Raw genomic sequence first — 144,179 nt, 5'->3', positions numbered from 1 at the left:
CCCTGGTATTACAGATGAATGGACCAACTTGGGCTTTCAACTTGAATTGTGATTTCTTCTTTGCAGCCACAAAGTGCACTTCATCTGCATTTAACCTCTGTCTTATATATTCCAGTGCAAATATTCTGATAGGCAGGTACTTGGGCAGTTTGTAGGGTGGAAGCTCAAAACCATAAACCCTGATCTCTGTATAGTTTCGGTAGCAATACCAATCCCCTGTTGCATCTTGATCAACCAATTGTAATATTTTGACAATCTCCTCACTGATGCTTGGTATTGGAGTGCTGCTCATAAGACTAATAGTTGGATGAATAAATAGATCTATGAACTGTTTATATGTAAATTCTTCCTCCTCCTTCATTCCCATTGAGGTCCAGAATATCACTGATTGTTGTTTTCCTTCCTCATCTAGTTTCTCTAAAGAAAATGGGAATTTGTCTCCCTGAAAATATATAAAAAGGTATACAAGTACTGAAGCATACTTGAATACTTCTTCAGTATTAAATTTGACAAATTGCTCATGTATTGCTTCAGCTAGGAACTGACTGAAATCATAAATAATAGTGGGTTTAGAATCAGCAGAAAAGATGGACAAGAAACCAAGGATGGCTTCATTAACATTTTGTTCAGAGTTGTAACCAAGCAAATAGGACAGAATAGAGGTGATTTTCTTGGTTCTATCAGGGAAGATGGATGAATCATAAGGAGGGTTTGTTTTAGGCAAAGGGCTATCAACAACTAGAAAAAGTTCAAGAGTCTCGGATATTTTAGTAAAGTCTAGTTTTTGAAAGGCTTTTATCAGGTTCTCATTGGAAAAAGGATGAGTTGGTGTAGTAGAAGGGGCCTACAACATTTTCTCAATGGACTCAGAATTGATTAAACAAAGGATTTCTCCTCTGGGTGAAATAATTACTCTCTGACTGGGATCATAAGATTCATGGCATTTCCTCACAAATTTAGGTGCTCTATGTATCTAAGGAAAAATATAGTGAGGGAGTTGGGATTCCCAGAGCCCTATCTCATTTGTCTGATCAATTAGTTGATCTTCCATCTAGCAATAGATTTCGTATAAATCAAATTGAGAAGAAGTCTCAATGATTTTACAATATCTATCGACCAGTGGGGTATGATGGAAATCGACATGTGGCTGAATTAGGGGATTTGGGACTTCTGCAATTTCTTTTCCCTTAGGAGGCATTTTTTCAAACAAATTGTAGACTGAGAATGATGGAAATAGGCCTGAAATAGAGTGATCACAATCAAAACAATATAACTGTAAAAGAAGCAAGTGGACTTGGATGCCAGTTTTCTGAAGAGGAAAAATAATTGCTTAATGTCAGACAGTGGTCGAGCTGTAGCGAAGAAACCTTCAATGATCAGTTTGGTTGCAGAAATGGACTGTGTAACCGTTTTCATGAATTAGCAGGGTTTATAATGGAAAAATTGGAGCGGGGCGTGGAGCAGAAGTAAACGATGGCTTATATACCACGTTCGGGACTAAGGTGAGGCGGTAAGTAGTTTCAGGATTTTAAGTCCCGAAACACTAAAACTTTGAAAATGTTGTTTATGATAGTGGTTTAGGAAACTTTCCATTTCGGACCCCCCCGCTAATAAAGTTCGGACAGCGAATGAGGGCCGAGGAGGGACATGGGCCATCAGATCTTGTGCAGGTATTCAAGATGGAAGGTAAGGTGGGGGGTGTTTAACACGTGAGGCGGAAGTGATGGTTGGGTCACGAATTTGAGGGCGGATGTGACAACTACGGGTTATGGAGAATAAATGAATAAATGGAGACACTTATGAAATAACATAGGTGCTTTTAAAACTCACGGTTAATTAAAACCCATTATTGTATGCATAGCCTTCCAATGTTACAATTTAGGATAAAATCAATTTGATGCTCCAATTACATTTCACATGTCTACCTTCCCTTTTACTCCTAACATTTTCATTTATCTATCCGAGTGCATTTAAGCTAGCAACTCAATATTTCAATTTATGACTAATCTACTTCTATTCCTTATCTCCTCCTTTAGCTCAGATTAAACTGTTGAGCCAATTTTATTTTCTACCTATTTACAATCAAATTTAAATCAAATCCAATCATGCTTAAACTGTATAATTGGATCAAATAAACTAGTGTGACATCTAATAAATTGCACACAACTATTATTTGCAAAACTGAACTAGACTAAGAGTAGTGGCATTTAGATTTGCAACACTTTCAGAGTTTATTGCTTTTGCTTTTCTTTCTAACCTAACATTTTGTTTTTGCCTTCATTTTTTAGGGCATATATTCTAACATATTATTTTATATGGACTTGTTTATTAAAAATCCCTAACATTTTTTAAATAAATGTTATTTTTGTCCATATCCTAACTTAACATTTTTTTACTAATTGATTCTTACTTACCAAAACCCAAAAAATGCTACAACATCGGCTCCAACTGGGGACTACTTTCTCCTATAGAATGCAGAGAACCTGCAGACCCATTTTCCTTATCCTCGAGCTATGGAGTCTTCGCTGTAAAAAATCACATTGACATCTTGCAAAGTAAAACAAACCGGAGTTTTTACAGTGATAGTAATGAAATGTACTTCAACTTGTCAATAATGAATGTAATGCTTGAGGAACCTTCCATCAACAGGATAAGTGGAATATAGTCCCTCAAGATTTTGTAGCACAAAATTGTTGTTTCCCTTTACTTCAGCAATAGAAAAAGGTACAACCCATAGGTTATCAAACTTACCATGTTTTCCCTTATCTTCTCTTCTGGTATCCCATCTAAGAACTAGATCACCTTCCTTGAAATCCCTTCCCCTGGCTCTTTTGTCAAACAGGATCTTCATCTTATTCTGATACTTTTTCAATTTATATTGAAATTCATCTATGTTTTCATTTAGTTCAATAATATGATTTATTCTCCTTGAAAAATCATCAGGTTCATCTATTGAATCCTGCAGGAATTTTAAAACAGGGAATGCCAAATTGGTAGGGAAGATTGCATCTTCCCCACAGACTAACTGAAAAAGGAGATTTTCCAGTAGATATCTTTGGAGTAATCATGTTTGCCCATACTGCATAAATTAGATGTGAATTGCAACTCCTTTTATGATCTGCCAAAGTCTTCTTGATTACATTCACCAGACTTTTATTTTAGGATTCTGCAAGGCCATTACCTTGACGGTAATATGGAGTTGAATGATGCAATAGAATCTAATATTTTTGGCAAAACTCAATCATCTTGACACTGGAAAATGCTGCTGCATTATCAGTAACAATTTGAGTTGGGAAACCAAATCTAGATAAGATGTTTTCTTCAATGAATTTGATTACTACTGAATTAGTAGCATTTCTTACTGGGATTGCTTCCACCCATTTAGTGAAGTAGTCTATTGTAGTGAGGATCCATCTATGCTGATTACTTGAAGTAGGATGAATCTCTCCAATAAAATCTAATCCCCATTGGAGAAAAGGTGTTGAAACTATAGTTGGGATCAGTGGAAGAGCTGCTAATTTTTGCTTACCAGCAAACATTTGACAGGGCACAAAACTTCTGACCTTTTCTCCTACCTGTAAGAACAGTGTGGTCCAATAAAATATTGTCGTTAATATCTTATATGTTGTTGCTCTCCAAGCATAATGTCCTTCACAAAATCCTGTGTGAAACTGGTCAATGATTCCTTCAGTCTCTGATTTTGTTAAACACAATAGCAAAATATTAAGTGGGTCTTTCCAGTATAGATTTGCATTTATGATACAGTAATTGACTGCTTTCAATTTGAGAGTTTTACACTGACTTTTGGAGAATGATGTTGGACATTCAAAATGGATCAAGAAATTTACAATGTCCTGATACCAATTTGATAACACAAATTTTTCATAAATGTGTATGGGGCTGATCTGAGCTGAAGAAAAAGGTTCTTGTGGATTCTTTTCTTCAGGATGAAAAGAAGTTTCTTGTGGATTCTCCTCATTCAAATTTTGGGAAGGTTCTTGTGGATTCTCCCCTTCTGCAAGAACATAAGGTTCTTGTGTATTCTTCTTATCTGAACTTTGAGAAGGTTCTTGTGGATTCTTCCCTTGTATTTCCAAAACAAGATTGATTTCGAGCACTTTACAGTTGGATTTAGCTAGAAGCTTAGCTAATCCTTGACCCTTTACTAGCTTTATGGTTTTGATAGTCAAATCAAACTCCAGAATTTGAGTGATCCATCTACCTCTCTTCCCATCAAATTCGGGCTGGGTTAAAACAATCTTCACAACATTGTTAGGAACATAGGCAGTAATGGGTGAATGTAGGACATACATCCTGAATGATTTCAGGGCTTGAATAAGGGCATAATCTTTCTTCTCAATTATGTCATACATAAGCTCGGCATCTCTCATAACCATACTGAAAAAGGCTATGTGTTGGTCATGGGAATCTTCATTCTTTTGTAATAAAACAACAGCAAGGATTGTTTCCGAGGAAAAGGAAAAGATACTGAATGGTTTGGTATAATCAGGGCCGGCCAAGGTTGGAGATTCAGAAATAGCCTTCTTGATCTCATCAAATGCATATCTTGAAGAGATAGTCCATTTAACTTCATGGTCCTTTTCAGAGCATATCAGTTATGTCTTTTACAATTTCAACATAATTAGGGATGGATCTCCTTAAAAAATTAATCTTGCATAGAAAAGCTTGAATCTCCTTCTTATTTCTAGGTAAGGACAATGTTTTAATGGCAGATACACATTTGGGATCAATCACCGCTCCTTCCTTTGAGATTATGTGCCCAACAGTTTTCCTTCTTTGATAGCAAACAGAGACTTTTGGGGATTCAGTGATATTCTGAATTTCCTAAACCTATCAAAAACCTTCCTCAAATGCTTAAGATGTTTCTGATCAGACTTAGAAAAAACAGTTATGTCATCAAGATAAATGACTACAAATTTATTTACCTGACCCACAAAAGCTATATCCTTAGCTCTCTAAAATGTTGCTCCAGCATTAGATAATCCAAAGGGCATTCTAGAGTACATAAATGTACCCTAGGGTGTAGTAAAAGTTGTCTTCTCTCTGTCTTCTGGATCAACATTTACCTAATTATACCCTAAAAAACCATCAAGCATAGAAAGTCTTTGTGCTCCTGAAACCATTTGAAGTAACTAATCCATTATGGGTAAAGGATAGTTATCGTTTAGTGATGCTTTGTTCAAATCTCTAAAGTCCACACACAATCTGATTTCTCCATTCTTCTTTCTAACATGAACTAAATTAGCAACCCAATTAGAATACCTAAGAGGGAGAATGATCTAGGGATCTAGCATTTTCTTAATTTCCTTTTCTACAGTTGGTAGAAGAGCATGATTAATCCTCCTAAGTTTCTGTTGATAAGGTTTTGCTTCTGGTTTTAAAGGAATCTTATGTTGTATCAATAAAGTGCCATAAGTCTTTAGATCAGCATAAGTCCATGCAAAAACATCTTTGTAATTTTCAAGTAACTTAAGGTATTGAGTTTTGATTTCAGGATCTAGAGATGCACAGATTTTGATGTTTTTAATATCATCATTTGTTCCAATGTTAATTTCCTCTATGTCATCTGGTGAATAAATTGAATGTGGGTTTCTGAGGACATCATTTTGATTAAACAACTTCTCTAAAGGAATTATACCTTTGGGAATGAAATTGTTAGGTAATTGAATGATATCATGATCAATAATTTTTGAATTAAAATTTGAGTTATCATTTTCATTTATGTTTTCTTTTGCTTTTGTTCTATCTTCATCAATTTGTAGAATTGAAAAATCATCTATAACCTGCAGAAAAGATTTTATTTGTTCATCATCTTCAAATATCTTCCAGTATTTTAGATTGTCTGGGATGGATGGTCTATATTTGACTTGTATTTGATAGAGAACAATAGTCTGATTAGGAATTTTAAAGGAACTAGAAGAAACAGCCAAGGAATCTGCATAAATATTCTGATCTCTTGGAATATAAGTCAAATTGAAAGCATTAAATAAATTTTCAACTGAATCCCAAACCTTGTTTCGATAATATCTAAGCCTAGGATGTTTTGTTTGGCAAAGATTCTAACTTGTTTAACAATGAGCTCTGATTCAGTGAAAACGCTCAGGTTTTGAACCTTTAAGCTCTTAGCTAATTGGAGTCCTAAAAGGAAAGCTTCATATTCAGCTACGTTATTTGTAACTTCAAAATCAAGTTTCCATGATTGTGTAATATTTTCTTTTTCTAGTGAGATTAAAACTACCCCAGCTCCTGCTCCATCCTTAGTACAAGAACCATCAAAGAATAGTTTCCATACATCAGTTTGATTTGGTACAGGACTTTCAATTACATCTTCAATTTTTACTTGAGTTTCATGTGTTTAGTTTGAAGAGAGTTGAAAACAACCAAAATCTTGATCAATTGCATAAATGGGATGGTTCCTTGGTTGATCTGTTTTGCAAATAGTGTGCACAAACCTTACCTCTCTATATAACCTTAGTTGCTCTCCCCCATAAATAGGAATAGTGGCATAAGACATGTCCATCTGAAGAGTTCCCCCTAATTTGGCATAGCAAGACCTAGAAAGGAGCATTCCAAATTTGGGAGGGATATCTGTGACAACTATATCAAGCACCACACTTTTCACTAGAATTTGGGCAAGGGTGACTACTAAATCCTTAATCAATCCTAAGCAAGGCACCCTTTTGGAATCAAAAGTGTACAAATCATGATAGGATCTAGTTATGTCAAGTTTTAAATGGTCCATGATAGTTTTTGGCATCAGGTTATGTGATGCTCCAGAATCAAGCATACAATTGTATAACATGGAATCATTTGTCTTAAGAGTTACATAGAAAGGGGGCACTATTTCATCAATCATATATGAACTAGGACCAAAGACAACTACTGGTTTTTCATCTTGAAAACTAATGATATCACCTTCAGCATCAACCGAGGTGTTTTGTATCCATTTGGAGACTTGATTTTTATACCCAGGGCTTTTGGAAAGTTCTGAAAGTGGAATTGGAATTTTAACTCTTTCTAACTCCTTTTCAACATTAAATGTAGTCAAAACATTCTTTTCATTTTGAGTAGTATCAGTTGACTGATTTAATGGACGAATAATAGTTGTTTGAGTTTCAACAGCTTTAGCACTGGGTTCAATTATTGGAGTTTCATTAGGAGGTATTCCAGGGCCAGGTCTAGGCCTAAGATCATATCTTTTGTTTAACTCTGCAATACAGAATTCAGAGAAGGCATGGTATTTAGAAACCTGTGAGGACTCTTGATCTTCTTGAACCTGTTTTTGTTGTGAAAGTGGAATAATAGCAGTCTAATCAGAAGAAGTGTCCATATTATTAATGCCTTCAGTGATAGTCAAAGTATTGTCATCAGGTTGCTGATCATCGATCAATAAAGGAGTTGGAACCTGCTGATCGTTACTAGGTCTTTAAATAATTTGTAATTGTGGATTTCTTTTGTGTTGACCTTGCTTTTGATTTTGATTTTGGGGTCTAGTAACTGTTTGTTGAATTGTTCTAGGTTGAGTCTCAATATTGGAAATTCTATTGGATATATTTCTAAGAAGAGAATTTATTTCATCTATTTTAGAATCTTCAGTTTTAATTTTAGAAGAGGTTGAGGCCTCTTGACTAGTTTTAAGTCTTCTTTGTGTTTTTTCCTCTTTAGCCTTTAAGGTGGCTGAGGCAGACCTATTTGTTTCCACCTCTATAGCATTAGTTTTCATATCTTCAAGAGTCCTTGAAGTTATTTCTCTTAAGATTACAGCAAAATCATCTTCAAAAGCTTTTGAAAACCTAGATTTGGTTGCTGCTACAGGGGATTTGCAATTTGGGGGCATCTTATGGTAAAGTTTGTTGAACCTTTTGATAAAATTAGAGACAGGTTCACCAAAATTTATTTTAAGTTCTTCAAACTCAATGAAAAATTAAAGAGCATGTGTTTTCACTCCCCATTGATTTTTAAATATATTTGTTAGTTCTTCCCAATTTCTAATGGAATTTGCAGGTAATTGCCTAAACCAAGTTCTTACATTTCCCTCAAGAGACTTAAAAAACAACCTCATGTAAGCATTCTCTTGTTCTATGTTCATGTTATCTGCAAAGTCTAGAAATGCTTGAAGATGTTCCTCAACTGAGGGACCTATTTATCCATTATACCTAGGAAGGTGTTTCAAATATCCATTTGTAAAAACATCAAGGATTGGAGGTAAAACTAAAGTTGCATATCTTGCCTGTACAATGGGTTGGAATGCCATAGTATAAGATGATATATGAGATGTTTGCGAGGATGATGATAAAGAAGAGGAAAATGGTGAAAGAGGGGGTGAACTACTATGTGGGGGTGAATTAGGAGGAGATAAAGAAGGTGGTGAAGTCCTGAATTATTTCAGAGGAGTCTTAATAACCAACTTGTGAACCTGAGAATGAATATCTTCTTTTGATTCAAAGAGTGGATTAGAATATATGGAAAAGGTCCCTTCAGGTTGTTTAGAGGTAGAAGATTTAGGTTGTTCAGAGGTGGAATGAAATGAGTAAGTAGTGGGAGATATAAAGTCTGTAGTTTTGTATTAAGGTAAATGAACACCCGAGTCAGACTTAGATTTAGGTGATCCTGGTGGAAGTGGGGGTTCTGAATGCGATTCAAGTGAATGAATAAGGAAAGCTGATTTGAATTCAACTCCCCTATCTAAGAGTTCAACAACCCTAGGTGTTAAGTGAGAGTAATATGGATGGGATGGAATGTTACTATAGGGATCAAATGGGATTATATCTTCAACATGTAACTCTGAAGTAAAAGAATACGATTGATGCCTTCTTTTGAAACTGGCCTTTCTCATAAGTTTTTTTGGATCTGACAGAGGACTAACTGTGCCAAATTCAGAGCAAGATCTAGTGTGCTTAAAATGTGCCATTTTGACACAGTGGAGTCGCCAGGTGAAAGATTTTGACCTATCTAGACCTTTAGTCACCTTAAAGGAATAGGATATTTATTGTTGCCCTGGGAAAACTTAATAAAATCAAATCCCCAACAATGGCGCTAGATTGATGTTGTATCTCTGAGATGATAATGGTCAGTTATCATGCCAGGGCATCGAAGATAATAGTTTTGGGAGTTTTGTTTTAATTTGGAGGACCAATGTATGAAGTATATATAAAAAAGTGATGCATAACCTTTTGAATAATATTAATATTAAAATAGAGCGCTACTATTAAAATTCACACAATGATATAGATTGTATGTTGATGAGCAGAAATAAAGAAATGACATGATTTTTTCAATATTCAAATTGAACATAAAAAAATCATAAGTATGAAAACCTTTAAACCATGTTCAAAAGTTTTAACAGAATATACTTAAGTCTACAAAAGATGTTGATGATTTAATAATTAAGAGGGAATTAATTAAACAGACAGTTAATATAATTCACTCTTTATAGATGATCACTTCAGAAGCTTATAGGAATAGATTGAAACTCAATTATTCCTACCTAGTTAACTCTGTAAAACATAAGAATATGAAGAAAAACATTGTGAATATAATTGGAAAAAGTTATAGGAAAAACGAAACTCTATGGACCAGAATTCAGAATCCCCAATTTTGTATTAATGTTTCAGAAAAGTCCAGTACATTTAATGTCTAGAAATGCTTCTTCAAGGGTGAAACCTTTAATAACTCATAAAAGAGATTTATTTATACAATAATAGAACTAAGAAAATATCTCAAAATGTTTTACAAAAATAGATGATTACAAAATCAAAAATATAAACTTCTAGTTGATGTGGCACTATTTTGTTGCTGAGCTGTTGATGACTATTGCTGGAAATATTTAAAACTGTTGAAGCTATGATGATTGTTCCTTTAAAAGCTGAATGTTGTTAGATCACCCTTCAATCACGTAAATCTGTCAATTCTTCCAAGCATTTATTTTCTGGGATAGATATCTTAATTACTCTTCTCTAAATTTCATCCATCTCTGTATATTTAGTAAAAGTGGGTTTTACTAAAAATATGTGTCTGATTTCATTCAAAATAAAGAAAGTATCCCTCAGTGTATTTACTATAAGTGTTGGTGTTGTTGAACCTCTTATGTTTGAAATTGAAGATGCATTTTTTCCTACCTCTGTCAGCTTCTGAACATAATCCTCAATTGGCATCAATTTGTCATTAATCACAAGCATGGAGGGTAAACCCTTGCTGGTCAAGGGTTCTATCCTGTTGAAAAATCGTTGAACTATGGTATTGACATTGCTGCACTTTTCTTGCAGTTGAAGGATGAGGTTTTTCTTGGTGATGATCTTCTTTACCTCCAACATAGTTGTTGTTCTATCACTTATGCCTAATTCCTAAAGCTCATAGCTGTCTTTGGAATTCAAGAACTTGATGATATCAGAAGCAATTTTGGCATGTCTTCAAGTTGCTTAGTAATAGTTTCAACTTCTTCCTGATCTTTCTCCAAGAGATCCTTCTGACCAAACATTATCTTGATATAGGGACAAATATCCTTGATTGATTCTATAATTTCTTCCCACAGAATTTCCTTTACTAAACCCAATTTGTTTCCAATGAAATATTCCTTGAGATCCCTTTGTAATACTTCAATCTGACCTTTGACTATGTTCAACTCAGCTGCATGTGAACTGTCTGCTATTGACTTCATAAGATGTAACTCCTTGAGTTCATTCTTTAGTTTCTTCATTTCTCTTTTCTAGATAGACAGGTTCTGAACAGCGTCAGAAAGCTGTTCAGCTCCTTCTGTTGTACCTGTAGTCGATGTTGTAGCTAAAGTAGAAACTTTGGTGGTGGGAATTGATGTAAGGGGGACTATATCCATTGGAGTTTGAGCCATTTGAATAGATTCATTTTTTTCCTTTACCATTTTCTCCATCTGCTCCTCCATTTGTTTTATTTGCAGATTTTTCTCTATGATGAGCTTCATCATGTCAGACTTTTGATTTTCTGTTTCTTCAGTTTCTTTAGCCATTGGGTCCTCAGAGGCTGGAAATTTGATCTGCTTCTTTAATGTTGCAACTTCAACATTCTTCTTCTTAATAATCTCTTCTGCAACATTTATGTTGGAGGGATCATATCCCATCTTCAGCACTAGATTTTCCAAGGATTGAATCTTGGTGTCCTTTGCTAGTGAGGAGACTTTCTCCAACTTAAGTTGTGACTGAGTGTTAGCCAAGGTAACCTGCATTTTTGACAAACTCATGGTAGTGTTAGTCAAGGTTGAAGAAATCATCTGCCCAGTTTGTTTGTGCATCTCGATTTTATCAATTGGATGCACATCCTTCACATTGAACTCAAAAGAAGTCTACTTTTGATAGTGAGCCACAGTCCTGGGTCGTGGAAGTTGGGCTTGTAAGAAAGCCATCTACATCTTTCTCTTCTCAAAGTCAAAGACTGAGAGAAGCCTGGCTTGAGAGCTGGAAGAATGCTTCCAGAATTGGGTATAAGTGTTCAACTTCAATTCTTCATTCCTCCTTTTAATCTCACTGAAGACATGGAAAATGTCTTCCTCCTTATCCTTTGGAATGTCTCCACTAGTCTGAACTACCTGTTGTTCATGAGAAGTAGTAGAATGAGTTGGGGACTATGTAGATTGTCCACCAGATTGTGTATAAAGCATAGTATCTCCATGTCCATCTAATGTTGTCTTCTAAGGTTCATTTGTTGCACCAAAAATCACTGAGATCCTTGGTCTCTTCTTTCTCTACACTATTCTGAAGCCTTGGCTTGATGCTTCAGTTGTAGGAGAAGGCTGTTCTTCCCTTCCTCTTTTTTCTAACTTTTCTTGTGCAAGTGGAGTTTTCACATTTGATGTGGAAATTGCCTGCTCTTCAACCTCTTGGAGGGTGTTCTCTGTCCACTCTAATTGATTCTTATATTGTTCTATTTCAGGCCTGGCTATATGGTGATATGAAATGAACTTTTTTTCTAGCCTGAGTTTAGAAACCACTCCCATTGGGTCATAAGACCATGTGAAACTGAGACCAAACTTCATCTCCTTTAATAATTTGTCTGCTTCCTCTCCTGCTGCCCTGGTGTTATAGATGAATGGACCAACTTGGGCTTTCATCTTGAATTGTGATTTCTTCTTTGCAGCCACAAATTGCACTTCATCTGCATTTAACCTTTGTCTTATATATTCCAGTGCAAATATTCTGATAGGCAGGTACTTGGGCAGTTTGTTGGGTGGAAACTCACAACCATAAACCCTGATCTCTATATAGTTTTGGTAGAAATACCAATCCCCTATTGCAACTTGATTAACCAACTATAATATTTTGACAATCCCCTCACTGATCCTTGGTACTGGAGTGTTGCTCATAAGACTGATAACTGGATGAATAAACAGTTCTATGAACTATTTATATGTAATCCTTCCTTCTCCTTCATTCCCATTGAAGTCCAGAATATTACTGATTGTTGTTTTCCTTCCTCATCTAGTTTCTGTAAAGAAAATGGGAATTTGTCTCCCTGAAAATATATAAAAAGGTATATAAGTACTGAAGCATACTTGAATACTTCTTCAGTATTAAACTTGACAAATTGCTCATGTATTGCTTCAGCTAGGAACTGACTGAAATCATAAATAACAATGGGTTTAGAATCAGCAGAAAAGATGGACAAGAAACCAAGGATGGCTTCATTAACATTTTGATCAGAGTTGTAACCAAGAAAATAGGACAAAATAGAGGTGATTTGCTTGGTTCTATCAGGGAAGATGGATGAATCATAAGGAGGGTTTCTTTTAGGCAAAGGACTATCAACAGCTAGAAAAAGTTCAAGGGTCTGGGATCTTTTAGTAAAGTCTAGTTTTGATAGGCTTCTATCAGGTTCTCATGGGAAAAAGGATGAGTTGGTGTAGTAGAAGGGGCCTGCAACATTTTCTCAATGGACTCAGAATTGATTAAACAAAGGATTTCTCCTATGGGTGAAATAATTTCTCTCTGACTGGGATCATAAGATTCATGGCATTTCCTCACAAATTCAGGTGCCCTGTGTATCTGAGGAAAACTTTAGTGAGGGAGTTGGGAGTTCCAGAGCCCTATCTCATCTGTCTGATCAATTAGTTGATCTTCCATCCAGCAATAGATTTCATATAAATCAAATTGAGAATAAGTCTCAATGATTTTACAATCTTTGTCGACCAGTGGGGTATGATGGAAGTCGACCTGTGGATGAATCAGGGGATTTTGGACTTCTGCAATTTCTTTTCCCTTAGGAGGCATTTTGTCAAACAAAGTACAGACTGAGAATGATGGAAATAGGCCTGAAATAGAGTGATCACAGTCAAAACAATATAAATGTAAAAGAAGCAAGTGGACCTGGATGCCAGTTTTCTGAACAAGAAAAATAATTGCTTAATGTTGGATAGTGTCGAGCTGTAGGGAAGAAACCTTCAATGATCAGCTTGGCTATAGAAATGGACTGTGTAACTATTTTCATGAATTAATAGGGTTTATAATGGAAAAATTGGAGCAGCAGTAAATGATCACTTATGAGGCGGTAAGTAGTTTCGGGATTTTAAGTCCCGAAACACTAAAAATTAGAAAATGTTGTTTATGACAGCGGTTTAGGAAACTGCCCATTTCGGACCCCCTCCCCTCCTGCCGATAAAGTTCGGATGGTGAATGAGGGCCGAGGAGGGACATGGTACATCAGAACTTATGCGAGTATGCGGGATGGAAGGTAAGGTGGGGGGTGTTTAACACGTGAGGGGGAAGTGATGGCGGGGTCACGACTTTGAGGGCCGAAGTGATAGTTGTGGGTTATGGCGAATAAATGAATAAATGGAGACATTTATGAAATAACATAGATGCTTTTAAAACTTACAGTTAATTAAAACCCATTATTGTATGCATAGCCTTCCAATGTTACAACTTAGGATAAAATCAATTTGATGCTCCAAATACATTTCACATGTCTACCTTCCCATTTACTCCTAACATTTTCATTTATCTATCCGAGTGCATTTAAGCTAGCAAATCAATATTTCAATTTGATGACTAATATACCTCTTTTCCGTATTTCCTTCATTAACTTAGATTAAACTGTTGAGTCAATTTTATTTTCTACCTATTTACAATCAAATTTAAATCAAATCCAATCATGCGTAATCTGTATAATTGGATCAAATAAACTAGTGTGGCATCTAACAAACTGCACACAACTATTATTTGCAAAACCGAACTAGACTAAGAGTAGTGGCATTTAGATTTGCAACAATTTCAGAGTTTATTATTTTTGCTTTTCTTTCTAACCTAACATTTTGTTTTTGCCTTCATTTTTTAGGGCATCTATTCTAACATTTTATTTTATATGGACTTGTTTATTAAAAATCCCTATAATTTTTTAAATCAATATTCTTTTTTTCCATATCCTAACTTAACATTTTTTGAAATATATTTTCATTTTTGGACTAATTGATTCTTACTTACCAAAACCCAAAAAATTCTACAACAGCTGCCAAAGGATGGGGCGACGTGGTCAATTTGATGAAATGCCACTGTAGCCCCAATTGGTGATAGGACCCTTTGAACGATGGGCACCGGATTTCTTTGGCCCATTTCATCCACCATCAAACCAAAAGGCATACATATTGGTTGCCACAGATTATGTGACGAAGTGGGTAGAAACAATAGATTTGCCAAGAGCTACAGAAGAATTTGTAATTAATTTCCTTTTTTGGGCTATTTGTGCATTATGGTTTACCTCAGGAAGTGATAACAGATGGGGGAGGGAAATTTATAAGACACAAGATTGTAGCCACTCTTAGAAACCACCACATTACACATAGAATCACTTCCCTGTATCACCCACGGGTGAACGGGTAGGTTGAAATCACCAATAAGGTCATCGAAGAAATTCTGACCAAGACAGACTCAACACATTGGCGAGACTAGGCTACTAGACTGCCAGATTCATTGTTGGCCTATCACACAACTTGGCGAAATACTACTGGATATTCTCCGTACCAACTTTTGTTTGGAAAAGAACCTATTTTTCCTATTAAATTTAAAATAAAGACTCTAAGAACGGCTCAGGAAGTGGGAATGGATCTAACAGAAGCCTAGACCAAGCGACTTCAACAAATAAACAAATTGGACGAGGCTCGACTACTTTCTCTACAATGTATTGTAATTATTCATCAGAAAAGGGCAAGGTGGCACGATAGTTGGGCACTCCTCTATGACTCCAGATTCCAGGACTTTTCGGGCAAGTTACAAACAAGGTGGCTTGGCCCTTATGAAATTCAAGAAGTAGATAACAATGGTACTCTCACTTTGACTACCATTGACGGGTTTGGCCATTTTTTCAAGGTGAATGGACATTGAGTGCGTCTTTATCACAAACCACTCACCAAGGAGTCTTTCTGCCAACAGGTACGTGATGAACCCACCATGCAAATTTTAGCTGCAGGGAGTGATGACCTGACATCTTTGCTCTCGGAAAATTTCATCTTTCTTTAGCTGTAAATAATGTGTATATTATTTTACGATTTATTTCAATTTAGTTAGGCATCACCATGTAAATATGAGTATTTTTCTTGTTTTTAGGTGTGTTTAGTAAGTGTTGTTCAATCAACTGAACGATTGTTGTTCAATCAATTGAACAACACTTATTTTTGTGTGTGTGTTGTTGTTCAATCGATTGAATGATTGTTGTTCAATAAATTGAACAACACTTATTTCTATGAGTGTTTTTGTTCAATCGATTGAATGATTGTTGTTCAATCAATTGAACATCACTTATTTTTGTGTGCGTATTGTTGTTCAATCGATTGAACGATTGTTGTTCAATCAATTGAACATCACTTATTTTTGTGTGCATGTTGAAGTTCAATCGATTGAGTGATTGTTGTTCAATCAATTGAACATCACTTATTTTTGTGTGCATGTTGTTCAATCAATTGAAAGTTTGTTGTTCAATCAATTGAACAACACTATTAGTGCTTTGTTGTTTGATCGATTGAACGATTGTTGTTCAATCAATTGAACATCACTTTGTGTTTTTTTGTTGTTCAATCGATTGAACGATTGATGTTCAATCAATTGAACAACACTTATTTATTTCCGTGTTTTGTTTGTTGTTCAATCGATTGAACAATTTCTATTCAATCAATTGAACAACACTTTTTGCATGTTTGTTGTTCAATCGATTGAACAATTGCTATATAATCAATTGAACATCACTTTTTTCATTTTTACAATTTTGATGTTCAATCGATTGAACGATTTCTGTTCAATCCATTGAACAACACTTTTTGCATTTCCATGTGTATTGTTGTTCAATCGATTGAATGATTGTTGTTCAATCAATTGAACAACATTTTTTGCGTTTTTGTGTTGTTGTTCAATCGATTGAACGATTTTTGTTCAGTCAATCGAACAACACTTTTAGAGTGTATGATGTTCAATTGATTGAGCAAATGTTGTTCAATCAGTTGAACAACCCAGATTTTTCTTTTTGTGTGTTTGTTGTCTAAATTGGTAGAATGAATAAACTGCGATTTCTTTTTGTTGTTTCATCACCAGTCATTCTTTTTCCATTTTCTTTCTCTTTTATGTTTTGAATAAAAACCATCTGGTTGGATTTGCACCTAAGATAAAGAAAAACAGTAATTTTAATATCATTATGACCAATGAAACCTTTTGATGGTTATCTTTATTCAAAAGCTGACATGGTGCATCTCTATAATGACTGGCTAAATATCTTCCCTTTGGACACATCATAAAATGATTCATTATTTTAATACCATGTTGGTTTATCTTTCACACTTTCAAATGGGTAAAACCCTTTGATATGATGATATGGGGGTAAAAGTATAACTTTCAATCGAATTTTTTTTACTTCTTATGCCATCCTTGACTCTTAAAGAGTAAATGAGCCTCCCTATTTTTACAATAAAAGCATCAAAATATGAAAATATAGAAATATGAAAATGCAACAAACATTTTCTTAAAGAGGATAGGGGGTCTCAATACGAGCCAGCCTACCATGATCATAAGGATGTAACGGGTGACATTCCATTTTGGCCACCAAACCAAGATTATGACCTTCTTAATAATTGAAACTATCAGAAGGGTAGGGGGTCTCATCACAAGCCAACCTGATCACTTTGTTATATCCTAGTGAATGGAACTATGATTATCTGGTCACCATGCCAGCATAGTGGTCTCTTTATAGCAATAAAAGAGAGATTCATCTAAATACGAAAAGAAGGACTATGGCTCACTTGTGGGGTTAAAAAGCAACCCTGTCGAGGCTATGAACGCCTACTGGCAGCAGTGGCTCTTATTGTGGTCTTGAAGTACTATGTGACACTGCCAAATGCTCTCTATCGTATTACCACCTATGGATTCATTTCTAAAGGAAAATTTCCCATTTGAACAAAATTCCTAAAAAGCCAATATGCATGGTAACTTATATCTTATATCCATTATATCATATTTGTCCAATCACTTTAATGACAGTCATTAATACTTACCGCCAATCATGCGTTTGTTACTTTTCCACCTAAGGTAAAAATATTTTGACATAATGGTTTAAATCTCTGTTTTAATTTACGAGAATTTCAAATCTGTTGACATGTACTACTTTGATTATCGTTGTCATATATTGTGCCACTTTTATTGATTGGTTGTATGCATTTATGATTTACTGATGCTTTCTCTTGTTTTTCCCATGCTTCACGAACGTGGATGCCATTTTCTGATCGGAGGGGGGATGGTCTACGTATGAACAACATGTGTGACAATTTATGAATAGTTGTGTGATGATTATTAAACTGATTTCTGGTTAAAGGACTACATGATGATTGTGTGTGTGTAATTATTATCGAACCATTTCTAATTGGAGGAAAAAAGGAAACCATTATGGATAGCATGCAAATTGATTATGATCTTGCGTCAAATATTACTGACAAGACAAATGACTTAATTGTCTATGATATTAATTCTCAAAACAACATCATTCTCCTGTCAAAAGCTTTAATGTTCTTTGTTGCTGTTCCAAACTATGAAAGAGTGAGAGAAGTGCATGCAAGCGAACCAGCCACAGAAAAACAATAGCCATGGGAGGAAAGGACATTCAAAACCCACAGTGCTCAGGGTATCAAACCAGGCTCGAGCGATTCTTCAGCGCTTTGGTTGGTTACAATATTTGACCAGATTACAGGGATTTCACAAGGAGGTGACACTTGAATTTATGCAGAATTTGCAGAATGGCGACACCATAGTGAGAGGCCGTAACATAACAGTCTCTAAAGCAATCATAGCTGAAGTCACTGGACTACCAGCAGAAGGAACAAGATGGATAGAAAAACATGTTCTTCTGTAGGAAGCCGTCATAGTCTTTCAGGATCTAGAAGAGAAATTGGTGCGAAAAGGGAAAGGCGTTCACCCTACAGCCTTGAGATAGCCATGGCTTGAATTGGAAGCCATTGTGCAGAGGTACATCACGTGCGATGAACAACAAGATGTGGTAAAATCTCGCCAAATTAAACTATTAGCCATTTTAAAATAGAAAATTACAATTAACCTGCCATTTTATTTAACTTCTGTATTGCATCATGTTTCTTGTCGGGTCAGAAAGGCAAAGGACCCACATACAACCATCAACCATCATGGGTTGATCAAACTAATCATCACTCATGGACTGGCCCAGCAGAAACTAACTTGGGATAACCTTGTGAATCCTACTCTAGCCCCACCTATAGAAAACCCAACCATAGAACTATGAGGGTCAAGAGTGACAAGTCCGAAAAGGACACAGAAAAGGAATAATCCCTCTTTAGCCTTTGGCTTAACAAAGCAAAGACACTCTGTGAGGGTAAATTCACATCGACACACCCTAGTTCAAATAGACGAGGCAGGGCCATCTCACATACCCCCTCCAAGTCCACAAGATGTCTCTCTGCAGGACTATGAGGAAGAGGTTGCTTGAGTGTTGGAAAACATGAGGATATTTGGTGAAGGAAGGGAGCAATCTGGGAATTCTAAAGGGAAGAATTATGCCCCAAACTAGTCTGCCCCTACTGGAAGTCCTGGTCATGATGAAACCCTGTTGTTTACTAATAATGTGGAAGAACAGAGGGAACCAATTCTTCCTATGGGGGAGCCCCTTGAAGTAGAAATGCATGCAGAGGAAACCATTAGGGAAGGAAATCAAGCAAAATCTACTGGTCCACTGGAACCCCCAGCTAAGGAAAACCTTACAAAAGAAACCTTGGAAGGTGAAAATCAACCAGGGAGCACCATTTTTATGAAGTCCCCAAAGGACGAGGCCCACCTTGAAGTAGACCCTAAAAACGATAATTACCCTGAAAACGATAATTGCTCAGGAGACACCATTCCATTGGGGTCTCTTGAGAGGGAAGTTCATGGAGATAGAGACCTGGAAGGTGAAAATCCATCAGGGGACACAGTCCCATTAGAACCCCATCCTGATGTTGATACAATTCCACATGAATAGGGACCTGAAGTAAATAAATTCATGCCATGGCTAGTCAGAAGCCTCACAACAAAGAAAACATACAAGGACAGACTCAGGAAAATTCTCAAGAAATATAGGAGGAAAAAGAAAACAATTAAGCAGCTAAGACAGTGGTTGAAGGAAGCAGTCAGGGTTAAGAAAGTAAAAGTAGAACTGGAGACCACAGGGACCTAAACTAAATATTTCCCTGGGGAAGATGCTGAAACCCAAACTGAGACCCTGTTGGTTTATTCAAAAGAAACCCAAACAGAGCCATGTCTTTTAGAATACAGTGAAATGCAAACTGAGTGTTAGGTCCCTATACTACTAGTGTAACCCCTTATTGTTATTAGTACAACCCCCTTATCTACAAATATTTTGGGTTATGACTTTGAAATCATCTAGAAAAAAGGGAAGAAAAATGTTGTTGCAGATTCACTCTAAAGAAAGTATGAGGATGTGGAAGCATTGTTTTATGTTATTTCTATTATCCAACTAGATTGGATAAACGAAACAAGGTATGAATGGAAGAAGGACAAAGAAGTGTGGCCACTCATTCAAAAGTTGTAGAAGATCCCAGTTCAAACAGTATTGCGAGAATTTGACAAGGAAGGAAAAATCACATTGGAACCTGAAGCAGTCACAGAACCAAGAAATCAAAAGCTATGAAATAGATCAATTTCAGAGTATCTCATCAAGTGGAAGAACTTACTTACTGAAAATTCCACATGGGAGGACAAGAATTTATACAGAAGCATCAAGAACTACTCAAGCGTTGAGGACAACACTTTTTTAATGAGAGGGGCATGTTAGGTCCCTATACTACTAGTGTAACCCCTTATTGTTATTAGTACAACCCCATTATTATGTTGTTGTGCCCATGTAGTCCCCATATTGTTATTATTGTGCACCATATAAGCCCACTATTGTTATTATTGTGCCATTACATTATTATTGTTATGTCGGCTCTGATTATATTATGATCCCTTAGACTCCTATATATAGAAAGGAGGTCTTGTCATTTGTAGAATCCAAGAATTGTTCATTTTTTTAATGTAAAGGAGGTTGCCCCCTCGAAGAGGTTTATTTCTAAGGCGTTCATATATATTTTCTATCTTTTTGTGAGCTGGCTTCATAACACCAAGGATCCTTGTGTTTGCCCACAAGAAACCCAAACGGACTTCCCTACTGTTGATGTTGCCATTCAAACTGATACTAAAGAAAACACCCAAGCTAATTGTTGCATGATTTGAGAAGCGACCGAGGTTGTTGTTTAGACTGACCCAATGGAAACACAAGATGATGAGGTCCAGACAGAGGAGACGCCTGCCTACATTCCCTTGGTAAGGGAAGCGGTCATTAGGAAATTACAGAATGAGCTAGTCAAGACTCAGGAGGAATTGACTCGGCATAAAGAGGAAGTAGTGCCCCTGCGAGTACACCAAGAATTACGAAAGAAATTTGAGGCACTCATGGTCATAGAGGATGAGACTTTTGCAAATTACAAGGATGAACAAAAGAAAGTAAAAAAAGCACAGGTCAAGTTGTAGAAAGCTAAAGAGAAATTGGAGATTGTTTGCTCTATTTGTTCAGATGCCTTGTCATGCCGAGATCCTGCTACCAACTACACACTGTGCTTACTAGAGAGACATCTCCTATTAAAGGTCAAAGCTGTTAAATCTGGAAAGTCAATAGAAATTAAGACCACCCCATATTTTGTTAAGTGTTTCAAGGAGCAGAATGAATAGGTACAACACCTCCTGTGTGAATTGTACATGCATAATTTCTTTCTAGAAGATGACTTAGACAACAATCCTGGCCCCTTCATAGGGGATATCCAATTCCAATCTTTTCTTTCCTTTGCCACTAACTAGATCAAATGGGCTAAGGCCCATAATACTTTTAGAAAATGAGAATATGGCATAGACTTGTGGGTTAGGGGAGAGCCTACAAAACCCCTGCACCTCTCTATCCAACACAAACAGTTCATGAAACGAATGGGTGTTGTGGGCCAATTAGGACTACTACACACAGACATTATACAAGCAGGGAAGGAGTACTTCTAGGAAATCAAAGAAGAAGCTTTATCTGCAGCTAGAAAAGATGGGAAGCCTCCAGAAATAGTATCAGGAACAGAGAGCCATTTGGATTCAGGAATTTCAAAGCTGCCTCCACTCGTTTATATATATACAACAAGATGGTCTTGAGCATGGGCCCTGAGTGGATAGGTTGTTGATATAAAATCCCAATTATTTGGTATCCCCCAGATGGGTACCACAATGATTATAACTTGACAGATCAACAAGTGAACCAGGCTTTCACAGTGCTTAAAAAGAAAAACGGTTTCAGGTTGTATAAGGAGGAAGTATATCCAGCCTATTCCTTAACTCAACTACACCTTAACCATCTGATTACATGAGGACATGCAATAAGGTAAGCTGGGGAGTATGTTGGGACGAGGAAAAGGTATGTTTTATCCTCATAAATAGCCTAATTAAGAATTTGTTTTCACATGTTTATCTTCATTTTATGGATCAAAATAGAGGAAACAACAACAGAAGCTGGGTAAAATCGATTAGTAACAAATTAGATAAATCTGGGCATAGAAAACTGACTTTCACTATCTTTATATGCAGAGATGTGGATTGGATGATAGTTGTTCAATCAACAGGACAATAGCAGCTAGTAAAGGAAAAGAGACAGTGTCCTGAGCATGGAAGAAAGTGGAAGACCAGGAGGACCAATGTTATTCTATGATGAAATCAGATGGAGTTGTGAAATCCTCAGGATCCCCTAATCATGAGGATTCACTTTTATCTATTTACTTTTCTAAATGTTATATAAAGTCATAAGGCGAGCTAAACAGCTAGGGAGGAATTTGCAGATTGTAACTATTCTTTTTGGATGTATAATACTTTCATCCCAATGATGTTGTAACTCTGTTTTTTATTTTAATGAAGAAGACTGTGTTTAATTCATAATCGTATTTTGAGTATCTAACAGTGGGGACTCCTAGAGACTTTGGGCCTCGTAAATAGAATATGTACTGCTCCAATTGTGTTATAATTATTTATGTTTATTCTTCATTGTTCATTATTATTAGTTTACAGAGCTAGTATCATTCTGATTACTGTGAGGATTGATGATTCTGATTTGTGTTGTTGTTCAGTCAAGATTCTAGATTTAGCTGTGTGATCATATATGTGTGATGCTCTTTATTGATTTGGTTATGTTAATTCCATATTGTTGTTCATTCTAAGATAATGCTATCATAGATTTCAAAGCTAGAGTGATTGCTTTCCACGAGGTTTTTATATGGTTATTTGTTGTTCAATTATCATAACTTTCCTTCATGTTAAATGAGTAAGTTTCAATACAAGTTAGATTGTCAAGTGTGATTCTTTTTATTTGCATTCTGATTCAGTTGCTTGCAGAATAGATTAAGTAGATTTGAAAGTGTGTCATGAATTCCTTTCATAAGTGTTTGGATTGAATTTAGAGAAATAGACATTAGCAATTGCAACGATTCCAACATAGATTGACCTCTAAATTCACTACATATATAGTGTTGACACTCTTGAAATAAAAAGACTTGCCCTGGGTTGATAATGAATGTAGGTATTGAGATTGCTTGTAATAAGACATCTTAGTGCACCAACACCAACGTCCCACTCATGCATCCAAATAACTGTGGCATTGACATTACTCTACTTCTGGGCCTGTGTACACAATGGAAAAGACATTATAATTAGTGTACGAATTAATTGGCTTGCATACATGTAACTTGAAAAAAAAAAATGTTGAAATCTTAGGGATAAAAAGGTTTACCTTGATTGTTGTTCCATGTGGTTGTACATAGTGACTCTCCTAAACATGAGTGTTATGAGGTGGAGGTGGAGGTGGAGGAGAATCCATGGAAATATGCACTAGAAGAGGTTGCCCTGGTTGATCAATTGCCCCCTTGGATGACCCCAAAAACTCCTTCATGTAGATGGGTTGTGTATGCATGTTATCACGAACTTATTAATATAAATGCAATTTGATACAAACTTATTAATATAAATAATGTATAATTTGACTATAAGAGTCAAAAGTTCCATATATATGTACATAGTTTATGTCACGTGGGTCATGCACCCTTCAAGTGTCACGGATGGTATCACGACAAGTACGTGCATGTGGAAGAAGTTAGTCACACCCTAGACTCGCAAGATATGAATCATCATGTAATGGAACTAGTGGGCCACAAGGCAACGAAGGTGGTATGTTGATCTCTGCATGCAATGTGACATGCGCAATGGCCAATGTCCTTACATGTTATCTACAATGGTATGTTTGGTCTCAGCGTCGAGATGCAACGGTTGCTCTAGCTTCATCGGAAATACCATGCTTCGAGATGGTTGTGGCAACAATCTCAAAGGTGTTTCTACATGTGTAGGGTCTTTGTGATCCCTAACACAATCATAGCTATGTCCCAAGACGGATCCATGAAAATCAGATCTGATTCTAGTGTAATTTAGCCTCATATGTAGCACGAACTTCGCATATATATGATTTGCAAAGTAAATGGGGACCTAGTCATGGTGGGGTAACTGGTCCCAAGCTCCAATGAATTAATCATAAACAAAAGGGGCCACATCAACATTCTTAAAATATTTGAGCGGAATCATACCAACATGTCTAGTGCGACTATTTGGAGGGTTGCCAAAAAAATCCCCACAAACATCAATGTCCTTGGTGTCATCCTTCACCACCTCCCAAGTATGTGGGCCTCTAACCTCCAACCTCCTAATCCTATGTATGGAATATAGGAGGTGGCCCTATGGACCCGCCCTCTGGTATGTCTCAATCAACCTATTGATGTTATCTAACATCAAAGACAAACTACGCCTAGTAGGCGAACTAGCAGATATTTTACCCAGCTCTCATGTGATCCATGTCTATTGGGCCCTAACATCCTCAACTGTGATACTAATTATAGCACCGTTCCACGAAGGGTTCGACATTGCACTGTGATCCTCAACTTTTCCCTGATAATGGTCTACAAATCATAAGCATAATTTAACATATATAACAAACTAGAAGCATAATAACATGTACATTAAATTCAAACACATCAATTGGATACGATTTAAAAATTAAATACAATTTCAAGACATAAACACATAAAGTTTAAAGAGGATTTAAAAATGCAGGACGTGTAACTGGAACGGGTGAAGAAGGTCTACTATCAGTAGCAAGATCATCAACAAAGACAAAAGCGTTGCCTCTGACACTATGACTAGTGTCTGAGAGAGGATCTATGAGTGGAACACAGACTTTGGTTGGGCTACGTGATCGAACACAAGCCCAACCATGTATAATAGACCCCCCAACACTCTAAGGGGTTACAGTTGAGGGGTGTATAGGAGATGGCTCTGCATATTACATATAATACATATCCAAGAAAAAAACTATGGCTAAACTATTACATATAATACAAAACTATTACAGATAATACATATAAACTAATCCAAGAAAAAATGTCAACATAGAAAAAATGTTGACAAGAAAACCATTTAAAATTCAAGTAGAATAATCTAGCCTAAAGTCCTAAACTTTGAAGTCTTTTTTTTTTAAATTGTCAACCAAAATATTGAGTTCCATGTAAACACAATAGAAAGAGGTGATCAAATATAACTTACATTTTTTCCCATTTATAAATAATGCATTTTATTCATATAACATAAATATGTAAATATATGTAAAAATTTGAAATAAACCTATTTTCCAAACTAATAAAATTTCATGCCAACCAAATACTCCATAAGACAAGTATTTATAATGTTTGACTTTGACACATGACATGTATTAGGTGTACGCACATGAAGACAATGTTTTTGGTACAATACACTATATAATGAAATAATATGGTACAAAATAGAAAGGAGTCAAAATGTTTTTATTCACTTTAAATGCATTTTTCATCATGGATTTAATGTATGTATGTATAAATTTAACAAGTGCTACATAGTAGCTTGTCCTTGCCACTTAGTTTAAATATAGTTAAATTAAAGTAAAAACATTGAATTGAAGTTATGCTTCATAATGTTTGCATAATTATATGACATGGTAAGAGTGAATAGTAGGTCTGTGAGAATGTAATTCTTCTATGGTGAATATTTAGTTTCAGACAAGAGGTTTCCCAAGTTAGGGTGTTTTTCATTTTTCTTCTTTGATATGGAAAAAGAGAAAAAGCAAAGTTTTTTTGCTAGTTTTTTTTCTTTTTCTAACATAAAATTGACAATGCACATACAAAGACTAGTATATTTATAAATAGTTGAATAGACTGGGTTAGTAGGGTATAAGGCAACACTCAGATAAGCCTCTTGTGTCAGTTCCTCGCATGATTATAGTCCCTACCCAAATTCCCCTGGAGATAATTTAATGAAGGAAACTCAAATTCATGATTCGAACATTAGCTCCTCTATATTCCAGGAGTTCTTTATAAATAAATAAAGAAGTAACCTAAAGAGATATATCTTTAGTAATTCACAAATATACACTACATGCATGTGTCAAAAACATGTACATATGTAGAGTGAGGCAGGCCAAAAAAAGACAAGAATGGTTATTCAAAATAACCAGACTTCTCATAGTGAGAACCCAAAATATTTGGAACACATTATACTAAATGTAATAATTCACAATTAGATAAAAGTAAAAAACCAGGGTTACAGCATGGCGTGGACTAGGTAGTAGCACAAAATTCATTGTCTTACATACTAGAATCTAAATGATTCTACAAACATGTTTCCCCAAGATGTTACCTAGCTAATAAAATTGAAAAATTATGAACAGATAATATATGTAAAAATAATTAATTCTATAAATATTCTTAGTAAGCTAGGTCACAAAGGAAGGAACTAAACAACTCAGTTATGAAGAAAAATAACATTTCTTATAAATTGTTGGAAGTCGTATAATGTACATACTTAAGTTCTAGGTTGAAACCCTTGAGAAATGTTGAACATGCAACAAGGAAATCTAGTTTTAACTTTTCCTTGGTCAACAAGATTAAAATTTGAATTTCTATTTCAGCAAAATACTTGAAGGAAGTTAACTGAGGTGACATGGCTCTTGTCACTTAGTTAACTTAGTGAATTCGAGTTGTAGACACTTGAGTTTAGTTCTATATGATTGATTTCTAATTTGTGGCAATCTATTTCAGTTAATTTGAGTTATTATCAATTTAACTAGTTCTAACTGTCAGAAGAACTAGTGGAGGTCAAGTTGTGGATGTGTAACTTCAACCACACTCAGTGATGAACTAGTTAACTAATCAATCAGCCCAAAATAATTGTTGCAATGTAGAGAATTCGAGTCACCTAGTTGAGATGGAGATTCCAAGGCAATGTACTGTCAGTGGTAGCATATTCCCATGTGTACAAGTGGTGCATGCATTCAAAGATTGACCTAAGACCATCGAACAATTTCTTGGTGTGAAATTTGTAAAAAATAGGGAAAAATTCCCAAGGGAACAACGCAAGGAAATATGAGCTTGGGAAGGCTTGAAATTTTCTAAGTGTCAGGCCAAGATCAGTGAATCAGACAAAGGGATAGACTATACACTTGCAGGGTGTGCTCAGGCTTGAGCAAGCATTGTATTTCTTCTCTATTCTCTTATTAATGAAAAACATGGGTTTTGAGCAATTGCTTTCCCCTAGATAAATCTTTGTGTATGTTTGATATTTTCTTTTTAATTTCAATGATTCTTGTTTTAGATGGTGAATTAAATTCTGCAGATTACTAGAGTAGCTTCAAGTCTTATGGTTTAGCAAATTTCATGAGCAGTATTGAATCTACAAATGAATTTCTACAAGACATTTTGAAAAAGGCCTTCTAAATTTCAGGAAAATAGAGAAGGTCCAGACGACCATTGGTCAATCTAGACCAAAAACCTAAAATTTCAAGTTAGAGGTAAATCCTGCAATAGGAAGGAACATGGGTTAGTAACCCTAAGTACTTGGAAAAAATTGTTGAGAAAGAAAAGATTGAGAATTATGGAAAAAGACTAGACAGAGCAAGCAAAAGCCTACATTAATTAACAAATACATGTTCAAAAATCCTCTCCATGAATGTATATATACATATATGGAGAAAAAAAAAGAGGGAGAAAGAACCTCATGTGTAATGGGAAAGAAATATTGTTAATTTTTTTTGCGAGGGAAAGGAAAAATCACCTGGGTATAAGCCCTTCTGCATCAAATTCCATCTTGGTACCAATAATTGTAATAGGTGGTGAGGTTCGAGTAGTAGTTAACTAAATGTGGTGAAAGGAATTAAAAATAAAAGAGATTCTTGTGACAATAAAAATTCAAGCCACTTGTAGCTAGAACACTTGTAAGGTAGATGATTCGCCAAGTCGTTAAGGAACTCACCTAAACAAGATAAAACCTTGTTAGAAAAGAAGTATATGAGAGTTTGAAGATGTAAAAAATAACTCACATTTCTAAATCTAATCAAACCAAGGAATTTTTACCTGTGAACAACATTTAAGGAAAAGAAAAAAATGCTAATTTAGGGTCGGAGTTGGGACAAATCCCTTTAGAACCATGAGTAGAAATCGAAGAATCAAAGTTGAATTCCAATTTGAACAATCTGTAGAGGGAAGTAAAGAGTAAAAAATCTTTACTAACTCTGACAAGGGAACAAAGTCCCTTTGGAGAAAAACCCTCAAATAGAAAATACAACTTGGAAGCCTGGAGCCAACTCGTACTGAGTCCCAAGAATATAGATAAAATCAGAGTGTTCAGGGAAGAGTTCCTCATCTCTCCAAAGTATACTCTACTGAAATTTGTTGCAAGCCACACCCTACAAAAAATTAATGGTGGAGTTAGGAGTGTTGGACAAAAAGAAAAATAACAAAAGGAACGGTTTAACGAATAAACAAATGAAGGCCCAATAAAATTTACCTGTGCCAAGGTAAACTCCGCTGAAAAATTCACTACAGGAAAACTGCGAAGGGATGGAAATGTTGGAAGGGGAATCTTCCAACCATTGGCACCTTGCAAGGAATTAAAAGTATAAGTGTGCCATAGTGAAGATAGTAGAAGTTAACACTATTTTAAGCTTTACATAAATAGTCTAAATGAAGCAATTTATAAAAATAGTGTATTTTGTTTCACACACCAATATAATACTTGTGCTTGAATGATTGAATCTCGTAAATGCTCTGCGAATATGGGTCTCAAACCCTAGGGTTCGAAAACATGTAAGAAACCTGACATTATAGAGGAACAACTGCATCAACAGACAACCAACAGAAGGAAAGGACATGCACACATCAGACGGGGGGGTGGGAGAGATCCCCTCCTACCGGAATGTAGTAGCTGGTGAATCAAGTGGGAAAGCCAGCAAGCAACCAAGCTCCCAGGAAGTGGCAGACCCCAATAATGACCCTGTCCTAAGAGCTAGATGGCAAGCACAAAGTAGAGGATAGTGCTTGCCACATGCAATAGAGAAACCCAGATTCATAATACCCCTCAACAAACTGGAGAAATACCGCAGCTACATGAAGGACCACACGATGATATGAAAATTCATTGGTGTTTGGCCAACGGAGATGGACCTAATCAAATGGATCCAGCAAAAATGGCAACCAAAAGGACATGTAGAACTCAAGATGGGAGCCAAAGGGTTTTTTACGGTAATCTTCTCAAACCTACACGATAAGGAAAAAAATTGAAAATGGTCCATATTTTCATTATAATGCAAGATTGTTCATGAGATAATGGGAGGAATTTTGTAATCCTGATAAAGAGAAATTCCTAGCAGCCCCTATCTGGGTGATACTCTTTTGCCTCCTAATGGATTTTTGGGATCCGAAGATACTAGAATGAATTGGAAACTCAATAGGATGATTTGTTAAAATCGCAAAAACCACACAAAGGGGCTGCTACACTTCATATGCCAAGATTTGTGTGTACATGAATATCTCATAGCCCATCCATGAATCAATAGAACTGGAATATCATGAAGAAAGTTGGCAATAGACCTTGGATTATGAGCATATATTGTTTTGATGTCGCCGATGCCATGAATATGGTCACTTATTCAAAGAATTCATGTTGAACCAAGAAGCCCAACTGAATTTAAAAGCAAAACAAATGAAACCCCATAGAAGGCAGATGAGGGATTCAAAGAAGTCAAGAACAAAAGGAAGACCCCGAAAGGACAAAAATACCCAGGAAACAACCAAAAGCAAATGAACAACAAGAACATATATGAGGTATTACAGGAAGAAGAAGAAGGAATGGAAAATGAGACAGAAACAATGGACTACCAGGACAAAGAAAAAGAAAGCAGTCAGAGTAAAGCAAAAACAACCCCAAAGAGGAAAGCCCAAATGGATCCGACAGAAAAAGAAGAGCAGGAACAAATAGATCTCACTATAATGGAAGTAGATGCAGTTAGGGGAGAGGAGTTAAGCATGGAAGAGGAAGTTCTGAAAAGACTGTTAAATGAATGGAGGCATCTGGATGAAAGATTCATCCCAAAGGACCAAAAGAAACTATACAAGGAAACCTTCCAGCAATATAAGCCTAACCAAGGATAGAGACAAGTAGAGATAGTAGAGGAACTAGGAATGCAAAAATAAGAAAACTCGTACAAGAACAACAAAACAAAAGTAAATGTGGTAAGAAAAGAGGGAGAAGTAATATGCAAGAGTCAATCCAAATAACGGGAGAGATGCTCGTAAACACTAGAAGGGTAGTACCACTCCTAGCAGTATTCCAACAACTAAATAAAGTTAACCAATGATAGTTCTATCATGGAATATAAGGGGCCTTAACAACCAAGGAAAGCAAAGATATCTATAGGAGCGATTAAGAAAGGAAAAGCCTCAAATAGTTCTTCTCCAAGAAACAAAGATAATAGGTGAAAAACTAGAGGAGATTCTATGGAAAATGAAATCAAGATATGAAGTAGTTGCACTGGATGTAGAACCTGGCAGAGGTCATGGTAGACTAATGGATAATAATGTCGTGAATTCTTACTAGTCGCTTCCGAAATATAGGAACTAAAGAATGGATCATAATCTCAGCAATATATGGGCCGCATATCCCTGCAGAGAAGGAAAACTTTATACAAAGCATTAGGAAATTAAGCCACATGCATGCAGAAAAGCTCTGGTTAATAGTAGGGGATTTCAATTTAATAACCTCTTTGGAGGAAAAAAAAAGGAGGGATTAGAAGAGAAGAACCTGAAATGGAGCAGTTCAGGGACCTGCAAGAAGAGCTCCACCTAGTAGATATCCCCACCAATAATGGAACTTACACCTGGAATAACCAAAGAGGAGGAAACCATCAAATTGCGTCACGGCTAGATAGATTCCTAGAAACTAAGAATTTAATAAGTAGAGATGTTTATTATGAAGCATCAATCCTTCCATGCATGGGATCTAACCACTGGCCAATTAGGCTGGAAGTAGATATGAAACAAGGGAAGAATAAGCGACCATTCCGGTTCGAAGCCTTCTGGCTGTGTGATCCAACCTTCTTAGAAAAAATAAAGGAATGGTGGAGATCAAGCACAGAACAAGGGAGGAACAAAATGCATACATTCTAGCTACGCCTTAAAGAGCTCAAAGGAAAAATAAAAAAATGGAACAAAGAAGAATTTGGGAATATTCAACAAGATGCTTCAGGCAAGGATGAAAAGGGTGCAACAACAAATAATAACAAATGACCGATTAGAAACCCTAGAGGAGGAAGAAGGACAATTTTTGACTGGGATGGAGGAAAGGAGGCAGTAAGAAGAGATCTTTTGGAAACAAAAATTGAGAGACCAATGGCTAAGGGAGGGAGAAAGGAACACCAGATTCTTCCACAAAGAAATGATACAACACCGACAGTATAACAAAATATTTTCATTATTAGATTAGGGACGAAATCGACTAATACAAACTGAAGAGATGGAGAAATTTCTAGTTCATCATTTCCAAGATATAATGACAAAACCAAATCCAGACAGAACAGAGGATATAGGTAAGATAACTAGGCATATCCCCCAGTTGGTCGACAGAGATCAGAATCTTGCTCTAATGAGGATAATATCCATGGAAGAAGTGGAAGAGGTAGTCAAAGGATTAGCAAAGAATAAAGCTCTGAGACCGGATGGCTTTATTGCAGAATTCTTCTAGACAGCATGGCCTATTCTAGGAGAGGATATTCTAGAAGTAGTGGAGGAGTCTAGATGAACAAAAAAGGTACACTCAGCTCTTAACTCAACCTTTTTAGCTCTTATTCCAAAACCTAACCACTCCAAAGAGCCACAGTGGTTTAGACCCATAGCCTTATGCAATGTAATCTACAAAATCCTTTCAACCATCATGTTCAATTGCCTCAAACCGATCCTCCCAACCCTAATTTCCCAAGAGAAAACTGGTTTTGTAAAAGGAAGGCAAATTGTGGACAAGATAGTAACATCTCAAGAAGCAATACATTCCCTTAAGCACCTCAAAGCCAAAGGAATGATGATAAAATTAGATCTATTGAAAGCATACGATCGGTTAAGCTGGACCTACCTCCAAGGTATCCTGAAAGCCTTCGGCTTTGACCCTCGATGGATAAATTCGATTTATTCTTTGATATCGACTCTTGTATTTTCAATCCTCCTGAATGGAGCTCTGATAGAGGCATTCAACGCAACAAGGGGGCTCAGACAAGGAGATCTGATTTCCCCTTTATTGTTCATATTAGCAGTTGAAGGTCTTGGAAGATATGTTAAAGCGAAGGTGCAAGTAGGACAATTTAAAGGCCTATGCATGTGGGGAAATGATTTGGCCTTAACACATCAACAATTTGTTGATGACATTATGATGTTCTTCCAAGCAACCCTTAAGGAAGCCAGAGCCCTCCTCGCCATTTTGCAAGACTTCATGAATGCTTCAGGAACACAGATCAACAAAGAGAAGTCAGATATCTTCTTCTTCAACACAACAGCTCAATCCCAAACATTTCTGGCAAGAATAATGGGATTCCGTATAAGAACCTTCCCATCAAAATATTTAGGGATGTCGTTAAGTCTTCATCCAATCGGAGTGGAAAATTGGAAGGTACTCCTGGAAAAGATCCAAGGTCGCCTACAGAATTGGACTTTCCAGACATTAAACATGGCAAGTAGAGTCATACTTCTTAAGGCAGTGCTGCAATCAATACCTATATACCATCTCTCAAGCCTAGCAGTCCCTAAAACTATATGTAACAAGATGACAAATATCTTCAAGAAATTCTTGTGGCAAGGGCCGCAAACAACAAATAAATGGGCTTTATTATCTTGGAACTGGCTAATTAAACCAAACAAAGTAGGGGGATTGGGCCTCCGAGACCCATATACTCTGAACTAGGTCATGGGGCTAAGTTATGGTGGAGATGGATCCAAGGAGGAACATATCTATGGAAAGAGATATGGGGTAGAAAATATGGGATGCCTAGGTTGACAGAAGGAAGATTGAGAATTCAGGAGAATATAAAGGGGTTGGAAATCTAGAACCTTGCAACAGAAAACAAGGAACTGATAAGAACCCATAGTTTCTGGGAAATTAGAGGAGATAAAGTGAGGTCCTGGCAAGAGGCTTGGCAGTAGAGAGAAAAATTATTCATTAAGCCAGACCTAGCGGAAATATTCCTAACTACGAATAGCCACAAATTAGACAGTGAGAAACTTCTGGGAAATAAGAGCATAATGGAGAAAATGGAAGAGCAGACAACACTGGAGAGAAGCACCGGACTCTATACATTGAGCAACTTATGACAAAGAAATGTACTCCAAAATAATAGCGATTGCGGAAGGATTAGATATTATAAGGTGGGGATACAGAACAAAAGGGATGTTCACCATCAAAGAAGGATATTATCTGCAAGTAGAACACCAACAACAACAAGGGAAACCCATATGGGAACGCATATGGAAGGAAAAATTGTGGTCGAAAGTAGCCTTCTTCCTATGGGTGGTACACCATGGTTGTGCCTTAACATGGGACCAACTATAGGTAAGAGGGACGCAGGGGCCATCGGTTTGCTGCACATGTGAAGGACAAAATGAAATGATGGAACACCTAATGAATGCATGTAGTTACAGCAAAGTCCTATGGAAAAATCATGAATTACTCTTTGGCCACATGGACAAGGATCAATCAGGCACCAAAACAACGATGGAGAAATAGAGAAATAAAATATACCAGAGTCCTATCTTGAATCGATCCTGGAATATCTCCTTAGGATTCCTTTTGTGGGCAGTGTGGAAAGAGAGGAACCAGAGAATCTTCAAAGGGGAAAAAACAACAATGGAATTGTGGGAAATGACAGTTCAAAACATCCGAGAGACGATTCTAGCTGAGAAATGGTACCCAAATGATTGGGAAACCACACCACATGAGAGACGAGTAATGGACAGGCTAAATCTAAATTCAAGAATGCGGATGCCGAATTCCTGGAAAAAGAAACCTATACGCCGAGACTCCTTAGTCCACTTCATGTTCCCCCAGAGCACTTTCTTAAACTAAACTTTGATGGTGCAACCAAAGGAAATCCGGGAATAGCAGGCTCACGGGGAGTGTTCAGAGACAACAAAGGCAACACAATCTAGATGTTTGCAATGGATTTTGGAATAGCCAGCAACAACGAGGTGGAATTCTACGCGCTGAAAAAAGGGTTAGAAATCACTCGAAGAGAAAACTACCAAAAGATTGCAGTGGAAGGAGATTCAAAACTTGTGATAGATACAATGAGAAAATTTAGTAGGGAACACCATGTGAAAAGATAAGCCAAAGTTGGAGAACAACAAGACTAGTACAGGAAATAGGAAACCTAATAAAAGGAGTAGCCTACATCATCCCAACACATGTACGATAATCGAGAAACATCGCAGCAGATTTCTTAGCAAACTGGGGATGTGGAAAACCCGGAAGCAGTCTGGATATACCGAGAGAAGAGATAAATCAAACAAAAGGATTAAATAGCCTCACAAAAATACCAAGAAACAAGAGAGGGAAAGCACAGAATCCCTAATCAGGGTGTGTAGGGCCATGGGAGTCAACAAATGGAGGGAGTGCGAGACATATGGAAGGAGGGTGGGAAAATTGGCAAAGGGATCTTTGGAAAAGAAGACGGCTAGAGCATCCAGAGAAAGTAAGGAAATGATGGAGGGTAACAAATGGATGGGAAGTGGGTGCCTCAACCGAGGACCTCACATGGAGGAAGGGGATATGGAAATCAAAAAAGGGTAAGGGGAAGGTACCTCGATAATGAGGACGGGTAGGTGGGGAAGTAGGTTAAGAAAAAGGGTGGTAAGGAAGCAGGGAAATTACATGTAGGGTGATCGTGCAGACGGAGCAGGTGGTGAACGCCGAGAGAAGAAGGGTGACGAAAAACAATTGGAATTCGTCTGCAGTGATGGGTATGTAGTTACAGCTCCCTCATGTGGTGATAGGGTAACAATGCCTTGAAAATGGAGAAGAATGTGGAAAATAAGGAAAGAATGTTTGGTCTGTATTAAGATAAGAATGTATGGTTTGTCAATTAAAGAAAGAAATGAAAAAATCTATAGGTTTAAGTATAATTGCCTAATTCTTGTGTATGGGTTTGAGGGGATAGAATTCCTGGAAGGGTGGGGGGGGGGAATCGAACCCTATAAGGGGCCTAGCTGGTCCTGGGTCAAAATTAGACTTTTTGGTCTCGTTATTGAGGAAAGGCATGGCTAATTTAGTGTTTTCAATTATAACTGCTCACTGATAGGGTCTGGGTATACATGGATGGCCACCGTGGAGGGGTGGCGAGGAGAATTTGGGACCTGTGAGAAACCAGGAAAGAAAATCGAACCCGAGGAGAAAATGAGATTGTCAGCCACTAGAACTTGCGGATGAAGCGAGTAGAGGAGAGGCTTTGAAACCTTTGTGAGTTGTAGGGGAAGCTACTGCCCCTAGAACCAGGGAGGGGGGAGGCAAAAAAGCCAAGTGGGGGGAGAGATAGTAAAGAGACAAGAGGGAAACTTATCTCCTGAGGATAGGAAAATTACCCAATGGGCTATAAAAGGGTATACCGCAGACCATAAGGGCAGTGCAAGACAGGAGGAAAAGCAACCGGGGAGGACTCTGGGTAGTTATGGCACTAGAGGGAAGCTTCTTCACTGAAATGTGAAGAGGGGGTCCGTCTAGGTGGCAGATTGGCAAACAAACTTTAACTCCCGTGATGACAAAGAAAGCCTCCAGCCCGTTAGACCATAAGCATGGAAGGGGATACCTAGGGAAGCCTTAGGGAATGGGAATTGGGGGGGCATCGAGCTGAGGAGCGAAGTAACATCAAAGAGACCTCAATTAGAGGGAGAAAGAGCGACTAAAGAGCAAACTGAGAACGAGAAGGTAGAAAATCAAATTAAAATGCAATGACAGAATATTATGGATAATATTATTATTGGTTTTAATAACTTACTACCATGTTCATATTATAGGCATCATTAGCCCTAGCGTCCACCAGTCTCTGGAACATTGGCAAAGCAAACACGTAAAGTTGCAGGTAAGCAGAGATTGTGTTTGGAAAAAACAAGAGAAGATGATAAAACAAGGAGAGCAGGGATGAAAAAGGGGAAGAAGAACCGGAAAGAAGACTACCAACAAGGCATTCGCGAGCAGACAACCGAGGAAAAGAGGAAGATGAATGAGAGAGGAGAGCATGCAAAATCTAATGCATGCCTACCATGTAGGAACCCCAACAGAGGTTAAGGTTTTGATAGCTTCATGGGGAGTGGAGATAAACGCCAACGTGGAAAATGAAGAACTCCCAATAACAGATTGGGAGCACATAACTCAGGATCCGAGACATACCCACGGTCGCTGAACATTATTCAGATAGACCATACAGTAATATTAGGTAAAGAAAAATATTCTCGCTAAGGCAATGATAACTTATAAGAGCAGAGAAGATCCAAAAGGGGACAGGCAAGAGGAATCAAGCTTAAAAGATCTCCAGAAGGAGATCCAATCAGTACAAGTGTAGCAATATCACCAAAACTTAAGCTTAAAGAGAATGGAAAAGCAGGTTCAGACACTGCTATAGAGTGAAGTCTCCGGGTCAAGTGCGAAAAATCTGGCTCCAATAGATTCATCAGATGAATGAAATAGAGATACTGTTAGTTAATTTTTTGTTATGATGTCGAATAGAATTTACTTTTCAAGTATTAAGTATATAATAGACATAGCAACAAATGTAGTCTGGATGATAAGAATTAAACTGTTTAAATTTTGGACAGCCTTTGATGTTGACCAGTGGCCAACAGGCCTGGTTTCCTGCGGGCAAGTTGAGGCCACCAGGTATATTTTGATAGACATATATTACTACCTGTTTATGGAAAATTAATAGAAAAGGGAAGAACTACCAAGCTTACACAATATATATATATATATATATATAACTTGTGCTTGCCTTTTGAATATAGTGGCTACAATATTCATCTTATGCATTCAATTAGACTCGTTACCAACTATTTTGACACAAACATCCAATGACAAATGTCGATCTAATTTATTATTATTCCTTGCCATGGCAGGGTAATAACCTATTCAAAAAATATTGATGTTGACATTAATTTTAAATTTACCAAAAATTAAATGATTTTATCTAATGTTTACTTTTAATTTTTTTTTAAATATATTTATTTCAATTTTGATTGGTTCACCTCTTATTTTACAATGATTACATTGTACCACAAAATCTATAATTTATTGTACCATAAAATCTTTTGTTGTACCAATATAATTAATAAAAAACAATAATTTTGTAGTACTGCAACTTCAACATTTGTAAAGTAAAAACACTGACTCAACGGACCATATTTCACGAGGAAATTGGATGAGACATTCACGTGGGAAGGCATTAATTCACCATTGCAATGTCAACAAAAATTTATGAGAACATCGAGCCCTCCTTTTCATTTCATTATTGTTGAAGGCATTATATCGCTTTAGCCTATACTTCAATACCACACACTGTACAACTTAATGTGATTTATAATCCTCCCCCACTCGTTTATAACGTTAGGCACCTCTCGTGGTTGTTAACAATCTGCTTTCGTTATTATCAGAGTGTCGTATCAATGTTGCCAATGTGGCATATTTTAATAGCATAATTTAGTTAGTAGATGTTTGTGTTTTTGTTCAAAGTTGAATATAGATTTGTTTTAGAATAATAAATTTATATAAATTTTCAAATTTTGGTGTAATTTATAAAAAAAAAAAAAAAAAAATAAGATATTAAATTTATTTATATATTTTAAATAATAAAAAAATATAATAATTAATTTATTAAAATACAATTCCTCCTATTACAAAATTTACTTCGTAAAGATTTAGGAAGGTTAATGCAATGGAATATCTCCTTAAGGGGAATTTTTTTTTTCTTTAAATTATTATACACTATTTCACAGAAGATTAAATGACATATGGAACATTACTAATAAGTGTGATAAACTTATTTATAAAACATTAAACTGAAAAAAACATTTATTTATATAAGACAGATAAAAGCAATTTATAAAATATTATATAGCTCAAAGTTTTATTAAGTTGAGAGGTTTATTCTACAATCTAGTGTAATGTGTAATGGTGTATGTCCTTCATCAAAGTAGAAATTTTGTTCATCTTAGCCAAAATAAAAATTTTAAAAAATTCAAAAAAAAAAAAAAACTATACAAAACATAACATTTAAATAATGTTGGATGTTACATTCGTATTTAAGATGGATCTATGTTGGTCTATTTTAAAGTGAAGTTTCAAAATCCAAATTGCCAATAATCTTCAAAAAAAACCATTAAAATATTTTTGGAAGTTTTGAATAAATAAAATTATTAAATGTATTTATAAAACATTAGACCTACTAAAAGCTTTATTATTCCCCGTCATAGCATGGTAATAACGTATTCAAAAATATTGATGTTGACATTAATTTTAAATTTACCAAAAATTAAATGTTTTTATCTAATATTTACTTTTGAAAAAATTTTAAATATTTTTTTTTAATATATTTATTTCAATTTTGATTGGTTCACCTCTTATTTTACAATGATTACCTTGTACCACAAAATCTATAATTTGTTGTACTATAAAATCTTTTGTTGTATCAATATAATTAATCAAAAACAATAATTACAGTACAACTCATAATAAAGCACTAGTATCATATCATTCTATATATCAACTCTACAATTAATTTCTATGTTTGCAATTAACAATCAACGAGAATAAAGAAGGGAAATATATTAATAATTGTGTGTGATAAGAACATTATAAAATGATATTTATAGGTGCTCATTAAGGCGAGAGTAATGAATAATGACATAATAAATTAAAACATGTGATAGAGAGAATAGGACATCTCATTATACTTCGTGGAATAAAGAATAACAAGAACAACCATAATGATCTGAATCTTGGGAGGATGCCCCCAAGATCTGAAAGATTGAAATGGATCTTGGGAGGAGAGACCCCCAAGATATGAAAACTTGCATTGCCAGAAGAAAAATAGGAGAATGCCCAATAAACAAAACCACAAAGAAACTTTTATTTAAAATAGTAATGGAAATAAACCAGCTAGGGCGATGGTAGCTTATCTCTGAGAAGAGATGTGGTGGCTACATGCCTCTGAACTGTAAAGGCTACATTGTGGCAGACAATCTGTCCTTTTACAAAATGTGACTTGTTACTTATAGTATTTTTCAGTTACAATACCATGGGTCAATTCCATGGGTGAATGAATACCATGGGTGGATTTTACAATACCACAGGCAGATGCCATTTACAATACCATGGGTAAATTCCATGGGTCGATAAATAATATGGGTGGATGAGTACCATGGGTGGATTTTACAATACCACGGGTGGATGCCATTTACAATACCATGGGTAAATTCCATGGGTCGATAAATAATATGGGTGGATGAGTGCCATGGGTGGATTTTACAATACCACGGGTGGATGCCATTTACAATACCATGGGTAAATTCCATGGGTCGATGAATAATATGGGTGGATGAGTACCATGGGTTGATGCCATTTTCCATTCAGATCATTCCTCCCTCCTTAAGAAGCAATGGTCCCCATTGCGTAAAGTTCCCTCCTGCGAAGCCTTTGTGGAATATGAAAAGCCACTGAAGATAAGGGTTTTATGTGGTTAACCCAAAACCCTGATAAACGAAAATTCGAGGATAGAGATACCTTGTAATGCTTGTGACCAACTGTGATTCTGACAGTGTGTGGCCTAGCAAATGGACTTCAATGACAAGGATTTTATGCGGTTGACCCATAACCATGGTTGATTGCTAATGAAGTAGCAGGTGCCTACATAGCCTGGGGTGGGAGGGAACATCTCCAAATAACCCAAGCTGAATGCTACTATGTTGAAACTGATAAATGTGAAGCAGGTCCCTACTAAAGTGGGGTGGGAGGGCACGTCTCCAATGGAAACCCACTCCGAATGATGCTCCAAAGTTAAAATGGACATAACTCGGCCAATATAACTCAGAATATTTATTATAAACTGTTTTTAAAAGCAAAAGGATCATTTTGCATCTTCCCATGAGTTGGAAATCCTTATCTGGGCACTCTGAGATCTCAGATTCGCGCTGCAACAATTCCGCCATCACAAAAATTCTAATAAAATAGCTGATTTTAAATCAGCGATATCTCCCACATCCAGACTCCTATTTGACCCCTTTTTTTTTTCAAAATTGGGTGATTTTTCGAGAGGAATCCAGATTTGGTATTTTTTTTGTAAATTTTGTACCAAATTTTTCAGATCTGATCTGAAAATTCGCCGCCCAAAAAAAATTTCCTGCAAAAAAATGTAAAAAGAAAAATTCTTCCTGCTTGACCCAAAAAAGTGATCTGTGGAGGTTGTAGCACATGCCTGGAGTTTGTTGAATATTGTTGCAAAATTTGAAACTGAAATATGCATCAAACCGTCATTCCTATGGAATCATAACCTACTCTGATACCACTGATCCGGATCTTTGGAGGATGCCCCCAAGATCTGAAAGATTGAAATGGATCTTGGGAGGAGAGACCCCCAAGATCTGAAAACTTGCATTGCCAGAAGAAAAATAGGAGAATGCCCAATAAACAAAACCAAAAAAAGACTTTTATTTAAAATAGTAATGGAAATAAACCAGCTAGGGCGATGGTAGCTTATCTCTGAGAAGAGATGTGGTGGCTACATGCCTCTGAATTGTAAAGGCTACATTGTGGCGGACAATCTGTCCTTTTACAAAATGTGACTTGTTACTTATAGTATTTTTCAGTTACAATACCACGAGTCAATTCCATGGGTGAATGAATAACATGGGTGGATTTTACAATACCACAGGCGGATGCCATTTACAATACCATGGGTAAATTCCATGGGTCAATAAATAATATGGGTGGATGAGTACCATGGGTGGATTTTACAATACCACGGGCGGATGCCATTTACAATACCATGGGTAAATTCCATGGGTCGATGAATAATATGGGTGGATGAGTACCATGGGTGGATTTTACAATACCACAGGCGAATGCCATTTACAATACCATGGGTAAATCCCATGGGTCGATGAATAATATGGGTGGATGAGTACCATGGGTTGATGCCATTTTCCATTCGGATCACATAAGCATGCGCTTAAATGTCTCACACGCTTGTTTCAATTTTTCTTAAAAAACTAAATTTGTTATGTGAACAACAAGATCATGTGGTTACAAATCTTACATGCTTATCGCTTCTCTTTTTTAATTGAATTTTAATTGTAATTTGATTATTTAAATAGGAATGAGTAACTGTTATATTAATTTTTAATAAATTTATTATTAAATAAATATGTTTTAAAAATAATTATAATTATTATTATTCCATGCCACAGTACGGTTATAACGTATTAAAAAAATATTGATATTGACATTAATTTTAAATTTAACAAAAATTAAATGATCTTATCTAATGTTTACCCTTGAAAAAAAATTAATTTTTTTTTTTTAATATATTAATTTCAATTTTGATTGGTTCACCTCTAAATGTACAATGATCACATTGTACCACAAAATCTGTAATTTTTTGTATCATAGAATCTTTTGTTATACCAATGTAATTAATAAAAACAATAATTACAACACAGCCCACAATAAAAGTACTGGTATCACTTCATTCTATATACCAACACTACCATTAATTTAATAAAAATGTCACGTCATTCTATATACCAGCTAATCAACACAAACTCAAGCAATAATGAAAATTGATGAATCAACTCATACAGAAAATATCGAGAAGTGCATAATATGTTTATTGATATTAATTGGAGCACCTGTTGTATATTTGGCAAAAGTAAAAAAATAAATAAATAAATAAATTGAATATATATGTAAAGCAACTATTCCTCTCCATCATTTCGCATAAAGTCAAAGATAATTTTTGAGCGTTGCAATTTTTTTTTTTCAGGCCCAAACTTTGAAAGTGACTACAACCACAAAGAATACTGACTGTGCAAGTGTGAAGAGAGGCATCTGAATGGATGATGATCGCACCATGTAGGAGAGCATTAAGTTTAAAAGCTTTGAAATTTATTTAACAAATAAAAAAGGGGCACGATGAATTCTATTTTAGAAAACAACTCTATTCATGGCAGCCACAAATTTGTGAATTTGTTTTCAAAATACTAAAAAGGTATTTACAAATTTGTTTGAATGACTTGCAATGACCAATTTATTAAAAAAAAAATTGACATTTTAAAATAATATGTGCTAAAATTTAGAAGTATTTGTTAATACATTTATTTTTGTATTTAAACTATATAAAATATTTATTTGACAAATTATTTATGTAAATAAATTTATGTTACCCAACAGTTCAATATCATATGGTGCTTTTCTTAGTTTGGTATCTTCGTTTCATAAAAATAGATATTTCATATCTTTATAACATGAGATAGCTTAAATTTAAATATGGCATTTCTAATTAATTTGCAAAGTGAATTTCTAATTAATATGTAAATTGAAGAGTTTGAATTTTTAGATAGTATAAAGATTATTAAAATAATTTATTTATAATGGTGCCTAATTTAATATATTTATTATAATTTTTAATCTAAAATAATTAAATAAATTAAATTAAAGTATTAAGTGTATTATATTTTTCAATCCACATTATTATTGTTTTGATTTTTTAAGGTGAGAACAATTAGAAGTATTTAAATAACTCACAAAAGTTATTTTGATTTTTTCTTATGTTTTAAATTTCCATCTATTATTATTTTTTTAAGCTTTATCCACGATATTAAATTTGTGTCATTATGATTTTTTAAACAATTTTAATAACAAAATTATTAATATTTTAATTATATTTATTCTTATTTAAACTAAGCAATAGTACTCACTACTAATGATACAAATTTAATATCGTATATAAAGGTTAACAAAATAATAATAGATGGAAATTTAAAACATTAAAAAAAAAATTATAATCATACAAATTTAATATCGTGGATAAAGCATAAAAAAATAATAATAGATGAAAAATTAAAACTTCAAAAAATAATTAAAAATAACTTTGGGGAATTATTTAAATAATTTTAATTACTCTTACTTTAAATTGTACTGCAAAGCCAATTTTCAAATAATATAGATTGTTGTCTTCAACTTTCTGACTCATTTATGAAAGCATATCCAAACAGTTTACAATACACTATGAATCCCAAAGTGAAACATTCTGTGCCAATTTAAGATTTTAATATCAAAGCCTAAGAAATAGTGAATATAAATGTCTTGTAGATACTAGTTTGACAGCAAATGAAACTAGCACAGGAATAGATTTTTACCTCTATCAACCAATCAATCAAGATTACCCTAATTTTCTCATTGATTTCAACCTGCCTTGTCATATAATTTGGACGTATACAACTAATAGTCTGGACATATGGACATATGGTGCTACAAACTTTTACTGAAAAGAAAATAAAAAATTACCTTAACATTCCCAAAAAAACTGCAATAAATGACAAGAGACACACGTCAATCTTCCAGTAGAAGTATATATATATATATATATATATTCAACATATTCAACAACTTCCAATTGATTTTCAAGGTCTCCATCATCCATGATAGGAAGAGCATTGTGGCAGTCGTTGCATGCATCCTGAAATTACGCTTATCAAGATTATTGAACTTTTTTTATCCTACTTATATCATAAATATACACAAAGATATCTGAAGTCTATAACATTTTCTAGTAATTTGGGGTGGACGTGGGTACTTAAAATAAGCAAGAATATCTACAAAGTAGCTCTTGTTCAAATACAATAGTTAGTTCATACATTTCAAAATTCAATAAGTGAATTAAGTATACACAAAGATATCTGAAGTCTATAACACTTTCTAGTAATTTGGTGTGGACATGGGTACTTAAAATAAACTAGAATATCTACAAAGTAGCCCTTATTCAAATACAATAGTTAGTTCATACATTTCAAAATTCAATAATTGAATTAAGTGGCAGGGAAACGCTAACTATACAACCTTATTTTATTAACATTCTACTTAGATTAATAATGACATTTGTCCATCTCATTTAATACTTTATAAAAATTGTGTTGTTGATACTTTATAAAAATTGTGTTATGGATATCTAGATGTGATAGAGCTAAAATGATTTTATTATCCTTGCCTCACGTAAATCTGACATAACATTTAAGCTAATTAATTAACAGGCACTTCAAAGTCCACATCAGAAGGACAACCACTCACTTTATTTTCAATTTGTGAGGACAACCGCCGACTCAATTTTCAATTCAGCGCTCAAACACACTTTAATTATATGAATGTTGGTATGGAGAAAGTACCATGAGTATATTCATATGGTTTTTTTTATGATAATTTATTCAATATGAATGTTGGTATGGAGCAAGTACCATGTGCATATTTCATATGGATATTTTTATGATAATGTATTCAACAACGGTACCTTGTTATCGGGGAAGGTCCACCAAGTTATAATAGGAATATTGTGCTTTTGGCTTGTAAACCAATAGAATGAGAAATAATATGTTAAATATGATAGTGGATTATATTTAAGATAAATAAATTAATCACAAGATAGAAAATGACAATGTGTAAAGGTTGTTTTTTTTTTGCTGAAGCAAGAAACGAACCTTCTATTCATATGAAGCTAAAAGATTGTTACATAACATACATCTGGCACCCTGTGCTTAGGGAACTGAGCCAACTACTCAAGAACCAGGCTAAGGGCCCAAAAAACCGAGCAACCTTCTAGACCAAACCTTCAAAAAGTCAATAAGCGGACCCGATGCGGAAATAGAGACCACAGTGAAAATATTTCAATTTTGTAAGGTTGTTAACCATCAAGCAATTGATCCGCCCGAAATCCCTTAACTCGCTCCTGAGCAGGAACGTGCAAGGATGATTTCCTGGTCCCACCAACCAACAAGCACAACAAATCTCAGTCATAGATCTGCAACCACTAGATCCAACGGCTGTGAAGGATATCGGGCTGGAAAGATGAGCGAGGAATACCCGCCCGATGAAGGCGGTATTCTCTCTCCTCCTTGGGCCATGTGTAGAATGGTTAGTGGCATCGGAAGCATTTCTGTAAAACCATTTATGGTAATGCAGACGCCCGATAACCATTGTTACTGTAGCAAAACCACCATGTACTTTAGCCAAGCTATTGGTGCCTCCTTTTGGTTTCACGCTCTTTCTCCTCTCCCTAACTTCCATTTGTGGGGCCCAAAAATACCAATAAGCAGGCCCGATACAGAAATAGAGACCACGGTGAAAATATTTCGAATCTGCAAGGTGGATATCCATCGAGCAGCTATTCCGCCCGAAATCCCTCAACCCGCTCCTGAGCAAGAACGTGCAAGGAAGACATCCTGGTCCCACCAACCAACAAGCACAACAAACCTCAGCCATAGATCTGCAACCTCTAGATCCAACGACTTTGTTAATCCCTTAACAACCATCTTCTTAATTTTCCACTAGCTGCTTCTCCTTCATGTATTGGTGTTGTTCCTTGTCTGCGCACGCCAGAGTGTAGCATTCCTCATGTAGTTGTCCTATAGGAACCAACTCCCACAAGCAGCACTTGTTGCCTCTTATATAAAGCACCCCTTCATTAGCAAGCCGGTCCGCCACTCTGTTAACATCTCTGCACACATGAACAAAGCTAAGATTTCTAAGTATTCTTAGGTGAGATTGAATTCAGTGATAGACCTACAAAAGTCTCCAGTGGTTCGAAACTTTGTCTGGTGCTATACCAGTGCCTAACCTTTTGACCGAATTGATTGTTAATTTCGAGTCTGCCTCTATGATTGTGTTATGTAAATTGTGATCAATCAGAATTTCGAAGCCTTGCTCAATGGCCATGAGTTCCGCCACGTTGTTAGTTGCCCTCCCAAAATGACTATGAAAGATGATTTTTATATTGCCCTCTTCATCTCTTATGACTCCTCCATAAGCAGCATCCCCAGGGTTTCCTTTTGAGGCTCCATCTATGTTGAATTTCAAAAATCCAGGGGGAGGGGGTTGCCAGAAAGTCTTTCCTTTTGATATGTGCTTTGATTTCTTTTTTATGCCCTGAGGGACATGTGACTGGAGCCCCAATAGTTCGAGAATATGAGCATCCCGTTGACCAGGGGGTTTCTCAAGAGGTTGCTTCAAAAGGGCCTTAACTGTTTCTTTGAGTTGTTTTAGGATCTGAGCCATGATGCTTTGTGTTGAACCATATTTAGCTTTGAAGATCCTTTTGTTGCATTCTTTCCACACATCCCAAATCAAAAATCCTGGCGTCAGAGTCCAGGCTAAATTGACTGTTTCATTTTCCGAGAAGTCTTTCCTCCAATTCTTTAAAGTTTTTGTAATGTCATTTTCGTTCCTGGCTGTTTGGTTGAAGATTGAGGCCAACCAATTCCATAAGGTGGAGGTGAAGGAGCAGAGGTTGAGAAGGTGATCCATAGTTTCCTCCTGCAGACCACATAACTGGCATCTTGATGGACCAGCAAAACCTCTCTTTCTAAGATTTTCCCAAGTCAGAATCTTTTTATGTTGTACCAGCCACATGAACAGTTTGATCTTCATCCAGTGTGGGTTGGTCCAAAGGTCTTTCCAAGTTTTGTCAAGGTTTGGATAGTTAAGTCCAGTGACTATTCTCTTTGCTTCTTTGAGGTTGAAGATGCCCCCATTGTTGTTGCCCCATCTTCGTAGATCATTCGAGGTTGAAGTCAAAATTTGCCTCTTTTCCAGAGTCGCTTCAAGAACTTGAGCTTGGGCCTTCAAAGGGGTCTCTTCACTATAATCTGGTACCTTCCAAATTATCCATTTACCTGTTTTTCTTGATTGATCCCAAAAGTCACTTACCATTTTCAGTCCTTTATTAATGGTGTCATTTTTTATGATGTCCAGTCCTTCTCTATAGAGGTTGTGTTCTTGCTGCTAGTTGTCCTCCCAGAACCAGGCTAGATTCCCATTTCTAATCTCCCAGAAACTATGTTTCTAAACTAAGGCTCTATTCTCCCAACCATTGTTCCAAATATGGGAACCCCTAATGTGTCCTGTCATTTGAATGTGGTCCTCTTCTTGCCAATCTGTTGCATATTCTTTTTTTCCAAAGCTTAGCCCAGGAGTTTCTCATTTCCATTAGCCATCTCCACCAAATTTTTGCCCCCAAAACTTTGCTTAGAGTGTCTAGGCCGTGGAGACCCAAACCACCATGTGTTTTAGGTTTGCAAAGCTTGTCCTATGTAACCAAAGCCCATTTCTTTTTCTCTTCTCCTTTACCCCAAAGAAAGTTTCTCTGGATATTCCTGATTTGCTATAAAACTCATATTGGGACAGGAAGGGCTAAAAACATGAACATTGGAATAGTTTGTAGAACAACCTTTGTAAGAATTAGCCTTCCTGCTAAATTCAAGGATCTACTAGTCCAGTTGTTGACTTTGTCCTTTAGTTTATTTGTAACTGACTCCCACACTTCCTTACTCAGAGGTTTATCAGTGAGAGGGATTCCCAAATATTTGGAGGGAAGATGATCTCTTTGAAAGCTGAGAATTCTGGAGAGATTTCTTTGAATAGAAATATCAATATTAAAAAAGAAAACTTTCGATTTTGTGAGGCTTACCTCAGTGCCAGCAGCCATTGCGAAATCATGCAGGATTTGTTTGAAAGCTTTGGCTTCCTTGACTGTGGGAATGCCCTGCAGCATAGTATCGTCCACAAATTGTTGATGAGTCAATGTGTCCCCATTTTGAGTTAGTTAGATTCCCTGGATTCTTCCTTCCTCCTTGGCTGAATTGATCGCTTTCCCCAATCCTTCCATCATGAGGATGAAGAGGAATGGGGAGAGAGGATCTCCTTTCTTGAGGCCTCTTGATGGCCTGAAGGTTCTGGATGGAGAGTCATTAAGAAGGATTGAACAACTATCTATGGTAACCAGATCCATGACCCACTTTATCCAATTGTGGTCAAAGCCATAAGCTTTAAGAACTTCCCTGATGTATGACTAGCTTAGCTTATCATAAGCTTTCACTATATCCAGCGGCATTATCATACCTGCTTGCTTGTTGGTCTTTAGGGAATGAACCACTTCATGAGCTTGAATGATATTATTGAGAATTTGTCTACCTTCCACATATCCAGTCTGCTCCTCTGACACTAGCGTTGGAAGAAGAGGTTTGAGTCTATTAGCAACAACTTTGGAGATGATTTTGTACATCGCATTGCATAAAGCTATGGGTTTGAATCTATCTGGTGTCATGGATTTTTAATGTTTAGGGATTAATGCTAAGAAGGATTCATTAAGCGCTCTCAAAACAGTTCTTGATTTTCTTGAGTCCTCCACCACATCAAGAATGTCTTGTTTGATGGTTTCCCAACATGCTTTGAAGAAGTCTACATTGAAACCATCTGGGCCTGGAGCTTTCCTGTTGTGCATCTCTTTGATTACTTCCTTGACCTCTTCTTTCATTACTGGCCTGTTGAGGTTGTAATTATATTCCCTGGTAACCAGTTTTGGAATATGATGAGTGAAGCTCTTGGTGAATTGAGATCTGTTTGCCATGGTCTCCTCTGCTATGTTTTCAAAATGTTGTACCAGAACAGATTCCATTTCCTTGTGAGTATTTAGCTCTTTCCCTTAAGGATGTATGAGTTTTTTGATCCAATTATTCTCCCTGTGTTTCATGGTAAACTTGTGGAAGAACCTGGTATTCCTCTCCCCTTCTTTAATCCATTGTACTCTTGATTTCTGTCTCCAAAAGATTTCCTCCTGTTGGCATCTATTGTCCCATTCTTGTTGTAGCGATTCCGCTTGAATTTTCCTCTCCTTTGTGAAGCCTTCTGTGATGTGGATTTGATTAGTTTCCTGTAATTTTTTCTCCACTTCTCTTTTGGCTTCAAAAATATTGCCAAACTCATTTTTGTTCCATTCTTTGAGCCTTAGATTTATGTGTTTGAGTCTCTATTGCAGGAGGAACATTTTTGTGCCTTGGGTAGGCATGTCTTCCACCCACCATTTTCCAATATTAGTGATGAAGTCAGGGTGAGTGAGCCAGACATTTTCGAACCTGAAAGGTATGTTCCTCGGGGTACCAATAAATGAGGCTTCCAAATGGATGGGCCAGTGGTCCGAGCCTCCGAAAGGAAGGATAAAAGTTGTCATGATACGACTAGAGAGAAGGAGATCCTCTGAGATTATGAATCTGTCTAATTTCGAGGCAACTTGGGAGGTTCCTCCTCTCTTGTTATTCCATGTGAAGGTATCATTTATTGTGTCCATATCCACCAGTCTCATGTTGCCTAATAAGTTCTGGAAGGAAATTGAGTCTCATCCCAGCATTCTGGTCCCTCTTTTTTTCTATGTGAGCGATTTGATCATGTTGAAATCCCCTCCCAGAATCCAAGGGATTACTGGGTGTGTCTCTCTCAACTCCTCCAGAGAGGTGAGGAGCCTGAGTTTGTCTTCAAGAAGTTGAGGACCATAGACATTTGTGATCATGTAACAATCCTTGTCCCCCAAAGGTTGGATAACCATTGAAAGGTGGTTCCTAGATGCTTCAGCATCCAAGATCCCAAATTTCTGAGGATTCCATAGAGTAAGAATTCCCCCCACTGTGTTATTTGCTTTGACTTCTAGGTACTCATATTTGATAAGCCATTTGCTATGAATTTCTCTCATCTTGTCTACTAAGCATTTTGTTTCCTATATAAACACCATGTCTGGTTTTCTCTTCTTTTATTCTGTTGCTGACATTTCTTTGTTTTCTTTTACTTCCTAGTCCTCTAATGTTCCAGGTTGTAAGCTTCATAATGATGGGTTTTTGAAAGAGTAACTGGTGAGATCTTTCATCTTACCTGAATTGATCATGAGTTTCCCACACTCTGATAGAAGTTCATTCTGTCTCTTTCTTCCTCTTTTCTTGCCTGGGTCCTTGGAGGAGTGTCCTAAAGTTATGTCCATTGATTTAACCCCTATGTTCTCCTGGCTGTCATAGTTCCTTTTGACTCCTGCAGCCTTTGTTTGAGACCTTCGGAGGAATAGTTGTTGTACTCTATCAAACTCCTCTTGTGGCAGAGAGTCAATCCCTTTGTTGGTTCCCTGCTCTAGAAACTTTTCTAGTTCAAGGTTCTCCCTCTCGAGAATCTCTTGTAGGTCTTGGTCCTCTGTACCTCCTTCACTTGGGGTCATCTCATGGTCCCTGCCAAGTTCCATAGTGCTTGGTGGGTTCTCCTTTTGTTCATTGTATTCCTGTATGATTTCCATGCTATCCTCTTTTTCTTTCTCTGTATGGATGTCCTTTGATTCCTTATTCGTTTCATTTTTCCCCCCCTCTTCTTCTAAAATCTCGAAACTATTATGAATTGGTAGCTTGCTCTCGTTAAGTTTCTTTTGGTACTTTTTCCCCCTCCTTTCCCTCTGCCTCCCACTTTGATGAAACCTTCAAGGTCTTTTCTTGTGTTGGTTTTCAGGTTATCCTCCCTTTTGTTAAGTGGGCAGTCTCTGAAGAGGTGCCCATGTTCATGAAATTTACGACATCTGAATGGGATGTGTTTATATTCAACCGCCTGTACCCATTCCTCATCATAAACTTCTAGGATGATTTCATCCGGGAGTGCTCCCGATAAGTCCATTTCTACACATATACGGGCAAAGGAGGTATATTTACCACACATAGTCGCCTCTAAAATATTCATAAAATGCCCTAATTCATTACCTATAGATTTTAAGGATTCTGACAGCCAATAATATAAAGGTAAGGAGTATAATCTAATCCATACCGGGACCGATGTGAACGTTTCTCACTCCAGAACAAAGTTCATCATCCAAGGTCGCATGTAGAGGCCAGTAGCAGCATAGAAGTAGGGTCCTCCTTCAAAAACTCTGTCTTTGTCCTCCAGGTTAGTGAAAACCACTATGAAAAAACCTTTGGACCCAAGATGTAGGTTTATTTCTCCCTTCGGTTTCTAGTTGTTTCTTATCCATGTGTACAGCGCTTTCTCCGTGGGCCATATACCCATAAACTTGCATATGACCACATAAGTTGCCATGTGATCCCTGTGCACCTGTAATGTAGGATCATTTAAGACCACCTGAGGTTTGATGTTAGACTTGGGCTTGCAGGGTCCCGTCGTAGATATATTCTCCATTCTCTGACTGCTGTCTCCAGATTTCGCTTCCTTCCTCGCCTCCTTGTGGGTCCCTTCCTTTTCTAGGGATTTTCTGCTTTCCGGCTTTTGAGTGCCGGTTGTCTTTGTCTCTGCCTCCGTTGGTTTCCTGAAATTGTTCAGACTCGTCTCTTTGCTTTTGTTTGAAACCACGTTACTGTAGGAGGGAGTGGAGCTCCCTCCTCCATGCCCCTCCATCGTTACCAACTCGCTTATGTCGCCCCCTGTTCAAAACCCTAGTCACTCCTCAAGTCTCCCCATGTTTCCTCGATCGACTTCTACAATGTGTAAAGTTAAACAATGAAAACTTTGTAAAAAAAATTATTCAAACACAAATTAATATGAGTTTGACCAAAAAATCAATGCAATATCAGGGATAATAAGAGTGGGAACTAAGAGATATATAGTTGTCATACCATTAAATTAAAATAATTCTACAAATATGAATAATGGAAATTTAATGAGAAATTATAGTTTATAAATACACTGGAGTCTTAAAAAGTTGTTGAGCATCACCCATTTTATGCTATTATAAAAAGCACACACACATATATATATAACTTTAATTCATAATATAACTATATGATTTAACTATAACTATTATATATATAACATAACGGTATAACATGTAACATAGGTATAACATTAATTCATAACATATATATATATATAGTTGTGTTATATATAACTTTATGTTTTGTTATATAGTTACATGTTATATAGATATTAAATAATAATAATAATAAATTGCTTTGGAGTTTTAATTTGATTAATATTTTATTTAAGTACAATTAATTTTTTTAAACAAATTACGATATTTATTAGTAAAAAAATATTTAAAATATAAATTAATTTAAATAATAATAATAAATGAAATACAAATTCTTATTTGATAAATAGAAGTTCACTCTAAGCAACCATAATCATGATGTTAATTTCAAACTCTCAATTTATTTATTTGTTTGTTATAGTTTGGTTGTTTTCTCTTTTGGAGAATTTTTTTTACATATTTCAATTCAAATTTGTCCCAAATTTAAAATAATATCAGGTATAATATAACTATTATATATAACATAATTCTATAGAATTATATAACATAGTATAACATGTAACATAACTATATTATTATATAACATAACATTATTATTATTATTATTATATATATATAAGAGTTAAATGGTATGTTATAATTATTAGTTGTGTTATATATAATTTTATGTTTTGTTATATAGTTACATGTTATATAGATATTAAATAATAATAATAATAATAATAATAAATTCTTTTGGAGTTTTAATTTGATTAATATTTTATTTAAGTATAATTAATCTTTTAAAACAAATTACAATATTTATTATTAAAAAAATATTTAAAATATAAATTAATTTAAATAATAATAATAAAATGAAATAAAAATTCTTATCTGATAAATAGAATTTTACTATGAGCAACAACATTCATAATGTCAATTTCAAACTCTTAATTTATTTATTTATTGGTTATAGTTAATTGTTTTCTCTTTTGGAGGTCTTTTAACATATTTCAAGTCAAATTTGTTCAAAATTTAAAATAATATAATTATAACTATTATATTTATATATATATATATATATATATATATATATATATATATATATATATATATAACATAGCATAACATGTAACATAGCTATAACTTTAATTCATAACATAACTATATAACTATATGATTATATAATATAACATCATTATTATTATTATTATTATTATTGGGAATATTTGAAACTAATTTTGGAAGAAATCACATTTGTAAATTTAGGCCGACGTATTTCGAACCAACCAGTGTGGTTCATCATCAGGGCAAGATGAAAGATCAGATCATAGCTGTAAGTTAAATAGAGAGTCAATAGCTGTATTGACTCTCTATTTAACTTACAGCTATGATCTGATCTCTCATCTTGCCCTGATGATGAACAACACTGGTTGGTTCGAAACGCATTGGCTTAAATTTACAAATGTGATTTCTTCCGAAATTAGTTTCAAATATTCCAAATATGAATCACAGAAGCTTGAATTTGAATATTATTAGTATTATTATTATATAAAAACAGTTAAGTGTTATGTTATAATTATAAGTTAGTTGTGTTATATATAACTTTATGTTTTGTTATATAGTTACATGCTATATAGATATTAAATAATAATAATAATAATAAATTTTGGAGTTTTATTTTGATTAATATTTTACTTAAGTACCATTAATTTTTTAAAACAAATTAAAATATTTATTATTAAAAAATATTTAAAATATAAATTAATTTAAATAATAATAAAAAAATGAAATAAAAAATCTTATTTGATAAATAAAGGTTCACTATGAGCAACCATATTCATGATATCAATTTTAAACTCTTAATTTATTTATTTATTGGTTATAGTTTGGTTGTTTTTTCTTTTAGAGTTTTTTTAACATATTTCAAGTCAAATTTGTTTCAAATTTAAAATACATTTTAAATAACAAAAAAAACAATATTTTTTGAAAATTTATTTCACTAAATTCCTAAGAAAAACTTTAAAACCTAAAATAATTAAAAAAAAGAAGATATTTACAAATTCATAATAAACATGCTACCATTGCAGAAAACTTATACAATGAAATAAAATAAATGTAAAACCTAAATTATAGCTTTTTTTAGTGGTTTTCAAGGGTTTTCTTTGTGGTTTTCTAGGTTTTTTTGTGGTTTTCAAGGGTGTTTTGTGGTTTTCAAAGTGTTTTTTTTTGTGAATTTCCAAGGTTTTCTTGGTATTTTTTGTGGTTTTCATGGTGGTTTTAGTGGTTTTTTTTGTGGTTTTTGTAAGGTGGGTTTTTATTTCAAATTAATTTATTTTATTTTGCATGAAACTTAAATTAAAGGGAAAAAATATAAGAAACCTACCTTGGCTTAAGCCTCTGGGTCATTGGGGGGTTTTCTGGGAAACTGGATTGAGTTCTTCCATCTTAGTTAACCTTTAAAATCCTTCATCGAATTGCTTCTTCCTCACAGTCTATGCAAAATTGGCTTGCGCAGACTACAACTAGGGCTTTCAAAAGGAAATAAGGGCTCGGTCGAGCCTTGGCGTTTGATCTATCTAAACTCTCGATCTAGCCATAGCTCTCAATCAAGCTCTTAACTTAGGTTACAAAGGAGCTCAATTGATGGTTTGTTTAAACGACCGATCAAACTATGTGTAGCCCTTAAACAGCTCAATCGAGCTTCCTTTTTCTTCCAAAACGCGCCCTTGCTTTGCCAAAAAGTGTAACCTAGCTCCATGCTATGACCCATAGATATATATATATATATATATATATATATATATATAGAGAGAGAGAGAGAGAGAGAGAGAGAGAGAGAGAGAGATGAAAAAAATAATGATAAATTAACTAACTAATTAGCATACACACAAAACAAAAGAGTTCCAAAAACACCATTGAGCATCATGTTGCAAACAACTATCATCCCAACTAGTGTTTACTAGATATTTTATTCCAATTAGCCTTTACTAAATCCAAGGTTAGTAAATATATTTTAGCTTAAATGGGAAGCACATTACAAAGAATAAGAGGAAAAATAGTTTTGGACTTTGAAATAATTTTGATTCATGTTAACCTGAAGGTGTGAGCAGGATCAAGTAAAACAAATCAAAATAAAGTGAAGTTCAAAGAATACTAGAAAAAGAAAAAATATGTGTGTGTGTGTGTGTGTGTTTTAACTCTAGCTTTTCACTATTCAATAAATCTGGTACAATATGGATCTACATTATTGTATTTAGACACTACATTGATTCAGTGTATTGTAAAGTAGATAAAATACCTGGATGGAAAGAAGTTGTTTCAATAGCTTCCTTTACTCGAAAATAAAGATTATCATTAATCACCATGGCCCAGACCAAAATAACAAGTTTGTTTCCTCTTCGGACTATGGATCAAAAGTTGTTTCAATCGCTTCTTTTACTCAAAAAGAAAGATTATCATTAATCACCATGGCCCAAATGAAAATAACAAGTATGTTTCCTCTTCGAACTATGGATCAATAGGTAGTATCTGAAAATGTATGGTAAGACAAAATGAAAATAGAATATTAACCATCTTCTAAAGTGGTATATAAATTGTTCATCCTAATCAAGGCTTCAATAAGATGAGCTTATTTTCACATCATTTTCAAAATATCCACATAGACATAGGCCAATTTTCAATTAACTCAAGTTTTCCCTTTGTATCAAACTCATAATCCATCCAAACAAAACAAAAGTGCTCTTTTCATCTGGGTCATTATGGTCAATTCACACCTTAACTATTAAACAAACCATCGTGGCCCCTAATACAAGGAACACCTACCTTTCCTTCATGTCTTTCCACTTCAACCAATGAAAAAGACTAAATGCAAGATAATCAATATATATTGTGTGAGAAAATGTGAAATTGTAAGCCTTACTTAGGGTTAAGGTTGGATCATTGGAGCCTAGAAAGTAAAAGGTCGTGGAAGTATTTTTCTTTTCTAAAAAAAAATTGTCTTTGGTGGTGAGAGTAATAATCAATAATTATTTTTTTAAATATAAAAATAGTAATTTTATTAAAATATATTATATTATATTTTAAATAAATTTTTTTAATAAAAAATGAATAATTTATTAAAAATGTTATTATACTATATTTTAAAAGAAAAATATTATATTTAAAATCTACAGTCCAAAAAACATTAAATTAACTATTTTACTTTTTATTATTATTATTATTATTATTATGTAATTTGACCAAGTCAAAATATTAAACATGACATAACATGACATTACAACATCTCTACATCTCTACCATACTGAGCTCTAGAGCGCAAACACAATTATGAATTTGTTATTAATAATAATTATTTATTAATTATTAATTAGAATAAATAAAATATATTAATTAAAATCATTAGCAAAATATAACAAATGGAATGAGAGACAAAATTAATAAAATAATAAATTTTGTCAAATTAATTTTAATGCTATTGAAGAATGGGTACAATATTTATATTAAATTAGTAAACTAGTACATTAAAATAATATTAGATTAGAAGAATTAGAAAATTATAATAAATGGAATAAAGAACCAAATTAATAAAATAATAGATTTTGTCAAAATAATTTTAATACTAAAAAGAATTGGAAAATATATTTATTTTAAATTATTAAATTAGTATTAAAATGATATTGCATTAGAATAAATTAGAATGAAAATATTAGATTAAAGTAGAATGAGAATAAGATTAAAATATGATAAAATAGAATTAAAGAATTGTTAAAATAGAATAAAATAATATTTAACAAGTGCTACATAGTAGCTTGTTCCTGCCCCTTTTTAAAATAATAGTGAAACTATTTGATCATTATTGTGATATATTAAAATAATTAGCAATTATGCTTTGAAATGTAATTGTAAAATGTATTTTTGGGTAAGATATGTTTTATGTTTCAAAATTTAAAAAATTATTATTTAATATACATCTTAATTTAAAAAATTAAGAAATAATACAATGTATTATTTATAAATAATTACTTGCAGTATATAGTTTGCTTTTGATAATTTTTGAAATATTAAATGTTATAACTATATTAAGTAAATATAAAATGGTAAACATATTTAGTGATAATAAATATATAAATTTAAAAATATAAAAATGTTAATTTTTTATTTATAGTGGAGATTACAAAATTAGCTTACAAAATTATTAAACATTTTTCATGTTAATTATAATATCAAATTTTTAATTAATATAAAAATTATTTGGCCACCTTTGAATAAAGAAATGTATGAATTACTTACTAATGAGATATCTCACTCAATTATGGAATATACTCTTGCATTTTTAATTAATATACAAAATATTTTGCCACATTTGAATAAAGAAATGTATCAATATTTAATTATGAAATGTTTCACTCAATTATGAAATGCGATAAAAACAAAAACGAAAACTGATGTGACTCATGTACTCTTGGATTTTTAATTAATATATAAAATATTTTGCCACTTTTGAATAAAGAAATGTATCAATTACTTAATTGTGAGATGTCTCACGCAATTATGGAATGCAATAAAAAAAAAATCTGATATGATCCATGTACTCGTGGCTCGTTTTTTGAGGCATTGGGCAATAACATGTCTAAATTGACAACCAATCTCATGAAAGATAAATACCAATAAAATAAATTGGAAAGAATAGAAAAATATTTGTAAGAGTTGCACTTTGTTAAACTAAAAATATTTCTCTTGTTTGACTAAATTAATGGATAGTCAACAAATACTCAATGCATAATGCCTAGGGGCAAGGATAATAACATTAAAATTAAAGAAGAATTAAAAATATTATCTAATTAGATTAAAATTAAAGAAGAATTGAAATTAAGATAATTAAAAGTTTAAAAAAATTATTAATATACTATTTGTATATTATTTTTAATTATTCTTTAATTATAATCTAATTAAATACTACTGAATTATATTTTAATAATTATTTAATTATTTCTTGTTGGGGGTGACATAATTGGCAAGATTGACAACGCGGGGCATTAATCGCCCTCCCACGTGGCAGTAATGAAGGAGGTATGTGGTGGGTACGAAGGGCCTGGTGGCTTGCAGGGAAATGTTCTCGAATCACATTGGGTTATTAGAATATTAGCAATCGATCTTGTGCGTAGCTACTATAATTGAGAAATGAGAATTGGGATTTTGGACGACATTACTTGCTTGGTTCATTCGAGAGGATTCTCTAGAGAGCCAAGTTGGAGTCTCGATTGGTGGGGAGTGACTGATGTGGTAGTCTAGCAATATGAAGTCGCTTTGCATGCAACAATAGCTCAATTTGAAGTATGGGATCATGGGTTGGCTCGAGTCTAGGAGTTGGCTCATCTGGGTAGTTTGGCTCATGGATTCAACTTAGTTAGCAAGAGGCTCACCTCGAAGTCCAAAATTAATGATATTATGGCTATATGAGATGAGGGTTAAGTTATTTTTACGATATTTTTTCTATTCTTTCCTTTTACACGGTTTATATTGCATGATAGAATTGGATGGATTGTTGTCCAATGTGATGGTAACTTGGCAAGCGAGAGACCTACATTCCATTTCATTTGCAATGTTTTTTGTGATTTCGTCAGTATACAATTTCTGGGCTCGTTTCCTCTCTGGGGAGGGTGTTGCTCTAAATCCCATTCTTGTTTTGGGGCTTTCGGGAGGCATCTTTGGGTGCCATTATTTCTTTTCATGCTCCGCAAAGGATACACATTTGAGTTTCTTTATCAATTGGGTCCACTGGTGGTGTGCTAAAACCATTTGGTGTCTTTGCACAGGTTGGGTGTCGAACCTATTCCACCAAAATGAAAGCAATTGGGCTTGGAAGAATGGGTGTGGTACTTTCCTCACTTGGAATATTTGGTATATGGTTTATTTTTTGTCAGTGGTGGACATGATATGTCAATGCGGGTGGGCTAGAAAGGGCGTTGGCCCTCGTGGCCAGTCAGGGGGAGAGGGTCGGCCAAGCAGAAGTGTTGAACACAAAAGTGGAGGAAGGGCTAGAGGTGGAAGGTGGGGTGGCTCATGCCCAGGGACAATCTCAGGGCCATGTGGAGAAACATTAATCGCTAGATTTGATAGTTGATCAGTTACGAGATATCATAGTGAACCTAGGTGACATCCGTCAACATAGGTATGATGACCATAATGAGATTGTTGTTTATATCAAGGATGTTCAATACATCTAGGGAGAAATTCTAGAGCACCTTGCTTCGGTGAGACATAGTCAGCACCGCAATAGCAAGCAGCTGGATGCGATTGAGGCACAGCTTGCGCATATTGACTATCATGTTCACGAAGGTTATCACTCTCCTGTGGCCACAAGTAGTGCTCATGCCCTGAACCCTCCTCCCTGATATGAAATCGGTTGGTTGTCTCTTGGTTTTATTTGTATTTTAGTTTATATTGTTATGCCTCTTTTGGGACTCATGTAAGAACTAAAAACATCTTCTTAATTTTTGGTTTACTCTCCTCGCTGACAAATTCAGTCAAAATGAAGTTGAGAGAGTAATAGGCCTTTGGAATGTATGTTGTATATCTTTGATGAATTAATGAAAATTTCTCTATTGACAAAAAAATAAATCTTTAATTCTATTTTATCCTATCTCTCTTATTCTACTTTAATTTAATATTTTAATTCTAATTTACTCTAATTTAATATTATTTTAATACTAATTAATTATTTAAAATAGATATATTCCCCTTTTTCTTCTTTACTATTAAAATTATTTTGACCAAATTTATTATTTTATTAATTTAATTCTTTATTTCATTTATTATAATTTTCTAATTCTTCTAATCTAATATTACTTTAATACTAATTTAATAATTTAATATAAATATTTTAGCCATTCTTTTTTATATTAAAATCAATGTAATCAAATTTACTATTATATTAATTTTATCTCTCATTCCATTTATTATATTTGTTTAATTGTTTTTATTCTTTTAATTAATATATTAGATTTATTTTAATTAATAATTATTATTAATAATAAAATCATAATTCATAATTATTTATAAATTAACAATGTTCACATCCTATCTCCTCTCCTAACTATCATATTCTTCATTTACAATTACCTTAACCAGATCACACTATATTTTAGAAACTCTTATCGCCATATTATTATTAATTGTGAAAATCTAAATACAAACCAACACACATATTACAATGACATAACCCCTTTGCAAATCGATGCAATCATATGATCATAATGACCTTTAGTTTAGTGAAATTTTGTAATTGATTGATTGGATATCTAAATTAAATATGGTTAAATAAATGATAGTTTATTTAGTATATAATTTCACACTAAAAGAAATTAAACATGACATTTAAACATATACGCTAAGTTTATACTTAAAATCTCAAACTCATTATACTTAAGTTTAAGTTTTGTATTTTAAATTTTAATCACATAAAATTTATGATATGTAAACCTATTGCAAAAATACCACTTTACTTGCAAAATTTATCTAAAATATCTTATCTTTTTAATTGCACTATTCTTATATGCACTTTACCTTTATTTACTTGCACAAGTCACCTTATACATCTTACCACTATTTCTCTTTGTAGTTTTAACCTTAACCTTATCTATATTTTATTATTTTGTAATATAAATCTTACTTTATTTTAAGTTATACTTCAACTTTATTTTTTTATAAAACTACCTTACACATCTCACAAATATTTTTTTTATAATTTTAACTTTACTTCTTTAATTACACCATCTTTAATAATGCAAATTACCTTATACATCTTATCATTATTTTTCTTTTTCTTGTAAATTCAATTTCACTATTATCTCTTTTGTATTACTATATAATATTAACTTTACTTCCCTAACTACACTTTTATCTTTATTTACTTATATAAACTATATTCTCCACGTTACCAATGTTTTCCTTATAATTTTAATCTTCATTGCATCTTTCTTTGAAGTATAATTTCAACCCTGCCTCTTAACTTTATTTACATGTACAAGCTTTATGTAAACCTTATAACTTAACTTTATTTAATTGTACAAGATACTTTATCTAGGTTAAATAGGTGTCAAGTTGGTTATATGAATGTAAAATGAATGGATTCAATTTAAATCTGGATTTAAGTTGAAGTCCACGTAATATAAAATGGATTCCAATTTAAAATTTAGATTACAAAGGTGTAAAATGGGATTATGTGAATATAAAAATAACGGACTTAAACCGATATAAAATGAATGGACCCATGGGATCCCATTGAGAATTTAGGTTAAGTGGGTGTAAAATGGGATTGCATGACTGTAAAATGAATGGGTCCATTTTAGGATTTAGGTTACATAGGTTAGGTTATAGGTGTAAAATAAAGTTCAAAATGAATGGGCTCAATTTAGGATTTAGGTTACATAGGTGTAAAATAAAGGGCAAATGAATGGATTCAATTTACGATTTAGGTTACACAGATGTAAAATCTGAATCACATTAACTTTTAATCATGTAATTATGGACATCTTTTGCCTGGTTATAGAGATCTTAAATGTGTACATGTTGGAAGCACAAATGCTATGGTTACTGAGTTGGGTATAAAATTTTCAACATGTGTTTGATGAAACAGTGCCAAGGCTGGGTAGGCATGCCCATTTTGTGCATAGGCACCCATTACTGCATTTCATGAGACCACATGTCTATTAAACAATGAATTACTAATGTGTTATATCTGGATCATTGCACTTGTCACACATTGCTATGAGTTGGCACCATAAGAGTGTTAACGTTAAAACTGGGGGGTGAATCAATATTTCACTTCAATTAGCTAATTTTAAATTCACAAAGCATTAATTATCATTAGCATTAGTTCACACATAAGTTAGCATCGCATCAAATGAACAAATAACACCACTATTCAACAATGCACAACATCCATGACAGTAGACGAGATTTTTAGGTGGAAACCCTTTTGAGGGAAGAAGCACCGAACGCTTCTTAATATAGGTCTTCAAAAATTTACATCAATAAGAAGCTCCAACTTCCAAAATTTTCAACTTCAACTGAAGGATGCTCCAACCCCTTGGTTTACAGGCTCCAACCTGAAGGGCACTCCAATGCCTTGATTTAATAACTCCAACTAAAAGGAAGTTACAACTCCATGGTTTACCAACTCCAACTAGAAGGACACTCCAATTCCCTAGTTTTATCTGCTCTAACTGAAAGGATACTCCAACACCCTACACAAGCTCCAACCTGCCCCTGCGCCATCCTGTCACCCTGAAGTGCTCTCAAGGTCCAACCTGAAGGAAACTCCACTCTTTTTCCTTGCACCACCCTGCCACCCTATTCAACAATCATAACATGTTTCAAAATTTTTAGATTAAATAGGATGCAAAAAAAATGCAATGCAATTCTGCTCAACAATCAAATCTACTTTTGCTCATAATATCAAACCCTAGCTTCATAAAAGGTTAGTTAACCTCTATTAAAGTTACATCAACTTGTCATCAAACTTTTAGCCTTATAACCTTAGTGCAATAAAAATTGTAACCTTAGCACACATCATTTTCCCACACAGGTCAACAATTTCAGTCAAACCCTAACTTTGAGTTGTAGCACTCAACATTCTTTGCTCATCAATGTAATCTATCCGCTCTAGATAATTGGTAGGTACACTCCTTGTTATCTTATATACATAAATGATTATTCATATAGGTCAAATAACAGTCTTGTTACAAAGATTTTCACTTGTATGTTGTCAATTCCAGCTACAACATCAACTAATGTCATCATACAATTAGTGCCTCAGCATACTGATAATGACAAATGTCCTTAACTCAATACTCAACAACATCAGTGTTAGTTCCAATATTAGAGTTTTGTTTTTCTAATGCAACTTTAGTACTATACAAGAAATCTTTAGGACTTCCTTTCAAAATGCTCACGTTGTAGATCAAACTTGCAATGAATGTGTAAAGATAAATAATCAAACAACTTCAATAAGTTGCCTCATACCTCATATAGAGAAGGATCAGTTTAACTACCTTTAGAATCATGTCAAGTGTTTTTTCTTTGGCAATGCCATTTGGCCTTTAACCTATGCCAAGAATTTTCCATCAAAAGGTCACCTTTCTTCAGTCAAAGATCAATCTTTGTATATCTAGGCTATCCTTCAACATGGTTTTGAACAAGTCTAAAAGTAGCCTAGAGGCTTCTTTGTTTTGTGCCCAAGGAAAGAAGGTGATTTGATTATTGCCTCAAAATAATTAGCTAACTTTCAAAAGTCAACAATAATTATGTCACCAAACCCACGCATCTCTTGATACAAATCCTAGGCACAATTTCTAATTGATAATATGATCATTTCAACCAATATCTCTTGGCCTACATCAGTTGTGTTACCTTAAGTTCTACCTGAAATTTTCCCTCAAATCATGTGAAGTCCACGTGTCCTACTAATTTCCACGAATATGGTTGAAGTTGATTTACATGTGCTCTAACATATATCTCAAGTATGTAGAACAGACAGTGGCACTGATGTGCAAGGGTATGCTTAAAGATGTCTTTGTCTTAGGCAACTTGCTTCAAGATTAGTTGCATTATCCAAAATCCTCAATAAAAAAATAAAACCTCTTGCAATTGTTTAGGTGACAGAGTCTTTGATGGAGACTTGAAAATCCTTAGGTCAAACTGTAACCAAGGAAACAAGTCTCATATGATAGCAATAGTCATAGATGTGTGGGCAAAGAAATGCTTATGATTATTGTTCATTGGCCAAGTATGTGTAGTGTGCTACTCAATGGAAATTTCAACACAACATTTCTATCTTTTTTAGTAGTCTTTGTGACAAATTCAACATGAAAAGTTCTAAGAATTTGCAATCATGAATATTTGAAACATATGGTGGAAAAATAGAGTATACTTGTTTAGCAATAGCATGGGAAGCCTTTGTTGATTTTTCAATACAATTGATACAAACACTTTATTTATGAACTATGGTAATTACTTGTGAATATATATTATAGTTCTTTTATCAACATAAAGAAATCATGCTTCAGAAATTCAACCAATAACCATGAAAGGAAAGTAAATATCACAAATGTTGAGAACTTATATACGTTAGATCACATCTATAAGAGAGAATAGAGGGAGATGTGTGTGTGATAAGTGAATGTGTAAAATGAAAAATTTCAAGTGCATTTTATACCCAAGATACCCAAGAGTCATGTCTCTTAAATTAAATCACATATCTTTGTAAACTAAATTCTAGTAAGTCTCCACATTTACATTTTTACTCATATTTGTTGAAGTGTTGAATATCACATAAATAATGGTGGGAAGTAACCTTTTCTAAGTATATTTATTTACATCTTGTTCCTATTCTTTCTTTTATGCAAATACTTGCTTAAATTATGGTGGGTAGTACTTGATGGTAAATATGTTATTTACATGAGTATGAGCTATTTTCAAGGATCTTAATTTTAGGCTGTTTTATTGATTTCCCTTCTTTTGATTTCCTTTCTTCTGATTTAAAATTTAATTTTCTTTCACATTTTTACATAACATTATAAAGACATTAAGGATTATGAAGACCTACCATAGCTACATTCTTCAACACTCCCTCTTAGCTAGGGAGGTATTCATAATGTCTATGGAGATGTCAACAAGTTTAAAGGGTTCTCTAAGGAAGGGTCAAGATTAGATCAACATCAACATCAATAACATAATTCCCTGCATCACAATCATCTAGGTCAACCCTCTCAGCCTATAACAATCATGCCATCCACTCAGTACCTATAGTACAACATCAATAGAAACTAGTCATCTTGATCCAGTTGGAGCCTCAACATCATGGTATCTGTTAGTCCTTACAATCTCCTAGGCTGAAAAGGAAATCGACAAGGGTAACCTCAAACCACTTCAGCTTAGTAGCTAGCCCTACTGAGCATGAGAGGGATATCTCTAAGTATTTTATCAGTGATATGACTTTAAAGCAAATGAATTTTAGGCTAGATATGTGTATTTGTTTGTGAAAAATTGGTTTTTTAAAGATTTGCTGAACTTAGGGTTTGGAGCCACAAGTAGATCTAGGCTATGGGAATACAGGAGCAAACATAAGAAGGAGCTAGATGTCAGAAGCCATGGTGTAATTTGAGTATTTGTCAGTGTAGTATAGAGGATATAGTGTGGAAGAAACTAATGAGCATAAATAAACATGATTTCATTAGCTTAGGAAGACAAAACACATAACTATGAAAACCAGATAACAGAGCTTGAAAAACAAGAATTCTAAGTATTTTATCACAAGGCATTCATAGAAAGAAGAGATATAATGTAGATAAAGATGTTTATACCATGAGAAAAAAGAAATGAAGTACAAGAACCATGAACTCACTGGGCTAGAGTTCCTTGAAAATAGTTGCAACCTGTATCTGTATTAGCTGAAAGATGATTACAATGCAAGCCTCCTTCACAAAAAGTTCAACCTTCTTCTCCTAAAGTGAAATAGTACTTATAGACTCTCCTAGACAACTTTCCCACCTTCAAGAGTCGAATTCCTTGGTTGAGGAACTGACTCCAAGATTCTCTCAACCAACAGGTGAGAGTGAGAAGGTGCAACTCAAACACCTCATGAAGAGTTTGATTAGGAGTTTGCTTCCTTTATGAGGCCTAATAAACATCAAAATCAACCTATGATATACATTTATTCATGCATACATCACCTAGCCTCGTAAATTGTGCCATTACATAGATAATCTTGACTTTGACCAAGTCAGACTAGAAACTAGAAATTTTACACAGTGGAATTTTGCAAATAAAAACACAAAAAGTGCAGAAGCGCAATGCCAACTTTGAGCTGATTTTACGGTGCCTTCCAAGGGACAAAATGAAAATATGAGAGAATGGTCAACTAGCCCTTCAAGTCTAGTTTCCATAACAGTTTGAATTTCTGAATTTGGAGCATGGGAAGACCTTCAAAAATCCATTCTCCCAAGGTCACTCCAGAAGCGCAACACCTGTCAAAAAATGGTCCAGAATGCTATTTTTTTGCCACTTTTTTGCACTTTTCTCCAAAACTAATCCACCTCTGCAAAATCTGGGCAAATTAGTTTTTAGAGGATGCCAAGACATTTCCAAAAATGTAGACCTTTCCTCAAATGGAGGCCTGAGGAACTTGGCGCTGCGCTTCTAGAAAGGCCAAATTTCTGAATTTAGACAAAAATTTGCCAAAAAACTCAAAATGCTCAGAATTGGCTCAAAATTGGACGGAAGGTGTAAAAATGAGATTTTTATAGCTTCATGGATGCTTCAGCAAGCATCTCCAAGTTTCCATCATCCTTTTGATCTTTTTTTCCCTCCTTGAGCTTGTTTTCGAGTTGTTTCACTTTGACATTGGTGATCATGTTTTGAGCTTGATAATGATGCGCCATGTGTCTGAGCATTTGATTATCTTTGTTTTCCTTCTCCAGGAGCTTCTCTAAGTGTTCATTCACCCTGTTAAGCCAATATTCTTTATCTTGATTTACCTCTAGGGCAATCCTTTCTTCTAGGTCAAGGTCTTCATTAAGCAATATTTGTTTTTGTTCCTCTTGCAAAGCTTCCTTGAGACTTCTGGTTCTTTTTATTTTCCTTTTCCCTTTTACCTTTGATGCTTCAGGCTCGCTTGATGTCATTATCTCTTTACCTTTGCCTTCTTGCTGCATTAGCTTAGCTTTTTCCTTTTCTAGGATCAACTCTTTTGCTTTGAGTTGACTATTTTCCTGTTCAAGGAATGTTATAACATACTTTGCCCTTTCCAAGTTTATCGCCAGCTCCTTGATTTGGTATTCTTTGTCCCTGATAACCTGTCTCATGCTTTTGGTTTGATCTTCTGGCTCTAAATAAATTAGCTCAAACTCATGTTCCACTGCATCCTTATGTTTTGCTATTGATTCCTGCTTTGTCGATGAAGCTCGCTTGGCCCCTTTCTCTTTGTGAGAAGAAAACACAAGCCTCTGCCCTTTCTTATACACTTTGGTCACCTCCAGCTTGGGTGGTTGAGTCTTCTCTGTTGTTTTTCTTAATGACCCCATCTCTGTTTGTTGTTTTGGTGCACTTGGGGACTGAGATGTTGCATTTTCCTCATGCCATTTTAAAGTTGTTTCTAAAAAGGCTTCCCAAGCCATATCCCTCTCTACCAGTTGATGAAGGATAATGGTTTTGATGAGATTGTGATGAAACAAGCTTGGAGAGTGCTCTTTGTCTTTTAACTGTATCTTTTCAGACATTTTTGAAATGCTCCTGAATAGGTAATTGCACATGTTGAGTGGCTTTTGAGATGTGAAGTGCATCAAGAGGCGAATATGATAGGCATACAACCTGGAGAATCTACCTTCACAGGTAAAGAACCTCATGATGGTTTTCATTAAAGGGGCATACTTCTCAAGAAAATATCTGAAAGGCATGAGGTGAGTATGTGTATCTCTATATGGAGTCTTTAAGAAGGGCTTGTAGTTTTCAAGATCTAGACTCATTCCCTTGAACCAATATTCACCATTTTCTGGTAAACTAGTTGCTAGTGAGATGGAGGCCACTGAGAAGATAAACTTAATACCAGCAATGATAGTAGTCTCTCCTTTCAGTTGTGTAGCTACCCAATCTATCAGCTGCTCATAAAACCCTGCTTCACTTACCCTTTTACAAAATTCCAAACAGTGAACATCCTCAAAGCATTTCTTGATGAAAGGATAGGAGTTGATTTGGTTGCAATCTGATGGTTCATATCTGAGAATCATCCCTCCTTTGTGTTGTCTCTTTATTTCTGGTGAAGATTCAACCTCCATGATGACACAAAGTCCTAGTAGCAAGAAGTGAAAATAGATGTGAGGTGAGAATGAAAATGAAGTGATATGTGAGAGATTTTGACAAAATGATGGGAGGGGTTTTATGAAAGATGAGATGGCTTTGAAAAACTGATGGAAATGAGTGAGGAAAATAGTGAACAAATGTGGCTTCTTGTAAGTGAGACCAAGAAGGTTTATGATGAGATTTTCCCAAAATAACTCTAGGAATGAGCTAGGGTTTTGTTTTTTTAGTGTTTAAACTTTGTTTGGAGGTGGATGAATTGGTCAAAATGACTCATCAGACATTTCGCAGGTGTAGATTATCAATTTACATGTTTTGGAGATGAAAAGTTATGATGACCATTTCTACCCTAGCATTACCCATGGAAATTTTGCTACAAACCCTAACTTGAGAAATTATGGACATGGAATGAAATTGGGAAAGCAAATATAGAGGGAGATGATATACTTACTTGTTCCTCAACTTTAGAAAGAAATTTGATCGAGCTTATAAGAAAAAAATTTGGAATTTGGGAAAATTTGGGTGAGTTTCGGGTACTCTGTCTTGCGCACAACGCAGTTCTTCTACGCATAACGTAGTTCACCTACATGTAGCACCTGCCTCCTAAGCACAACATAGTGTACCTACATGCAATGCCTTCAATTTTTGGCCAATTTCTCCTAGGGAAACAAGTTTTTTGCTTTTTTGGGTGAGTGATCTTGATGATGAGCAGTGAATGGGATATGAATGAAAAGGTTATGAGTCTTTTTGAGTTTATATAGGGATAATTTCCTCACTTTTTCAAAAAAGGAAAATCAACCAACCCTCCTTTGTGAACTGATTTCACTTTTTGAAGACAAATTTTACCTTTACCATTGCAAATGTGCTTTTGCTTTCTTGAGTGCTGGAGCTTCCTTCTTCTGAAACCTTTGATGTCATGAAAATATGAAAACTGTGTGAATAAATCATGATCAATTCTTCAACAGTTGCTTTGTCATGTTTGGCTTATTTCTGGTTTTTTTATGGAAATGGTGGACCTTGGGGACCCTTGTGACCTAATGGATGACGTAAGACCTAATGGAATGATGATGATGACTTGACCCATTTTCATGGTGAAACCTTCATAAAGTATGATAAGCAACCAGCATGAGTGAAATTTCAAACAATGACTCCATCTTTGAACTGACCATACAATGACCAAATTTGTTGTGTAAACCTAGTAACAGAAAAATTTGATGATGAAAGCTTGAAAAGAACATGGTAAAAGCATTTTTTGATCCAGGTGACACACTAAAAAGACTAACACTAATAGTATCCATACTATTCCTTGTTCACCATTACACAACTAGTGCACATAGTCTAGGTGAAACTCCAAATGGCCTCAACCTAGGCCAGAGGCCAAAAAATTTCTCTCTCTAAACAAAAATATGTGCAGCTCTCTTAGATATCCGAGCAGTTATCTCTAAACAAAGATCTAGCATATCTCTCAGAGATCCAAGCAACTCTCTTAGAGATTCGAGCAAGATGCTTGGAAGCTACAAATCAACCTCTAGAACCATTTTCCTAAATTTGGTCAATGTACTTGACATAGGGATAACATGCCTAATTCTGGTCACAGTACATGATACTGGAAAATGTCTATTCACTGGACAATTCTTCCTAATTCTAGTCAATATGATTAACATAGGGATAACATCCCTAATTCTGGTCACAACATAGGACACAGGAGGAATCTTTCTCCATGAAAGCATTATTCCTAATTCTGGTCAAATTGACACAAGAATAATATCCCTAACTCTATATACATGATCTTACTAAAAATAAAGGTGAATATCATCAATAACATCTTTATCTAAGTCAATACCCTTTACCTACATTAGCACCATCATTAATATGTACCACAACTCAGGTTAGCTCTTCTAACCAATGGTACATACTTAACTAGTCACCATGATTTGGTGGGTGTCTCACCCCATGGTACTCTTACGAGTTCAGGGTTTCCATCCCCCATGGTCAAACCCTAGGGAGACCCATGTCCCAAATCTAAAGGTCTCTCTCTAGGCCATGATATTGAATAGGTACCCACTCCATGAGTGTCCGGGCCTCAGATACCATTCCTTTCAAGAATGCTCGTCCCTCATGCTATCTCACCAAAAATCTAGGTCATGCTCCTGTTTTCACCAATAATATGAGTCATACCCCTGTTTTCCATCCATCAACAATATCGGCCATCCTCTTGTTGTCACCAAAAATTTGATCCATACCCCTGTTGTCCATCCATCAACAATATGGGTCATCCTCTTGTTGTCACCAACAATCTGAACCATACCCCTGTTGTCCATCCATCAATAGTTCAGGTTATGCTCCTATTTTCACCAACAATCTGAGCCATATCCTTTTTTTCCATCCATCAACAATCTAGGTCATGCTCCTGTTGTCATCAACAATCTATGTCATACCCCTATTGGCCATCCATCAACAGTCTAGGTCATGCTCTTGTTGTCACCAACAATCTGGGTCATGCTCCTATTGTCAACTATAGTTTGATTCATACCCTTGATGTCCATGCATCAACAGTCTCGGTCATGGTCCTATTGTCACTAATATTCTGAGCCATACCCTTGTTTATGTCTCATCAATTCTCCCTCTAACTAATAGAGGAGTTCTCCACTAGTCCAAGCTTGTCTCTAAAGTATACAAACTTCACCCTAGACAGAGGCTTTGTGAGAATGTCAATCGTCTGCTCATCAGTGAAGATATACCGAAGCCTCACTGCTCCCTTTTGTACCATATCATGAATGTAGTGGTACTTGATACTAATTTTCTTCGACCTACCATGCAACTTTTAATGTCACAAAATATCATGGTCGATTCCAACACCTGCTCAAACATTTTGGTAGACAATTTTTGAAGCGAAACTGTTGCACAAAAAACTACAAGGGATGCCATATATTCAACTTCAGTAGTGCTAAGTTCCATGGAAGACTGTATCCTATTCATCCAAGAAATCATTGTAGAGCCCAATAAAAAACATCCACCAAATGTACGATTTCCATTGATAACACTTTCAATCCAATCAAAGTAAGAATATTCTAGTAGCCTAAGCTCATTTCTAAGTTCATTAAAGAACTAATCAACTACCTATCATCATCAAACTTTGCAAAGAAGATTTCATCATGCTTCATCAATTCAAGATCACATTTAGTGGCCAACTCCCTCTTAAACTAAGACATATTCTAACACAATTTTTTCGTTTCGAGCTCCCTCTAAAGCTAACACAATTTTTTCTATTTTCCCCTTCTTTAGTACAACATATCATAGTTTCTCCACCTGAGTCCTTAACAGCCTTCTTAAATTATGATAATTATTCAAATTCTGCGAAATTAGATCAAAATATGATCTCCCTCTGATCCAAAATTGATTCAGTTTTACCTCCGTATCAAAAGTCTTCAAATGTAGGTGAAAGTAGGCTCAAGTCAAAGTGCTCGTTAATACAAATCCAACAGTGTAATCAGTGTGTAAATCTGAGGTTGGATGAAGAAATTAGAGCCAATTAAAGATTTAGGTCAAAAGTCAATGCCTACATCAGCAGGACACATGGCAACTTGGGAATGAGTCACGGGTTTTGGATGATGTCAGCGTAGAAGGTGACATGGAAATCTGTGATTGGTTCATACCACAGGTGATTGGATTAGTGAACGAGAGCAGAGATTGTCCAACCAAAGGAGATCGATGCATATCGCGTCGAGACATGTAAGCAGGTTATCCTTGAAAACGAACGCGATGAGGTTATTCAAAAGAAGTTAAACTTCTTTGAGTTTCGGCAGGGAAGCGGTAAATGGTTTCTCGCGTGCCTCAAAGGCTCAGAAATCTATGTGATTCCACTTAGCGGTCGACACGTAGCATCCCGAAATAGCTTTTCTCGCGTGCTTTCGAAGAATTAACCGATGTGCTAGTTGGATTGTGAGATTGCGCGACAGCCATCGGATCAAGCAGGACAAATCAACGGTGGAGATCATTTGAAAGTGGACAACACGATAGCCGTCAAATCATATGGTATCGGGATTTGCATCGGGAAAAGGCCGGACGGTCAAGGTCAACTCCATGCCCGCCGATCCTTTGGTTTATCCTTTGTTTTTAATGTAATCGTATTATTCCGCATTTATTGCAGTTTGTAACTAAACATGGTATATTAATACCATATCACCAAAAAAATTGACAGACTGTGGTTTTGAACCGTTCCAGGGGGTCTAGAGGTCATAGTGGCCAAGTACGGTCGAGTATATACTCGTTTTGACTCGAAAACTTGAGCTGAAAATAGTGGTGAGATCCATTTTCGTGTTTGAGACTTTGTTTCTGAGCTCACACCTATAACAACAATTTGAAGGCATAATAGAGTGGTTAGCACTAGAAGTGAAAGGACCAGGAGACATAGCCACGAAGTCTGGTGAACTCCTTTATTAAATTTGGTCGTGTTGATGTGTTTGAATGTGTTTTATAATTGTTTAAGTGTTTATGTTATTCACAATCTTTTCGATCCGTTTCACTAAGTGACATAGGCAACTTCACACATAGTCTATGATACCTTTTTCATTAACGGATCGAGTGGTATCAGAGCTCAAGGTTTTTAAGGTTTGACAAGTTTGTCTGGATATTTGAATGCTTACTAGGTTGAGGCTCAGATGAGGTGAAGGTGAACTTGTTGAGGCGAATCCAGAGATTGGAAGGGTCTTTTCACAAAGAAGGATGGAAAATGAAACTCCACTTGGGTCAGAATCCCAATTCTTGGATAGTTTCATGACGATACGTGCAATGGTGGAAGAGATGTATAATGAGTTTAAAAGGGGCAAAGGTGAAGGCACTTCATCACCTAAACCAGACAAAGGAGCATAGGAACCTTTTCTTTTCGTTCCTCTAGATAAAGAAGATAAAGGAAAAGGAGAAAAACCTCCTCCACCATCTCCTCCATCATCACCATCATCGTCATCATCGTCTTCCTCTCATAAAACTAGTTCTTCTAAGAAGAAGAAAAATAAATCCTCTTTGATCAAATTAGATGTAAAATTTGGTTTTCCAATTTATGATGGAGAAATTAATGCTGAAAAGCTTGATAATTGGATAAGGAAAATTGATGTATATTGCAGGGTGCAGAAAGTTGATTTAGAAAGGAAGAAGATCCATCTTGCTAGCCTTCAACTTGGAGGAACCACACTTGTATGGAGGGAAGGAGAGACACAAGCAAATCTCTAAAAGCACGGTAAAATAATTTCAACTTGGAATGAATTTGTTTCTTCTATTTAAAAGAAATTTTGTCCTTTGGCCTATATGCAACAAGCAATGATGAGTTGGAAAACACTACGTCAATTAAAAGGTCAAAGTGTTCTAAGTTATACTCAGGAATTTCGTAAGAGAGCTTTAACATTAGGCATATCATTAGACTCACCAGAGACATTGTTAAAATACATAGGTGGTCTTCATAGTTATTTGAGGCATACGATACTTATGTTTAATCTAACTAGCTTAGATGATGTATCAATTCAAGCAACTCATCTAGAAGCTAGAGGTAAAAATGTAACCCTAGATGTTGGGAAATCATCCAAACCTATTGAAAGAAAGAATAAAGGAAAGAAATTGAAATGGAAGGAGAGGAAAAAAAACATTGTGAAGAAGGATAAACCCTCGTGCACTCATTGTAAGAAGGAAGGACACGATGAGGCACACTACTGGTCTTTGCATCCAGAATTGAAGCCTAAGAAGTTTGGGAGTAAAGAGTGAAAGAATGTTGTTGTTGTTCAAAAGGACTTGGGATCAGACTCAGGTGACAAGACAACGGTTACAACTATAGGTATAAAAGGTAAAGATTCTAAAGCATATACAAGTAATTCTTCACATTCTATTGATAATGATAATGATGAGAGGAAAAGGAATGAGCTATTTCATATTAGAGTCATTTCCAAGCATACTAAAATTGATACTTTATTTGATAGTGGGTCACAAGTTAATTTGATTTCTGAAGCAATTGTAAAGAAGTTGGTTCTAGAAACAAAACCTCATAAAAAGCCATATCCATTAGGTTGGGTGTGTGATAAAACTAAGCTACAAGTTACGAAACAATGTAAACTTCGTTTGCTATTGGGTCAAAGTTAATGTAGATGAGGTTGAGTTAGACATAGTCCCATTGGACATATGTGGAATTGTATTAGGAATTCCATACTTGTACGATAAAAATGCTATCATCTATCAATCTGAAAATAAGTATCAACTCACTAAGGATGGAACTGAATATATTGTAAGGTCTCATAAACTCAAAGATAACTTCTCTCTCATAAATTCAGGACAGATGAAAAGAATTGTAAATTCAAGAAAACAATTTTTACTTATGACTGTAAAAGCAAAGGATATTGATAAATCCGATGCATTCCAAGGTTGTAATCCTAAACAAAAAGTAGATCTAGTTAAAGTTGTTTCCGATTATGATATTCTGTTTCAAGAGCCTAAAGGGATTCCACCCAAGCGAGAGATAGAACATGAGATTTATTTGTAGCAATATGCTCCACTACCTAACATTGGAATGTACAGGTTATTAGCTCTAGAGAATGCAGAGATAAAGAAGTAGGTACAGGAGTTGCTCAATCAAGGGTTTATTCGACCAAGCACATCACCGTGCAGATCACCTATTGTGTTACTGCGAAAGAAAGATGGTTCGTGGAGAATGTGCATTGATTTTAGAGAATTAAATAAAATCACAATAAAGAATCGATAGCCTCTTCCTCATATTGATGATTTGTTAGATCAGTTAAAAGATGCACTTTACTTCTCTAAATTGGACTTGCGAAGTGGCTACCATCAGATCAAAGTTGCAGAACAGGATGTATGGAAGACTACTTTCAAAATGAAGCAAGGACTCTATGAATGGTTGGTTATGCTTTTTGGCTTAACTAACGCTCCAACTACGTTCATGCGAGTCATGAATGATGTATTTAGACCATTTATTGATGATTTTGTAATAGTATATTTAGATGATATTCTTGTTTTTAGTAGAACATGGGATGAACATGTAAAACATGTAAAGCAGATTTTAGATGTATTGAAAAGAGAAAATCTCTATGTAAAACTGTCAAAATGTGAATTTGGCAGAACATCTTTGACTTATTTGGGTTACATTGTAGGGGGTGATGAATTTAAGATAGATCCCTCTAAGGTCGAAGTCATTGTAAATTGACCTAAGCCCAATACTGCTACAGAAGTTAGAAGTTTCTTAGGGGCAACACAATATTGGAGAAAGTTTACTGCTAACTTTTCTTTGACTGCAGCTCCTTTACATGCTTTGACAAGTGTGAAACAGGTGTTTCAGTGGGGAGGAAAACAACAAAAAGCCTTTGACACATTGAAAGAAAGGATTAGTACAGCACCAGTACTAGCACTGCCAGATCTTCAGCATCCATTTGAGATCGAGACAGATGCAAGTGAATATGCCATGGGGGCAATGTTGATGCAGCACAGAAAGCCTATATGCTTTCATTCTGAGACATTTACATCAGCAGTAGTTAACTATCCTACATATGATAAAGAATTGTATGCATTAGTTCAGAGTGTTAAAAAGTGGAAACATTACATAATGGGTAAAGAAACAATCATACATACAGATCATCAACCACTTCAATATTTACACTCACAAACTAAACTGCAACAATCAAGACATTACAGGTGGATGGGTTTTCTACAGCAATTTCATCTTGTTATCAGATATAAGAAGGGCATACATAATAAGGTTGCAGACATGTTATCAAGACCAATTATAAATGCATCCACAATACTTAAGCATAATTCGGTAATTCATGAAAGTTACATTGAACAATATGCTCAAGACACATATTTTAAGGATGTCTATGCAACTTTAAGTCATGGAAAGCAGGTAGAAGAATTGGATTATTTCATAAAGGACAAACTCTTATATCATTTGGGAAAGTTATGCATTCCACAAACTGAACGAGTTAATATAATTTGAGAAGCACATACTTCTCTCATATCAAGTCATTTTGGTGTAAGTAAAACAGTTGCACAATTACAAAGATTCTTTTATTGGCCATGAATGAATGAGATAGTTTCTAGATATATTAAAGGATGTACTAGATGTTTTAAAGGATGTATTATGTGTGCTACAAGAAAACCAAGTAATAGAAAATTAGGCTTGTATACTCCACTTCCAATTCCTTCTCATCCTTGGGAAAGTGTTTCCATGGATTTTGTTGGGGGATTGCCAAAGTCTAGAAAGGGTCATGATTATTTGTATGTAGTTATGGATAGGTTCCGTAAGATGTGTATTTTGACACCATGTAATAAACAAGTCATAGTTGAAGAAACTGCAAAGTTGTTCTTTCAAAATGTATGGGTTCATTTTGGGTTACCCACTTCTATTGTATCTGATCGAGATTCTCGATTTGTTGGGAAATTTTGGTCAAGCCTATGGGAGTTAATGGACACAAAGTTAAAGAAGAGCATGGCATTCCATCCACAAACAGATGGTCAGACAGAAGTGGTCAACAGGACAGTGATACAGTTGCTTCGGGGATATTGCAGCAAGCATCCCAAACTTTGGGATGAGCATTTGTGTTATGTGCAACATGCTTACAACCATGCAAAACATTCTTCTACTCAGAGATCTCCTTTTGAGACTTGTTTTGGTTTTATACCAAAGTCTCCCTTGGATTTTGTCTTTGGTAAATACATAGTAGTTGATGGACACGGTGATGTGGACAAAGCAACTGAGTTCATTGAACAAATCCACGAAATTCACCAGGCAGTACAGGAACAGCTGGAACGAAGCCAAGCGAAGTATAAGGCGTGACATGACAAGCATCGAATTGAGCATAGTTTTCAAGTTGGTGATCAAGTATGGATGTATATCAGCAAAGAAAGACTGCAAGGGGAAGGTAAAAAGTTGAAACCAATTGTATATGGTCCTTCCAAAATACTTGATAAAATTGGTGAAAATGCTTTCCACCTAGATCTACCAGCCTACATGCAAATCTACTCCGTCGTAAATGTTGAAAAGTTGTGATTATATGAACCTTCATTTATTAAAGATCCCGAAGAGCAAGGTCAACTACCTTCCATTGAAGATCTATTGCCTGAGCATCTCAATGAGTTACAGGAGGACACCGTTCTAGATAGGAGGAAAAGAACTTTGCGACGGGGAAATGTTGAGTATCTTCGAGTTTGACTCAAAGGTACAAATCCAAGTAAAGCATGATGGATAGAGATTGGAAAAGTGAGGGAACTTTATCCTCACTTACTTGATAGCTAAAACCAACTTTTGGTGGACCAAAAGCTTCTAGTGGAGAGGAGTGATCAAAAATGGATTCAGTTTTACCTCTAGATCAAAAGTATTCAAATGCAGATGAAAGAAGGCTCAATTCAAAGTGCTCATTAATATGAATCCAACGGTGCAAACAACGTGTAAATCCGAGTCCCCATGAAGAAATTAGAGCCAATTAAATATTTAGGTCAAAATTCAATGCCTACGTGAGCAAGACACATGGCAACCGGGGAATGAGTCACGGGTTCTGGATGATGTCAGTGCAGAAGGTGGCATGGAAATCTGTGATTGGTTCATACCACATGCGATTGGATCAGTGAACAAGAGCAGAGACCGTCCGATCAAAGGAGATCAACGCATATTGCATCGAGACGTGCAAGCAGGTTATCCTTGAAAATGGATGCGATGAGGTTATTCAAAAGATGTTAACCTTATTTGAGTTCCAACAGGGAAGCAGTAAATGGTTTCTCACGTGCCTCAAAGGCTGGAAATGGTTTTTCAGAAATCTACGCGATTCCACTCAGCGGTCGACACATAGCATCCCAAAATAGCTTTTCTCGCGTGCTTTCGGAGAATTAACTGACGTGCTAGTTGGAGCACGAGATTGCGCGACAGTCGTCGGATCGAGCAGGACAGATCAACGGTGGAGATCGTTTGAGAGTGGACAATGCGATAGCCGTCGGATCATATGGTATCGGGATCTGCGTCGGGAAAAGGCCGGATGGTCGGGGTCAACTCCACGCCCGTTGGTCCAAAGGTTTATCCTCTTTTTTTAATGTAATCATATTATTCCGTGTTTATTGTAGTTTGTAACTAAACATGGTATATTAATACCATATCACCAAAAAAGTTGACAGAGTGGTTTTGAACCATTCCAGGGGGTCTGGAGGTCATAGTGGCCAAGTACGGTCGATTGTATACTCATTTTGACTCGAAAACTCGAGCTGAACATAGTGGTGAGATCCATTTTCATGTTTAAGACTCTGTTTTTGAGCTCACACCTGTAACAACAATTTGAAGACATAATAGAGAGGGCAACACTAGAAGCAAAAGGACCAGAAGACATAGACAGGAAGTCTGGTGAACTCCTTTATTAAATTTGGTTGTGTTGATGTGTTTGAATGTGTTTTCTAATTGTTTAAGTGTTTATGTTATTCGCAATATTTTCGATCTGTTGCACTAAGTAACATAGGCAACTTCACACATAGTGTATAATACCTTTTTCATTAACGGATCACCCTCTTACTTGAAGGATCTTATATTCTCTCATATTTAGTCACAAACATGCATATTTCAAATTTTTTTATTTTCTTTCTCCTTCTTAAGCTCAGATCTTCAAATCTCGATTCCAGAAAAGATCCTTTTTTCACATGCTTTTATTCGTTCTTCCACTTCTTGTCCCTCCGTTTCCAGAGCAATGTACTTGCAATCCCCATTATCTTTTGAGGAGAATGTCAACTCCTAGGAAATTTGAGACAAACCTTTGGTATATCATAATATTATGATGCAAGTATTCAGACTTTCGATTAAGCTTCTCTTATGATGATAAGAGATCATCTAAGTATACTTCAAACAATATTGCAGTGATGATGCATAACACTCATTCCAACGATTCAAGAAGTCATTGATATTTAAACTTAGTTCTCCCATTATAGTATTCTATGCATGGAAACCTTTATCAAACTTGACTTCATTGCAAATGCATCTAGGCTTTTGATTACAAGTATCTAGGCATATCCAAGACCTTTATAGAAAACTTCAATGATGTTAAAAATTCTTCCATGTTATGATATCCTCATGGTCACTTTATAGTCAAGATCCTCAACCTTAACCAAAACAATCCTTATACTAAGGATTAAGAACACTATTTTCCAATGATTCAGGTCGACATATATAGCAGTTCTTCAAAATTCAAAATTTTATCATTGTTGTAGTGTGCTCACAAATACTTCCAATTTTTCCATAATTCTCAGATCGAAGAAGAAATTGCTCGTTGACAAAGATTTCTTCTAAGAAAATGTTATAACAAATCTAAGTACCATAATCAGGTCAACAATTGTGACACATGATACATTGATAACATCAACCAATTACCATAATCTGGTCAAAACATATTTGACACATGGTAAATCAACAACATCATCTAATTACCAACTCATGGTAAATCATTAGCATCAACTACTTGCCATATTCTATTGGTACCTGACACATGGCATATCTTAGCATCAACTAGTCACCATATTCTGGTCACACTGACACATGGTATACAGACTAGTCACCATCATCCTGGTCAATATCTCTGACTCGTGGTGAATCTCCAAGGGCCTCACTCTTCATGAGTGATTTCTGGCCTGATGCTAAGTGTGCTCCTCATCCTATCTAGAGAGTCTGAGCTTGATGCTGAAAGGCACCCACTCAACTGAGTGTATAGGCCTCTAGGACCATTCTTCCTCATTCTGGTCAATATCTTTGACTCAAGAAGAATGTATGTCCTCTGTTAGACCATTCTCCTTAAGGTAGAATGTTTTTCCCCTACTGGACCATTCTCCTAAGGTAGAATGTTTGTCCCCTGATGCTATCATATCAACAATCTAGACCATTCTCCTAGTCATCTTGATCTAGAGAGAATGTTTGTCCTTGATGTTGCTATCTCATCACTCCCTCTTGCTGAGAGAGACATGCTCAATCATTTCAATATTGTCCTCAAAGTATACAAACTTCATCCTGGGATCAATCTGCTTGACTGTAGAACTGGAGCCATATTTCTCTCTTATGTACCATGTCTTGGTACTACATCTCAAGGTGCCCCAACCTGTCATCATGTTGTGACCTGCACGTGATCAAATAATTTCAAAAATAGTTTATGAAGCCCTACTACTTCATTCCATCCTGCTGCAATATACTTGGCCACCATAATACAAAATGCGAAAAATGTATGCTTCATGCTCATAGTCATAACAGAGCCTAAACTGAACCAATATCCTGATGATTTTTTTTGTCTTTAGCACTCTCTTCTTAATCTGAATCTACAGTTGTACTTCACTATTTTATATTGATCTAGGAAGATATTGGTGGCCACCTGCATATTCAACTTGGACCCCCAACACTATTTCCTTTGAATTTCCTATTTTTCATCATACTTTCTAGTTTTAGCAGTTTTTTTAAGGAAACAAGAAGATGAGGGCCCATGGTCAACTATTTACGGCCAATAAATTTTGTCCTTAGATATATCTTTCTAACGAGGTATTGTACACGCCAAATGGAGATCGTATGCCAAAGTTACGACCCCAAGAAGTTAACGTTCCAACTGATCCCATTAGGGCCCACAAAAATTTGGTGCTTCATCTCCTAGGGTTAGGTTTTTAGATGTTTAAGGTTTCTCATTGTTTCTTCATGATAAAAAGGCCTCATATCCTCATTGTGATTTAGTTCAGAAGGAATGTATCTATCACATCTCTTCTCAGAGATAAACTACCATCACTCGAGCTAGTTTATTTATTTTCTGCATGTAAACAATTTTCAACATTTAGTCCCGCGACTGTGGTCCAACGGTTTGGTGGGGAGGTTTGGTCCCCATAGGTCTCGTGGTCCAATCTCGGGCAGGACTATGTATGCCTAAGAGTTGCTTCAGGCGTGATTTCTTTAGTTGAAAAAACCAATTCTCAACAGTTGTTATTTATTAATTGAAGTCTTCTTTCGTTGTACCTTTGTGTTTTTGTTTAAATCTATATTTCATTTCACTCCTTCATAAATCTAGATCAGTGGTATCATAGCAGTCTGCTCTTTCTCTATTTTTTCTGTGCATGTCCCCGATGAGGTCGGGGTATAAGAGTTGGGACTTGAACTAGTTGAACCCTTGCAAGGTCAACCTTTCCTACCTTGGTGGCCTCCCATGGCAGAAGAAAAGAAAGATGAGGGAGCAAGAAATACTTTAAGAATTTTGCTTGAAGAGGCCATCGAGCGACAAAGGAACGAGATGATGTACAATTTTTCCTAGATCCTTCGGTGGGTATCGATGGGTGAAGCATCTTCATCCAACAGTCACTTCATCAGTGCCACCCCCTTTAAGGTGCAAGTTAACTTTTCCATTCCTATATTTGAAGGCCAGATAGACACAAATGTTGTAGATATATGGTTAAATTTGTTGGAAGGATATTTTTGGGTCCATAATTTTTCCGATAGGTAAAATATTACTTTTTTACTCCTTAAAGTTGCCCCCCATGTCAAGGACCAGCGGGAAACTCATTGTGAGCAAAGGAATTCTTTCGAGGATGTCATCAAGGAACAATGTTAACCTATCGGGAACTATGAATATTAGTACATAAAGTGGACTACACTACGACATGAAAAGGAATAAGATGTGTTAGAGTTCACGAACATTTTCCATACCCTACACACGAAATTGGGTATCAAGGATTGTGAGCGGTATCTGATACTCAAGTACTGTGATTGTCTGCAAAAATACATCCAAGAAGAAATGGAGTTCTTAGACATATCCTCACTTGGTGCAACATACCTATATGCTATGAGGATCGAGAAGAAATTCAAATAGAAGAAGCAAGACTTTGGATCTGCGAATCTGAAGTAGGGAAAAGGCACCTCCAAACTGCAAAACAAAGGATAGAGCCAAGGTGGAGCGACCTAGAAAAACCCATTGAAGCCATAATAAAATAATAACACCATGAATATGAATAAGGAAATCAGTAAGTGGTGTGATTTCCAGAAGATCTCCACCCACAACAAAATGAGTGTTGCAACAAGTAGTCACTGGTGGCTGAGCTAAAAGCTTCAAAGTCATATGCATGTTTTGACTCTGAGCTAGAACTCGAGAAGGGGAATGACAAGGGGGAAAAAATTATTGATGTAGAACCTAGTGCCAACATTGCCACCACCAAGGTCCAAAATATTGATTTCGAATATCCAAAGGAAGGGGAGTGTCTCTTCCATTCACAAAAGTGGGTGAAGGGTTCTCCACTGCAGTTCATTTTCGACAGTGTGAGCCAAAAGAACCTCATCTTACTAGAGGTCGTTAAGCATTTGGGCCCACCAACCACACCACACTTTCAATCATACACCATCGGGTGGCTCCACCGAGGACGTGATCTCTGTGTCAGCCAATAGTGTTACCTTCCCTACAACATCAAGCCCTTAAGGGATGAGATACTGTGTGATGTTTCTCCTTTTGAATTATGTGATTTTTTATTAGGCCAACCATACTTGTGGAAGTGTCATGTTGTGTATGAGTCCAAACCTCACAATATTATTATTACTTTGGGAATAAAAATATAAATGATACGGGAGGTAGCCCCGCCTACTTCCATTTCTTTTATCTCTGCTAAGCAATGTAGTAAGATCATCTCCTAGATTGGGACATTTCTTTTCATTCTGATTCACTCTCAAAGTAGGGGGAAGATGGTGGCCACATCCATGGCCAATAAAAAGGGTTTGTAATAGGCTCAGGTTGAATTTCTATGTAAATAAATAATGCATGGACATTATGAAAGAAAAAATAAAACCAAGGTCATGGGACACGTTTTTCAAGCTTAATGAGGGGCCACTTGTGGTTAATTATTTATTGGCAATGGAAATTGGCATTGGCGAGAGGAAAAAGAAAATTAATGGAAAATTAATTATTAGTGGCTAGCAAGGACATGAGGCAAAATGCAAAAGGAATAAAGGAAAATGAAATAAATTCCAATTTATAAAGTGGGGATAAGGAAGAGACAAGAAAAGGATAAAAAGAGTAAAATAATATCCACACAAGGAAAAATGAAAAAAAAGAAATATAAAAGAAAAGAAAATTGGAGAGAGAACTTTCTAGCATTTTATTTGGGAAAAGAGAGGAAAAAGAGAGAGAAGACAAGAGAAATGGGAGCACAATCAAGGAACAAGCAAGGAAAGCAAGTAGCAGAAGAAGAATATGGGTAGTAGCCAAGAGGAAGACTTGAACAACATATAGCATGGGCAGAAAGGAATATATAAAAGAGCAACTAGCAAGATGGTTTTTGCAGGGAACAATGTGCATGTTTGATTATCTTGTTGGGATTTGAATGCATGTTTCATGAATTGGTTTTTTGGTCACTTTTGTTGTCATTGGCATGGGATTTGCCTAGATTGATTGTCATGTACAATCTTTCCTTATGTCATTTCCTAGATAGCCATGATGTAGTGAGTTCCTTATTTGGTTGAGCTTTGGAATCCAATAATTTTGGATCATGGTTGAGGTGGTATTAGGAAAATCTCAAGGGTTGAGTGTGGAGATGGTTTTCTCAAGGAAGCTCTTGACAAGTGGGTGGAAACAAGAAAATTCCTCTGGGTATGGTGAAGAAATTTTGAGGCATCCAAGCTTGTATTGATTTTGGTGATTTTTAGACCTGGTATTAGGTGAAACACTGTGACTTGAGGGTGGAGGTGTTTTTCCTCTGGATTCCATGTTTGATTATGTTTTGGTTTATCCCATGTAATCCCACATTCAAGCTTGGAATATGGAACGGGGGTGATTGGGCTAGAAGAAAGCATTGGTTCAACCCCAATATATGGTTGGGTGGTACGTGGAAGTCCCTAACTTGGTTGGTATTATGCATATGTTATTATATGTTATTATTCATGAGACCAATGAGTACAAGTTCTAATTTAATGCGTTGATTATGTGATTGTTTTTTCATGGCTTCATTCTAGTTAAATGTTTGTTACATGCATGGTATATTTATTATTATGTAAAGTTCTCTTGTTATTGATCTTTCTCATGGTTTGATAGGCTCTTGGATCATTTATATGGATTCATTATCTAATATGTGTTTCATGTAGTTAGTATGAGAGGTCGGCAAGCCTTCTTGATGGACATCTCATAAAACTATGAAACAATGAACAATTATGCATTCATGACCTATAGGTAGCATAGTCACAAATTGTTTGTATAAATGAATAACATGTGTTAGGAAAGTATGAACATGAAAAGAGCCTAGGAACATAATATTCAAACTTGTACATAATATTGAAAGAGTTCTGGAAAATTTTTGGAAATGGCTTGGGTGTTGGCCCTGAAATTATGGAACTAAGTCTGTGGCCGCATGCACAAGATGACAAAATATTCACCACATTCACATGGAGGACGGGTTATGCATGTAAGTGGAGCCCTCTGGTCACATTGGTAGGCTTTCATGCATACGAATGGGAAGTGATTTATGTAAATAAGTGGTCTAAGCTCAATAAAAATGATCACCAGGGAAAGATACTTTGTTGCTAGTGTGATTATGTTTTTTTGAATGTTTGCGGTAAGTTCTAGGACAAGTGGACCCCGTTTCCATAACTGAATCTTGGAAGTTGGGTCATGCATAGTAACTCTTAGATCATGCTTACCCTAGTAAGTATGTTAATGTGGGTAAATGTGGGGTGGGGTTTTACAAAGTGGTATCAGAGCATGTTCATAACACAGGACCTTAGGGTAAATGTAGATTGTTATGCATATAAATTTTCATATATCTATATGTTTATCATACATGCGTGTCATTTATTTCATTGTTATTGTTGTTACATCCATGTACATGATGTTGTTACAATTTTTTGATATCATTTTTATTCATGTATAAATTGATATGCTCTTGATATTATTATGTATCATGTTAATCTGGATTGACATGTGCAGATGTAATAGCCTCACCAAAGGTAGATTGAGGTAATTCTTTTGATTACATCTTTTATTTGATTTATCTAACAGTGGTATGTTGCAGGAAAATAGAAGGCCAAGAGATGAAGAGCATAGTGGTTGAGTACAGTTCATATGAATCCTGGCACAAGCCAAAAGAGAAATCAGTGGGATGGGAGAAATCAATTGAGTAGCAGGGAGAGGGGGGATTTCTGGCAAGAAATTTTACTTTAAAACAGAGCCAAGGTTCGACCGAGGGTGCCAACCAAAAGCCCGCATAGTCTAGCACTTCATCAGCATATTCACTCCCAAAAGGAATAAAAGTCTCAACCCGAGGCGGGCCAAAACCATTGAAAGATAAGGGGGATTTGGATATGCCTATTATATGAATTATGCAACTATCACATGATTCATTCTTAACCATTCATAATATGCATTCAATAGAAAATTTAACTCAACCATAAAATTTTAAAGGGGCCCATAAATTACACAAAGAGATGCCAACAATCTCGTCTTCCTTATATTAATCACCATCAAAGAATAATTTCATTACAAATAGTAGCATTACAACTTGCATCAGTTATAGACTTGCGTGCAGTACTAAAATCTACATGAAATACATAACCAAAAAATTACAAATCCAGATCTCAGAGCGAAACAGCTCTGGACACTCAACTCTATCTAATCCTCAAGCTCGATCTGAAATTTGCAGTGTTGTTTAAACTTATTTCTCACTACGTTCTATTTTCTTTTATAACCGCGCTCGCTTGCTCTGATACCTCACTCACTTGATCCATGGTTTTCAATACCTAGCAACATAATTCTGGTTTTCTACTTGACTATATCAAAATATAAAAATCTGCTCTTGTTTCTTTGGCACGCTCCCTTGTTTTCCGTTGCACGAGTTCCAAGTCATCTCAGTGTCATTTTAGTTTCTCAATGCTCTATTTCCTATAGTTTCATCCAAAATTTCCTTTGCAACTGTTATCCTTCAAATAATGAAGGACCCAACATGCCCCAACGACATCCTATTGACTCGCCCTCGAGTCAATGTGTTGTTGTTGTTGCTTCTGAGTCTATTGTGGGATGCCTTCCACTAGCTTTAGTTGTGGTACCTTTAAACAAAGGACCCAACTCAGGAATAGTCTGAAGAGAAGACTCCTTCAAACTGGTGAATGTGGAAATAGATGAGTTCCATGAGTCCATAAGTGTGGAAAATTTGGTTGAGAACTCGATAACGGTCTGCTCTCTGAGGTCACTGGACTGAGACACAACCAATTCCTGAATCTATTGATCAAAAATAGTGGACAGTGTGCTCAAGTTCATGAAATGATTTTGAGCTTCTGGTCGAAGGTCACGGAGGACCCGCTTGGTGACTTGGGCTGCATCCTCCAGCTGGATAATTTGGGCATCTAGAACATCGGCTTGGTCGAGGAGTTGTTGCTTGGATTCTATATTAGTAGTCATTAAGACTTGCTAGTATAGATTTCGAACATTCTCAAGCAAAATATCAATGGTTGCATGCTTCTTTTCGATGACATGACTAACATTGGAAATCTAGCGAAACACATGTTGGGATTCTTGCATGACCTAGGGTAGGGTAGCTCTAAGAGAAGTGGAAGTATGCCATTTCTCACTAAGTTGAGTGTGATAAACGATGAAAGGATCAGAGTAATACCGCTCCATCTTAGTTATAGTGTCCTGAAGCTCTTCATGCTTGGATACTAGTTGTTGACATGTCACTTCAACCATATTACAACATTTGGTATGGGCACAGGCAGCAAAATCTTCAGGCTACTCAACGGCATATAGAGAAAGGGGCGGCCATAGATATTTTAATTGAGAATGAACCACACTAACCTAGGACTCTAATCCCTCCTTTTAAAAATGTAATTGTGTTTGTAATATTGAGGTGGTGGTCAATTGATGTTATTTTCTTCACAGGCGACCTGAAGATTAGTATACCTAGTCTCGGTCTGAACCAAACGGTGTTCCAACTGAGAAACAAAGGAATGAATGAATTGAATGAGCTAATGGGAAGACTAAGTACTGAGAGTGTCGACCGCAACTATTTTGGCTGGTGAAAGTATAGATTGCAGTGCTTGGTCATTAGAAACCAACCTCTGTGATTCATCTTGCAGTGAAATTTCACACTGAGTAGTGCCCCTTTGATTTTGTTTTAATGCGATGCAAAATAGGTGGTAGAATGAAATTGATGAGGTCATGTTGTTGGGTGGAAAGGGAAATTACTTGACGGCACTGTTCATGATCCTTAATGAATTCGACATCCTATTCTACTGAAATGGGTGGAGACGCGGAAAAATATTGACGAGATGGAATGGTTAATGGTGAGGAAAGAATAGCAGAAAGCATATGAGCGGAAACAACAATGGCAGAGGCAGTTTCCATCTTGGTAGGGTCATCAAGGGCGATAGGTGAATCGGGACAATCAGATAAAGTAATGGCATATTAATGAGGTGTACCTTCAAAGGTTGTATGCAAGGATGGAGATAATTATTCTTGAACAGGCACCACAGAATCCATGATTTGTTGGCATTATGATTCTGGTTTGGCTCTCTGGTACAGGTGTTGTACTTGATGGCAACTCACTCAAGTGGCAAAACTCTGTTTCAGGCTCTCAAAATGATGGAAAATAAGAGGTTCTCAGGTGCATCGTTCAAAAGGTGCGGACCCATAGGTTCGCCGTCCAGGAAGTGTGGACATACCCGCAGGTTATCCGTTCATAAGGTGCGGTCCCTCATTTCACTCACTCCAATGCAGAGAAGCGCGCTCTCATGGGGTTTCTTATGTTTGGCCCTTGGTATTTAGCCTGTCGTTCATGATCCTATGGTTTTGGCCCGTGGTATAAGATCTAAATTATTTGAACCCCTGTTTGGATCCCTTGTATTGGTTTTCAATGGTTTTGTCCCATGGTTTGAATAAGGGCTTGCCTATAAAAAGGAAAAGAGATCACTTGGCTAAACACTTGTGAAATTTGAATATCTTAAGATGTGAAATTTTGGGTGATTGGTTTTAAAAGCTAGATCTAAATCAAGGAGAAAACTTAAGGCGAATCTATTGATAAGTCGTGATCTCTCGAGCGCATGATCAAATCTGTGGATCTGACTGTCTCTGGCACATTGGAAGACTGTTAATTTGGCCCTAATCAGAGGTTTGCAGGTGATCCACGGCATGAGTGCGGGGGTACGCAGCGCAGGAGAAGGCGCAGTGCGGGGGTACGCAGTGCAGCAGAAGGTGCAGTGCGAGGTACGCAGTGCAGAAGAAGGCACAGTGCGAAGGTACGCAGGGAAACAAAAGAACAAGTTGCGAAGGTACGCTGTCAGACGGAAAGTGCAGGTGCGGATCTGAGCAGAGGTACGCAAGGCAGCAGAACGAGTGGTGCAGAGATACGCAGAGCAGTAGACCGACCAGGTGCGGATCTGCGCAGTTTAGACACAGAAGAGCTGCGGGTATTCGCAGGCCACTATTGGTGAAGTTGCGGACCTATCTTGAAACATTTGTTGGCTGTCTTTTATCTATTGCTGCAGAGTTCTGGGTTTAGATTTCTGGTATTACTTTTCTGTTTACAGCATTCTGAGAAGTTGGGTGATTCATTGGTTGATTGTATAAGGAGATTGGGTGATTTGCATGTACTTGATGATTATTTGATCTTCTTGGATCCAGTTTGAAAATTAATGAAACATGGTCCTTAAAGAAGTAAAAGAGCAAAGGGGGTTGTAGCTCCCTTCCAGGAGAGACTGGAAAACAAGAGAGAGTTGTAGCTCTCTGCAGGTTGCAGCCTGCGTACTGGTAAAGGACTGCACCAGTACAAAATCCTTATAAAAGAAGTTTCTAATTGAAAGAAGATAGAGACATATTGCAGCAGGTGGTTTTCACCCACATTGGGTTTCCACCTTATATCTGGTGTTCTTTGGTGTGCCTATCTATTTTTCTTGTTCTTGTTCATTATTATATGGCACTGACATACAAATTAATGATCAATATCTGAAGAATAAATTAAAATATAAATCTGGAAGGTATATTGAAAAGAATTTGATAATACTGATTCACCCCCCCTCTCGGTATTATTTCCAACAATTGGTATCGGAGCAGGTTCTTCAGAAGAAGCTTGATCACTTGAAGAAAGATCTTTCATCATGAGCAACTACGAGAGGGAAGCATCAATCAGGCCACCGATTTTTGATGGGACAAACTTCGTTTATTGGAAGGTAAGAGTTAATGCCTATCTTCAATCTCTTGGTACAGAAGTCTGGGATATCATAGATACAAGGTATACTTTTCCATCAGCAACTCCTACAGATCTGACTGAGAAGAAGAAATATGAAACAAATGCAAAGGCGGTCAATACTCTATTAGGATGCCTATCTCAATCAGAATTTGTCAAGGTAATGCAGTTTAAATCCGCAAAAGAGATATGGGACAAGATTGTTCTGAGCTATGAAGGAGATGATCAGGTAAAACGAGAAAAACTTCAAACCCTTAGGATTCAGTATGAAAATCTCAGAATGTATAATGATGAAAGTGTGGCTAACTATTTTCTTCGTGTAGATGAGATTGTTAATTGTATGAAAAATTTGGGTGAAGAAATAAAAGAGGCTGTTGTGGTTGAAAAAGTTCTAAGATCTTTGTCCCCTAGGTTTGAATCTAAAGTTTCTGCTATAGAAGAAAAAGAGAATCTACAAAGCCTTAAAATGTCACAGCTGCACGGAATTCTAACTGCTTATGAAATGAGGAAAGGAGGTCCATCAGACAGGAGAGAAGCTGCCTTCAAGGCTTCAGGCAAAGGAGAGTACTATGAGTCAGGACACGTGTCAGAAGAAGAAGAAGAATCAAATTTTGTCAGAAATCTTCAACGGGGTACTGGTCGTTTCCGAGGTAAGTTACCTTTCAAATGCTTTGCTTGTGGAAGAGTCAGTCACTATGCTGCCAAATGTCCTCACAAGGATAAGATTGACAAAGGGAAGGAACCTGTTAGATGGAACAAGAAACAGAATGCAACTAAGAAAAGTTACTACACTCATGAAGACAGTGATGGCCTATCAAATAGTGACGAAGATGAACAAGGTAATGATTATAAACTTTTAATGGCCTTTGAAGATGATGATTACATGGACGCTATAGATGTAGATGGTTTTTATGAAGAGATTTCTCGACTCAAAATGTGTTTAGAAGAAAAAGATATGATCATTGATACTCTGCAATTCCAACTTGATGAAAAAGAAAAATCTCTTGAGAAGTTAGAATGTGAAATTGTTGGCCTTAGAAAAGAAATTGAGAAAACAAAGGCTCTTAATCTTAAATTTGTTAAAGGATCTGAAACTCTGGTTGAGATTATCAATGTACAGCGTTCTCCACTAATCAAGACAGGTCTGGGTTATAATGGAGAAACATCTCAAGCATCCACCTCAAAGAGTTATCTTGATGCAGCAAGGAGCAATGAGCAAAAGCCCAATGGAGATCACCAGGTAAGGCAGGGACGAATTACATCAAGAACAAACAAAGACTACCAGGTAAACCAGGGGCAATCCATCTTAAGGGTGAACAAAAGCTACAACCAGCCACAGGTAAAAACTTCTCATTTTGCTTCAAGAATGGATGACAATAGAAATTACAATCATTTGGCTGGTAGATTTGATAATCGCAGAAGTTTCTTCAATGGCCAATGTTTCTCTTGCCATAACTTTGGTCACAAAGTAGCTCAATGTGTTGCTTATAAGACAATCATGACTAGAGAAGCTCAAAAACAAAGAAGTATGACTGGGATTACGAAAAGGACCTATAACAACCTTTTTTCCCTTGAAAATGAAATTGAATGTTCTATTTGTAATAACTTCGGTCATGAAGATTCTGAATGCAGGAGCAGGTTTCAGCAAACAAAGGAACAAGCCTCAAGCACCAGAACATGGAGAATAAAGGAACCACAAACAGAAAGATGTGGGATAGCATTTTATGCAGAAGGACAAGAAAATCTATGGTACATCAAGAGCGGATGTTCGAAGCATATGACAAGTGATAAAGAAAAACTTGAATCATATACTGCTTTAGAAAAGGGAAAGAAAGTTTCTTTTGAAAATGATACCCCTGCAGCCATAAAAGGAAAAGGCACTGCTCAGTTGAAAGAAAAGGTCAAAACTAGAAATGTTTTGTATGTTGATGGCTTGAAGCATAATCTACTAAGTGTCATTCAGATGTGCGATCAAGGAACATAGGTAATATTTCGATCAAATGGATGTAGTGTTCGTGATCTTGATACAGGAAAAATAGTGATCAAAGGCAGAAGAACTCCAAATAATCTATACATATTTGAAGAAGGACAACAACAATGCTATTTGAGAAAAGATGATGAACATTGGTTATGGCACCAGAGGTTGGGGCATCTAAGTCACAAATAAGGAAAGCATGCAAATACCAGGCAGTTCGTGGTCTTCCAGATATCAAAATTCCAGACAACACCATATGCAAATCATGTCAGTTTGGTAAGAAAACCATAACTAACTTCCCTGAGAAGGAAGGATCAACCAGCAGGCCTCTTGAACTAGTCCATACAGATGTATGTGGTCCATTTAGGACAAGATCACCTCGAGGAGAAGAATACTTTATATTATTCATTGATGACTTCTCCAGGATGGTTTGGTTGGGGCTTATGAAACACAAGGACGAAGCATTCGAAAAATTCAAATCTTTCAAAGCCTTGGCTGAAAATGAATCAGATCACAAAATTAAGTGCCTCGGGTCCGACAGAGGTGGGGAGTTTACCTCAAATGAATTTTTCGATTTCTGTGAAGAACATGGAATAAGAAGGGAATTCTCTACAGCTAGGACTCCTCAGCAAAATGGAGTGGTGGAAAGGATGAACAAAACGGTCCAACAAATGGCTCGTGCTATGCTTGATGAGTCTGGGACTCCCACAACCTTCTGGGGTGAAGCTGCTTTTGCTGCGGTTGTTATTCTCAACAAAACAAATGTCCGAGTGAACAGCACTCAAACTCCTCATGAGCTCTTCGGTAAAGCATTTCAAAATTTTTGGAAGCAAATGCTATATTAAGAATAATGATGAACAACTTGGCAAACTTGAACCTAGAGCAGATGAAGGCATTCTCCTTGGTTATTCTCCCCACAGCAAAGCATATAAGTGTTACAATAAAAGACTTGGAAGAATTGTTGACAGCATTGATGTAGTGGTTGATGAAAAAGGATACATTCCTGGGCAAGTAAATTATGAAAATATCGAAAAGGATGAAGACTACTCTCCAAATCAGATTGATGATGAAGAAGAACCTCAAGAGGCACCAGAGGAACAGATAAGGATAGAAGAGAAGACTCCATCCAGGTACGTTCAGAAGAATCATCCAGAATCTCAAATTTTGGGGAAGAAAGAGGCAGGTGTACAAACAAGAAGAACAATTGCAAAAGCCTCAAGCTATTTGGCATTACTCTCCTCCACTGAACCACAAAATGTAAGAGAGGCATGCAAAGATGAATGCTGGGTCAAGGCAATGGATGAAGAACTTGAGCAGATCGAAAATAACAACACTTGGGAGTTGGTTCCTAGACCAAAAGACAAGAATGTCATAGGGACAAAATGGATCTTCAAAAATAAGTTGAATGAAAATGGGGAAGTAATTAGAAACAAGGCCAAACTTGTTTGTAAAGGGTATGCTCAACAAGAAGGAATAGACTTTGAAGAAACTTTTTCTCCCGTTGCTAGACTTGAGGCCATCCGAATGTTCCTTGCTCTCTCAAGCTTTCAAAAGTTCAAAGTATTTCAAATGGAAGTAAAATCAGCCTTTCTGAATGGAGACTTAGAAGAAGTGTACATTGAGCAACCAGATGGGTTCATCCTTGGGAATGATCCAAATCTTGTATGCAGACTAAAAAAGGCTCTCTATGGTCTTAAACAGGCTCCAAGGGCTTGGTACTACTGTTTGGACAAATATCTTCATCAACAAGGTTTTTCAAAGGGATCAGCAGATAGCAATATTTATATAAAAATTGAAAATGACAAATTGCTAATACTTGTTGTGTATGTAGATGATATTATCTTTGGCAACAATGAAGAAGCTATGAGCAAAGCTTTGCCTTGGTGATGCAGAAAGAATTCGAAATGTCTTTTCTTGGAGAACTGACATATTTTCTTGGACTGCAAATCCAGCAAAATGAAGGTGGGATCTTCTTGTCTCAAACCAAGTATCTCAAGCAGATTTTGAAGAAATATGGCATGGAAGATGCAAAACCAGTATGTACCCCCATGGTCACAGGATGTAGCCTCAGTGCAAATGATGAATCAGCAGCAGTGCATCAACCAACCTACAGATCTATGATTGGAAGTCTACTTTATTTGACAGGTACCCGACCAGACATCATGCATGCAGTGGGAATAGTTGGAAGATTTCAGGCAAATCCAAAGGAAACTCATCTTCAGGCAGTGAAGAGAATTTTCAAGTACCTTCAAGGAACTCAAAACTATGGCTTATGGTATCCTAGAGATACAGATCTCACACTTCATGCTTTTACAGATGCAGATTAGGCCGGAAGCATGGATGACAGGAAGAGCACAAGTGGTGGTGCATTCTTTATGGGTTCCAGATTAGTATCTTGGTTCAGCAAGAAACAGAGTTCGATTGCTTTATCTACAGCTGAAGCGGAATATGTGGCTGTTGCATCTTGCTGCACTCAACTCCTTTGGATGATGCAGACCTTGCAGGATCTTCAGATCACTTGTACTCCACCTATCTCCATCTTATGTGATAATACAAGTGCATTCAACATTTCAAAGAACCAAGTCATGCATTCAAAGACCAAGCACATACCGATCAAGTATCACTTTCTCAGGGAACAAGTACTTGAACAAAAGGTCAAGTTGGAGTATGTTCCTTCTAAGGAACAAGTTGCTGATATACTCACCAAACCATTACCTAGGGAGACCTTTGAATACCTCAGGCAAAAGCTAGGGGTTGTTGATGCATCATCTTGTTGTTGAATCTCATATGTTTCAGAGATTGTTGGTTGTACGCAAGTTTCATATGGGGTATACGCGTGCATTTGCTGGGTCGCGGATTGGTCGAAGATCGAATGGCACAGGTTCAGGGGGAGCATATATTCTTCTAATAATGCATTGTTGGCATTATGGTACAAGATCTTAGAGGAAGTATAGAAGGAGAACATGAATGTTGATTTGAATATCGCTGCAATATTTCTCTATCTCTTTCACGGTCATTTATGGTGTATGGTGGATTATGGTTCTTCTTGAAGAAATTTTTCTTTTGCAGATCTGATGTTTAGTCAGGGGGAGTGTGATCAGCAAAGCAAAGGCCTAAGCATGTTCTCAAGGGGAGCATAACGCTTTGCCCTTGATGTCAAAGGGGGAGAATGTCGTTGAGGATCTTGAGGTTGCCATCAAGTCCAAAGAGGGAGATTGTTGGCATTATGATTTTGGTTTGGCTCTCTGGTACAGGTGCTGTACTTGATGGCAACTCACTCAAGTGGCAAAACTCTATTTTAGGCTCTCAAAATGATGGAAAATAAGAGGTTCGTAGGTGCATCGTTCAAAAGGTGTGGACCCGCAGGTTCGTCGTCCAGGAAGTGTAGACATACCCGCAGGTTATCCGTTCATAAGGTGCGGTCCCTCATTTCACTCACTCCAATGTAGAGAAGTGCACTCTCGTGGGGTTTCTTATGTTTGGCCCTTGGTATTTAGCCTGTCGTTCATGATCCTATGGTTTTGGCCCGTGGTATAGGATCTAAATTATTTGAACCCCTGTTTGGATCCCTTGTATTGGTTTTCGATGGTTTTGTCCCATGGTTTGAATAAGGACTTGCCTATAAAAAGGAAAAGAGATCACTTGGCTAAACACTTGTGAAATTTGAATATCTTAAGATCTGAAATTTTGGGTGATTGGTTTTAAAAGCTAGATCTAAATCAAGGAGAAAACTTAAGGTGAATCTATTGATAAGTCGTGATCTCTCGGGCGCATGATCAGATCTATGGATCTGACTGTCTGTGGCACATTGGAAGACTGTTAATTTGGCCCTAATCAGAGGTTCGCATGCGATCCAAGGCGTGAGTGCAGGGGTACACAGCGCAGGAGAAGGCGCAGTGCGGGGGTACGCAGCGCAGCAGAAGGCGCAATGCGAGGTACGCAATGCAGAAGAAGGCACAGTGCGAAGGTACGCAGGGAAACAGAAGAACAAGTTGCGAAGGTACGCTGTCAAACGGAAAGTGCAGGTGCGGATCTAAGCAGAGGTACGTAGGGTAGCAGAACGAGTGGTGCGAAGATACGCATAGCAGTAGACCAACCAGGTGCGGATCTGCGCAGTTTAGACACAGAAGAGCTGCGGGTATTCGCAGGCCACTATTGGTGAAGTTGCGGACCTATCTTGAAACATTTGTTGGCTGTCTTTTATCTATTACTGCAGAGTTCTGGGTTTAGATTTCTGGTATTACTTTTCTGTTTACAACATTCTGAGAAGTTTGGTGATTCATTGGTTGATTGTATAAGGAGATTGGGTGATTTGCATGTACTTGATTATTATTTGATCTTCTTGGATCCAGTTTGAAAATTAATGAAACGTGGTCCTTAAAGAAGTAAAAGAGCAAAGGGGGTTGTAGCTCCCTTCCAGGAGATACTGGAAAACGAGAGAGAGTTGTAGCTCTCTACAGGTTGCAGCCTGCATACTGGTAAAGGACTGCACCAGTACAAAATCCTTGTAAAAGAAGTTTCTAATTGAAAGAAGATAGAGACATATTGCAGCAGGTGGTTTTCACCCACATTGGGTTTCCACCTTATATCTGGTGTTCTTTGGTGTGCCTATCTATTTTTCTTGTTCTTGTTCATTATTATATGGCACTGACATACAAATTAATGATCAATATCTAAAGAATAAATTAAAATATAAATCTGGAAGGTATATTGAAAAGAATTTGATAATACTGATTCACCCCCCCCCTTAGTATTATTTCCAACATGATTGTCAGTTCAGCATCAAGGTCAATGAAAGTAGAGGTAGATGGAGTGCTATGAGCTTGACGAGGTGACAAATGAGTAAAAATAATAGCAGTCGAAATAGTATATTCAATAACGGGTGTGTATAAATTCCCTTCTGTAGATCACCTGATAATGCAATATACTAAAGAAAAAGACTTGATCTACTTCTACAAACAATTTAGCGGAAGCTTAATTGAATTGATAAACATCAATAAGAACACATATAACTGATAAGAAGAAATCAATAACACATAACACAGAAGATATAACCAGGGGAAAGCCAAAGCATAAAACCCCAACTCTGTATTATCATACAAGTGGAAATCCTTTCCAAGTTACAAAAAGAATTAGCTCAAAAGCTTTCTTGCTCTCTCTGTAATCAGATAATGAATCTCATAGACTGTATAGACAAGTATATATACTAATCAAGTCCTCCAAGCTCCTATATCACGTAATTCTCTTGGAAATAAATCCTTCTCCATGCAAGGAATATTCACCTAAAATATCCTAGCAACTGATAGTACATTGTCCCACTATTTGAACTCAATTGGGTCTCTATCTAAACTGACATGCATGAGTTATCCATAAGAGAATATTCAGTTATCTGAAGAACAGCAGTTATATGCAAGCATGCATTAACTAACTGAACTTACTTAATTTAAACAAGTTGTTTAAATCAAATATAACTGGAATTGACTTAGTTAACTGAGCCAACTAATTACTACTCAAATTAGAACTCATCCTTATCTCTTTAACTAATGGATAAATTCCTCAATTAATAGAGAAATTGTTGCATGTCCTCACATAGGCTTCATGTTTGATTTTTCACAACTAATTAACTCATGGTGAATTAATTAATTTATTTTCAAACAGTTGTTAAGTTCAAATTCGAATTTTACTTCCTATGTTTAGTCCAGGGACTGACTAAAATAGGAATCCATCTGAAATTCTATTTTTAGAAATGCTATTTTTAGCACTTTCAATTTTCATCCAATATAGCTAAGTTCAACACTGGATGAAACTTCTATTTATAGCAGTGCTATTTTTAGCATTTCTTGTTGCTATCTTCAACACTCCCTCTCAACAAGAAAGGGATTATCAATAACCCCAATCTTGTCTCTGTGGAACTCGAACTTGCATTTTGACAATGCCTTTGTCAAAATATCTGCATCCTGTTCCTCGGTCGAAACATACAGCAACAACATGATCCTCTTGATCACACAGTCTCGAAGATGATGATACTGGATATCTATGTGCTTGGACCTGTCATGAAAAATTGGATTCTCAGAGAGTTTGATGCAACTCTGATTATCACAGTAGATCATTGTAGGATCCATCCTCTGACCAAACAATCCCACTAGAATCTTCCACATCCAAATGGCCTCACATGCAGCCTGACTAGCAGCCATGTATTCAGCCTCTGCTGAGCTAAGTGCAACTGATCTCTATTTCCTGTTGTACCAGGAAACTGCAGCTGAACCAAGGTTGAAGATTCCTCCAGAAGTGCTCTTCCTGTTTGATGGAATCCCTGCCCAATCTGCATATGTGAAGCCCTAAAGCTTCACTCCCTCTATCCATCTGTACCACAATCCAAATTGAGATGTGCCTCTGAGGTATCTCAGCACATGCTTCGCTTCCTTCCAAAATAGTTTGGTAGGCTGAACCATAGCTTGACTTAGCTGGTTCACTGCAAAGCATAAGTCGGGTCGTGTGTTCACTAGATACATAAGTGAACCCACCAGCTACTACCTCACCTGAAGTAGCATACTCCTTCCTCCAGTTCCCAACTAGAGGAGTCTGCATGGGTTTGCACTTCTCCATATGGAACCACCTGAGGATCTCATTGGCATACTTGCCTTGAGATACAAAAACTTCTCCATCTCTCTGCCACACCTCCATGCCTAGAAAGTAGTGCATAAGACCCATGTCTTTCATCTCGAACTCTCTTGCAAGGTCCTCCTTGCAAGACTGTATCAACTAATCATCACCTGTTAAAATCAGATCATCGACATAAAGTACAATGATCAATGGCTTACCTTCTACCATGATGTGGTAAAGCTTCGTATCTCCTTCACTCTTGGCGAAGCCCAACCCGATGAAATAGCTGTTGATCCTGGTGTACCAAGCACGGGGTTCTTGCTTCAGCCCATACAGAGCCCTCTTGAGTCTGCACACATGCGACTCATTGTCGAAGGTTTCGAAACCTTATGGCTGCTCAATGTACACCTCCTCCTAAATAATCCCATTGAGGAATGTTGTCTTCACATCCATCTGGTGGATCTTCCACCCCATCTGAGCTGATAGTGCCAATATCGATCTAATCGATGAGTACATTGCTACAAGAGAAAAAGTCTCATCGTAGTCGATCCCCTCGACATGTGAGAAACCTCGGGCAAAAAACCTTGCCTTGTGTTTCTCAACACTGCCATCAGCTGCCTGCTTTACCTTGTAAAGTCATCTGGAACTGACTATTGACTTGTCTTGAGGTCTTGGGACAACATCCCAAATACAGTTCCGCATGATGGAGTCATACTCCTCCACCATTGCATCAACCCACACTGGTTGCTACACTGCCTCCTCGAATGAAGAAGGCTCGAAATCTACACACTGCCCAACTAGGGCCATGTAACCAGTGTACCACTCTGGTGACTTCCTCTGTCTGCGCTAAGAAGATGGTTGTCCTACATTCTCCCACGCATCCTGTATTAACCTGTCATCTTCCCTTGAGCATTTCTACCCATCTCTGGAAGTATTTGCATGAGTGGATGTCTCCACTCTCGGATCCTCTGCATGCGGCTGCTCCACATCAATCTGAGGCTCCTCATCCTTAGGAACCGAAGGTTCCTCATCTGCATGCAACTTGAGCTCCCTCTCAAGTGACACTTGCATGGCTTTCTGCTCGTCAAACTTTAGATCCCTGCGTACCACAGTCCTCTGAGTGGAAGGCAGGTACACCTGATAGTTGTGAGGTGTATCCGTGTACCCCACAAGTATTCCCAACTCAGCTGTTAGGTCTAGCTTCTTCCTGGCATCTTTGGTCACATGATAGTAAACTGATGATCCAAAGATACGGAAGTGACTTACATCAGGTCGCTTCCCAGAATAGGCCTCCATAGGTGTCTTCATCCCCAGTATACAGTGCGGGCTTCTGTTCTGCAAGTATACTATTGTATTGCATGCCTCAGCCCACAAGTGTAGTGGTAGGCTTTGGTCATGCAACATCGCTCGAGCTGCTCCCATAATCAATCCGTTCTTCCTTTCAGCCACCCCATTCTGTTGTGGGTTATAGGGTGTTATGAAACCAACTCACAAAAAGATAGAAAAGATAGATGAACGCCTTAGAAATAAACCTCTTCGAAGGGGCAACCTCCTTTACATTACACAAATGAACAATTCTTAGATGATACAAATGACAAGACCTCCTTTCTATATATAGGAGTCTAAGGGTTCATAATATAATCAAAGCCGACATAACAATAATAATGTAAGGGCACAATAATAACAATAGTGGGCTTGTATGTAGCACAATAATAACAATATGGGGATTACATGGGTATAACAATATAATAGGGGGTTGTACTAATAACAATAAGGGGTTGCACTAGTAGTATAGGGGCCTAACATGCCCCTCTCCTTCAAAAAGTGTTGTCCTCAACGCTTGAGTAGTTCTTGATGCTTCTGTATAAAATTCTTGTCCTCCCATGTGGAATCTTTAGCGGGTAAGTTCTTCCACTTGATGAGATACTCTGAAATTAATCGATTTCGTAGCTGTTAGGTTCTTGTTTCTGTGACTGCTCCAGGTTGCAATATGATTTTTCCTTCCTCTTCAATTTCTAGAAATATTGTTTGAATTGGGATATTCTGCAACTTTTGAATGAGTGGCCACACTTCTTTGTCCTTCTTCCATTCATCCCTTGGTTCGTTTATCCAATCTGGTTGGATAATAGAAATAGCACAAAACAATGCTTCCACATCCTCATCCTTTCTTGAGAGTGCATCTGCAACAAAAATTTTCTTCCCTTTTCTGTAGATGATGTCAAAGTCATAACCCAACAAATTTGTGACCCATTTTTTCTATTCTTCTAAAGATAATATTTGTTCTAAAAAGTATTTAAGACTATCATGATACATTTTTACCTTGAAGTGTCTTCCCATTGTATAAGGTCGCCACTTCTTATGTGCATGTAGTATTTCCAACATTTCCTTCTCATAAATAGCTTTCTTGAGATGTAGCCATAAAAATACCCAATCACCTACATCAATCACTGCAATGTTGATCTACATGTTGTTTCATTTGATTTTGCACCAAAGTGGCATTATCCTTTAAACGTTGGAGAACTTGTTGTTGATGCTCGATGTGATCTTTCACTGCTTGAACCTTTTTCTTCTTGATATGTACTTCTATCTTGAGAGTTTGAGGAGTGGTAATTTCTTCCAATGCTTTACAAGATATGGTCAAATTCATTTCTTGATGCTCAATGTGATCTTTCACTTCTTGAACATTTTTCTTCTTGATATGTCCTTCTATCTTGATAGTTTGAGGAGTGGTAATTCCAGCCAATGCATTAAAAGATATGGTTGGATTCATCTCTTCTTTCTCGATGTGATCTTTCACCTCTTGAACCTTTTTCTTCTTGATATGTCCTTCTATCTTGAGAGTTGAGGAGTGGTAATTCTTGCCAATGCTTTACAAGATATAGTCAGATTCATTTCTTCTTTCTCTGGGGTTGGGTCCTCGCATATATCCTCTTCTTTTGATTTTTCTTGATCCTTTTCTTCCTCCTCTTCATACTCTATGTAAAATAATTTCTTCTCAGCACACTTATGACCTTTAGTGTATTTTCTATCACAATTGTAACAAAGCCCTTTTTCTCTTTTTTCTTCCAATTGTTGTGGTGTAAACCTTTTAGGTTGTGGAAGGCTAGGAGAAACAACACTTCCATGTTTATAGTTGTGAGGGGTAGAATTCATTGTTTCCATAATTTTGCTTTCCACTTTTCTTTCCAACCTGAATGCCTTCTCCAATGAATCAGGTTCCCAAAGACAAACCTCATGTTGAATGTTATCCTTTAAAGTCCCTATGGAGACATCAATCCTCTGCTTTTCTGGAATATCATTTTCCCTTATATTCAATTTTTGAAAGTCCTCAATGTGCTCTTCGATTGAACACTTTTGTTTGAGATTTATCAATTGGCTAAAGAAGGTGCTTCTCTTTGTATCCTCATAATGTGCTATCATTTCCTCCATGAGAATTGACCACGTGACAAGTGGTTTACGAGAACAAAGTCCTTTATACCATAAAAATTGATTCGTTCTAAATAATTAGATGTAATAAATACCTTTTGTAACAGTGGTACACCATGTAGATCAAAATATTTCTCCATCTGTAGTATCCAATTTACCGAATCCTTGCCATCAAACTTCCGCATCTCGCTTTTTCTTGATTTTAGGAGCTCGATCTTGGAACGACCGTAACTCTGTAATTTCGGATCGTCCAGTTCTGAAATCGTGATCTGCAGTAGCCCTCTGCATCCTCTTTCCAATGCCACCAGTCTGATCCAAATTTGATTCTCCAAGAAAGAGTTATGCCAAATCTCCCACGGTAACCTGATTATAGACTAGTTTAGTAGAGCGAACTTATACGACGTGCCACGTGTCACTGTTTCATCCCATGGATCTGAAAAATGTATACAAGAAACTATAGTTCGTCCTCATTTTGTAACTTCTTACGAAATTTCAATCTAATGCTCAAAACAAAAGTTATGACTATTTTCCCCAGGTCACCTATTTGGAATGTAATTCGGGAGTCTACAAAAAGGCAAACTTCCTCATAGCATATCTCAGCAAATATAGTGCTAAAAGATCTGAAATTCGGACCCGAGGTTTAGAACGATTTCAACCCAAATGGGTTTTGTTTTTAGTGTCTCAAACGTCGCAAAAAAAAAGTTCTAGCACAAATTCCACAATGACCTGTTTGGAGGAACAAAACCCTAGAATCCAAACCTCTGATACCAAATGTTATGAAACCAGCTCACAAAAAGATAGAAAAGATAGATGAATGCCTTAGAAATAAGCCTCTTCGAGGGGGAAACCTCCTTTACATTACACAAATGAACAATTCTTAGATGATACAAATGACAAGACCTCATTTCTATATATAGGAGTCTAAGGGGTCATAATATAATCATAGCCAACATAAAAATAATAATGTAAGGGCACAATAATAACAATAGTGGGCTTCTATGGGGCACAATAATAACAATATGGGGACTACATGGGTACAACAATATAATAAGGGGGTGTACTAATAATAATAAGGGGTTACACTAGTAGTATAGGGGCCTAACATGGGGTGTTGTCAATTCCTATTTAATTCCTTCTGAGGCACAAAAGTCCTTAAACTGATGAGAGACATACTCTCCACCATTGTCGCTACGCAAGGCTTTTATTTTCTTTCGTGATTCTTTCTCTGCCAAGGCTTTAAACTCACAAAACCTCAAGAAGGTTTGATCCTTCTTTTGCATAAAGTAGATCCAGCATCTACGAGAAAAATCATCAATAAAAATAACATAGTACCTTTGTTTAGCGGTGGAGGCTATAGAGAATAGTCCACATACATCTGAGTGAACTCGCTCCAGGATTGTTCTAGCTCTACTATCTTGATCTTGAAAGGAAGATTTCACATACTTACCGAAGGTACAACCTTTGCATGTGCTCATCTGCTCAAGTTTTCCCTTGGGTAATCCGATAGAAATCTGTTGCATGATCTTCAGGGCTCCATGGTGCAAGTGGCCCAATCTCCTATGCCATAGTTCACTAAAATCTTGGCTCTGCACCATCTCTGCTTTGGAACTCAAAGCAGCACAGTCATCTACCTCTAGCTTATAGAGATTCTTGACTCGAATCCCTATTCGCTTTGTCTATCCAGTGCCGATATGCCTCAGGAATACCTTTCCTTTGCTAAAGACTACATCATAGCCTTTATCTTCTAGCAAGGCAATGGACACAAGATTCTTCTTCAAACCTGGAACATACTTAACATCAGTTAGGGTGATGGGAGCTCCATGCTCCCTCTAAAACACAACTGTACCTTCACTTGAGACACAATACTTTCCATCATCGCCCATCTCGATCCGCATCTGGAGATCCTTCTCCTCCATTGTACTAAAGAGATTCTTGTCACTTGACATGTGGAAAGAGGCTCCACTGTCCAGGTACCAAACACATCCCATCATGGATGAAACCATGTATGTAATAAGAGAGAAATCCAGCTCAAACTGTGAGGCAAGTGCATCACCATCATATCCCTTTGAGGAACCCTTCTTGGATTTCTTTTGTGGACAATTAGTAGCATAATGGCCCACTTCATGACAATGAAAGCATCTCACTTTCGATTTGTCAAACTTATTCCCACCATGGGAAGAACCAGATTTGGATTGGGATGTCTTCCCTTTCCCCTTCCCTGCCTTACTCGCTAAGGCTAGATTTTCCTCATCCTCTTGCTTTGATAAGGATCCATCTCTGGTGCTTCTTCTTATCTCCTCCTACATCAGATTTGACCAAAGTCTTTCCCAATATGGTAGTTTTTCCCTTCCATTAACCGAGACCTGGTAGTTATGCCAGCTCTTAGGAAGACGGAGAAGTGCAAGACTCACCATGTCATCATCATCGGTTGCAATCCCCACACTTCCAAGCTCATCCCTGCAGGTGGTGAGCTTGTTCAGGAACGTAGAGATTGTATCACCCTTTTCACACTTGATTTTTCGAAGCTTGTCTTTCAGTGCCAGCTTCCTCTGATCACTGCTATTCTGATATAGATCTTTCAATGTTTTCCACATTGAAAATGGAGTCTCCTTCCCATGGAGACTCGAGACTATGTGATCTCGAACTCCCTCCAGAAGGATTCTCCTAGCTCTAGCCACACACTTCTCCCATTCTTCCAATTGAGTAGCATCAGTTGGCTTGGGGACATCTTGATCAATGAATTCCTTTAGACCGTTATCTTCTAATACTGCCTCCATCCGATCCTTCCAGGCTATATAATTTGAACTTCCATTAAGGGCATATTCAAGTCTTAAACCACTGAACGTCGTAGGTGAAATAGAGATGTGATAAGAACTCGAATTCTATATTTAGGAATCACAAACTTCAAACTTCTCCTCTTCTTGTATACTATTCTTCCTTGATCACCTATGCTCTAATACCATGTAGAAATTCCCACCTGTAGATCACTTGATAATGCAATATACTAAAACAAAATACTTGATCTACTTCTACAAACAATTTATTGGAAGCTTAATTGAATTGAGCAACATCAATAAGAACACATATAACTGATAAGAAGAAATCAATAACACATAACACAGAAGATATAACCAGGGGAAATCCAAAGCATAAAACCCAAACTTTGTATTATCATACAAGTGGAAATCCTTTCCAAGCTACAAAAGGAATCAGCTCAAAAGCTTTCCTGCTCTCTCTGTAATCAGATAATGAAGCTCATAGACTATATAGACAAGTATATATACTAATCAAGTCCTCCAAGCTCCTATATCTCATAATTATTTTGGAAATAAATCCTTCTCCATGCAAGGAATATTCACCTAAAATATCCTAGCAACTGATAGTACACTGTCCCACTATCTGAACTCAACTGGGTCTCTGTCTGCACTGACATGCATGAGGTATCCATGAGAGAATATTCAGTTATCTAAAGAACAGCAGTTATATGCAAGCATGCATTAACTAACTGAACTTACTTAATTTAAACAAACTATTTAAATCAAATATAACTGGACTTGACTCAGTTAACTGAGCCAACTAATTACTGCTCAAATTAGAACTCATCCTTATCTCTTTAACTAATGGATAAATTCCTCAATTAATAGAGAAATTGTTGCATGTCCTCGCATAGATTTCATGTTTGATTTTTCACAACTAATTAACTCATGGTGAATTAATTAATTTATTTTCAAACAGCTGTTAAGTTCAAATTCGAATTTTACTTCCTATGTTTAGTCCAGGGATTGACTAAAATAGGAATCCATCTGAAATGCTATTTTTAGAAATTATATTTTTAGCACTTTCACTTTTCATCCAATATAGCTAAGTTCAACACTGGATGAAACTTCTATTTATAGTAGTGTTATTTTTAGCATTTTCTATTTTTAGCATTTCTTGTTGCTATCTTCAACAGGGTGGTGCTATGGACATAGTGGTAAGCTAATCTACCTGAATTGTTTGTTGCACATATGAACCAACCTCAGACCAAGTGGCATAAGTTGATCTCATGCACTCCTTAGCTTTCTTCAAAAGGGGCTAGAGGTCCTCAGGTGCATCTTCAAAATGCTTGTGAGAAGTTGAAGGGGATTCTTCAGCAGGCTTCATCGCATCGATATTATAAAAAAATTAGCCATCTTGTTGCCATTCGATAACCCCTGGCCAACTGCCAACTTTAGTGTGGAAATCATTTTCGCTGATATAAAACGACAACGGGCACATAGAGAAAGTATCTGAGGAAACATGCATCGGCCAAAGATAGTAGGAACTGTGAGAGATACCAAACCAAATTAAAGGAAAATATTGGTCCAATAAATGAATTGGCACTCGCGAAATAACATTCGTCATAGCGACCATCTTATTATACTAGTGACCAAAATCGAGGTCATTAAAATCTTTGTTTACAGTATCTTTGGTACATCGCCATGGTGCATACATATAGGCATGGGATTCTTCTTCGACAATTGTAGCAAGGTTGTGGTCGTCTGGAGGACACCATTTGGACATGGAAAGCCAAATAAGCAAGTAGCCAAAAACATAATAAGTGGGCCAAGCATAGATATCATTAGCAACCTCAAATAATTCTTGGAGAAGATAACTAAACCAATTTAGTTGATCACCACGAATACAAGCTTCAGCAACAAAAATGGCGTCCAACGTACATTCCCCTCTAGTGTAGTGGCGTGTGAGCTTGGTGGCAATGCTTATAGTATCAACGCAGATTGACATGTTGTTGATCATATCTAGAACTGCTCCTCGACCTTTCCATGCAGTACCATACTTCTTATACAGATTTTTCTCGTCTGTTTTCTTTCCACGCTTGGCTATTTTTGAAAGGCTAACTTAACATCCGCACCATAGGCAGAGAGTCTAGTAATATTATGAATATCAATTGCATGGATGGGGTATTCGTGGTCCAACCAAAGGGAACCCCCATGAAGTTGGCTGACCAAAAACTTTGTACAATGCATTACCTCACCAATGGTGCCAAACACAGGTCAGTCCTGCAAAAGGTGAAGGGTGGACTGTTTCAATTGACAGAAAAAATTTCTAACTTTCATGGTGGAACGAGCATTGGGACGGGTATTGGGGTCCATGAAAATATCAGTCTAGAGCACAGGGAACAAAGTAGAATCAGACAGGTCACTATCCACAAGATGAGATTTATCGTACTTTCCCAACAAATCATCTTGAGAGTGGATGCAAGAATCAATGGGGTAGAGATTGAGAGTGGGTTTAACTGAGCAAACCATATTCACAAGGTGATGGGTGTACACAAATCAGACAGGAGGACAAGCAGAAAGAGGAGGTTCAGGGGAGGGTGATAGCAGAGCCAGAGTGGAAACTGAGAACACATGACGAGAAAAGATGAGGATGAAGACAAGAAATGGGAAGATATATAACAATTGATAGACACTTAACCGTTAGGCTTGGGAAATTCTATGTAACTTTTGAATTAATTACAAGCAATCCATACATGTAATGAGGGATGTGGTGATGTAACAGAAAATATAAAAACATAATAAAATCTTATCAGGAATTGAAATATAGATTCGGTAACTAAATTTGGCATGATTGGAACCACTGATAGACAGGACAAGTAATAATGACTCTGACAAGACAAGATACAACAAAATATCCCTGACCACAGTTGGTTGCGTCAGGTTGCAACTGATAAGTGGAAGACCCTTGCAAAAAATACAAAAGATACAAACTACTAGAAAGACGAAAGACTACTAATGACACGACTATCCTAACACCTACCTATGACTCTTGCAAGGAGAGATCACTTTAATTGGAAGTTGAAGAAGAAAAATAGGGTTTCAGGTGAGCATCATTCACCCATCTAGAAAATAGAGTACCATCGAGTTGAGCAAGACGGACAACACTAGAATATTTAATATATGCAACATAGAAAGGACCGAGCCAACGCATTTGGAGCTTACCAGGACGTTTATGGTATTTTCTATCGTAGAGTAAGACTTAATCACCTACATAGAAAAACTTCTTGTTGTTGTGACGATTATGCCAAATTTTGGCACTCCTTTTCAACAGTCTGATGGAAATATGCAAGGAATCGAGATTCGTCCAGTTGCAGCAACTCATTAACTCGATCAAGAAGAGATTCATCCTCTGACATTTTAGTTGTGTAAGAAATAAAGAGATTTAGAATAATAAACTTTGCAGGAACAACAACTTCTCTTCCATAAACTAGTTCAAACGGGGTATACCTATTTAATCTCTTGATAGTAGTCCTGTAAGCCTAAGGTAGCAGGAACCCGTTCGTCCCAATCATCACGATTTGTAGAATAGACCTTAGTGAGCTCCTTCTCCAGAATTTTGTTAAATGCTTCAACAATTCCATTTTCTTGTGGATGATACGGGGTGCTTTTGTGATGTTGAATCATGAAATTTTGCAACAGAGTCTAAATTATTTCATTAATAAAGTGAGAACCCTAATCACTCGTCAGGCTGTGAGGACAACCAAACCTAATAATTATATTCTCAAAAATAAATCTAGCAGTCGTATCTGTGGTACAGTGTTTAACTAGAGCATCTTCCACCCAACCGGTCAGATAGTCGGTTGTCGTAATAATATATCAGGCATGAGACTGATAAGACAGAGGATTAATACATCTAATAAAATTAACAACCCACTTTCCAAACGCATCAAGTGCCTATACCAGATTCAAGGGCATTTCATCACACCGCGATGGTTGACCAACCCATTGACAAACATCACAATTTTTGGCATACTCCTTCGCATCCTTGAAAATATTTGGCCACCAAAGACCAGCTTGTAATACCTTCTGAGTACTAGCCTTACCTCCAACATGTCCTCTACGGATTTTAGCATGGCACCCCCATAATATTCCTTCCCGTTCATGATCAAGGACATAACGACGTAGAATTTGATCAAGCCCCATCTTATATAATTGATCAATTTTGAACTCTAAGTTGCCTTCGCCCGATTGTGTCAAAATAGCACCCAAAGCGATCTCAGAGGCATCAACATGGATGTGGAACTGCTTGTTCCAATCGGGATAAACTAAAATTGGTGCACTCGCAAGCTTCTCTTTCAGCGTATCAAACATAGCATTACATTCCGCAAACCACAGAGAACGCTCAGATTTATTAAGGATCTTCTCCAGTAGAGCCGTAATGGAAGCATAATTCAGAATGAATCTTCAATAGTAACCAGTGTGTCCCAGAGCAGAACGCAAATAACAAATAGAAGTGGGTGGCATCATATTCAATCTCACCGCAACTTTAGTAGGATCCACACAAACTCCCTCCTTGCAAACAATATGCCCCAATAGATTTCCAAAAGGTACAACAAAAATTCATTTTTTCAAGTTCAAGGATATCTAAATTTGATTGCACCTATCAAACATGACCCTTAACAAACTGGGGTGATTCTTAAGTAAATTGTAAACAATCTAATCATTCATGTAAACTTCCAAGAACTTTTGCATATACTCATGGAAAGCAGCAATGACAATGTGAGAGAGAATAATTGGAGCATTGTTCAACCTGAAAGGCATAACATTATATGCATACAACCCCCATTCAGTGGTGAATGTGGTACTCTTCTTGTCCTCCTTAGCAATACAGACTTGATGATAACCCGAGAATCCATCTAAAAAAGAATATGCTTCATTTCCCGCAACATTATCCAAAACTTCATCACTGAACAGGGTGGGAAATAGATCATGCACAGATTCATTATTGAGACTTCAATAATACATACCCAGATTTCATATGAATACTTATTATCCTAAATGACAATGCGACTTATCCATTCAGCTTCATCCATAGGGAATTTGAGACTGGAAACTAACATCTTATCAATATCCTTCTCCTTTACTCGTGGATTCAATCTGTAGGGTTGATGCTTAATAGGCTTCGCATCTGGGTTTAGTGTGATTTTCACTTCTCCTAAATCAACTTTAATTCCCTTCAACTCTGAGACAGAACAGGGGAAGAGGTCTTCATATTCTTTGAGCATGTCAAAGATTGCCCATGTGGTTTGTTCATCCCAACAGTGTTAAATAGAGGCAAGCTTTGGTTTCTCTTCAATTCCAATATTCATCTTATTCAATTTAAGTGGTTGCAGGTGTGGGGAATCACCTAATATCCTCATTAATTATCCATTCCCCTTTAGACTCTTTGAAAGTTAGGTTCCTTAACTCTTCTAAATCATCATCTGGATCTTTATTGATTTTACCGCAAACAACAGCTTCATGAAATCCTGAATCATATTGGTGCGCAAAGTCTCCATACCTGCCAAATTATGCTAGCGCATCCTCTCCCAAAAACTATATACCTCTAATAGTTTTAAGAACATGTGTTATCTTCTCATCAGTAGTAGGAAAAGAGAAATCTTTACAAAATTGAGCTGCTACCACATCCCAATCTGTTGTCTGGCGTTTTAGCTCCTCTTGTAAATACCAGGATTTCAGAATATTTCCCAACAAATGAATAAATAGATGATGCTACATCTCAACTACTAACCCATCATCCTCCATACAGAAGAATAATGTGTAACATGGTCCCATGGTGAAGTACGACTGTTATAAATAGGAATATTGCTCAAGAGCTCATTCCGCGGAGAGAACCGATATTACAAAACAACCTTAACAGTGGTCCATTCTTGTAGCTGATCTCGGTGTGATTCCCACCACCTTATGGGAGTAACTTGCAAAGAAACACTCATTACATGGATCTTCTGACATTCTTCTATACAATAATTGATTTATTTAATAAAATGCACAACATAATTATTACCATTAAAAATAGGATACTTGCGAACCTCGATACCAAGCCAGTGAATACTTCAAACAATATTGGAGTTCATGGACACCCTGTTTCTAGTGTTCCATCGCAGCCTCAGAGCTAACTTTAGTACTCTAGATACTCCTCCAACTAATAGAGCCAACTGTTGTGGGGTTAATGTAATCTTCTTTCTTTCCAACAGTCAATTGATACAACTAGTCCATTGAACTATAGGATTCAACATCATACATGGGTTCAATAAACCTCTAACCTTTATATGGATCAAGAGATTGTATAACATGCATACCATCCACTTCAAAATTCACAGTCGCCCACTTTAAATTGATGACTTCATAATTCTCAAAAGCCCAATCAATGCCGAACAAAGCCAAGTATGGGTCTTTATCCCTAATAATATCGATAACCTCAAAATTTGTATAAGTCTTAACACCATCTATATCAACCTCAACATATTCCAATCTACTAATTGGAAGAACGCAATATTAGCTTTCCATCCGCAACTGAATAGGGGCATAAACCAACTTGGGTTTTCCAAGAGCTTCCCAATCCTTTATTGGAAAAATATTAACACTCGATCCCAAATCTAGCATGGATTCCTTGATTTGAAACCCTTCAAGTTGAGCATCTACCCGAAACTCCCTTCCATTCCTCTTCTTATTCCTATACACCCATCTGGAATGACTCTCAGATAGATATATAGAAATTGGTTCCTCAGGGAACACATCATCCTTAACAATGGTCTTCAATCTCTTCCATAACTGGCCAGTGAGTTGATCGCTATTCATAATGTGTAAAAATAACTTAAACTAATCCATTATAGGTTGGGAATATTCTGCAAAATGTTTCTCCTAACGTCCCTTTACTTGTTCCTGTAATTCACTGCGAGGTCCCTATGAGGACATTAACAGACAGAAAATTTCAGTTACATCCCTGTAATACTTCTTTTGCTAGTTTGGATCATATGACTTCTTTGGAGATGTAGGATTTATAATAGTTGGTTGATCAGGGACTCTATTATTAGTTCTTTTCCTCTTTCCTCCTCTCATAACAACATTGATATTAGGCTGCATTGAAGGACTAGGATCCTGAGGCTCTGCATAGACTAAATTACCTCCATTTGCCCGATTTCGTTCTTCCCATCAAGAAATAAGTTCAGGGTAGTATTTTGTTGCATGTGTGTTCACAAGACAGTATGAACACCATGGTATCTGTGGCAAAGGGAATTCTCTTGCCACATGGCCTTCTTGATCACAATTATAGCATCTAATCAGACCTCTTCCACCTGTCCTTCCCCCCCTCGGAGCTCCTCCTCCTCACCCTTGAGGAGACTCACTAAAACAGAAAGAAAAATGATCCAAACAGTTCACTAAAGCATCCAAGGACTGACATTGGTTCATATGATGATTAAGGGATCCAAATAATTCACAAAAAAAATTATTTGGAACATTTGAATACTTCTGTAAAATAGGACACAAGTGAGGGTAATGCCCAAAGCTTCGACATATTTCACAGTAAACATTTCTACACATACCTAGCGGACTGGAAAATGACTGGAATTGAGTGTGACCCTGATAGGGAAGCGCAGATGAAATTTGCATAGATCCTAGAGTCTACGGTGGTTGAGATCCCATGGCTGCACTGCATGGTCCTGGTCCTCTAAGTCGTGGGAACTTTATAACATGGTTCCCTTCAACTTGACAATGGGTACACCAGACATGAGGTCTCACCGGACATGTAGGTGATAGGTCTTTTAGCCTTTCTTTTAATGTAGAAATTTGATTTTGGAGGCCCATAATAGCAGGATTTGTCGAAGGTCCCCCAACTCTGTGATCTTGTGGATAACCTGCCATAACCTCTATTTTCATTGCTTTCTCTAAAGCAACTTTCAACGTGCTAACCTTCTGCTGAGATAAAGGAATGTGGGTCATTGGTAACAAATCCTCGATAAAACAGTATCTCTAGTGATGGAGGTCAATAGGGTAAGATAATTTACTAATATCATCCTTGAATCACTACATGCATTGCCAAGTTGGTCAATGCCAACATGAGGGTTAGCATCAATCCACTTTATGAACCACCTTAATGCCCTATCTTGTAGTATGGTCTGAAACTCAATGAGCTTGGTAATGTCAGGGGTCTGACGAGGCCTCCAAACAACTTCACACAGATACCAATGTTTCTCAACACCTTCTCCCCCCTTTCATGCAAACTTCGGGTATCTTGTAAGTGACCCAGCTGCAACTCTAGCCATGGTTGGGTGCGTTACAAAAACAAGTATGAACCCTCATGAACCTGGCTGAGAATAATTGATTGAACTTGATTGACTAACATTGTTATAGTTAATTTTACCTTGAAGCGAAGACTGAATTTTAATAAACTTGCATACCTTTGAAAAAATAAAATCTAGACTTTGATATAGGACCAGGGGAAGGTCAGGGGGTGGAGGAATAGTTGTGCTATTATGCTGTGGGATTCTATATTCTAGTGTTGACTCATCTTCAAAGAAAATTCGCCTCATTACAAAATGTAAATCATCATCTACCAATGTATCATCTTCAGGTGTCCTGGTTATTCAGGCATCTGGTTGAGGTGTCTGAAATCCTTCTTCATCCCCATGCATCAGAGTAACCAATCCTAATCCCTTCACTCTACTTATGCTTATATTCCCAATGGCTGCTCCTGTCATACTAGAAAAATAACTCTCTCCCTCACTCCCTTTCCTTAGCTCTGGAGTCTCCATTTCCCTCTTTTTCTTTGTCAAACTCCTCATAGCGTCGCTTACGCATTGTAATTCTCTTCATCTAGCTCTAAGTTCCCGCAATTTCTTCTCATGCCACTCTTCAATGACTCTCTCCCTCCGTTATGCCCTAAAGTACCTTTCCTTTCACAACTCTTCTTGATTCATTATAGGAATCCCTTCATCCTCCCACAGTGACACAACCTCCCTTTCCCCTAATCCATTCCCCCAATACGAGTGAATTAACTTCCATTTGATTTGGTTGAAACTCCAACATGTTGTATTCAACTAAGAGTATCTTAATCCAAAGTGGGATTTCCTTCAGCAACCACCCTCGTATTCCAAATTTGAATATATCCTCTACGCGGGAAAACAACTGATGCTTTTCACCCGCAAAATCAATAATATATCCTTGAAGTGTTGTGTTAACCTAGAAATCAACGAATCTTGTCAGTTCTGCATCTAGCCAATAAAGATCAGCTAGATATTTTGTTGTCCAACCCCTACACAACCTTGGCTGTATCAAAATCCTTGATTTATGGTGATATCGAATCAGCCAATTTTCTAACTTCTCTAGAAATTCACACCAAAAGTTTTCATACTGGTCGCAAGGAGGTTCAACATACAAAATTTCTTCTTTGACCCAATCCATATTCTTTTGCCTCAGTTGCACCTATTACAAAATAAAGCAATCAACCTTTTAATGCCACCATGTTTGGATATTCCGACAAACATACCAAGGTCGCATGATCTAAATCTCCCTTCAAAAAACTTGAGGTCCCGACAATGAAACCATTTTTTGGAAATAAAATTTACTTTAAAATTGACCTGGGGTTTGACCGATGGTGCCAACAAAATGATTGTATAGTCTAGCACTTCACCGACATATTTACTCCTTCCAAAAGGAAGAAGAGTCTCACCCGAGGTGAGCCAGAACCGTGGAAAGATAAGGGGGTTTTGGACATGCCTTGTTATCGTTCTGTATTTTTGAGGTTGAGGGATTAAACACATAGGACAACATCAAAACCACTTTGGAAGCTGGGATCTCGCCCTGTCAACTTCAGAGAGGGATCTCTCTGTAAAATTTAGTTATGTTTGATGTGAATTTTAGGCCAGTTATTACTGTACTTGATGGTTTTTAACTGGATTTCTTGGTTGATTAAATTGTTATAATTCCATTGGGCTATAGAGTCTAAAGATTAACTGGATATGCATCAAATTTTGAAGGAGTTTCACAGGGAAATCTAGGTTGCACTAGTTGGATCTTTCAGAATTTTAAATGGATTTAAAAATAGAAGAAATATAAGATTTACTAGAAACTAAGGAGCAATGAAGAATTCCTTAATTTGACTTCAGCAGAAAACATATAAATCACTAACATCCAGAATAGGGTGTTCTGGATAACATATCCTATCCATCACAGTTTCTGTTATGTAATTAAGCTTTTTAGAAATGACAGAGAAAAGAGATAATGATTAAACACATGAACAGAAGAAAAACATCACCAATTCGTACACCACATGAATCTTGTGAAGAATGTCCTTGTATTATTGATGCTTCTAGCAACTAGAAATTACAATTTGCAGAGGAAATTATATTCAACAATCAACATCTCTTACTTCAAATGATGAAGTATTTATAAAAATTCTAAACTAAAATATCTTGAAAAAATATCAAGATTTGTTACAAATATCTCAAATTGTATTACACAAATAGAACTAAAATATAGGACATTCAAAACTAATGAATCTACTTGGCACTATCTTTATGGATTGCTGGTGACAAAGAATAGCAATTCAAATTTGATAGCAACTCTTATTTGAGGAGGTGGCATCCAAGTCACCAACTGTCTTTGAGCTTTTTCCTCCCGAAATTATGAAAAATAGGGTCGTGTAATACTTGCAAAGATTCATCCGAATATACCAAACCATAACCGATGGTACAAAACTGAGAGAGGTTTTTGTAAATGATGATTTTGGCAACAAAAATCGCTTTCATTTTTTGAAAATTTATTTCCACCTGCTCGGAAACCGCATTTGAAAACATTGGCTAAAAATAGGAAAATTCGGGAAAATATACCTGCAAAGATTCATCTAAATATTCCAAACCATAACAGATGTTACAAAACTAAGAGAGGTTTTTGTGCATGAGTATGTTAGAAACAAAAACCTCTTTCCAATTTTGCAAATTAATTCTCAGTTTTTTGTAAACCATGTTTTAAATTACTATGTTGTATAGGAAAAAAAAACATAGTTTTACTTGGCCATGAAACAGACATATGACGTGGAGGCGGGAGGTGAAATGGAGGTGGGGGATAATGTGGAGACACATGGTTGGAGGAAATATTATTAGGTGGAAGAATAGGAGTGTAGGATGAGGAGGGACATGGCGGGTGGATGTTAGCGTGAAGGAGATATGTGGCAGTAGGGGAGTGAAGGTGGAGCGGAAGTGGAGGGTAACGTACCGGGAGCGTGGATTATGGTGGGAAAAGGTGAGGAGGTTGGCAGTTTTCGGAGTGGGGTCAAAGAGGTAAGCAGGTTTTGAAGGGGGGGGGGGGGTGGGGGTCCGAAATTTTAAGGTGATGACGCGTAGAGTGGGCCCGACGGGGAGGAGAACAGCTTTTCGGACCCCCTTGCCAATAAAGGTGGGAGGGCAAGGGGGGGGGACGAAAATGTTGTTGACCATTGATCTGACGGAGTGATGATTAGGTGGCTGGATGATGCATGGGAATTAACCACAAGTGAAAACTTCCTTTTTTTGACCCCTTCTTGGAAATAATTTGGAGGATGAAATATTATTTACAACATTTCAAATATAATAATCATCAACTATAATCAAGTAACTTTATAAAAATTATAGGACCCTAATAGTGGCTCCAGCTGGGGATGGTAGTCTCCTTGGAGGTGCCAAGAACATTGTAGACTAGTAGCCATATCCATTGGGCTGATCCCAAATCTGCAACCTGCTCTGTCATAAAAATTGTTGTGACTGAAAATCTCTCAAACTGAAATCAAGACCATTTTGCACACTGGAATCTAAAATATACACTGAACTGGAAGTTGTACTGCAATCTGAAACTGAAACTGGAAAGAACGCTTTGAAAAAATAAATTGCTCAAGGCACTGAGCTTATGTGCACTCTGCTACCTACTCTAATCTGATAAAATGACTACCATATCAAGTGATAACAAATATCCAGTGCAACCATTCAAGCAAATGGATACTTAACTGAAGTTTGTATTCCACTTCTTTAGGCGGAAAAATAAATTCAGAAAATAGAAACTCAACTTTTCCACTGGATCTAATAGCTACATTGATGAACCTGTAAAATTCTCCCTTCACCAATGACTGCAATAAAATAACCAAAGGATCATGGAAAACATGCAACATAAGATCTTCAGGATGATTTAAAACAGGAAAACAAACCTCATTCCAAACTGTTGTTTTGCTTATGTGTTGAAACTGATTCTCTTCAAATAGAATGGGAGAAAATTGTTTTTCCTTTTTATTATCCACCGTAGTCAAGTGTCTTAAATGCTCTTGAATCTCCTCAAATATGACAACAATATCATATGCAATAGGAAAATCCTTATCATTCACTTGGTCACACAAAATCTTACAAGGTAGTTGCAAATGCTCATTAATTTCAAGTGAAGGAATATGACTTGCATCAATATTTTGCCTTACTTCATTAACATCCAAGGAAGAAACTAATGATTGAGAACCTTTATTATTTTCTTCCAAGGTTGTAACTTGAGACAAGATATAACATGGAAGATAATTGGAGACAAGGTCTTCATCATGCAAATCTGATTGGTCTTTAATCACTGAAGAAAACACTGCTTGTTGAAACTTTTCATGTGGATCAAGAGAATTAAGCTTTGTTGGTTCTTCTTTCAGATCACAAGATTGTTGTAAATCAACAAATGAATGTTCAACAATGTGCTTAATTACCTTTACTTGCTTATTAGTAAAAGGAATTTTTTCTTTAATTTGATCTTCTTCAATTGAGACAACCACAGTATTAATGTGTTCATCCATGGTATCTGAAATATCCTGCCTATTTTCACAGTTGTCCTCTTCTTGATCGGGTTCAGGCTGTTGAATTTATTCCTTAACCTCTAGCTGATCAGTTTGTTGTGGTGCTGCAAGAATTATTTATTGTGGGGAATATTCATGAACATATAGACAACATACATCCTCTGTTTGTTCCTGGGGGGAAGACAATTCAAGCAATATTTCTACTTTTTGTTCATAATGTTGAAAAGGATTTCCATATAAAGCCTCTAGTATTTCATCGTTTGTGAACGGATCATCATCATAGTAATATTATAGATATTGAATAAAAATTTCAAAATGATCACAACAGTTTTGAATCAGCAACAAAGATGGATAATCCTCTCTGTATTTCTCACAAAAAATAGTATGAAAATGATTTAACGAACTTATACTAGTAGCAGGAAAATTTTCATACCAAGGTCTAGCCTTTTCCTCCAAAGTTGCCATAAAATTTTGCATGAGACAATCTTCATGAAATTTAAATTTAAGCTTACAGATGTGCATATGAAACCTTAATAAATGCACAACAACATCATCTCCTTTTTTATCTTTAAACAATGGAAGATAAGTTAACCAATCATTGTTGGGCATGGGATTTGGAAAACCTAGAATTCTTGATTTGTCCATAGGAGCATACCTGCGTTGTATTCTTGAACTCATTTTGAAAACAATCAACAATGGAATGGAGTCACCATAAGTGCTTTACAATTCTAGATTGTTTGATAAGGGAGTCGATGTGCAAACTTTGAGCTCCAGATTCTTGAAACTTTGAGGAGGTTGGCGGTTTGTAGAGGGGGGTAAAAGTGATACGCAGATTGTGAAGGGGGGTGGGGGAGGGGGGGGGTGTCCTAAATGGAAAGGTGATGACATGTAGAAAGGGTTAAGTAGGGAGGAGAACATCTTTTCGGAACCCCCTACCAATAAAGGTAGGAGGGCAAGGGGGCCGAAAATCCCTGTTGACCATTGATCTGACGAAGTGACGATCAGGTAGTTGGATGGTGAATGGGACTTAACCACAAGAGAAAAACTACTTTTTCATTTTTGACCCTTATGACATGAGAAAAAAACTTTGGTTATAATACATAATGCCTCTGAACTTTGGATAGAGACATAATGAACTCAAATATTAGGATTTCATGTAAAATTAACCACATTTTATCTTTTTGACCCCTTCTTGGAAATAATTTGGAGGATGAAATATTATTTACAACATTTCAAATATAATAATCATCAACTATAATTAAGTGACCCTATAAAAATTATAGGACCCTAACATGCATATTATATGAATTGTCCAACTATCACGTCATTTATTCTTAACCATTCACAATATGCATTCAACAGGAAATATAACATAAGCATAAAATTATAAAGGGGCCCATAAATTACACAGAAAGATGCCAGAAATCTTGTCTTCCTTATATTAATCACCATCAGAGAATAGTTTCATTACAAACAACAACATTAGAACTTGCAAATTTACAGACTTGTGCACAATATCAAAATATAGAAGAAATAAATAACCAAAACATTACAAATCCAGATCTGAGAGTGAAACAACTCTGGACGCTCAACTCTATCTAATCCTCAGGCTCGATCTGAAATTTGTAGCATTGCCTAAATTTATTTCTCGTTGCCTTCTATTTTCTTTTATAACCAAGCGTGCTTGCTCTGATACCTTGCTCGTCTGATCCATGGTTTTATATACCATGGGCCATCATTCTGGTTTTGCTACTTTACTATATCAAAATATCAAAATCGTCTCCTAGTTCTTTGACATGCTTCCTTGTTTTCCGTTGCACGAGTTCCAAGTCATATCACTGCCATTTTAGTTTTCCAATGCTCTGTTTCTAGTAGTTTCATCCAAAATGTCCTTCACAACTATTATTCTTCCAAAAATGAAGGACCCAACAAGACTCTCTTAATCGAGAAAATACATTGAGAAGTTTGATGGCAGAGATTATAAATTGTAAAGTGATAATGAGCAATTTATTGAAGCCCGGGAAAGGCTTACAAAAGATCAATAAAAGAAAGCTAAGGATAATGCAGTTATTCTTCAAATACTTTAATATCTACAAAATAATGCATAGCTGGGGACCAATCATGGAGATAGACAAGAAGAAAAGACTAATGAACCAGATGGAATTTGGTCATAAAAAATGTATAGGATGAACAATGATGATATAATATAAAGTGGCAAATTCTTAGGTACACTTGAGCAGAGGGATAGAACACATGGATTTTATTCTAGCTCTACGTCTAGGAGACATCATTGCCATCACTGCTAGCATCATCATAGGAGGAGTGAGAAGGATTGTTTGCCAGAGGAATTCAAGAAATCCAAGCCTTCTACTTTTGATGGTGAGATGACCAAATCAGAAGATGCATAAGCATGGTTACTTGGAATGAGAAAAAATTTCAGACTTCATGATTACTGAGAGAATATGAAAGCCAAGATAGCTACTTTCAGTCTCAAAGGAAAAGTATATATTTGGTGGGAAGACGCTAAGAATTTCAGGAGCATCAGGGAAGAGAAGCTAAATTGGGAAGAATTTGAAAGACTCTTCAAGAAAAAGAACTTGTGTGAGAGGTATTATAATGGAAAGGCTGAGGAATTATATGAGCTCAAGATGGGTTACATGTCATATGAATAATATACAATTAGATTTCTAGAGCTACTAAGATATGTGCCATATCCAATGGTTCATCAGTGGATTTCCATTATCATTCAAAGACCAGATTGAACTTGATGAACCCCAGCCATTGGAGGAATCCATCAGAAAGTTGAAGCATTGTTATGAGAAATCAAAGCACAAACCTGAGTTCAAGCATGACTAGAAGGGTGACAAGAAGACTAAAGGAAAATGGCTCAAGAAGAAAGGAATATCTAAAGATGCAGGTGAGAAGGAAAATATAGCTCCTCATAAGAAGTCCAATGCAGTTGAGAAAGGACATGGGTCTCAGCCTATGGAGTAGCAGAATAAAAGCAGTGGAAGAGAACCATTGAAGTGTTGGGCTTGTGGTGGAGATCATTGCAAGAGAGTCTATCCATCATATCAGGGTGCTAGACCTCATATTTACAGTTCTTAAGAGGCACATACATTTGGGGATGTAACTCATAGAATTCCTTAGATTTATGCAGTGGTGGATAACATGAAGGAAATCCACTAGGCATCCATCATCGAGATGGAAGGTAAGCTTTGTGATCGAGTTTTTCTATTTTGATTGATCCATGATCAAATTATAGTTATATTAGTCCTAAACTAGTGGATCCATTAGGGGAATTTTGAGGTCTAAAATGGGCCTCCTAAGGAAATTATAAAATAATAGTGGAAATAATAAAATAAGATTAGATTATATCATCAAATTTTAGAGGGAAAAAAGAAACAACTACTTTTTCAAATTGTATTTTCAACTTATCTCCCTATGAGTTTACTCAAATTTCAAGCGAGAACACTCGTTGGATGAGGAATCACGATTTTCATGTATTTCTCATTTTTCGTGTAGCAGGGTCATCGAAAGTATGCAACATGTGCACTCCTTGGATGAGGAATTAATTTTTTCATCCAACAATTACTCCCACTCAAAATTTGATTAAAACCTTCGGGAGCTAAGTTGAAAATACAAGTTGAAAAAGTAGTTTTATTATTTTATTATTTTTTATTCTATTTTCTTTTTTACCCCAAAAATGGTGAATCATCCCCCGTGGTTGACCTCATCATCTTGAATCTTATTGGTTCTTATAAATCTTATTTTGGTTGTACATTTTTCTTAGGAGGCCCATTTTAGACCTCAAAATTTCTCTAATATAGTTATGTTTGGATAATGAAGTGCATGCAAAATATTAGTTGGTGTGGTTGGATACAAGGACTGAGAGAAGAGCTCATCATTGGGTGAAGTCTTGTGCATTTCAGTTTAATGTCATGCCTACATCAACAAACTTGAATTTGCTTCCTTTGGGTGCATATAACATGCTTTTGGGCATGGATTTGTTGTTTATTCATAGGACCAAGGTAGATTGCTATGAGAAGTTCATTGAGTGCCTAGATGATGATGGAGAAAAGAGAGTATTGCAAGGAAAGAAGAAGCCCGCATCAGTGATAATGGTTGCAACCATGCAAGCTAAGTGAAACCACATGAAAGGATGTTTATTGTTTGTAGTTCATGTCTCCAGTGACAAAGGGTTGGATGATGAGCGTGAAAAATTATTGAGGAGGTATCTGTTGTGCTAAACAACAACCCCCCATTTCTTAAAAAATCCTTACATAAAATTTAAATAAGAAATGGGTCCCTTTAATTTAACTTGGGTAAGATTTGTGTGTTCATAAATAAAATTGGTATTAACCCATCATAAGGAAAAACCCTTATTAAAAGGCTTAAGGTAAATGAAACATTTTAAAAGCCTTTTGAATGGAAATAAAAGTGTGACTTTAAAAATATTATAAAACTCTTCATTATTGCGATAAAGCGATCGGAAGATCGCATATCGCAATAACAAAGGAAACATATGCAAAGCCACAATAAACCTTATCCATTCTCTCCGATCCGAAAAGGCAATCGCAATCGGAAATCAGAGAAGCCAAATGCCAAGCACAATATAATGGAGCCCCTTAATTCCTCCGATGTGATAAAGCGTATCGCAATTGGCAAATCGGTGATGACAACAACAAGCCAACACATAAATAAAGGCAGCCTCAAATCCTCCAATGCGATAAAGCATATCGCAATCGGAAATCGGCGAAATCACATTGACAAAGCAATAAAGCCCGAGTCCATTCCCGATTGCGATATATTAATTAGTTGTGCATCTCTAGAATATATTTAAAAAGGTTTGCATGCATTGTATCACCTTTCAGTGATCAGAGATATTTAAAACAAGTATTAAAGACATTCCAATGACGTTCCCAATCGCCGATTTGCGATTTATCACTAATCATCCATCAAAGAAATCTAAGGCACGCTTGAATGAATCATTCGACATATAAGCGACATGATGGGCATTTAAAACCTTCTTTACCACGATTGATAGGTTAAACGGCTATTCAATGAAGCAGTTAAGGGTAGATATTTTCTCTAGATTTTATCCACAGCAATCTTTAACTATATTCCATTATCACCTGCTAATCGACGTAACTCTTTTTCATTATCATATTGCTCTGTAGCAGCATTTATTTGTATCACGGTTTTTCAATCGTTTGTGTAGAATTCCACTGAAACCAGAAATCTGAAGCAAAATGGGAAAAAAATCAAAGAAATCCATAGCAGCAGCAGCTCAGCCAACCAAAGATCCCGGGCCAAGCAAAAAAGGATTAATATCAAACACAACGTGCCTTGGTCTAGGAAACACTAGCTGGGAGAGCATTTACAATCTAATAGAAGCAGAGGAGCCTGAGGAAGTATCAGAAGAAGCCACAACTGACTCAATTAACAAATCGGAAGCAAGCCTTAAAGAGTTAGCTTGTTCCTATCTTCACAGGATAGCAACACGAGAAAAAATCCTGCCATATACTGACATAGTAAGATGGGTGGTAGAGGAAATTCCAGTCTCAAACAGAACATTTTGCACAGCTGACGGGAGGATATTCGGCTCATTTCAGCCGGAAGATCTTAGGAAAATGTATCACTTACCTCAACCTAAGAAGCAATACAACAAGGCGTTCTTGGAAGCGTTTGCAAAGGAAAATGACTCAGAGTCGGCACCGATAAAACAATGGAGACATTTCCCCGAAAAACACAAGCATGAGTTATCAGGTAAGTACTCTGTAGACTCATTGGCTTCTCCTTACTGTTATGTCGAGGCTATGATGTGTAGAATGTGGGGAATACATGACTCTGATAAATTCACTATAGAAATGGTCCCCCTAATGGAAGCTGCAATAAATGGATATGTGATGGATTGGGCAAATATTTTGTTCGATAAATTACCCACATCAATTCTTGAATATAGATCAACTGCACATAAAAATGCCAGGACCATTCCCCCTTTCTATTACAGTGCTTATATTATGGATACTATTTTCTTTAATTCTGAATATTCGATACTCGGATGGAGATGGACTCCCCAAGACCCTAAGCCAATCCATATTTATCATCAACTGTCATGGAAGGCTCACTACAAAAATCATTTGTATAGAATTTGCAATGGTTTTATGCTACCTGTGTATTATGCTATTTTTAATAAGCCTATCCCGAGGATTTCCGAGGAAGCAAGGATTGACTTGACTGCAATAGGTAATTGATTCGGGGAAAATAAGTTCACCTATATAAGGCTTTTTGGTAGCCTTACCAAACCCCATGTTCTTCCCTTGTATGTGCCTGATAAATTATTAGCTCGGGAACTGGCTTATCAAATAATAGTAGAAGGGACATCAAAAACCCTTAGAAATTCTAAGAAACAGGTATGGCCTATATTCCCTTTACGATGCAGTGTTTTCACTCTTCATGATTACAAACACACAGAAAAGGAGGTAGAAAAAATACAAATGTTGAATCTTGCCACAATTCCTAACAGGCAATATGATCCAAGAAAAGTTGCCTATAATGTTCTTGAACAAGCCAAACTTGCAAAGTTTGATCATGAAAAGGATGAGTTTGATGGCCTATTTTCCTCAGCTAAATCATTATTTTAGGTTAAATCATTGGCCAGGAACAGGTATCAAGATGAAGGGCTTGAAACATTTAATATTCTTAGAGACCAGAGGTTGCAAAGTCTGCCTCTAGACCTATTAGCTACCACCCCGACGGTCCAGTCAAGCGAAACTGAATAGCAAACTGTTGACAAAGCCCCTGTAGTGGAAAAAGTTCTTGAGAAAGGAAAAACACCAAAATAGAGAAAAGATAGTCAACTCATGGATACAGATACTCAGATTTATCCAAAGCTTCTTAAATAATGGCAACAGTTCGATTCCATTATAAGCAATACTGAGAACTTACAGGGATTTAACACGCCTGAAGTGACAACTGGTCACAAGACAGCAACTAATACGGTTCCAACTGAAGGAACCAGCGGCCCACCCATGAGTCAAAAGGATGTAGAGATGATTCCAAAGGATCCATCGGATGAAATTGTTTTGCATATAGAAGAAATACCACCTTTAGATGTCTTCTACAGCCCTAAGCATAGGGTTGTAGTAAAAAGACAAAAGAAAAAGAGAAAGCTTGATCAATCTTTTCTTTTACCTGCACAAATGGAGATGGCTAATGTGGTATGGAAAGAGGAATTCAATCCTTCCGAAGATCTTACAAAACTCTCTCAATATGCCGGGGTATACTCGGAAGTTACTATGGATAAAGCATCGGAAGTCAGTAATTTACTCAAAGAAAAATATCAGACAATTGTTTCACTGGAAGCACAGGTATCTGAAAGGCAGCAGAGGATAGAACAGTTAGAACAGCAGTTAGCAGCACAACAACAATCAAACAATCAGCTAAATGAGAAATTGCTCAAGGAGAAGCAGAGGATAGATCAAAGTGCAGTTCAGAAACAAAAAGAATTATCCCTAGCATTGGCCAAGCTGAAATCAATGAATGAACAATTGAGCAAAACAAAAGATGAGCAAATTGCTCAACTATCACAACAAATAGAAAAGTTCAAAGGTTTTCCTCAAGCAGCAGAGTTCAAATCCGAAGCTCTCCAGATCAATAAGGCATTGATTAATCAATTAAAATTACTATGTCATAATATTTCTCTTGTTGAGCCCCTCTGTGAAATTTCTTCATCAATGATTGATAAATCAGTTAACGCAAGGCAGAATTTGGAGCAGGTCGATGAGACATTAACAAACTTTCTTTCTTGGCAAGAAACCAATGAAGGACAAGCTACAAATCTGCCTAAAATTCTAGAATCACATAAGGAAATTCTGTTCCTAGAATGGCAATCTCAATTGATGAAAGCGGAGAGGGAAACTTCAAGATGTAGATTGGCGACTGGTAATTTGATTGATTTAATTAATGATACTCTTTATCTGTCTAATTTGATTTCAGAATGCACTCCAAGTAAACTGCCATCAGCCAAAGCATTGAAACAGACATGCAAACAGGAATTAGAAAAGAATGAGAGATTAATCACGAGCATCCAAAGTTTAACTTGGGACACATTTTGGTTCTTCCTGTTAAACCACATAGTCAAAAGGCAGAAATGAAATGTTTAACCGATGCAATCAGTTACATGATTCCTAAAATTAATGATGCTACGTATTCAGCCCAACTACATTCACGTATGAGTCACCCTCCAGAATTGCAACCAATGCTCGCTATATGCCAGCTCAAGCCAAAGGATAATCAGCCTAAACAGTGAATCATTCTACCAACTGCAAGCATGGCTATTTTAAGGAGATTTTCATGATTTGGTTATACCACTTCATAGCATTTTTATTTCATAGTCAGTTAGCTTAGAAAGTATTTATAGACCCTTTCATGTCTTTAGAAAGGGTCCCCAATTTTTTTATCAAAACTTGGATCGGGAGTTTCACTATTGTGCTTCCGATATATATTTTTTTTATGAAGTCTGGACCTATATTATGAATTTTAATGAAGAATACTTTGATGAGATATGCACTATTGCTTTTTGTGAGAGTATTTCTAAGTTGAAAGACGGGATCTGAATGCGATTGATATCAGAAGGGATTCAAATTACATATGGTACTATTATCTATGTCTTTGCTCCATTCTTTTATATGAATCAGCGTTTATTCAATCTTGCTATCATTTGATATATGTATGTGTTTTAACAATAGTCCTTGTACTTATCACTATTGAATGTTTAAGGAATGTTTAAGGAATGTTATCCTTTCAATAGTATTTATGTCAATGATATATGAAGAATAGTGTATAATGTTTTAATAATTACTTTGTTCAACTACTTGAACAAAGTAATTATCATATGAATGAATGTCTTTATTTATCAATAGATTCATCTATACGCCTATTTGTAGATAAAGATCATCAAAAGCTGCACTAAAGTGGAAATTTCCCGGGATAGATTAAGTTGTTTATAATTTTTCATTTTAGAATAAATCATCCATCATTATCATTAGATAATAGAAAATCAACCACTTATCCATCCTATTTACAAATCATTGGGAAACTGGTCCCATTATATCCAGTCAGAGCCACCACACCAAACGGAGAAGGAGTTGCCTTTAAGGTCTGGACCGGGTGGTTTTCCCCGATGTTGATGCAATGATTTTCGAGGCATCAACATTTTTGGTGCTAGAAGGAGGGCCTAAACTATGAATGGCGAGCAAACCCAAACCTACAACCCATTCTGAGAGTAAATCTCCCTCCACCTCACCTCCGACTTCTCCTTTGCATGCTGGAACTCCAGTGTTCAAACAAGAAGAAGAAAATACAACTACCATTGCTCAACCCCAAAATATCCGAGAATGATTAAATCCAGAGTCTCTTGAAGTACAGTCTCTCATCCATAAACTTCAAGGCTTCTCAATATCACCACAGAAATCTGAGGTATCTCAAGGCAGTGTGACTTCACAATTCATTCCCTCTCACCCCCTCACCAGACTTCAGAATGAAAAGCTTGGGATTGAACCTACTGAGTTACCTTTACCTAAAAGGAAAAGGGCAAGGAAAACAACTGAAGAAGGATCTAATAGTGAAACTATCTCATCATCATCCTCCATTTCATCTTCTCCATTGCAAAGTCAACCATCCACTCCTCCACTCCAGATTGTTGTTCAACAGGGAATTGGAACTTCAACATCTGTTTCTCAACCTCCTCAAACTTCAATATCTGCTCCTTCCCAATCATCTGGAACTTCATCGGCACTGTCATCTAGTAGTAGTTCGACAATGGCACAGAATCCATGGAATAATCCTGGTGCAGTCACGATGCCTGCACCATTACACCCATTGCCAGCACATCCTGAAAAATGGTTGCCGAAATTTAATCCAGATGCAGGCATACAAGCCGATGAGCATATTAACAACTTTATGTTGGTAGTTAACTTAAAAGGAGTTACAGAGGAAGATGTCGTTGTTAGGATTTTCCCTTATACCTTACAAGGATCAGCTGGGTCTTGGTATTTTTCCTTGCCATCAGGATCCATTACTAGTTGGAACATTTTTCAAGAACAATTCTTGACTAAATACGGTGATGACAGATCTCTAGCAACATTAATCAATGATCTTTCGAATCTTAGGATAGAGTTTAAAGAACCTATAAAAGAATTCAATTCACGATTTAATAAACTCTTAAATAAGATTCCAACTACCTCTAAACCTACTGAGCAAATCAGAATCGAATGGTATATAACAGCTTTACCTTCAAATATAGCTATCTTTGTAGATAGAGCTGCAAAACCAACTCTAGCAGAAAATATGAAAGAGGCACTTGCTGTAGAGAAACACATTATTTCTTTAGAAAAGAAGGTTGCTCTTGAAGACAGAAAATTTAAAAAAGTATCTTTCAAAGATGATTCAAAGAAGAAAATGGCTAAAGATCCATATGATATGGAAGGTCTTCAAAAAGTTCTCAAGACTATGTCAAACGAAATGGTAGAAATCAAGAAGCAGGTAGCTGAGACTTCAACTAAAAGGCCCTTTAGAAACTTTAAGAAACCTGAATCAAAGCCACCAAATGCTATATCCAACGCAGACTTAGATCCTGAAGAGGAAGAAAAAGAAGAAATAGTCTTATCATCAGAAGAACCTGAAGAAGAGGTAACTGTAGAATGTCATGGAATGTGGGACTTTATTTTGCCTCATTCTAATACAAAAAATGAACAGGAAGCTTTCCCTGTAACTACCATGAGTAAGGGTACTCCTAAACCTATTCAAATAACTTAGAAGAAAATAAATACAGATACTACTACTAAATAAAAAGTTCCCACAAAGAAATCCACAACGATACCTTCTCAAAATCAGCTATCAACTTCAAATCCACCTCCAACATCTAAAACATTAGTAGTTACAGATTCTATGGACTACAACATTATTGAAGACATGAAGAAAACAAAGGCAAATATCACTATGTTTGAGCTTAGTAAACTCAAACATCAACAAAAATTGTTGCTTAAGGAGTTAGATGTTGTACCTTCTTCTCCTCTTCCAAATGTTGTATTGTCCAAAGCTACTAATGAAACAGGTAAACCACCTCCTGGTAGAGTAGAAGCTACTGATGCTGTCTTAATCAGAGATAGATCGAATTCCCATACTCCTTTTCTCTTAACCTACGAGATCTATAATAGAAATCTACACAACTGTTTGATTGACTCAGGGTCTTACTCGAATATAATGCCAGCTTCGGTTTGTTCCAAACTGAACATTGAACCCCAAAAGTCTGCAATTCATATTGTCCAGTTGGATAGAACTAAGGTCCAGGTTTTAAGAGAAATCAACTCAATTACTATTAGGTTATCAGCTGATCCAAGAGTGGTTCAGAGAATTGACATTCTAATTGCTGATATACATGAATTCTATGGTTTAATTTTGAGTAGAGACTGGTCTGAGAAACTTCATGGTTATATTTCCACTGATTGGTCTCATATGTGGCTACCTTATAAAGGAAAGCCAAATCAAATAAAAATTGATCGAGAGAAACATATGACCCATACTGTTACTGAGTTCGAACAAGAAAATCAACCAATAGAATTCAATAACAACATTTTGGGGAATTACTCATCTGAATCATTCTTTGACATTTTTACTGCTCAACCATTACCCTTTTTAGTTAATAATTTCACATCTCAAAATGAAAAATTTTCTCAAACAGATACATCAAGGTGTGTTAAAATTGCTGAGGAGACTGTAGATAAAACTGTAGATAAATCTTTGTTTTGGTCATTATATTTTGATGGGTCTAAATCTAGTGAAGGTGCAGGAGCAGGATGTATTTTAGTTAGTCCCGAGGGAGAAAAGACCATGTTATCATGCAGGTTGGAATTTGAATTCACAAACAATACAGCTGAATATGAAGCCTTGATTCAAGGACTTTACAAAGCAATTGGCCTTAAAGTTCAATATTTGAATGTGTTTGGTGATTCGGAAATTGTTATAAAACAAGTTAGAAACACTATTAATTGCCTTTCTAGTCACCTTAAACACTATCAGTCCTTCGTACAAGACCTAATATCTCAATTTTTGGCATTCAATATTTCTCCCATCCCTAGATCCCAGAATGCAGCAGTAGATTTACTAGCTAATGTTGCTTCTAAGCTCCTTCCATCTGAAGATTACAGTCCCGATAGATTTTCAGTAGAGTTAATTTTTAGACCGTCAATTCCTGATATTGTCACTAACTAGCGAGTATTCAATCATGATGATGACATTTTAAATTTTTTAACTTCTGACAAATCCTATGATGATCAAATTATTGATGAAAGTGACCATGACTTTCAAATGAAGGAAAAGCTTGAAGAAAACTCAATACCTAAACCAGTGGTCAAGCTTGAAGATCTTTATGACATCAAAGACAGGTTTAAACAAGTTACTAATTCAAAGCTCCAAAGTTCTACTTTGAGATTTGAATTGATAAACCTTGGTACTAAGGAGAATCCACAAAACATCAATTTAAGATTAGGACTTTCTTTAGAAGAAAGAATTGCATTCATTAGATTATTGCATAAATATAAAAATTTCTTCGCTTGGAAATATGATAATTTGAAAACATACGATACATCTATCATACAGCATACGTTTCCAATGCTTTCTGAACAAAAACCAGTACAACAGAAATTAAGGAAGATTCATCCTAACTTAGAGAGTCAAATAAAAGCTGAATTAAACAAACTCTTGAAAGCCAAGATAATTTTTCTTGTTAGACATTCAAACTGGGTGTCCAATATGGTGCCAGTAAGGAAGAAAAATGGTGACATTAGAATTTGTATTGATTTCAGAAATCTTAATAAAGAAAGTCAAAAGGATAACTTCCCTTTACCTACCATGGAGCAAACTCTCAGATGGTTCTGAACTAATGTCCTTCTCAGATGGTTTTTCAGGGTATAATCAAATCTTGGTCCACCCTGATGACAGACTTAAGACTACCTTTAGAACCAAGTGGGGAACTTATGCCTATCAAAAAATGCCTTTTGGATTAATCAACGTTGAAGCTACATTTCAAAGAGCAATGGACGTAGCATTCAAGTGACTGATCAATAAATCAGTAGTTGTCTATTTAGATGATATTACTTTGTTCTCCAAGAAAATATCAAATCATTTCCATGATCTGAAACAAATCTTTGAACGCTGCAAAAGGTATGGTATCTCACTCAATCCAAAGAAGTTCTTCTTTTGCTTTTGATCAAGGTAAGCTCTTGGGTTTCATTGTTTCAAAGGATGGTATTTATATTGATCCAGATAGAATCAAAGATATTTATAATATTCCATTCCCTCATAATAAAAAATCCATGCAATCATTTTTAGGTCAAATAAACTTTGTAAAGATATTTGTTCCAGATTTCTCACAGATTGTTTTGCCATTACAAACCATGATCAAGAAAAATTCAGTGTTTAAATGGGGGCCTATAGAAAAAAAGGAATTTGATTCCATCAAACAATCAATCATAAATGCCCCTGCTTTAAGCACTCCTAATTTTTCAAATCATTTCATCTTATATACTCTTGCATATTATTCATCTTACGCAGAAGTGTTGACACAAATTAACAATGAAAACTTGGAAGCACCAATCTCATTTTACAGTTCAAACCTTCAAGGTGTTGAACTTAATTACTCGAAAATTGAAAAACAAGTATTTGTTGTATACAAAGCCATTAAACACTACAGATCCTTTCTCTTAAAATCTCACACAAAGGTTATAGTCCATTTTTCAGTAGTAAGACAGTTACTAGTTCAAAGGGAATTAGGAGAAAAGAGAGCAAATTGGGTCACAGCATTACAAGAATATAACTTGGAAATTAAACCAGCAAAGATTGTTGAAAGCCAGGGCTTTTGCAGGTTGTTAGCAGGAGCTTCTAATATTCAGGAACCTGAAGGTACAAAAGATACTGAAGAAATCAATCAGATAAGTACCACTAATCCTGAATCCCAATACGCAGATCTGATTTTCTATTTGAAAAATGGATATGCTCCTTCTAATCTTTCCTATAAAAACAAATGTGCCATAAGATTGAAAGCAAAAAACTTCATAATTATAAATGATGTATTGTTTAGACGGAATTATGATTCAATTTTGTTAAGATGCTTAGAAAAACCTGAAGCGCAAAAGGTCTTGCAGGAGCTACATGATGGACCAGCAGGAGGACATTTTGGAGCTGATACAACAACTCACAAAATCATTCATGCTAGGTATTACTGGCCCACCTTGTTCAGAGATACTCATGAATATGTAAGGAAATGCCAAAGTTGTCAAACTACTAGTGGAAGACAAAGGAAGCCAGCTTTCCCTTTGCAACCAGTCAACATTGAACAGCGTTTTAAACAATGGGGATTGGACATCATTGGAGAAATCACTCCACATTCATCCAAATAGCATACGTATATCCTTACAACTACCGATTGCTTTACTAAGTGGGTTGAAGCAATTCCTTTGAAGACAACAAACTCTGAGGCAATCATTGAATTCATAGATCAGTTCATTATTACCAGGTTTGGTGTCCAAAACGCTCTTATTTTTTATAATGCATCTTACTTCTCTGGAAATTCTATATTTGAGTTTGCTATCAAAAGGGAATTTAAGTTGAAATATTCTGCAAATTACTACCCTCAAGGTAATGGTTTAGCAGAATCTACCAATAAAAATCTCATCAGAATCATAAAAACTGGCATAAGTCTTTGATATTTGCACTATGGGCTAACCAAATAACACAGAAGGCCTCAATAGGAACTTCTCCATTTAACCTAGTGTATGGAAAGGAAGCTATCATACCATCAAACTTAGTACTTCCATCACTAGTTTTAGTGCAATTTATTGAAGAAAGTCCATCATCTTCTATTCAACTAAGACATGATCAAATCTTGAAATTAGAAGAAGAAAGGGAGAAAGCCCGAATTATACATGCAAAACATTAGCAGATTATTAAATCATCTTTTGATGCAACTTCAAACAGCTCAAAACATTTACAAATTGGTGATCTAGTTTTGAAGTGGGACAAAGCCCACGAGGATAAAGGAAAACACACTAAGTTCCAGAAAATGTGGCTTGGACCATTCCAAATCAGTGAAAAGATAGGCCCTTCTACATTCATATTGCAAGATCTATCAGGGAAGAGAGATTCTCTTCCTGTCAACGGCATTATTCTGAAAAATTCTTCAATTGAGGAGGTAACCCCTTCTCCCTTTGTAAATATTCAATTTTCAGCAAGATTTGTGTGAATAAATTAGTTTGTTTAAAATCCTAGGAAATAAAGTTGTGAAAAGCCTTCCATTGGTCTTTGCTATATTGAAAAAGTTACTCAAAAGAAAATAGTTTTAATATTTACTTTTAAGAAATGGAAGCCTTAAAGGAAAAAGAAAATTCTAGGAAATTAGGTATAATTAGATTCTGAAAACCCCATTTTATTTTTGTGAAATCTTCTCAAAACTTAGAAATACTGTAAATCATTTTAAAGTTTTAGAAGCCTAAAAATGGTTATCAATACAAAACAAAGACTGATTCAATCTTAGCATCTTCAACTCTCACCCTGTCATCCATATTCTCTTAAGGAGAAAATTGTTCATCCCATCCATCAAAGTTTATAATTACTCAGAGTGTAATTCTAAAATATATTTGATATAAAAGATAAGAGGTCTTATTACAAGCCTGCTTACCATGATCATAGGGGAATAGTTCAACTGACATTACCAACACTGCATACCAAAACAGGGTAATGGCTTATAATTATAAGACAAGGGGTCTCATCACGAGCCAGCTTGTTCAGTTAAATTACAACCAGTGAATGGCATTGTCAACAGCTGGCCACCAAACCAGGACAATGGATTTTTATCTTACAAAATAAGGAAAAAAAGAAAATTCAATACAAAAATTATGGAAACATATCTTTTGGATTCATTCTTTTTAATTATACTCTGAAATGGATGGAACAATGAATGATCAAATGGTTAAAAGGTAACCCTACCGAAACTATAGACGTTTGCTAACAGCAGAGGCTCTACCTATGACAAAGGAGTCATTATAAAAGCTAAGTTGGAAAAGTCCTTTGTTTTATCATTATCAACCAATTAAGGTTTATTTAAAGCTTAGAATGTATTTAATTTTAAGAAGAGAAAATAAATAGCAAAAATAGTTATTACTACATTCAGAATATATGATTATTTAGTTATATTAGATTTTCTCTATCAATTAAGGTTTTCAGATTAAGAAAGTTAAAATATTATATTATTTTCTCAGAAATAACTATTTCTCCCAGTGAATCGCCAATTGTTGTCCTAAACAACAACCCCCAATTTCTTAAAAAATCCTTACATAAAATTTAAATAAGAAATGGGTCCCTTTAATTTAACTTAGGTAAGATTTGTGTGTTCATAAATAAAATTGGTATTAACCCATCATAAGGAAAAACCCTTATTAAAAGGCTCAAGGTAAATGAAACATTTTAAAAGCCTTTTGAATGGAAATAAAAGTGTGACTTTAAAAATATTATAAAACTCTTCGTTATTGTGATAAAGCGATCAGAAGATTGCATATTGCAATAACAAAGGAAACATATGCAAAGCCACAATAAAGCTTATCCATTCTCTCTGATCCGAAAAGGGAATCGCAATCGGAAATCGGAGAAGCCAAATGCCAAGCACAATATAATGAAGCCCCTTAATTCCTCCGATGCGATAAAGTGTATCGCAATTGGCAAATCGACGATGACAACAACAAGCCAACACATAAACAAAAGCAGCCTCAAATCCTCCGATACGATAAAGCATATTGCAATCGACAATCAGCAAAATCACATTGACAAAGCAATAAAGCTCGAGTCCATTCCTGATTGTGATATATTAATTAGGCACACATCTCGAGAATATATTTAAAAAGGTTTGCATGCATTGTATCACTTTTCGGTGATCGGAGATATTTAAAACAAGTATTAAAGCCATTCCAATGACGTTCTTGATCACCTATTTGCGATTTATCACTGATCATCCATCAAAGAAATCTAAGGCACGCTTGAATGAATCATTCGACATATAAGCGACATGATGGGCATTTAAAACCTTCTTTACCACGATTAACAGGTTAAACAGCTATTCAATGAAGCAGTTAAGGGTAGATATTTTCTTTAGATTTTATCTACCGCAATATTTAACTATATTCCATTATCACCTGCTGATCGACGTAACTCTTTTTCATTATCATATTGGTCTATAGCAGCATTTCTTTGTATCACGGTTTTTCAATCGTTTGTGCAGAATTCCGCTTAAACCAGAAATCTGAAGCAAAATAGGAAAGAAATCAAAGAAATCCGTAGCAGCAGCATCTTAGCCAACCAAAGATCCCGAACCAAGCAAAAAAGGATTAATCTCAGACACAACATGCCTTGGTCTAGGAAACACTAGCTGGGAGAGCATTTACAATCTAATAGAAGCAGAGGAGCCTGAGGAAGTATCAGAAGAAGCCACGGCTAACTCTAATAACAAATCGGAAGCAACCCTTAAAGAGTTAGCTTGTTCCTATCTTCACAAGATAGCAGCACGAGAAAAAATCCTGCCATATACTGACGTAGTAAGATGGGTGGTAGAGGAAATTCCAGTCTCAAACAAAACATTTTGCACAACTAATAGGAAGATATTCGGCTCATTTCAACTGGAAGATCTCAGGAAAATGTATCACTTACCTCAACCTGAGAAGTGATACAACAAGGCATTCCTTGAAGTGTTTGCAAAAGAAAATGACTCAGAGTCAGCACTGATAAAACAATGGAGACATTTCACATAAAAACACAAGCATGAGTCATCAGGTAAGTACTCTGTAGACTCATTGGCTTTTCCTTACTGTTATGTTGGGGCTATGATATGTAGAATGTGGGGAATACATGACTCTGCTAAATTCACTATAGAAATGGTCCCCCTAATGGAAGCTACAATAAATGGATATGTGATGGATTGGGCAAATATTTTGTCCGATAAATTAGCCACAACAATTCTTGAATACAGATCAACTGCATGTAAAACTACCAGGACCATTCCCCCTTTCTATTACAGTGCTTATATTATGGATATTATTTACTTTAATTCTGAATATCCGATACTCGGATGGAGATGGACTCCGCAAGACCCTAAGTCAATCCATATTTATCATCAACTATTATGGAAGGCTCACTACAAAAATCATTTGTATAGAATTTGCAATGGTTTTATGCTGCCTATGTATTATGCTGTTTTTAATAAGCCTATCCCCAGGATTTCCGAGGAAGCATGGATTGACTTGACTGCAGTAGATAATTGGTTTGGGGAAGAGAAGTTCACCTATATAAGGCTTTTTGGTAGCCTTACCAAACCCCATGTTCTTCCCTTGTATGTATCTGATAAATTATTAGCTCGGGAACTGGCTTATCAAATAACAGTAAAAGGGACATCAAAAACCCTTAGAAATTCTAAGAAACAGGTATGGCCTATATTCCCTTTACGATGCGGTGTTTTCACTCTTCATGATTACAAACACGCATAAAAGGAGGCAGAAAAATACAAATGATGAATCTTGCCACAATTCCTAACAGGAATATGATCCAAGAAAAGTTTCCTATAATGTTCTTAAACAAGTCAAACTTGCAAAGTTTGATCATGAAAAGGATGACTTCGATGACCTATTTTCCTCAGCTGAATCATTATTTTAGGTTAAATCATTGGCCAGGATCAGGTATCAATATGAAGGGCTTGAAACGTTTAATATGCTTAGAGACCAGAGGTTGCAAACTCTGCCTCTAGACCTATTAGCTACCACCTCGACGGTCCAGTGAAGCGAAACTGAACAGCAAACTGTTGACAAATCCCCTGCAGTGGAAAAAGTTCCTGAGAAAGGAAAAACACCAGAACGTGGAAAAGATAGTCAACTCATGGATACAGATACTCAAATTGATCCAAAGCTTCTTAAAGAATGGCAACGGTTCGATTCCATTATAAGCAATACTGAGAACTTACAGGGATTTAGCACGCCTAAAGTGACAACTGGTCACAAGACAGCAACTAATACGGTTCCAACTGAAGGAACCAGCAGCCCACCAATGAGTCAAAAGGATATAGAGATGATTCCAAAGGATCCATCGGATGAAATTGTTTTTCATATTGAAGAAATACCACCTTTAGATGTCTTCTATAGCCCTAAGTATAGGGCTATAGTAAAAAGACAAAGGAAAAAGAGAAAGCTTGATCAATCTTCTCTTTTACTTGCACAGATGGAGATGGCTAATGTGGTATGGAAAGAGGAATTCAATCCTTCCGAATACCTTACAAAACTCTCTCAATATGCCGGGGCATACTCGGCAGCTACTATGGATAAAGCATCGGAAGTGAGTAATTTAGTCAAAGAAAAAGACCAGACAATTATTTCACTTGAAGCACAGGTATCCAAAAGGCAGCAGAGGATAGAATAGTTATAACAGTAGTTAGCAGCACAGCAACAATCAAACAATCAGCTAAACGAGCAATTTCTCAAGGAGAAGCAAAGGATAGATCAAAGTACAGTTCAGAAACAAAAAGAATTATCCCTAACATTGGCCAAGCTGAAATTAATGAATGAACAATTGAGCAAAACAAAAGATGAGAAAATCGCTCAACTATCACAACAAATAGAAAAGTTCAAAGGTTTTCCTCAAGCAGCAGAGTTCAAATCTGAAGCTCTCCAGATCAATAAGGCATTGATTAATCAATTAAAATTACTATGTCATAATATTTCTCTTGCTGAGCCCCTCTGTGAAATTTCTTCATCAATGATTGATAAATCAGTTGACGCAAGGCAGAATTTGGAACAGGCCGATGAGACATTAACAAACTTTCTTTCTTGGAAAGAAACCAATGAAGGACAAGCTGCAAATCTGCCTAAAATTCTAGAATCACATAAGGAAATTTTGTTCCTAGAATGGAAATCTCAGTTGATGAAAGCAGAGAGGGAAACTTCAAGATGTAGATCAGTGACTAGTAATTTGATTGATTTAATTAATGATACTCTTTATCTGTCTAATTTTATTTCAGAATGCACTCCAGGTAAATTGCCATCAGCCAAAGCATTGGAGCAGACATGCAAACAAGAATTAGAAAAGAAGGAGAGATTAATCGCGGGCATCCAAAGTTTAACTTGGGACACCTTTTGGTTCTTCCTGGTTAAACCACATAGTCAAAAGGAAACAATGAAATGTTTAACCGATGCAATCGGTTACATGATTCCTAAAATTAATGATGCTACATATTCAGCCCAACTACATTCACGTATGAGTCACCCTCCAGAATTGCAACCAATGCTCGCTATATGCCAGCTCAAGCCAAAGGATAATCAGCCGAAACAGTGAATCATTCTACCGACTGCAAGCATGTCTATTTCAAGGAGATTTTCATGATTTGGTTATACCACTTCATAGCATTTTTATTTCATAGTTAGTTAGCTTAGATAGTATTTATAGACCCTTTCATGTCTTTAGAAAGGGTCCCCATTTTTTGTATCAAAACTTGGATCGGGAATTACACTATTGTGCTTCCGATATATATTTTTTTATGAAGTCTGGACCTATATTCTGAATTTTAATGAATAATACTTTGATGAGATATGCACTATTGCTTTTTGTGAGAGTATTTCTAAGTTGGAAGACGGGATCTGAATGTGATTGATATCGGAAGGGATTCAAATTACATATGGTACTATTATCTATGTCTTTGCTCCATTCTTTTATATGAATCAACATTTATTCAATCTTGCTATCATTTGATATATGTATGTGTTTTAACAATAGTCCTTGTACTTATCACTATTGAATGTTTAAGGAATGTTATCCTTTCAATCGTATTTATATCAATGATATATGAAGAATAGTGTAATAATGTTTTAATAATTACTTTGTTCAACTACTTGAACAAAGTAATTATTATATGAATGAATGTCTTTATTTATCAATAGAGTCATCTATATGCCTATTTGTAGATAAAGATCATCAAAAGTTGCACTAAAGTGGAAATTTCTCGGGATAGATTAAGTTGTTTATAATTTTGCATTTTAGAATAAATCATCCATCATTATCATTAGATAATAGAAAATCAACCACTTATCCATCCTATTTACAAATCATTGGGAAACTGGTCCCGTTATATCTAGTCAAAGCCACCACACCAAACGGAGAAGGAGCTGCCTTTAAGGTCCGGATCGGGTGGTTTTCCTCGATGTTGGTGCAGCGATTTTCGAGGCATGAACAGTGTCCTATCTCACAACAGTTTCAGGATGTATTCCCTACAGATATTCCAAAGTTTCCCCCTCAGAGGTGGAATTATCTATTGATTTGATGCATGGAGCAGTACTAACATCTAAGGCACCATATAGAATGAGCACTCCAGAGTCAATGGAATTGAAGTTGCATCTTAAAGGGATACATAAGGCCAAGTGTATCTTCTTGGGGAGCACCTGTGTTGTTTGTAAAGAAGAAGGACAATACTCTCAAATTGTGCATTGATTACAAGCAGTTGAACAAGGTGACCATCAAGAATAGGTATCCATTGCCTCAGATTGGTGATTTTTTTTATCAACTTAAAGGAGTTGCAATATTTTCAAATATTGATTTGAGATCATGATATGATTAGGTGTGCATCAAAGAAGAAGACATTTATAAGACTGCATTTCATACAAGGTATGGGCACTATGAGATTGTGGTGGTTCCTTTTGGTCTTACCAATACTCCAACCACCTTCATGTATATGATGAGTAATGTGTTGCACCCTTACCCGGATAAGTTTTTGGTAGTCTTTTTTTATTATATATTGGTATATTTAAAGAATGAGGAAGAGCATGCAAAGCATTTGGTAACAATATTGATATTATTAAGAGATCATAAGTTGTATGCCAAACTCAGAAGTTCAGTCTCAGATTCATTACTTAGGACATATTTTTTACAAGGAGGGGATAACAGTGGATCCAAAAGTATTAAGGCTATCATGGAGTTGCTAGCTCCAAGGAATGTGAATGAGGTGAGATCATTTATGGGACTAGCAGTTTATTATAGGAGGTTCATTGGGAACTTCTCCAAGATTGGATATCCTATCACATCTTTGTAGATGAAAGGAAAGAAGTTTGAATGGAATGTGAAGTGTGCAACTAACTTTGATCAGTTGAAGAAATTTCTTATCAATGCTCCAGTTTTGAGGATTACAAATCCTGATAAGAACTTTGTGGTTTGTATAGATGCCTGCAATGAAGGACTTGGTGGAGTCCCAATGCAAGAAGGGAAGTTTTTTTGTTATGAATCACATAAGTTGAATGAACATGAGCAGAATTATGTGACTCACAATCTTGATTTGGAAACTACCATTCATGTATTGAATATGTGGAGACATTATTTCCTTGGCAAGAATTTCATTTTTATGAGTGATCATGGTGGACTGATGTACTTGTTTGACCAGCCCAATTTGAATGCTAGGCAAGCTAGATAGCTGGATAATCTCAATAAGTTTGAGTTTGAAATCGGGTATATGAAAGGCAAGGAGAACCGAGTTGTGGATGCACTTAGTAGGAGAGTGCAGGTGAATCATATTTCAGTGGTGAGCTCTTATGGGACAAATTTGAAAGAGTGAACCTTGCATGCAGGGAAACATGACGAGAGTTGTCAACAAATGAAGCAGAGATTGCAACAGCTGGGTGAGGGTTACAAGGACGAGTAGGATCACCTCACAACATATGGCTTGGTTAGATTCAGGAGTAGGATATATGTGCCTGATAGTAGTGAATTGAAGAAGCCTATTTTGAGATATTTTCATGTCAAGTTATATTCAAGCCATCTGGGATACCAGAAGACTTTGACAATTATTAAGAAGTTCTTCTATTGGCCTAATTTGAATAAAGAGGTGGCTAAGTGTGTTGTTAAGTGTTTGGAATATCAATAGGTGAAAGTTAAATACAAGCATACAACTAGTTTATTGCAGACCGTTCTGATTCCAAAATGGAAATGGGAGGTCATTTCCATGGATTTCATTATACGATTTCCAAGGACATCAAGGTAGCATGACTCTATCATGGTTTTGGCTAATAGGTTGAGCAAGGTAACTCACTTCATTGTAGTAGAGCCTACTAATTCATCTAGTGAAGTGTCTCAAATATTCATTAAGGAGATAGTGAGGTCGCATGGAGTTACCAAGAGGATTATATCAAATAGAGATGCCAAGTTCACTTCCAAGTTTTGGAAGGCATTGTTTGCATGCTTGGGAATAGAGCTAGCTTTCAGTACAACTTATCATCCACAAACAGATGGGTAGACAGAGAGAATCAATAGGATCCTCATCAATGTGTTGAGAGGTATGTCATGCATCAACAGAGGAAGTGGGAGGAGTATCTTCCAATAGTGGAGTTTTCTTATAATAATGGGTATCAGGAATCCTTGAAGATGAGTCCATTTGAGGCTCTCTATCGGAGGAGTTGTGATACTCTTATTAGTTGAAGTGATCTAGTGAGTAGGGTCTTTATTATACCTAATATGTTGAGAGAGATGGAGCAAGAGATGTAGGTTATCAAAAAAAATTTGAAGGCATATCAGGATAGACAGAACAACTATGCAGATTAGCATAGAGTATTCAAGGAGTTTCAGGTTGGAGAACATGTGTACTTGATTACCAAACCTAAGAAGAGTTCCTTGAAGATTGGTTGATGTGCCAAGTTGTCACCTCGTTGGACCCTTTGGAATCCTTGAAAGGATTGAAAGAGTGGCATATAGACTTTCTTGTCCTCCATTAGTGAAAATACATGATTTTTTTCATGTTTCTTTGCTTAAAATATATGTACGGTATGCTAATCATGTGATTGATTGGTCTATATCGCACGTGGAACTAGAGGGAGAGTTCTAGCCAGAGCCTCAATGCATGTTATAACGAAAGAAGCTCACGCTCTGGAACCGAGAAATGGAGTAAGTTAAAGTGAAATGGAAGCAATTTGGGCCTGAAGAAGCTACATGGGAGATGTGTAGAAATTCTGCAAATCCTCTACAAATCTACCTCTAAGACCATGTAGAAAATCTGACTGTAGATTAACCCGATAATGCAATATACCAAAGCAAAATACTATAATATACTTCTACTATCAATTTGTGGAAGCTTAAAGATTGAGAAAGATCGAGCTAAACACATATAACCAGAAGAAGAAGAATCAATACACATGAAACACAGAAAATACTTAGGGGAAAGCCTCAGCGAAAAACCCCACTGGTATTATCATACAAGGTGGAAATACATCATAATTATACAAAGCCTTAGCTCTCACAGCTAGCCAGCTCTTATTACAATCCTCCTGGATGCTCACAGGCAATCAAAGCTTCTCACAAGCCTTCTCCTCTGCCCTCCAAGCTTCTATTTCCTTACGCAATTTCTCCTGGGTGATCCTCCTGTTACCAAGTCTCACATTGATCTCACACCCTGTCAGAACTGTGCAATCCTCAAGGAACCTTCCATTGACTGCATGCAGGAGTTTCCTTTATAGGAAAACACATGCAACTGATAGTACATTGTCCTTGACATTTAGTTCAACTGGGTCTTTCTCAGAATAGACATGCATGAGTTTCTGATGAGGGAAACTTCAGTTATGTGGAGTACACTGGTTGAGTGCATGCATGCATTAACTGACTGATAAATCACAATTAGTTCCTCAAACAGTTTGGAACTAATTTAACTGGACTTAACTCAGTAAAGTGAGATAACTAATTACAACTCAAATATAACTCAATCTTATCTCCTTAATTAAGAGATAATCTCCTTAATTTAAGGGATAACTCTTGCATGACTTCAGAAAGACTTCTAACTTGAATTTCTCCAACTAATTAATCCATAATGAATTAATTAATTATTTCCAACCAGCTGGTGGGACCAAATTCGAATTTAATTCACAATTTTAATTCAAGGACAAATTAAAATTGGAATTTATCGATTCTATTTTTATCATTTCTTGTTGCTATTTTCAACACTCCCTCTCAAAAAGAAAGGAATTTAACTCGATCCTGATCATGAAACTTTGGAATGTTATGCATGCAACACTTCTCTCTAGTGTTGTTGCTCCAGCAACTCCAGAAACAACAAAAAACATCCAACCTGAATCAGTATGATGCATCTGCCATCAAAATCTCTAACTGTTATTGCCTTTGTCAACTGAAAACTTTGTGCTTCAGCTGACTCCACCTTTCTGCACTGTTGGCAATCCTTCTCTGCGCTCTTTAGTATCTGACTACTCTAGCCTCTGTCACTTTGATCTTTGACTGCATCAATCCCACTGATTCCTCCCGCTACTATGTAATTTGGGCTCCCGTAGCAAGGTACGATCCATGAGATAAAACCTCTCAATGGACCCTACCCAATTTCAGCGTTCTTGTGACTATCACTCCACATCGCCCCACCTCACACCTGGAGGTATGGCTGCATGTGATCCCTTTGCCCACTTCTCCAATTGTGGCTCCTCCACAATTGTCTGAGACTTCTTCTGAGACTGCAGGTTGAGAGGTAATTTACTCTCCCTCTCAACCACCAAGTCTCTAACATTTTCCTTACTCCTCAAGGCTTTGCATGCATCTTGAACCTCAAGAGCATACAGGTTCTTGACTCGTGAACCGGTCTATTTCACCTATCTCGTGGTGATGTGTCTAAGGAACGCCTTTCCTTTACTGAAGACAACATCGTAGCCTTTGTCCTCCAGCATCACAACCAATACCAAGTTCTTCTTCAGTCTAGGCACATACTTCGCATATGTCAAGGTGATAGGAGCTCCATGCTCCCTCTGAAAAGCAACCATGCCCACTCCTGAAACACTATACCTTTCGTCGTCATGCATCTCTATGTGCATCTTAGGTCTTTCTCCTCCAAGGTACTGAATAAACTTTTATCGTCAATCATGTGGAATGAGGCTCCACTGTCAATATACCAACCACAACCCATCATCGTTGACACCATGCGTGCGATGAGGGTAAAGTCCATTTCAAACTGAGAGGCTAATGCCTCACCTTCCGGTCCTTCTAAGGATCCCTTCTTGGACTTCTTCGATGGGAAATTAGTCGCATAATGACCCATCTCGTGAGCATCTCACATTAGACTTGTCACCCTTCTTCCCTCCATGAGAAGAATTCAATTTGGAATGGGAATCCTTCCCCTTCCCTTTCCTTTCCTTACTCGCTAAGGCCAAATTTTCTTCATCATCATCCTTGGATGAAGAACCATCTCGTGTGCTCCTCCTAATCTCCTCCTGCATGAGATCCGACCACAGTTGTTCCCAATCTAGTAGTTTCTCCCTTCCATTCACAGAGTCCTGGTAGCTATTCCAGCTCTTTGGAAGGCCAAGGAGAGCGAGGCTCACCATATCATCATCGGTAGTAGTTATTCCCACACTACCAAGCTCATCTCTGCAAGTGGTGAGCTTGTTCAGATATGTGGAAATAGTATCGTCGTTCTCCATCTTGATTCTTCGAAGCTTATCCTTGATCGCCAATTTCCTTTAGTCACTATTGTTCTAGTAGAGGTCCTTCAATGTCTTCAACATTGAATATGCAATATCATTCCCATGGAGACTCGAGACAATATGGTCTCGAACTCCCTCAAGGATGATCCATCTCACCCTTGCCACACACTTCTTCCACTCAGCCAACTCTTGTGCATTAGTTGAACCTGGCTTTGGGATTTCTTGATCAATGAAATCCTTCAAGCCATTGTCTTCTAATATAGCCTCCATTGGATCTTTCCATGCTATGTAATTCGAGATGCCTTCCAAGGCATACTCAAGTCTCAAGCCATAGAACGCCATTGGCCAACCTTGAAGTATGATAAGAATTCGATTTGCACCTGCAACTCTAAACTTCAAACTTAGAATTTGCTTCTCTGTACACTATTCATAGCTCCGATACCATGTAGAAATTCTACAAATCCTCTACAAATCTACCTCTAAGACCATGTAGAAAATCTGACTGTAGATTAACCTGATAATGTAATATACCAAAGCAAAATACTATAATCTACTTCTACTATCAATTTGTGGAAGCTTAAAGATTGAGCAAGATCAAGCTGAACACATATAACCAGAAGAAGAAGAATCAATACACATGAAACACAGAAAATACTCAGGGGAAAGCCTCGGCTAAAAACCCCACTATCTGTATTATCATACAAGGTGGAAATACATCAGAATTATACAAAGCCTTAGCTCTCAGTACAATCCTCCTGGATGCTCACAGTAATCAAATCTTCTCACAAGCCTTCTCCTCTGCCCTCCAAGCTTCTATTTCCTTATGTAGTTTCTCCTGGGTGATCCTCCTGTTACCAAGTGGAACACTAATCTCACACCCTGTCAAAACTGCGCAATCCTCGAGGAACCTTCCCTTGACTGCATGCATGAGTTTCCTTTATAGGAAAACACATGCAACTGATAGTACACTATCCTTGACATTTAGCTCAACTTGGTCTTTCTCAAAATAGACATGCATGAGTTTCTGATGAGGGAATCTTCAGTTATCTGGAGTACACTGGTTGAGTGCATGCATGCATCAACTGACTGATAACTCACAATTAGTTCCTCAAACAGTTTGGAACTAATTTAACTGGACTTAACTCAGTAAAGTAAGCTAAATAATTACAACTCAAATATAACTCAATCTTATCTCCTTAATTAAGGGATAATCT

This window comes from Pinus tabuliformis, chromosome 4_1, assembly GCF_031772625.1.
Source record: "Pinus tabuliformis cultivar Carrire ecotype Pingquan chromosome 4_1, CPIR1, whole genome shotgun sequence".
Taxonomy (NCBI): Eukaryota; Viridiplantae; Streptophyta; class Pinopsida; order Pinales; family Pinaceae; genus Pinus; species Pinus tabuliformis.
This window is presented reverse-complemented; position numbering follows the sequence as displayed.